Here is a 142,150-nt window from a genome sequence, read left to right as displayed (position 1 = left end):
TGCTACATATTTTCAAATACAAACTACAGTGCATGGGTTTGCTGACAAATCAAATCTTTGAGGAAAGCAAGATTTATCCAGACTGAGTACATGTGTAATTGAAGATAAGATATTGATACTGGACAGATGGCGAGTATGACTGCATGGGCTATTATGAGGTAGACACAGGAATATCTCTTACTATGAAATTGAATGGTCTACGGTCTTAACTCCCTTAGAGATGTTCTAGATATAAAAAACCCTCAACATTTCAATTTTAAGACAAGTCCAAAGCATTTTATCCATAGTAACTTTCCTTTCCAGCACAGAACACTTCACACTTTTCTCAGCCAGCTTGTTTCTCCCACACATCAACTGAACCTGCGTTGTATTAGATGCAAAGACTTTCAGGAACTAATAATCTGAATCGACATCTGCCAAAATTTATTAGTGTCCGAACAAAGTGTGACAAGCCATAAAGGTTTCTATATAAACTACTTACAACCTTTTTTTGACTGGTTTCAATGTTCCAGAAATTTCTTCCTAATGTATACAAAGGCTGAACATGTATCAACCACTAAGTGAGAATGAGGAGCTATGGTAAGGTAAATTTAGAATTCAACCACAGTGCACCTCACTGAACACATTATGTGAAAATTAATAACATGCCTATCTCAAGATCACTACTAAAATAGCCAATAGCAATCTTCAAAAAAGGGTGTTACAGAATAGGTACGAGAATTACATTGCAATCTGAGGTATGATAACATAAAAGGAAAAGTAAACTAAATGCAACACAGTTCTCACCCTCACTATTTTTCAATGAAGTTGCTACTTTTTATCACCAATACCAAATACTAACCAACAAATAAGTTTACTAGGAGAGACTGGGCCCTGTGAGCCATCTATTTTTATGAGCTTTGGCATACTAAGCAGACACCACTCAAAACTAGCTCCTGCTAAATGGTATAGTTCACTATGGAACATTACTGGAAAAAAGAGACAGGAATCTTTAGGACAGTTGAAAAAGAGGAAACTGTATTGTACATGATGCCCATAAGTTACATGCTTAAGAGACACCAAAGAATTAGTGATTTCAATCCATTATATATAATAATGAGTGCCTGTGCTAAGTGGCCCAATGGCTAAGGGATTTCAAATATACATTCTGGTCATAGTCAACACATTGCACACAATAAACTGCATCATATTCTTTGGTCTAAGGCAAGAGAGTGCAAGCTGCCACGACATCAATATACTGTTACTTTGAATTAAAGAACGGAGAGAGAGTGTGTGTGTGTGTGTGTGTGTGTGTGTGTGTGTGTGTGTGTGTGTGTGTGTATGTGTGTCTGTGCGCGCGCGCGCGCTGATCAGTATCATTTTCACAAAGTGCAATCAAAATCACGTACAGATCGTTATCTCAATGTAGGCTTTTGTAACATTGGACCACTGGTCGCAGTGTCACCAGAAATCTCCCTCATGAATATCTGCAATGGAGTGAAGCCAATAATTCCTCAGCTTGTCAGAAACTACTAGATTGTAGGCTTTGTTGAACCCTGGAATAGTATCGCACGCTAACACTAAAAATTGAAAATTGATTTTAAGTTCTTCACTGCTGACACCGGAAGTAAAACGACCGGTGTCAATGAGTGGCTTGCTGCCAACTAGAAGGCAATGCTGAGCAGGCAGAGGCAAACACTGAAGCAATTGCGACATGTGGGACCAGCCGAATGCCTCAGTCCACAAGTGAAGCACAGTGACATCATGGCAGTACAGATATCAGCACACTGGTGAAAGAGCAGAATGTGACAAGAAAGCCAAGTTATTACCCAACAATAATTATTCAACCACTGATTCAGCAGAAAAGTGTATCTGAAATATGAAGCTACTAAAGTCTGAAGCCGCTAGAAGAGCTGACCACATTAGAAAATTAGTACGCACGATGTCACTGCCAAACCCTCCAACCTCCCACCATCACAGCAGAGTGCACAGGAAAACACCAGCATAAATACTACACCATTCATAATCTCACTCTCAGTTGCAGAGCAGCCCCGTGGTACAGTGAGGGCTATGTCAGTCGACCTACTGCACGCCTAATAATCTACAGAGTCTCAAGTCTCGCTGGAGAGACTGCCACTGCAAGATTCAGCGCTTCAGTCAGTCATTCACTGATAGATTGTATTTCCGCCTCCAGTCTGCTGGCTTACTGGAAGCTTGACCAGCAGGTTCAGGATGCTGTACGCCATCCATCACAATGAGGGGGAGTCACTGCTGCTGTTCCGCCCATTCCTGTAGACGACACTGATGTCACTAGCCTCCATTTCCTAACTGGAGGCCACAGGTCGGACTTTATACGACAACATGTACCCAAGGACGGGCTGCAGAGCGAGTCTCCTGGGCACAAGTGTTCAACAAGAACACTTCAGAGTGTGCTGCTGTCCAGCGAGGGCCACAGCTGCCGGTACCTAGTGGCCATCAATTGAACCGAGATGTGATGGTTGCCACACGAGCCTTCCACGACGTAGCAGAACTGTTGTTTGCTTCTGCTGACTTGAGTCCACACACTGTTGATCCGATGGAGCAGCCAGTGCCTGGGGAAGACAACCTTGTATGTCTGATTAATAAACGTTTTGTTGTGAATAATGTTTTTTGACACTTGTGGGCATGAACAGATTCTTCTCATCACATCCCCACTCTGTTACAACCTGAGAAGTGTAGGTACCTGTGTCTGAACCCCTATAGCTTGATATGCAAAATACAATTAATTTATTGTAGGGCCCAGAACGGATCTGCATTATCACCTTTAATCTCTCTCTCTCTCTCTCTCTCTCTCTCTCTCTCTCTCTCTCTCTCCCCCCCCCCCCCACCCCCTTTTTTATAAATGGAAGCATAGTGAACTAAACCCTCTCACAGGAGTTACTCATTAATATTCCACTGACTAACATACCAAAGTCGAGTCAAACTGGGTCATTGGATCTGCTCTCTCCTTGTTAGCAATAATATGTAATTATCAATTCAGTTTTTTTTTTTTTTTTGCTTGGTCCACAGAGCTGAGAGAATATTTATTTACAATGTCCTGACCCAACAACTGAGTCACCTAGAGTGCTGGTGTTAAAGTTAAACATGTACTACAGATACACTACAGGTTACATTGCTTGATTTTTTAACAATACAGCTTCCATGTATCTACCAACAGTATTCATGGAAGATGTTTCGTAGAAGCTGAATGTGTACACTAATTTTTTTATATCCAATTGTTGTTCTCCTCTCAAAATATCTCGTCCCTGAAGGTTCTCCATGCTTGCTAACTGACTGTTATTGACAACTGTTCTGAGAGCAGCTCTATCCTGCATCATACCACTTGTCATGTCTATTTGCTACAGATATCTTTCAGTTTCCAGCAGTCAAGTATTCTTAATTTTAGTTGAAATTACAAGAATGAAAATTCTATTAGTTAACCTGTCCTCATTCATTCTGAGAATTTATCATATGATTACAGGAGAACCACTGAACAATTACTTACAATAAATATGTACATCTCTACTCAGATATACATAATACCAAGTTCATAACTGGTTCATAGCTCTGAGTCCAGGTTTTAAATCAAACAAGAAGCTTCTGCAGACAAATTGTGAAGGTCTGCCACTGTCCCTTTGAATGCTGTCAGGTAACATTAAAATGTTATGGGATGTACTGTTTGCTGCTCTTCACTGCAAATCACATTCAGGGGAGGACTTCCGTCCTCATTGGTAAAGCCAATGCTTCAGATACACCCCCCAGTTGTAATCTGATTCAATATACACCAGTGCTGTCAAGGTAGACGAAAAACATGCTGGTCATTCTCGGGAAGTTTTGATTAATTGTTCATGCTTCATGGAAGATTGCTCTTGCCTCTGACTGTTTCAGGTTCCTTGCATCTTGAAGTTACTGCCCTGCAGTTATGCAACCATTCACTGCTTCCCTAGAAATCACTATAATTGCTGTGCACCATGATGGTTTTCTAGACCTAAGTTGCTAGGGTACTGTGATATAATTTCTGAATAAACTGGTAATTCTGGGTTGTTTTCTATTATTGTCAGACTAGGATGAATTGTACAGCGAACCCGATGCTAATTTAAGATATAGCCTATTGCACGAGACCTTTGTGAGTATATTTGAAAACAGTTTCCCTAAGAAAACATTGAAATAATATTCTAAGAAACCATCTAGAAAGCCATGGCTTGTAAAAGGGATAAAAATAACTTGTAAACAGAAAAGGGAAATTTATCGTATAGATAGGAGTAATGATTCAGAAACAGTGAAACATCATAAAAACTACTGCACTGTATTAAGAAAAGTTATTAAAAAGTCAAGAAGTATGAGCATTATGTCCGAGATTAGCACATCTGATAATAAAATTAATACAATTTAGAATATTGTTTAAAGTGAAACAGGGCAACCAAGAGCACAAGAAGACTGTATTTCTATGAAACTCAATGAAAAGTTTGTTAACAAGAAGTTAGAATTCGAAAACATTTTAATAATCTTTTTTGAAGTGTTGTAGGGTAAATAGGATCCAGCTATTCATTAGAAAGTGCAAGGCAGTATATGGAAGAGGCAATACCTATGCAATTTGGTAACACTGAAATTCAATCCACCTCTCCTACTGAAATAAGGCAAACAATGATGTCACTCAAAAGTAAAAGCGCACATGGAATTGATGACTTTTTAACAGAGTATTAAATGCTTGTTCCCAACAGGTAAGTAGGATTCTCAACCACATATGTAGTAACTCACTGTAACAGGGCATTTTTCCAGATAGACTGAAATATGCTATTGTTAAAACACTGCATGAAAAAGGGGATAGGTTTGATGCTAGAAACTACCACCCTAACCACTGCATAAAAAAGGGGATAGGTTTGATGCTAGAAACTACCACCCTATCTCACTTCTGACAGCTTTATTCAAATTCTTGAAAAAGTAATGTATTCAAGAGTAGCATCACATATTTGTAAAAATGAAGTACCAACAAAATGAAAATTTGGTTTTCAGAAAGGCTTTTCAACAGAAAATGCTATGTATGCTTTTACTGATCAAATATTAAATGCATTGAATAACCGAATATAACCTATTGAGAATTTTTGTGATCTATCAAAGGCTTTTGACTGTGTGAATCATGAAATTATTCTAGGTAAGCGTTAAGTATTGTGGTATGAGTCAGACAGTGCACAATAGGTTTAATTCATATTTACCTGGAAATATGCAGACGGTTGAAATTAACAGTATAGATAGTCTGCAAAAAATCAGCAGAATCCTCTAACTGAGGAGGTATGAAGAATGATGTCCCACAGGGTTCAGTCTTGGGTCCCTTACTGTTCATAATATACATATTAATGACTTGCCACTCTACAGTAATGAAGATGCAAAGCTAGTTCTTTTTGCTGAAGACATAAATATAGTAATCACAGCCCAACAAACAAGAATCAGTTGAGGAAATTGTAAATAATGTCTTTCAGAAAATTATTAAGTTGTTCTTTGCAAATGGACTCTCACTAAATTTTGAGAAAACACAGTATATACAATTCTGTACAGTAAATGGCATAACACCATTGAAAAATATAGACTTTGAACGGAAGTCTGTTGCTAAGGCTGAATATTCAAAATTTCTGGGTGTGTGCAATGATGAGAAATTGAACTGGAAGAAACACATTGGTAATCTGCTGAAACGGTTATGTTCAGCTACTTACGTTATAAGGGTTGTGGCAAATTTTGGTCCTAAACATATCAGTAAATTAGCCTACTATTTCTATTTTAATTCACTGCTTTCATATGGCATATTTTGCGGTAATTCGTCACTGAGAGAAAAAGTATTCATTGCACAAAAGCGTGTAATCAGAATAAATGGCTGGAGCCCACCCAAGATCACCTTGCAGACATTTATTTAAGGAACTCGGGATATTACATGGTACCTTCACAATACATATATTCACTTATGAAATTTGTTATTAATAACCCATTCCAATTCAGAAATAACAGCGAAGCGCATGGCTACAACACCAGAAGAAAGAATAATATGCACTATTCTGGGTTAAATCTGACTTTGGCACAGAAAGGGGGGAATTATGCTGCCACAAAAATATTTGGTTATCTGCCAAACAGTATTAAAAGTCTGACAGATAACCAATCAACATAAAAAAAAAACAATTTAAAAGAATTTCTGAATGACAATTACTCCTACTCCAATCAATACATGAATTTTTAGATATGAAGCAGTAAGCACAAAATAATAATAATGTAAAGAAAACTTATGTTAAAGTGACATGTTCCACATCGTTACAAAATGTCATATTCATGATCTATGGATGAAGTATTAATGTATGTATGTATGTACATTCAGTCATTGTTGACATTCTTTTGGATGGTGGTGCAATGTTACTAATGCCCAGTAACCAGTGTGTGTGTGTGTGTGTGTGTGTGTGTGTGTGTGAGAGAGAGAGAGAGAGAGAGAGAGAGAGAGAGAGAGAGAGAGCTGTAGCTGATGATCTGAGAACCATCGTAGCTGCACCCCAGGCAGTTCCTGTCAATTTAGTTTAGACTCTAAATGGTGTTAGTTTCATAGTTTGCTTGTTTACTCCTAAGGTGGAAAGTTGATGCAAAGGTCTTTGGAGGATTCAGAGGAGAGAATTATGTTTAAGAATTTATCCATTGTCTTCTAGTCTGATGCTGGTATTGCTTCAGCTTTGCTAAAACTTTGATCCACAGCGATCATAGCAATATCATCAGCGTAAATGAAAATCCTGGACTGTTTCTGGAAGGTTGTACGTATACAAATTAAAAAGAAAAGGGGAAAAAATGGAACCTTGTGGGATACCATCATTTATTTTGTGAATTCTGCTTTTAGAGTTCTCTGAGAATTCCTGCAAATTATTTTTCGGCATGTTGTTGAGGGGTTAGTTTCGAACACAGAATGACACTGATGAATTTCAGCAAAACTGTCAAGTCTGGTGGTATTGTAGGCTGCAGTAAGATCTAAGAAGACCCCAGTGTTTATCTTCCGCTACTCAAAGCTCTTTATGGTCGAAACCCAGCATGCTCTTTGGGGACATGTTTGTTGGTAGCTGAGCATTCTGTTACAAATGAGCCTCTCCAGGAGCTTGAACATGACACTAAGGAGAGCAAAGGGGTGGTTGTTTTCAATCTTTAGGGATCTTTGTTTGGCTTTAGTATGGCTATTATCTCAGTTTTGTTGTAGAGAGGTAGCAGATGACCTAACTAAGATATTTGAAAAGAAGGCGTAGCAGTGCCACAATGCAACAGAAACTCAGGGTAAATAGCATAAATGCAGTAAATACCATAAATGCCTGCTGCTTTTCTAAGTTTCATTTTCTTTACAGCTTCTATCATCTCTTCCAATTGAAATGGAATGCAAAACTGATTGTAGAGGCCGACAGTTTTTTTGAGATGTCTCATTTCTCTTCTGATGATGCTGAGAATGAGAAATTTTAATAATCTCTTCCTGGTAGTGTCATTTCTCAGAATTATGATATTATAATTCCCAGGATTTCTGTTATAATTTCACCTAAGCAGACTGGATCAAAATTTTCTTTAGAATTTTGCCTTTTCTTCTTTTCTAGGTCCTGAATTAGTAATTCAATTATCATGGTTTCCAATGCGTAAAACTTTATTTCTAATTATTTTATTTTTTATTTAAGAGATTCACTGTCTTTGCTTCACTATTTAATCCTGAAGGTCAAATGATTCTCTCTAGGTATCCGAAATTAGTAGGAACCAGAAAAATTCACATTTTGCAATAAATGCAAAATATTTAGATGCAAATTCTGCCTCAAAATTTGAAATTGCTTAATAGATGCTGTTTCATAGCAAACTGTATCCGTAAGGATTATTTATCAGAGATAGTTTGAAACAGCTTTATTTTTCACGTACAATATTGAAAATGTAAGCAGTTACAGGGCGAAACCCAATTTGGAAAGATAATGTGCACAAGAACCTACTTGCAAAAGAAAATAAATGAACGCAACATCCTCAATGTGCCATGCCAATTGTGGACAGTTGAATGGTCTGTTTAAGATGCAAGTCTCATAATGGAATGTAGTACTCGGCCATGGGACCTAGCATTTTATGAGAAAAATGTGTTATTTACGTTTGTTAGCTAAAGCTCAAAAGACAGTATAATGTAGGCAGTTATAACATGACAAATTAGGTGGCTGATGTTTTGAAGTGTAGTTTCATCGAATACTGATGGAGGTTGGGCTTGAAATACATTGTTAACAATACTCGGCTAACTTCAACAAGCAACTGCACGTTAGCTGTCCACAAATGCTTTGTGTTGTTCTTTTTTTTCCTTATTCCTCTTCTTCCTCCTCCTCCTTTTGAAATAAGTGAAGCAATTAATCCTGCTCAATCACGGATTTCAATTATTACCCTTACAATACCAGAAGTGATCGGTGATCCCTGTAACAATGTGTCAATTCTGCTGTAGGCTGCCGCCCAGCAAAATGAATGCAGGGTTTCTTCCCCTGTTGCTCCCCTGAGGCGGTCAAAATTCTAGTCTATTTATGCTCATGGACACAACACCCGCCCTCTGTGCTATAGTGACTGGAAAACAAAATCTGTAATGTTTTTCAACACTGCCAAAATTCTTCCCCTAATGTTAAAACTGAATTGCTGTACATTCGGTTCTACACTCCTGGAAATTGAAATAAGAACACCGTGAATTCATTGTCCCAGGAAGGGGAAACTTTATTGACACATTCCTGGGGTCAGATACATCACATGATCACACTGACAGAACCACAGGCACATAGACACAGGCAACAGAGCATGCACAATGTCGGCACTAGTACAGTGTATATCCACCTTTCGCAGCAATGCAGGCTGCTATTCTCCCATGGAGACGATCGTAGAGATGCTGGATGTAGTCCTGTGGAACGGCTTGCCATGCCATTTCCACCTGGTGCCTCAGTTGGACCAGTGTTCGTGCTGGACGTGCAGACCACGTGAGATGACGCTTCATCCAGTCCCAAACATGCTCAATGGGGGACAGATCCGGAGATCTTGCTGGCCAGGGTAGTTGACTTACACCTTCTAGAGCACGTTGGGTGGCACGGGATACATGCGGACGTGCATTGTCCTGTTGGAACAGCAAGTTCCCTTGCCGGTCTAGGAATAGTAGAACGATGGGTTCGATGACGGTTTGGATGTACCGTGCACTATTCAGTGTCCCCTCGACGATCACCAGTGGTGTACGGCCAGTGTAGGAGATCGCTCCCCACACCATGATGCCGGGTGTTGGCCCTGTGTGCCTCGGTCGTATGCAGTCCTGATTGTGGCGCTCACCTGCACGGCGCCAAACACGCATACGACCATCATTGGCACCAAGGCAGAAGCGACTCTCATCGCTGAAGAAGACACGCCTCCATTCGTCCCTCCATTCACGCCTGTCGCGACACCACTGGAGGCGGGCTGCACGATGTTGGGGCGTGAGCGGAAGACGGCCTAACAGTGTGCGGGACCGTAGCCCAGCTTCATGGAGACGGTTGCGAATGATCCTCGCCAATACCCCAGGAGCAACAGTGTCCCTAATTTGCTGGGAAGTGGCGGTGCGGTCCCCTACGGCACTGCGTAGGATCCTACGGTCTTGGCGTGCATCCGTGCGTCGCTGCGGTCCGGTCCCAGGTCGACGGGCACGTGCACCTTCCGCTGACCACTGGCGACAACATCGATGTACTGTGGAGACCTCACGCCCCACGTGTTGAGCAATTCGGCGGTACGTCCACCCAGCCTCTCGCATGCCCACTATACGCCCTCACTCAAAGTCCGTCAACTGCACATACGGTTCACGTCCACGCTGTCGCGGCATGCTACCAGTGTTAAAGACTGCGATGGAGCTCCGTATGCCACGGCAAACTGGCTGACACTGACGGCGGCGGTGCACAAATGCTGTGCAGCTAGCGCCATTCGACGGCCAACACCGCGGTTCCTGGTGTGTCCGCTGTGCCGTGCATGTGATCGTTGCTTGTACAGCCCTCTCGCAGTGTCCGGAGCAAGTATGGTGGGTCTGACACACCGGTGTCAATGTGTTCTTTTTTCCATTTCCAGGAGTGTATTTCTACACAGTGTGCCTTGTCAGCTCTACCTGTAGTGACAATCATGGGTTGTAGGGCTATGAATGCTCACAAAAGGTTGAAATTAGTAGTCTGCAGATTTTTTTAATTTGGGTGGGAAAAGACAAACAATGCCCAGAAACACCTTATATCAGAGACTGATCCACTTACCTGACAGGAAACTACTGCTGCTTTTCAACAGAACGATCATTTTTGAACGTTTAAATACAGAAAAATTATGGAAACAAAGGTAATTTCCAGAGGGAAAGGTGTTGAAGTTATTGCAAAAGCAAACATTCCATCAAAATGTTCCCAGTCAGCACTTTTTTTAACAGTCAGTTTTAAAGAACTGATAATTTGTGTCTTCATTCATGTAGTGTGACAACATTTTAAATTTGTGTGTCTAATCATTTACAAACAAAGAAAATAGATGTAAATTTTGACAAAAATAGACACAAATTTTGCCAAAAGTAGATGCCACGTTTTCCGATCCCTAGAAATTAGGTACCTGATGATGATATTTGTTTGTGAGGCACTCAACCATGTGGTTATCAGTGCCCGTGCAACGTCCCAATTTTTTCACTGTCCAATTTTGCCACTTTCCCAAATGATGATGAAATGGTTAGGACAACACAAACACCCAGTCGAACTCAGTACTCGGAGGCGGTAGCGCTAGCCACGAGACAACGAGCTGTTGACTAGAGATTGTCCATCAACATACTGAGGAGTTCCTTCTACAGTTTTTACATTTGAAATTAGGAGTCTAGTTCGGACTGCAATTTCATGTAGCTTTTATAGGGAGCAAATCACCTCTTTACTATTAATTAAGTAATCTCAGAAGAGCGAACACTGTACATGAATTTGTCATTTTCACACAGTCTCCCAACTAGTTCTTTTCCTAAAGATCTTTATTACTTTTTCTGCCTTTTTAAATACTGTCTGATATTCACAATAATTAGACAGTTGATTATGCTTCAAGTAAGACTTAACAATTTTTTAAGTAACTGGTAGCAGATATTCCTATGTAATCTATGTCTTACACCATTTCTTATGTGAACAGCAGATTAGGGCACACTGCCAATAACAAGCAATTTTTTCCACATGAAAATATCTATAGGAATCTGAGAAATAATTGAGCCACTTATTTTTCACATTTTGGTGGTGGTATCACCTCCCCACAGGTCTTGCTATTTTTGCTTCAGCTACTATTTCCTCAACTTCTTCTAGTGTGGGGGATTCTGAATCACAGTTCGATTCAGATTATGCAAATATATGAGTAGGTTTTTTTGGGCCTCATAGTTTAATTGGTCTTAGAAGTTATTTACAGTGCCCTTCACTTTGAATGTAGAATGTTCTATTGGACATTAAAACAGATTGGAACCCTTGTAATCTGACAGCCTCATTACATGTTCTGCAAAAGTTCCATGCATTTTTTTTCCCTTGAAATCTTGTTAAATTTTTGCATACTTGCTTTCATCAAATAGCACTTTTGAGATATGATGTTTTTAGTTTTTCTGGATTTCAGTTAACTACTGTCATTATGCTGAATGGAAAGTGAACACATTAGTAGAAACACCACCACAAATCATGAAGAGGCACACCGATAACTGCTGACGCTTGGACAAGCACCTACATAAAGCAGGACAGGAGTCATCCTGAAACAAAGATATTTTAATGGGAATAATCTTACCTAAGAAGTTGCATATCTCTGCCTGGTTTCCTCGATCATCTTTTTTATTTAGTAGTTCATCTACTGTGCCTTTAACTGCTTTTGGTATCTGATCAACATACTGAGGTTTAATAAGTGCCTTCAAATGATCTTCTAGAATTTTTGTGAAGTAATTCTGTAATTCTGAACCTCTAAAATGATTCAGTATCTCAGTCCAGTCAGGTGGATCCTGAAAAATATTCATCGTGTACAACAAACACTTTTCATTCGACCATCTAAATTTCAGAGCAAAAAAGAAATTACCATTCAATCAACCAAAGAACAAAGTAGCGGGGATAGGAGAGGTGACAAGTGAAATAGTAACTCTGTTACAACAACTTGCAGTCAGTAGGGCTGAGGCTCAAAAGTCCTTAAATAGATAAAAATGTCTATTATCTTTCATTTACAATCTGGTAAAGGTTTACTGTATTGGCAAGTGAGGTATTCTGCAAACAACTAAAAGAAACTGACGGGGAAACAAAAAAAAAAAAAAAAAAAATTTCTAGGTTGCACTAATTTTCAACTACAACACATTTCACAATTAATGACGCTAATCACCTCAGCTGAGGACACTAGCACACGCTAGTGAAATTGTGGTTGACATTGAGGGGGTGGCTGGTCTGAATGTCACAGGTGGTAGATATTTTCATCACTAGTATTTTGTTGGTGTGGTAAGAAAAGGTGGTGATTTTACATCATTAAGCACTGGACTTTGTACCTATGACTTTGATTAAAATCCAAATCTCTCCACAGTGAATGTGGTGTTGATGGTCAGTAAATGTGCTATTCATGAGTGGAGGCTGTGGAGTAGCATAATCAGGTTCCATCTTCTACTGTCCATTTCTTAATGCTCTCACTTTACACTGTACACATGCTCATCCATCACCTACACTACAACAGTTACACTTGAGGGCACATGTAGGGAAAAACTGGAAAAATATTCATTTTTTTATTGCATAATTTATTAGATTGATTCTTTAAGAACAACATTGCAAAGTTTCATAATCGAATTCTGGCTAGAAATATATTTTAAAAAAGTTAGTTTGGGCATTTGCACCTGCCACACCCCCTCTTTATGCCGTGGTCCACATCTTTTCTACATTAGAAATTTTTTGTGCATTAATTTTCGTTCACACACTGAACATTAAGTGCTGCAAACTCATTTCAGTTTTTAGTTTCACATACATATCAACCCACTTTGTTCGAAATGGTTTGGAACAGTGGATGCATAAACAAAAAAGGGTGGAAATGTCAAATTTCATGTGTAAAAGGTACAGGAAAATTAAATAACTGTGTTGCAGATGTTGCTCCTAAGTGTGAAGAACAATTTTTGACAAAGTCACAAAGTTCATCAAAGAAGAAAATTAGTGAAGGAATTGATGATTATGTGTACAGTGTCAAAGATGAGTTTTCCAGTGGATTTAGGTTAACTGACCTAGAAATACTTGCCCATATGATTAATTTTTCCATGTGCATGTGGTAATTGTGGGTCAAAGGGTCTTAGACTGTATGATGATGTCCTCAATTGTTGTGAAGATAGCTGCACGTGATGCCTGTCTAGTGTTCAATAGTGGAAATGTAGGTATGACTAAGTGCCTGCAGTGACTAAGCTTCCATCCAGGTGTGTTCACACTGAAGATACTCAGAAGCATCAATGAAGGGCGACTGGACAAAGCTCAGGCGGCAGAAGAAAAAATGCAAAATTTGACTGTGCAAAGGAGGCAGGGGAAGAGATTACTCCAGGAAGGTGAGAAAGAGAATAAAGATCATGGATATGAACAACGTTAGTCATGAGAGGTATAGCAATATTGTCAAAAATTTAAATAAAAACATCAAATGCAAATTGCTGCAAAAGGGACTTATTGTTGTACATAACAGCCTCAAGTTTTACTATTTTAACTGTAATATTTCTGGATATATATGCCTTTTGCCCTGCATCTGGCCTTAAGATACCGACACAGAAGTTACTGAAACAGCACACAAAAGTAAGTCTCATACCAAACCATGAGGAGACAAATAAACAAACTAACAAATAATGCACAGTATTCATATGCAAATATACAGGATGAATCACCTAAAACTTGCACTGCATATATTCCAGAAATGGAAAGTGCTATTGACTTGGGATTTTCACAGACTGGATCGGTAGCAGGGGCTCGTATTGTTAGCCAGTCAACACATTGTAATAATGCTTGGAGAAAGCACATTTTTTTGTGCAAACGCACTTTTTAAATGGAACAATGCCTATTGAAATAAACAAACTAAAAGTGGGGTTGACTGGAATGTCACTTGTGTTTGTTGCAGGATTCCAATGTGAGTCGTTTACAAGATATTGTATTTTGACAAGTCCCCACACCAATACTTTTACAATACCTATGGTAGCACACACTAAATAGCAACACAATTGCATACACTAGTTATGCGATTCTAACCAGTAACGAGACAATTGACCATCACAGGTTTTGTTCAAAATGACAACCAGTGGAGGCAATACATGTTTCCAGTCTGGTATGGAACGACTGCTGCACATGTGCTAGCATTTCAGCAGAGATGTCCAAGCAATCTGCGGTAATACATCGCACATTATCAGGTGTAGTTGGTATGTTCTTGTAGACAGCATCTTTCAGCTTTCCCCACAGAAAAAAAGCCTACAGGCATCAAATCCAGGGAATGGGCCAGCCAAGGTGCAAGTCCAGCATCCAGTCCAGTGTCCAATCCCATGATTGGAAAACAATTCGTGAAGACATGCTGTAGTACTTGTGCACTATGATGTGGACAGCCTCTTAGTCTGCAGAGGAACATCGTTTAGCATCCGTGGAAGATGGTCTGTTAGCAGGCTGCGATACTTGGGCACATTCGGACATGAAAAACGAGCCTATGAGCTGGTGGTTCACTATCCCACACCACATGTTTACACTCCATGGACACTGACGTTCCAACTCTATATCTACATCAATACACCACAAACCACAGTAAGGCACATGGCAGAGGGTACACTGTACCACCACTACTCATTTCCTTTTATGTTCCTCTTGGTAATAGAGCGAGGAAGAAACTACTATCTATGTGCCTCCATATGAGCCCTAATATCTCATCTTCGTGGTCCTCACACGCAATGTACGATGGCAGCAGTAGAATCGTTCGGCAGTCACCTTCAAATGCTAGTTCTCTAAATTTTTTCTATTGTGTTTCTCTAAAAGAACGTCGCCTTCCTCCAGGGATTCCCATTTGAGTTCCCAAAGCATCGCCGTAACACTTTAGTTTTGTTTGAATCTACCACTAACAAATCTAACAGCTCACCTCTGAATTGCTTTGATGTTGTCCTTCAATATGATCCGGTATGGATTCCAAACACTTGAGCAGTACTCAAGAATGGGTCGCACCAATGCCCTATATGTTGTCTCCTTTACAGGTGAATCACTCTTTCCTAAAATTCTCCCAATAAACCAAAGCTGACCATTCACCTTCTCTACACAGTTCTCAAATGCTCGTTCCAGAAATCTAGAAATACAGAATCTGCCTGTTGTTCTTCACCCATAGTTCGCAGTATGTATCACATGAGAAAATGGCAAGATGAGTTTCACACAAGTGACGCTCTCTAAAACCATGCTGATTTGTGGACATAAGCTTCTCAGTCTCAAGTAAGTTTATTATATTTGAACTGAGACTACGTTGAAGGGTACGGCAGCAAACAGAAGTTAGGGGTATAAGTATGCAATTTTGTGGGTACATTATTTTACCCTTCTTATAGACTGGAGACACCTGTGCTTTTTTCCAGTCGCTTGGGACTTGGCACTGGAAGAGAGATTCATGATAAATGCAGGTTGGGTAAGGAGCCAATGCCATAGAGTACTCTTTAAAAAATTGAACTGGGATTCCATCCAGATCTGGTGATTTTTTTACTTTCATATCTTCAGCCAGGGATGTTTATTACTATGTTGTCCATACGGGAGTCTGTCCGATGGTCAAATGACAGTATGTCTTGATGAAGCAAATGGGGATTGTCAACAGATCAATGGTGCACATTTCAGCAGTTTATCTAGCCACAGTCGGAAACTGTGGCTTCATCACTAAACAAGATGCACAATTCATCTGGAGTCTCCTGACTCAATGGCCATGTACAGGAGTTGACACAGTTCCCCTAATTGTTTCCTTGCAGCTATTAATAGAGAGAGATGTGATGGGATGGACCTATATCGATGGAGACTGTGTAGGACACATGCCTAACTCATGCCACTTCCTCGTGCAATTGCATGGGAGCTAACATGCGGCAACAGCAGCAAGACCATTAATTTTCCCCCGTTCTGTCGCCACTCGTTTTCTCCTGCTACATTGTCTAGGTGTTACACTACCACTTCCACATAGTTAGTTGAAGAGGTTGATTGATAATTGCCGAGATGGTTGACATCTATTGGAATATCTTGCCACATACACGATACGAGAACAAATAGCATTCTTCTTCCCTCTCCATACTCCATGATAATGTTGGCTTTATCTGCATTGGTAAATCCCATCGTCTGCTCACTAGCTACTGCTTTGACTGACACACACTGACAAACAAGTCACAACGTACTCAAGGAATATGCAAAGACTCTGTAAAGAAACTTAAAGCGTATCTAGCAACTATGCATGGTGAATGGTACAAGCAAATGTTGGTGTGGAAACATTTCAAAATTCAATATCTGTTGAACAAATTACAATAAAACCCTCCAACAAACGCCACTGGAATTCTAATTTGCCCTACTTTTCACACAAAAATACTCTTTCTAAGTATCATTACAATCTGTTTATTGTCTAACAATACTAGCCCAATTACCAACCTATTCTGTGAAAACCGCACACCAATAACACTTTCCATTTCCCCAATATTTATGATGGAAGTTTTAGGTGACTCACCCTGTATAAAACATACATTAACATATGAGAAGCTACACAAGGAAGACATTTACTTCTCTTCATCAAACAAAGCTTTATAATCAGAAGACTGTGAATGTGTGAACTCTGACATAAGAGGACAAGAAAAATTAATTTCTTTGCTCTTGCCAAGCAAGTGGGAAGCAAAATGATTTAAACCACCACATTACTAAGCAGATCTAAATAGTAGAGGCTCGAAAGTCATTGTTGTAACTAATGCAAAGTTGTGTCATAATCTCTTAGTTTTATCTACATGTGGACTTTTGAACTCAAAACTAGAAGCCAAATACTGCTGCACCATTTTTGGAAGGATTATATCCGTAATCAACAATGAATAATGTAGGGCCAAAATTTCATCACTGAACTTGTATAAAAGAATTACCACATAATCTGCACTGACGGAGTAAGTACTTTGTTCAGGTCAAGACATTAAACAGACAGCAAAGTAAATTATTTCCAGAAAATCAATATTAAAGAAGCAAGAAGCAACTAACCAATTTAAAAACAACCAACATCGCAGAACTAAATATATAAAATTCTATAAATAAGACAGTGTGGAATAATGAGTATTCATGTTGTTCCTTTCTTCAGTTCAGCATGACTAATTCTAGTTCATTATAAACACTCATATCACTAACTACAAAATTATACATACTGAGTACCGTCCCAAGTTTGGTTTCTGTTTTCCAGCCAATATTTTTAATGCTGTTGATTTCCCGATTCCATTTGTACCCACTAATCCAAGAACTTCTCCTGGACGAGGAATTGGAAGTCTGTGTAACTTGAAGGAATTCTGAGAGTAACGATGTGTTGTGTCCTTTTCTAAGTTACTTGGCAAATTAATGATGTTGATAGCCTCAAATGGGCATTTCTGAAAATAAATAATTGAATATTTAAGTTACACTCTTTGTAACAGTACTGATCACTGCAAATTACAACTTCAACCCTTGAAAATACAACACACAGTCATATCTGGTGCCAACTTAAAAATACAATTTACTTCCGTGACATAATCTGACTCTTTCCTGATTGACACAAAACACAATGTAATATGAATTTTGTTTGCTGGACTACTTTGTTTTCTGGGAATGCCAAATAAATTACAGAAGTTGTGAAATTATTTCAGTCAACTCCTTACTTACCTGGCCACCAAACAGTAAGAAACTTATTTTGTATCCAGTTTCCTAATCATATTCTTGCACATTATTTGCCAGCACACAGTTTCAAGACTTTAAAAAGAACAGATTTTGTGCCTACACTCTACATCAATGTTTCATATAATACAAAATTCCTGGGAATGTGAAAGTAGTATAACATTTTTACATAATAAGTTAATGTCATTTGAAATTCATTTATCCAAAAGAGGTGTGCATGATGTGGTTCTGAAGTTGAACATGCTCGGCACACAACATGCACACAACTTTGCAATAAAAACATCGCCTTTCTAACATATGTAACACTATCTGTCGGCAAAGACTCGTATTACCAGTACATTGGTAGCTGCAGAAATAACAACCATTGCAACCGTGTCTAATAAAAATCCACTTGCAGATACTAAATAAAAATTTTAAAAATTTGAAATTTATAATGTGTTAAGGGTTTCATCACATTTGCTTATGACTACTTTTATTGCTGACTAGTTTCAAATGCTTGTGTTCATTTCTAAACCATTACCTGCTTCTCTAATGTCTACTCGTACATACTGTAATTTCAATGGAACATTCGAAAGATTTGTTTATACATTAGATCATAACAACAAATGTTATTTGATTGTAATACAATTCCAATGGCACAATTAAAACTTTACCACCATCTACAGTTGTTCATACGTTCAAAATTACTGAATTATACAGTTGCTCATGCTTAAGCCAATGTAACATTGGAATTAATTTAAAAAAATTAATCTTTCATTATACAATGAATGAAATAATCACATCCAAGCTTGCTTGTTGCCACAGTTCATGAAAATCCTAAGGATCTTATTAATTTATGGCACCCCACACCAAACTTTAAATAATACACTGCACAAAATACATAAATATACACACTACTTTGTTTCTGTCAGTCTTGTCTATATTAGTCTACTTTTGACAAGTAATTAGCAGATTTTGTTATAACTGCAATGTACAATATTAAAATTTCAATTACATTAACTCCTTTCAATGTTTCTAAAAGATTATTTTCATAAAGAATGACTAATATACAGATAAGAATAACTGATTCATTACTGCTGATTTTATACAGCTCTCTGCTCAGATTAAATGGGCCCAACAACATTGAAGTACACTTGACCAAAAAACAAACAAAAGGAAACATTATACTTTTCTTAGCAAACTTTAGATGAAAACACTTACAACATTTCCCCCACTGAGTCTCAAATTACATGCTCTTCAGAAAATTGACAGTTTCACATCACCAAACATTATGGGTATATATGCGCATTTTAAATGTGGCAATGAGTGGAATACAGCAACACTTGCCACATGTTCAAATGAAGAAAAATACTTCTAGAAAACAGTAAACTCTTAACACACTGTCAGCTGTCCTATCATTCTACTCATTTATTTTTAACCAGAAAACTGGTCACTAACATTGTGAAACTGCAGTACTTTTACATGTCTGAGGGGGCAAACTGGTATTGCACCAAGAGAACTACTCTTCTTCAAGGTGTACAACTTTGTTTCTACCGTTTTCTCCCAACATTTGAGACTTTAATGAAACAAATTGGTTACACATGTATCATTTGAAGTATTTTCCGTCACTGGCCACTACTTTCTCCCATATTTTGGGCAGTACAAATCCTGTGTCGAAAAAAGATTGTTCATCTTTTGGAGCAATCCACAAATCGATCCAATTTGTGACTTCTTCATGAGATCGGAAGTGTTGGTTAGCCAGGCCATGCACCATTGATCTAAGCAGGTGATAGAGGGAGCAATGTCTGGAGAGTACGGTGGGTGGGGTAGGACTTCCCATTTTAACTTTTCCAAGTAGGTTTTAACCTCTTCTGCAACGCGCGGTTGAGCGTTGTCGTGCTGCAAAATCACTTTATTGTGCCTCTCGCTGTATTGCGGCCGTTTGTCTTTTAATGCTCTGCTCAAATGCATTAACTGCGTTCGATAATGAACACCTGTGATTGTTTCACTTGGTTTTAACACCTCATAGTACACGACGTCGAGCTGGTCCCACCAAATGCAGAGCATGATCTTGGAGCCGTGAATATTCGGTTTGGCCGTTGACGTGGAAGCACAGCCGGGACACCCCCACCATTTTGTGCATTTAGGGTTATCGTAATGAACCCATTTTTCATCCCCAATCACAATGTGTTGCAGAAATCCCTTCCGTTTTTGCCTCTGGAGCAACTGTTCACAAACACACAAACACCATTCAACATCTCTTGGTTTCAGCACACACATGACCCAAGTTCCTTCTTTCTGAATCATGCCCATAGCGTTGAGACATTGTCTTAGCGTTGAGACATTTTGAAATGTCTTAGCCTTGAGACATTTTGAAATGGCTTGCTGTGTCACTCCCACTAATCATACCAATTCTTCTTGAGATTGATGCGAGTCTTCACTCAGCAATGTTTCCTATTCAGCATCCTCAAAAACATTCTCTCTTCCACCACTATGCCGGTCTACGACGTTAAAATCACCATTCTTGAAGCGTTGAAAGCACTCACAACACATTCTTTCACTAACAGCGTCCTCACCATACATACTTGAGAGCATTTGATGAGACTCAGCTGCTTCATACTGAAACAAAACAGTAACACCTCCCACAAATGACAAGAATTAGGCTCGTAAACTGACATTTTCAATCAAGAACAACTTTTTGATACAGACACAAATCAACTAATGTTTAGATGAGGTTATGTTGACCGAGGTCCAAGCTAAATGCCTGACATATGCAATCTGTTTCTTTTGACCGTTACTTACCATTGTCGCTACCTATCGGCAAACGGCGGAAGCAAAGTTGTACCCCTTGTAGTATTACAGTAACTGCTTCCAAGTCAGTACCACTGCACTGTCTTCGCAATTTATGCTTTACTTATGTAATATTTTGTTAGTAATCTTCACAAGGAGAATTTTACTATGTTCTGCAAAATGGGGCATTCTGATATTCACAGAACACACATTGCTGCTACCCTTGTAAATGAAATATTATACTAAAGAGTTGATTGCTATCAAGAATACTCCTGGTAAAGCAACCCTTAAGGAAAGTATATAGTAACATACCATAAGAGGGCTTCAGAAAATGAAGGTCGCTGTTACAGGCTAGCAAACTACATGTTTAGAATAGTTAATCACAGCCTGTATGAGAAAGTCACTGCCAATGGAAGATTTTAGCACTCGCTTGTCAGTAAACAATATGCCATATGATCTGAGGAACACAATCTTGTTCCAGCAGTAGTTTTCTTTCAGAAACTACAGCTAGTGTAGTTACCAAGTTAAAGATTCCTAATTTGAGAAATGGACTGTTACGAACCAAAAGTTTTGAAATCTGGTCTGTAATGTCTGTTGTCTCTTGCAAGTCCCAATCTTCTTCTCATTGAAAAAAACTGCTGGGCATTATAATGTTTGTAAAGTATAGATATTTAATTAAAATATATGGGCAAGAGCAACACTACTTAAATTTACAATCTCCACCTTGATATTCGTAACAGTATTGAAGTCTATCTATAAAACTTAACTTTCTATCTGCAGAGCTTATTTCATATGTGGTGCAACTAATCACTGAAACACAGCACAGCTGCATTATGGAACCAGGTTCAGATAACAAAATCAAAATATCTTGGTAAATATCAAATATTTTTTCCAGACTTAGGTTAGCTTGGCTCAAGCTCCAAGTACTGTCCATAAACTACAAAAGTGTTAGCACAAACAACCCACAGGCACAAGTGAACAACAACAGAAGTGAATAGTTAAATTATCAGTAGATGAATGTGCCAGTTTTATCTTAAAGATAACAGAAAATAAAGTACAAGAGTTATTTGGAAAGCTCCAATGGAGACTTTTAAATTAATTTTCCCAAAACGTAAATTAGTCTTCTCAAACTGCTCGATGGAGAGTTTCACCTCTGAAGCAGCCTCTTCAAACACTTTGTGAAGGTTTGAAGATTTTCTTTCAAACTATGCTCACAAGTATAGCTTTGGGGTGAAGACCTGTCATGAATGGCAGGTATGGAAGTATCCATACTCAGGTCGACTCAAGAACCGCTCAAACTGAAGTTTTTTTTTCACAATACTGAAGTATGCTGAAAATGCATATCACTACATGTTTTCTCTGTAACAATCACCCACTCAGTCCCTATGGCACAATGAATATGCTGATATTACAGCTGGTACTCCATTTTCTTCAAAACAAGAAAATTTCGTGGCAATTGTTGAGGGGACAAATCTGATTTCATCTTCAGTATTATTTCTTTTGTATATGAATCTATTGAGTCACAGAGAGACTGTAACAAAGAAAGTAGAATCCACTATTTGCAGAATTCCTAAATAATTACACAGTGTTTTAAGTTGGATCATTATATTAGAGATGATGATGATATAGCACATCTGCTTTGGAATTGCAACTCCAGCCACTCTCCAAGTTTTCAGAGTTAAACAACTACTTTCTCAGTAAACAACCATACTCTGTTCAGTCCCTAACCAAACCAAGTTTCATTTGGAATTCTACACATTTACATTTGAAAATGTTTTTCAATATACAAAGAACTAATCCTGGCAAAAATAGAGCTGAACCAAACAACTGCTATTACTTATCACATTATTATTATTCCTTTCCTTTCTCAGACGTTATGTCTGGTTAAAAATGGAAAGTGACACGGACCTTGATCAAGCGTCACTTCCTTTTAACTGTACAGTATATGTTACATTGCATTTAGGAACTTTCGGGTAATTGAACATGTATCAATAATTACAGAATTCAGTAGTTGTATATATACGTTTGGATGTAGCTGTATTGCGTTGATGTACTGGTGGATATTGTGTGGTATGACTCATGTAGTTGATAGTACAATTCGTATAATGTCAACTTTATCCTGATGCCACATGTCCTTGAGTTCCTCAACCAGTTGGATGTATTTTTCAATTTTTTCTCCTGTTTTCTTCTGTATATTTGTTGTGTTGGGTATGGATATTTCGATTAGTTGTGTTAATTTCTTCTTTTTATTGGTGAGTATGATGTCAGGTTTGTTATGGTGGTGTTTTATCTGTCATAATGGTTCTGTTCCAGTATAATTTGTATTCATCATTCTCCAGTACATTTTCTGGTGCATACTTGTATGTGAGAACGTGTTGTTTTATTAGTTTATGTTGTATGGCATGTTGTTGATGTCTTATTTTTGCTACATTGTCATGTCTTCTGGTGTATTCTGTATTTGCTAGTATTGTACATATGCTTGTGATGTGGTCTACTGTTTCTATTTGTTGTTTGCAAAGTCTGCATTTATCTGTTGTGGTATTGGGATGTTTAATAATATGCTTGCTGTAATATCTGGTGTTTATTGTTTGATCCTGTATCGCAATCATGAATCCTTCCGTCTCACTGTATATATTGCCTTTTCTTAGCCATGTGTTGGATGCGTCTTGATCGATGTGTGGCTGTGTTAGATGATACGGGTGCTTGCCATGTAGTGTTTTCTTTTTCCAATTTACTTTCTTCGTATCGCTTATGTTATGTGATCTAAAGAGTTGTAGAAGTGGTTCTGAAATTGCAATGGTGTAGCCGATGTATTTATATGAGTGATTGCTTTGTGTACTTTGCTAGTTTCTGCTCGTTCTATAAAGAATTTTCTTAAATTGTCTACCTGTCCATAATGTAGGTTTTTTATATCGATAAATCCCCTTCTTTCTTCCTTATGTGAATCTTTCTGTTGCTGAGTGTATGTGATGTATTCTATATTTGTGGCATTGTGATCGTGTAAGTGTATCGAGTGCTTCTAGGTCTGTGTTACTCCATTTCACTACTCCAAATGAGTAGGTCAATATTGGTACAGCATAAGTATTTATAGCTTTTGTTTTGCTTCTTGTTGCAAATTATGTTTTCCGTATTTTTATTAGTCTTTGTCTATATTTTTCTTTTAGTTCTTCTTTAATATTTGTATTATCTATTCCTATTTATTGTCTGTATCCTAGATATTTATAGGCATCTGTTTTTTCCATCACTTTTATGCAGTTGCTGTGGTTATCCAATATGTGATCTTCTTGTTTAGTGTGTTTTCCCATGACTATGCTATTTTTCTTACATTTGTCTGTCCCAAAAGCCATATTTATATCATTGCTGAATACTTCTGTTACCTTTAGTAATTGGTTGAGTTGTTGATTTGTTGCTGCCAGTAGTTTTAGATCATCCATGTATAGCGGATGTGTGATTTTGCGTGGGTATGTTCCAGTAATATTGTATCCATAATTTGTATTATTTAGCATGTTGGATAGTGGGTTCAGAGCAAGGCAGAACCAGAAAGGAATTAATGAGTCTCCTTGGTATATTCCACGCTTAATCTGTATTGGCTGTGGTGTGGTATTATTTGAATTTGTTTGGATATTAAGTGTGGTTTTCCAATTTTTCATTACTACGTTTAGGAACTGTATCAATTTAGGATCTACTTTGTATATTTCCAATATTTGAAGTAACCATGAGTGGGGTACACTATCAAAAGCTTTTTGGTAATCAATGAATGCATAGTGTAGTGACCTTTGTTTAGTTATAGCTTGATATGTCACCTCTGCATCTATTATCAGTTGCTCTTTACATCCTCATGCTCCTTTGCAGCAGCCTATTTGTCATTCGTTTATAATTTTGTTCTGTTTTTTTGTGTGTCATTAACTTCTGTGTAATGACTGAAGTTAATATTTTGTATATTGTTGGTAGGCATGTTATGGTGCGATATTTAGCTGGGTTGTTATTATTATTATCATTAATATTATTACTTATTTAATTTACATGTAATCTGTTTCCAGGAGTATGTGATTTTGTGTTGCTCAGCCAATGTAACAGGAGTGGGGGGGGGGGGGGGGGGCGGCTAAGGCAGCAGGAATGGCCCCTGCACTAAATTTTTTTCCATGTAAATGTTACCATACGATTTTTCATATATATTGAAAAAAATACTGTAATTAGATTTGTTTTATGTTTATTTCCTCTCTTTTATAATATCTATATTTAACATGCTGCATTTCCTTGTGTTTTAAGCAAATATGATGCCTTAATGAATTTTCAATTAGTGTTTCAAACCATTTGTGCAGCAGGTGCAAAGAGTCTTCTGTAACAGTCTTCTTAGACTTATAAAATGACATCAGCTTCTCCTGGTAGCTCACCACACAAAGAAATCATTTTATAATATCTATATTTAACATGCTGCATTTCCTTGTGTTTTAAGCAAATATGATGCCTTAATGAATTTTCAATTAGTGTTTCAAACCATTTGTGCAGCAGGTGCAAAGAGTCTTCTGTAACAGTCTTCTTAGACTTATAAAATGACATCAGCTTCTCCTGGTAGCTCACCACACAAAGAAATCATTTTATAATATCTATATTTAACATGCTGCATTTCCTTGTGTTTTAAGCAAATATGATGCCTTAATGAATTTTCAATTAGTGTTTCAAACCATTTGTGCAGCAGGTGCAAAGAGTCTTCTGTAACAGTCTTCTTAGACTTATAAAATGACATCAGCTTCTCCTGGTAGCTCACCACACAAAGAAATCATTTTATAATATCTATATTTAACATGCTGCATTTCCTTGTGTTTTAAGCAAATATGATGCCTTAATGAATTTTCAATTAGTGTTTCAAACCATTTGTGCAGCAGGTGAAAAGAGTCTTCTGTAACAGTCTTCTTAGACTTATAAAATGACATCAGCTTCTCCTGGTAGCTCACCACACAAAGAAATCATTTTATAATATCTATATTTAACATGCTGCATTTCCTTGTGTTTTAAGCAAATATGATGCCTTAATGAATTTTCAATTAGTGTTTCAAACCATTTGTGCAGCAGGTGCAAAGAGTCTTCTGTAACAGTCTTCTTAGACTTATAAAATGACATCAGCTTCTCCTGGTAGCTCACCACACAAAGAAATCATTTTATAATATCTATATTTAACATGCTGCATTTCCTTGTGTTTTAAGCAAATATGATGCCTTAATGAATTTACAATTAGTGTTTCAAACCATTTGTGCAGCAGGTGCAAAGAGTCTTCTGTAACAGTCTTCTTAGACTTATAAAATGACATCAGCTTCTCCTGGTAGCTCACCACACAAAGAAATCATTTTATAATATCTATATTTAACATGCTGCATTTCCTTGTGTTTTAAGCAAATATGATGCCTTAATGAATTTTCAATTAGTGTTTCAAACCATTTGTGCAGCAGGTGAAAAGAGTCTTCTGTAACAGTCTTCTTAGACTTATAAAATGACATCAGCTGCTCCTGGTAGCTCACCACACAAAGAAATCATTTTATAACATCTATATTTAACATGCTGCATTTCCTTGTGTTTTAAGCAAATATGATGCCTTAATGAATTTTCAATTAGTGTTTCAAACCATTTGTGCAGCAGGTGCAAAGAGTCTTCTGTAACAGTCTTCTTAGACTTATAAAATGACATCAGCTTCTCCTGGTAGCTCACCACACAAAGAAATCATTTTATAATATCTATATTTAACATGCTGCATGTCCTTGTGTTTTAAGCAAATATGATGCCTGAATGAATTTTCAATTAGTGTTTCAAACCATTTGTGCTGCAGGTGCAAAGAGTCTTCTGTAACAGTCTTCTTAGACTTATAAAATGACATCAGCTTCTCCTGGTAGCTCACCACACAAAGAAATCATTTTATAATATCTATATTTAACATGCTGCATTTCCTTGTGTTTTAAGCAAATATGATGCCTTAATGAGTTTTCAATTAGTGTTTCAAACCATTTGTGCAGCAGGTGAAAAGAGTCTTCTGTAACAGTCTTCTTAGACTTATAAAATGACATCAGCTTCTCCTGGTAGCTCACCACACAAAGAAATCATTTTATAATATCTATATTTAACATGCTGCATTTCCTTGTGTTTTAAGCAAATATGATGCCTTAGTGAATTTTCAATTAGTGTTTCAAACCATTTGTGCAGCAGGTGCAAAGAGTCTTCTGTAACAGTCTTCTTAGACTTATAAAATGACATCAGCTTCTCCTGGTAGCTCACCACACAAAGAAATCATTTTATAATATCTATATTTAACATGCTGCATTTCCTTGTGTTTTAAGCAAATATGATGCCTTAATGAATTTTCAATTAGTGTTTCAAACCATTTGTGCAGCAGGTGCAAAGAGTCTTCTGTAACAGTCTTCTTAGACTTATAAAATGACATCAGCTGCTCCTGGTAGCTCACCACACAAAGAAATCATTTTATAACATCTATATTTAACATGCTGCATTTCCTTGTGTTTTAAGCAAATATGATGCCTTAATGAATTTTCAATTAGTGTTTCAAACCATTTGTGCAGCAGGTGCAAAGAGTCTTCTGTAACAGTCTTCTTAGACTTATAAAATGACATCAGCTTCTCCTGGTAGCTCACCACACAAAGAAATCATTTTATAATATCTATATTTAACATGCTGCATTTCCTTGTGTTTTAAGCAAATATGATGCCTTAGTGAATTTTCAATTAGTGTTTCAAACCATTTGTGCAGCAGGTGCAAAGAGTCTTCTGTAACAGTCTTCTTAGACTTATAAAATGACATCAGCTTCTCCTGGTAGCTCACCACACAAAGAAATCATTTTATAATATCTATATTTAACATGCTGCATTTCCTTGTGTTTTAAGCAAATATGATGCCTTAATGAATTTTCAATTAGTGTTTCAAACCATTTGTGCAGCAGGTGCAAAGAGTCTTCTGTAACAGTCTTCTTAGACTTATAAAATGACATCAGCTTCTCCTGGTAGCTCACCACACAAAGAAATCATTTTATAATATCTATATTTAACATGCTGCATTTCCTTGTGTTTTAAGCAAATATGATGCCTTAGTGAATTTTCAATTAGTGTTTCAAACCATTTGTGCAGCAGGTGCAAAGAGTCTTCTGTAACAGTCTTCTTAGACTTATAAAATGACATCAGCTTCTCCTGGTAGCTCACCACACAAAGAAATCATTTTATAATATCTATATTTAACATGCTGCATTTCCTTGTGTTTTAAGCAAATATGATGCCTTAATGAATTTTCAATTAGTGTTTCAAACCATTTGTGCAGCAGGTGCAAAGAGTCTTCTGTAACAGTCTTCTTAGACTTATAAAATGACATCAGCTTCTCCTGGTAGCTCACCACACAAAGAAATCATTTTATAATATCTATATTTAACATGCTGCATTTCCTTGTGTTTTAAGCAAATATGATGCCTTAGTGAATTTTCAATTAGTGTTTCAAACCATTTGTGCAGCAGGTGCAAAGAGTCTTCTGTAACAGTCTTCTTAGACTTATAAAATGACATCAGCTTCTCCTGGTAGCTCACCACACAAAGAAATCATTTTATAATATCTATATTTAACATGCTGCATTTCCTTGTGTTTTAAGCAAATATGATGCCTTAATGAATTTTCAATTAGTGTTTCAAACCATTTGTGCAGCAGGTGCAAAGAGTCTTCTGTAACAGTCTTCTTAGACTTATAAAATGACATCAGCTTCTCCTGGTAGCTCACCACACAAAGAAATCATTTTTACATTTCTCCTGTGGAGTAGGTTTACAAACAAAACTGGAACCAAATTACCCTCATACAGGTTGATTTTAAACATATTATTCTACAACCCAGGAGTCAAAGATTCCAACAATGGAAAACAACACAATGTGTATTCAAAGAGTTTTTTCTTGTAGAAAGCACTAATTCCTAAAACAGCTACTACTTGTAGCAGGGTTGATGAGTTATTCCAAATAGGATAAATGGAATGGTTTACAGAAACTCAGCAAGAACTTAAGACATGGAAAAAACAAAATACGATATTTTTAAGGGGAATATGGAAGACTACTTGACATAGGTCATTCAGATAATCTGAACACATGAAAAAAGGTAAGAGGATAAGCATTACTTGGTGCTACAACAGCAATAGGATGACTGACCCACAGCTGATGTGGGTAAAAAACTGAAAGATGAGGAAGAAAAATCACTAAAATACACTCCAACAGAAACTGCATGGTAGAAAATTACTTCTGAAGAAATGTTTGTTCATGTTTTCTGACAGTAGAAGTTGTAAATAAAATCACAGTTTCTATAAAAGTGGTGCAATTTACTTATTTGAGGTGGCATTTGTGTGTCTCCACGATACGTCTCTTCAAATAAAAACAGGAAGTGGCAGAGATGTGGAAGATGATACCACTTTTGAACCAAATTAAACCATACACATTTTCCACTATCAGGCAATTAGGGGTCACCCAGCAGATGACCAACTGATCACAGATTTTCACGTACTTTTTGTTGTAGATTTAAACAGGATTAGTGAGCAGGAACAGCAAAATTTTATCTTTCAGAAAGTTACCTATGGCTTATGACAACCCTACGGTAAAGCACAACTACAGATATAAAATCACTAACAAATTATTCTTAATCCTTACTTACGTCATACCTTTACACAGATTCCACACCCAATACATAATTCTTCAGAAATTGATGCAATTTTGTCATTGGATGTCACCTCAATACATAATTTCCCCATTCGCACAACAGGACATGACTTCTTGCATTCTTGACGACAGCGTTTAGGCTTGCACTTATCAGCTGTTACAATAGCAATTCTTGTAAGTTTATCGGTTTCTTCTGTAGCTTTGCTTCTTGGCATATTTGTTCTGTAAAATAAAAATATTTAAAATTTCACTGAAATTCATTATAATCATCCTGCACTTTTCTATTGGCATCAATATATAAGGGGCGTTCAAAAAGAAACGAGCCAGAGACATAATTACGGAAACCAGTACCTGTATGTTAGAAGTATTGACCCTGGCTATTGAGACACTTGTCCCACTGTGACACAAGGCAGTTAATGGTTTCTCATAAAATTCCTAGGGCTGAGATGTTAACCAGTTCCGCACACAAAGCTGGATGTCGTCGTCCGAGGTGAATCGTTTGACCACTCAGAGTCTTTTTAAGGGGACCAAAAATTCATTCCTTCTGATTCACTTCCTGCAGCATGGGATAACAGTGAACGCCCAGTGTTACTCGCAAACCTTGACCACCCTTCGCGAAGTGACCAAATGAAAACAACCAGGCAATCTCACCCATGGGGTCATTCTGCTCCACAACAATGCAAAACCTCATACGGCCAACACAGTCGCGGCACTCCTGCAGAAATTCAAACCTGAGGTTCTAGGCCATCCTCCATACTGTCTGAACCTCTCTCCCTGTCATTACGCTATTTTTGGACCCCTTCAAAAGGCTCTGAGGGGCAAACAATTCATCTCGGACGACGAGGTCCAGCTGTACATGCGGAACTGGTTAACACTGTAGCCCCAGCTATGAGACAGCCATTCCCCACCATGTGTAAAAGTGGGACAAGTGTCTCAACAGCCAGGATCAATACTTCTAACATACAGGTACTGGTTTCCGTAATTATGCCTCTGGCTCGTTTCTTTTTGAATGCCCCTTACATAACACCATTTATCAATTTAAAGATAACACAAGAAACTATATTATTAAATATATGGAAACTGATTATTAAGGCTGTACATTAAATATTTTCATGATTCTGTGGACTGCAATGGCAATACTAATTTAATTGTTCGTGATCCCATACTGTCATTCATCTATGGTCAATCTACAATCCAAAACTCAAGCGAGAGTTTATTTCTAATATCTCAGGCACTTGCCACTACGTTAAAACTCAGTTCTGTTTTACTACTACAATTTTGTTACCTAACTTTCCTGCCACAAGGCAGAATATCAGGACAAGTCACAAGGCGGTGTCTTGTATAACACTGAACTAAAAGAACTGTTATTCCCTTCATAAATAAGGTGCACCTGGTTTACGTGCATAACACACTAAGCACACACTAGCGCTGTCTCCTGTGCAAACAACAACAAACAAGACATCTTGGATCCAACACCACCTTGTGGTGGGAAGTTTAATATTGATTGAGGTATGTGTGTTTTATTAAGTAAGGAAGTAAATTTAAAGCAGACTAGAAGCATTATTAAAATTTGAAAAACTAATAAAATGTAGCCAGCTAAAAATACAGAGGAGACCTGGGAATATTTAAACTAAACTTTATGTTATTACATAAATATAACTTGGCCAGTTGTCCATACAATCATAACCAGGAATTATAGTGAGAAATGGATTGCAACCACAACTTTCTAGTTCAGGGAAGAATTCTTACACATGAAAATTACCAAATAAGTAACTCGCATGCTAGTCATAATGGTTACAAAGTAAAGAAAAAAATGTATAGTACATTGGTAAGAGAAACTAAAGCTATCCTGGGTGACTTTTGGTATACAGGCATCAGATGTGGTGTAAGGCATTATCTGTGCCAAATGTTCTGTCTCCTAATGCTGGAGATATCAGGCACTAGATTTTACCAAACTAAATCACTACTTCAAATAACACCTCTAAGACAATGTGACCCAAATAAAAGAAGGTACAATAGTCAAAGTAGAGCAGGTAGTGTTAACATGATATTGCAAGAGGAAGTGAAGGGATACAGAGATCCAAATGAAGTCAACAATAATTTTAATCAGCATTATGTTACAGTAGTAAAAATTAAATTAAAAGGACAACAGTAAAAAGTTCAAACAACATCCCCAGAGTGATAAATGACTTCATGTTCCCAACAAATTAAACGCAGAGTGCAATAACAATTAATATTCTTAAAAATAAAAACACTGAATTACTGTGTATCTGCTAGAATAATTAAATACTGTAGTCACTGGTTGATGCAACCATTGACTTTTCATGTAGGCTAAATTAAATAATAGTGGAAGTAATACTTCCAGAATGCTTCAAAAAGGTAAGTTAAGGTAGGGCCCCCAGGTTTGAAGCTGGAGTTACAAAAGATCCTGGGAATTACCACTATATTACTATAACCTTTCACATATCTAAAATATGACAAACTCTGTGTGAAGAGGTAAAACAGTAAATCTTAGAGAGAAAAAGAGGACACTAGTCGTGACACAATTTATTTTAAGAAGTGCAGATCAAAGAAACAAAATAGCAAATTTTGAAGCTTATGCAGCAGAAGCAGTACATAAATTATTGGTTTACTGCTTGACTGCTCCATGGAATTTGATTCTATAAGTCACAGATTCAATACAAGAAAACTTAACTAGGGCACAGTAAAAAGCCACAAATGTTCTAGAAATCCTAACATATTTCAGAACAAAGAACGATGTGTGCAGATAAATTACAATACTGGCAGTACCAATAAAAGCTTCTACTCTGATCTCCCTGGGAAAGAGAGAGGTACTAAGCTATCAGGCATTGCAGCCAACCACCTGTCCTTATCCCGTAGGCTACATGTCCTATCATCTTAAAGAATGCTGCATGTTACATTTTGCCCTACAGTGAACACTGCATTACCTTGACAAATCATATCATTGTGAGATGATCCTTGGATGAATATAGAGATGGGTACATAGATAAATAAATAATCCAACTATGCCAAGTACTTTTTGTTTATTGATGACAGAAAAAATTGTAGTAAACAGCAGGTCAAATTTAGTACCAGAAAGATCAGTTATTGAAACTTTCCTAGACATTAATAACTGTATCCTAGGCTATCTTTTGTCATTAACCTGTGAAAAAGTACTACATGCCGTTCAGAACTTTTAAGAGGCTTCTCACCAGGCTATGCCTAAAATGTGACAGCAAACAGGTAGAAGAAGTTGGCAGCGTTACATTCTTGGGATTGAAGCATGATGATAAATGTAACTTGGATGAGCATACCACAGAGTTGCTCTCTATTTGCAATGTGAATGTTGTCAGACATAGGTGATATAAAAATATCAAAGCTGGCATACCATGCTTACTTTCATTAGGTGCCGTGTGCAATTATTTTTTGTGATAACTCCTCAAACCAAACTAACGTTTTATGAGTCCAAAAACATGTAATAAAAATTATTTGTGGTGACTACTCAAGAACACCCTACAGAGTAAGTTTAGAGAACTGGGGTTATTAAATGATGCTTTGTAATATATTTATTCCATAATAAAATTCGTCATTCAAACCAACAGCTTAGTTCATGTAAAAAATATTACAAGAAAAAAGTAATCCTGACAAAGATTTTAAGTCACTTACTTTGGTCCAGAAAGGTGTCAATTATCGAGAACATATCTTCAATAACTTGCCAGCCTCAATGAAAAAAAAGTTGAATTAGTGATGAAGTTCCGTTTAAGAAGTGCCTAAAGCATTTATTAGTCTCCAATTCCTACTCCACTGTTTAATTTCTTATTGAACCAACTGGTTTGTGTGTATTACTAATATGAAATATTGAATGTAGTAGTAAGCACTCACTTTTGTACAGAGTCAGTGCAGTAAGGTTATCATTTTAAATAAATGTTGTAAAATGGGTTTTATATTTAATGAAACATTGTTACAGTAACAAGATTTATCATATACTCCTCAGTGTGTTGAACATTTGCCTGTTTTGTGAAAAGTCCCCTCCCCCCCTTGTGTATTCTTGTTTTCATCTCCTGTTCTACATCTAAGAGGCTCTCCTCACTGCAGATCTACTGAAACAAATTTAATCTAATGTATAGCCAAAATTTCTGATATATGTACATTCTTGTATATATGACTCATATCTATGGAACATTATCACAAGGTGACCCTAGCTATCTGAAATCCTAAGAGTCAATTAGGCTTAAGAACAAAATTGCTTCCTCTTCCCTCCTACATCTAAGAAAACAGTTTCACATTCTGCTTTCGTAATAACGACACTGTGCATGTGATAAATATTGTCAGGATAAAACTATTTTATAGACCATCTTTTCACCAACAGCCATTGCAACACAAACAATTAAGTGGATCATTATTTTAAACATTATTAAAAAAAAAAAAAAGCACGATTATGCAACCTAACACGGCTGATGGGCTTCCTCAGTACAATAATCTCTGGCATTTTCACATCGTGCAATTGTTTTAAATCATCCTGGGTAAAAGTGGGAATGGAACTGACACATTCGAGTTGAGGTGCCGTTATTCCTGGCTTGTCGTCTGCAAGAGCAGAAAGTACTACCTTAAGGGTTGGTGTTACAATAAGGAACATACTACGGGAACCTCCATTGCACGAGTAATTACTTAAATAATTACAAGCATTAGGGAACAGAAAAGTACGTTCCCCGCACCAAGAATTTGAGAGACAGCGTGAGTGTCCTTTGCGTAACACAACACAGCAGCGCAAGGATGAAGTTACAAGCTTTAGTCATGTGTTATGTTCGAACAAAGCAAAATATCATATTTCTGGATAAATTAAAGCTAGGGACACACTTAAATACAACATAAACGCGATGTGCAGTACAATCACAGACAAAAATGTGTTTACAGTATGGTTATGCAATTCGTGTATAATACGTACCACAGAATGTCCCGTATCGATTTTCACTTCCTGCACACAGTTGCGCCTACAATTTAACACTGACCCACAAACCCTACACACACTTTACAATACACTCACTCGAAAAACGTGTTCACAAAACTTACACCATGCACTCTGACATCCATTCGTGGGTAAAAGGCTTGCCAACACACGCGTTTAGAAAGTCCGCCGCCTCCAAAGATTAAAGCTTTGTCCACGTGCTTAGGCGGCCGACATTTGCGTACTTTAACGCTGAATTATTAACTGTATACTGCACATGTTTTTGACTGAAAAAAATACAATTGTTGAAACCGAAAAATATAGGAAATTATGTTCTGTAGAGAAGCAATTCGTCGTAGCCACTTCGTTGACTCCGTACTGCATTAAAACACGAAACGTTCACTTTCCTGCACACAATTCAGTTCGTGATGGCATTCCTCTCTCTTTAAGTGGTTGCACGATTAATGAAATAATACACCAGATTTCTGGTATTCAGGGTGGGTGGTAAGCTCTCATGGAAACCACATTAAAAACCCTATAGCTACTGGATCCAGCTACCTTTACTTTTATTCGGGCCTCAGTCTAATAAGCTGAGGATTTTTGGGTCTAGTGTAGCAGGGGATACAACCCGTCGGCTTTGGACAATGACGTCACAAGTCGCCAGAGAGCAGTTTACCATTTTCGCTTTTGCTGTTATGTTTCAGTTTCGTTTTTTACAGATTGCTTAATAAAGTGGATCTGTTTATCCTATCTCGTGAGATTTTTTTAAAAAAAGCCAAAAAACACTTATCAGCTACTGAAGGGAGCTACAACACTAACAAGGAAACCTCCCCATCGGATTTAGTTATAAGTTGGCACAGTGGATAGGCCTTGAAACATTGAACACAGATCAATCGAGAAAACAGGAAGAAGTTGTGTGGAACTATGAAAAAAAATAAGCAAAATATACAAATTGAGTAGTCCATGCGCAACATATCTATCATCATGGATAAGGCGAGCTCAGGAGCGCCGTGGTCCCGTGGTTAGCGTGAGCAGCTGCGGGACGAGAGGTACTTGGTTCAAGTCTTCCCTCGGATGAAAAGTTTAATTTTTTATTTTCGCAAAGTTATGATCTGTTCGTTCGTTCATTGACGTCTCTGTTCACTGAAATAAGTTTAGTGTCTGTGTTTTGCGACCACACCGCAAAACCGTGCGATTAGTAGACGAAAGGACGTGCCTCTCCAATGGGAACCGAGAACATTTAATCGCAAGGTCTTACGATTCCTCCACAAGAAAACACGTCTGATATATTCTGTAACACACTGGCGACGGCATGTGCCTCACATGACGGGAATATGTTGTCGACCCACCTAACTTGTACACTTGGCGAATGGGTAAGAAGATTCTTCTACCTTGCCCGATTTAGGTTTTCTTGTGGATGTGATAATCACTCCCAAAAAAGTGATGAAAACATGAGAGTTTGTCACATAAACTGCAACAAATGAATGCAACAGTGTCACAGTCACACAGTTTTCACTGTGCTTTGTCAAAACATATGTTTTTAACGTGTTCAAATTTTTCCGTGTGTAGACAGCCAAATCCTGCATATGTCCAAGCAAATCTGAACATGTCCTGGAATTTTGGAGAGCGAAGTTGATTATGTGTAAGTGCCTGAACTTTCATAATTGTCTGAAAATAAAAAATTAAAATTTTCTCTCGAGGGAAGATTTGAACCAAGGCCCTCTAGTTCCGCAGCTGCTCACGCTAACCACGGGACCACGGCGCTCCTGAGCTCATGTAATCCTTAATGTTGCATATCCTCAGTTTGTATATTTTGCTTATTTTTTTCATAGTTCCACACAACTTCTTCCTGTTTTCCAGATTGATCTGTGTTCAGTGTTTCAAGGCCTGTCTACTGTGCCAACTTATAACTAAATCTGAGGGGGGGGGGGGGGTGCGATGGGGAGGTTCCCTTGTAAGAAGAATCGCTTCTCGTTTGGCGACTTGTGACCTCATTGTCCAAAGCCGACGGGTTGCCTAGTCCCGGATTTTTATACATCTACAAACATTTTCAGTAGGCCTTCACGACACATAAAGCCTGTTACAGCCAATTATTAAGTTTGCAACGCAAGCTGGATGTTTTCCTCCAGGCAAAGTCCTTTTGTATCCTTCAGGAATATACTAGGTTTACTTCACTGGGTTTATTTCAGTATCACTCACTGAAATGAATGGAACAGCTTCAGTATTATTCATATTTGAATGCTTTAGGATCGCGTGATAGTGATGTTACCGTATGACTTGAAGTTACTAAAATCTGTTGAGTTTCCTGATTTGCATTTTCCCAAAGCACTCCAGTAATTTTCAATGTTACTTTGATTGTGACACTTCAGGTTTACGTTATTTTTTATTATTATCCATTGTTCGATAAGTTTTGTATGTGATAGGGCATTTTCTATGACACTATCATGGGCAAGATACTATGCCAGAGACCGAGCGAGGTGGCGCAGTGGTTAGCACACTGGACTCGAATTCGGGAGGACGACGGTTCAATCCCGTCTCCAGCCATCCTGATTTAGGTTTTCCGTGATTTCCCTAAATCGTTTCAGGCAAATGCCGGGATGGTTCCTTTGAAAGGGCACGGCCGATTTCCTTTCCCATCCTTCCCTAACCCGAGCTTGTGCTCCGTCTCTAATGACCTCGTTGTCGACGGGACGTTAAAAAACACTAACCTAACCATACTATGCCAGTACGGAATATAAATTCTATAAATGGATTAGAAAAAATACACAACTCACAGGTTAGAACTATATTGTCTGCCACACACAAGTTATATTTCCGTACTCCAAATTACACCCATGAGCAACTTAATTACTCACCCAAACTTAGTAACGCATACTGTATGTCGAATTGATCGCTGAGCTCCCGTGTTCCGAATCTGTAGTCAGTAACAGTCGAAAGACTTCGGGGCCTTACATTTTTTTGTGGTCACAACCACGGTCCAATTCTAAGAATAGTATTACTGTGTATAGTATTGTAGGCACTAAATGTCATATTGACCTGCCGGGTATATTTCAGATGAAATGCGCGATGACGCTACTTATGACTTCTCAGAGAAGGTTTGTTAGAACTTAATCAATAATTTCGCCGAATGTTGCTTTTGCGAACTGGCACAGAAGTCGCAAAATTATTTGCTAATGAATATGCCAATGCACGTTTACTAGGTATTCTGGCAATCGTGACTCACTCTCACTCACTCACACACTCACTCTCTCTCTCTCTCTCTCTCTCTCTCTCTCTCACACACACACACACACACACACACACACACACACACACACACACACACACACTCTCTCTCACTCACACAATATATATATATAAGTTTGACAAATGGTAGCACCCCCTTGCATGCTGGTGAAGGTGATGCACTGTGGTATGGCTACAATGAAAGACGCCGCTAAAAGCGTTGCGGAACTCTTCTGATCCATCACCATTCAACCGCCGCCCAGTCATGGTGAGTGGTCAGGGATGGTTTTGCGGCTAACGTCACACACGGCAATTTTTTTCCCGTTCGATGATATTCGCGGTTGAAACAGTCGCCGAAGGGTGCCACATTTGAAACTATTGTAATCGAGCCAAATGAAGCGGCCCGAAAATAAAAATCGGGTATCACACTTGCGACAAAAATCTGTGGTTTGTGTAGCGTAGTACAGACAGCCGAGTGGGCAACCCTTGCAAGATGAGCTGTCATTCTAAACTAAAACATGTAGTGTAGTGGGACGAAATTGAAGCGTCACCCATCCACCAGTGTCAGCCCAGTTTGCAGGTGAATATAAGTTTAATTTAGTTTTGTTTATGTATTTTTGTAATATTTGTAATGGTTGTGAAGTGTCTAAAGTTTTTGTATTTTTTTTTATGTTTCATGTACGGAGAGGGCGGCGCAACGAACGGAGACAGCATCTTCGTTGCCGGGAGCGGAGAGAAAATTGCTGGCCACTATACAACGCGGGTCGACAGCCTAAGAGCAACAGAAGATCCTGAAACCGTGTTGTTGCGTCGTGCTTCTAAAAATTAAATAACAGAGAATTTGTAATGTTTTGTACAACAATGATATCATAGGAAGTTTAATCTTATTGAAAATGTTAGTTTTGTCTCGTCAAGGCTCAGGTTCACGTCTGTATGTAGGAAGATAATAAACTAGTGGATGCTATTAAAGTTGAAATACGTGTTCCGAGGATTTATTTATGAAGAATTATGTGAATGAATTAATAATATATTTGACAAGATGATTGAATTTTGACAGCGTTCATCGTGACTTCGAATCTCAAAAAGTTTATTCAATGTGGTCCTAATATCGATTAAATCAGATAAAGTGTATCAATATAATTTCTGAGGAGAAACAAACGACATCTAAAAATTGAAAAAGTTTACGCAAATCAATTGGACTGAGACGTAATTCTGCGCATACGACTCAAATGATGTTTTAGTGTTTTGTTCAAGAACCATTCTGAGACAATTTCAAAAGAATATAAATAATTTTGAAGTGGGTTGTAACTGACGTAGGTGACGAAGTCTACACATGGTCATATGTCAAAAGAAAATCGTTTATAAGAAACTTACGTCGTTACACTACAGTAGGTGCAGGAACGTACATGTTTTTCATCGGTGTAGAAGACGTGACTGCCTACTAAAATGATTAGATTCATCCAGTACTTGTGAATCGCCCAAGTGAAGGAAAGTATATGTTATTACACAAGAAACTTGAGGTTTTTGTGGTAATATTCTTTGATTACTAGCGTATGTTTGTAGCAGTTTTCGATTTACTGTTGTCTAATACTAAAACTAACTCACATAAAAAGAAACTTAAGCAATGTGATTGTGTTGGTGCAGCAGTAAAACAATGAGATAAGTAAAACACTGAGGTAAGTTTTTGTTATTAAATAGTGTGAGTAATTCATTAACATAAACAAGAACTAGGTTGTAATTAACGAGTCTATGTTAAAAGATCACTTCTAATATTCTTCAGACAACTATATACACTTTTCAGATACAACGATACACAGAGGAAACGAAGCAGTATGGTACACTTCGACACTGTATCGCAACTGGCGAAGCAAGCAGACCATCGTGGCAGCGACGCAAACGACAAGCGCCCATTTAAAAAAATAATGGGAGAGAGAGAGAGAGAGAGAGAGAGAGAGAGAGAGAGAGGCAGGCCCTGACCCATTTCACAGCGACAATCCCGGGCGGCAACTTCATTGTTCACTGAGTGAGAAATTCCAGCACAGTGTGGCACTTTCCGTTTGAATCAGTTGGTTCTGATCCTTAGCCGACAAGAATCGTTTAACTTCATTGAGAAAATCGCCTAGTGTGGCATTAGCTTAAGCGTGCACACTTCATTGTTAGGAGGGTCTAACGTGGAGCAGGGACGTTACACAAGCACAAATAGGTTTGTCGTTGGGTGACTTGGAGCACCACTTCAGCTTCTGTAAACCAATAATGTTCCTCAAACTAATATGACAATTCAGGAGTAATAGGATGGTGCACCACCTTCCCGAAGGTACCATCATCTGCAGACTTATATATGAATGTACATGGTCAGACAGTCTGCTTCTGTATCATTTGACATAATGGTAGATGTACATGGTCAGACAGTATGCTTCTGTATCATTTGATTGACATAACGGTAGATGTACCAGGGGCCTCATTTAAACTGCCACTGCCGGCCGAAGTGGCCGTGCGGTTCTAGGCGCTGCAGTCTGGAACCGCGAGACCGCTACGGTCGCAGGTTCGAATCCTGCCTCGGGCATAGATGTGTGTGATGTCCTTAGGTTAGTTAGGTTTAACTAGTTCTAAGTTCTAAGGGACTAATGACCTCAGAAGTTGAGTCCCATAGTGCTCAGTGCCATTTGAACCATTTAAACTGTCACTTGATAATATCTCAACCAGCTGCCTGAACAATGTGCTGTTGGCAACTAGGATGCATTGATTCGTCCAATTTTTGAAGTATCCATAACCTAGCCATCAGTGTATGCTAACTTATCAGTGCAGGTGCTCTTTTATCGTGCTTTAAAGTGTGCCATGGAGGTAGTCCTGTCCTGCACCCTGTCGCAATCTAAGATAGCAGATGCCGACCACTTTCATCAACACGTTGCTGCCCACTGCAGTTGACTCTAGTGGTGAGCTTTTCTTTAAATCAAAATTCACATGTTTCACTCCAGGGCGATAGCACATGAAAATCCCTGCCCTTGCACAACCACAAAGATGGAGTATCCCATACATCAGGATATCAGGATCTGACTGCAACCAAAATATGTATTGATGCCGTGCATCTTGCCCATCTTGCAAACGCCTCTTGTGCTGATGGCTAGTACAAGATCTGACTATATCACAGCGAACTATTTGATCTACAATGCCAAGATCTCTCTCTCTCTCTCTCTCTCTCTCTCTCTCTCTCTAAACACACATCCATCTTCGATTCAGTTACTCATGAGAGTATTGAGTGTACACAGGGTGTCCCAAAGAACACAGATGAACTTCAGGGAGAGGTTCCTTATACAGAAACAAGTAAAAGATATCCAATAAACATGGACTCTCAAATGCATAACTTAAGAGGTATAAGCACTTGTCAGATTAGGTTAGAGATTAGATACACTTTGCGTTCCAACAGATCCATAGTGAGGAGATCCTTCGTGATGCAGAACATGTCAGAAGAACAAGAATACACAATAAATATTTACAATGAAAAACAAATATACTATTGTACCTTCCACTGATCCCAAGTGGAATGATCGCCATGTATGTGGAATAATTCAAAAAATGTTTGAGCATATTTTCATTTATAAGGCAATAAACACTGAATAGAAGAATAATTTTACAACACTTATTTACAATGATTGTATTACTCTGAATTTGCACATAAGTCAGAATGCATTAAGTAGGAATGGCCGCCAATAAATCTTTAAGGAGCCTTTTAAACTGAAATTTATTGGTAGCTGAAAATGTGTGTTGTGGGGTAATGGACACCTTTATGGGCCAAAATAGGTGACTTTAAATAGCTGTGAATATTATTCATATTTCTAGTATTGACACCAAGAACTGAGCTGTTGGTTTGAAAAAGAGATATATTTTTCATGACAAATGTCATTAGGCAATAAATACACTGACGGAAAAAAGACGCAACACCAGGGAGGAGTTGTGCAGCATATGCGAAAGTTGGTAGCTGTGTTTCAGCATCTGAAAAATAATATCTATTCAAATTCCGCACCAGTGGCATAACAGTCGCGATAATAGCGCCACTATCAGGGCGAAATCATGTTTCTTTAGATAACGCTATAACCTCGTGAGCGTTACTTCCCTTTGAGACTGGACGTGGTGAGTTGATGTTAGTCAAGAAAGCCTTCAAGGTGACAAAGGCGCCATTATCAACAGCTCATTGAGTTTTAATGAGGTCATAATGACACAATTACGAGAACCTGGATGTTCCTTCTGCAATATTTCAGAACGACTTAGTAGGAATGTATCATCTGTATGTAACATTACCGAGAGGGAAGCCCATCGTGTTCGGCGTATTGCTCTGGCGCATCTTACTGCATCTGCAGCAGCAATCTGAGCAGCAGTTGGGTCCACAGTGGCACAACGAACTGTTACTGATCGGTTACTTTAAGGACAGCTTCGAGCCAGATGCCCTGTAGCGTGCCTTCCACTTACCCCAAACCACCGCCATTTGCGACTTCGGTGGTGTCATGCGAAAGTTCACTGGATGGCAGGATGGAGGACTGTTTTTTTATTCTGATGGAAGCTGATTCTGGCTCGATGCCAGTGCTGGCCGTGCGTTGGTTCTCAGGCACTGCAGTCATGGACTGTGCGGCTGGTCCCGGCGGAGGTTCGAGTCTTTCCTTGGGCATGGGTGTGTGTGTTTGTCCTTAGGATAATTTAGGTTAAGTAGTGTGTAAGCTTAGGGACTGATGACCTTAGCAGGTATGTCCCATAAGATTTCACACCTCATTTTTGTATGACAGCAGGAGCACTCTCGTGGTCATCCCATACACTCTGACTGCAAATTTACAGACAATCCGTTGATTTGACTTTTTGAGCTTCCATTCATGAATTACATTACAGGGGGCGTTTTCCAACAGGACAACGCTCGCCCACACACCGCTGTAGTAACCCAACATGCTCTACAGAGTGTCGTTAAGTTACATTGGCCTGCTCACTCACCAGACCGGTCTCCAATGGCGCACATATGGGACGTCGTCGAACAACAACTCTAGCGTTATTCACAACCAGCAGTAACGGCCCCTGTATTGACCGACATAGTGCAACAGGCGTGCAACTCCACCCCGCAAACTAACATCTAGCACTTATAAAACACAATTCATGCACATTTGCATGTTTCCATTCAAAATTCTTCTGGTTGCACAGGTTTTTCATGTTGCAACTTTTCACATTTGCAATGGATTATCTCGCGCTTACATTAACCTACGATCATACATTGTTAATCACTTAAATATGATACCTAGACAAATGCATTCCCGAAATTTTATTACTCTATATAAAATGTGTTTTGGTCTTGCGATTTTTTTTCCGTCAGTGTATTTTGGGAAGCAGCAGTTTATATCCCCAGTTTCCTAAACAGGCCTCTGCAGGATGTTCTCGGTTTCACACAACAAATAATTCTTATTACCCGTTTCGTTTTAGTACCTGGAGAACTTTAGCTTGACTTGGTGAGTACCCCCAAGAAAGAATCCCATACATTATGGATGAGAGAAGCATAGCAGGTCAGCTTTTTACCTTTTATATCCTCTATGTCTGACAACATTCGCATTGCAAACAGAGATTTGTTTAGACACTTTAGCAGTTCTGTGGAGTGCTGCTCCCAGATGGATTTATTATTAAGCTGTAATCCGAAGAATTTAACACCGTCCACTATTTCTATATGTCATCACATTTTGGGCATGTCCAGGTGGAAAACCTCTTACAAGTTCGGAATTGCATGTAGTGTGTATTTTCAAAGTTTGGTGACAAAGAATTGGTTGGTTTGGTTTGTGGGATTAAACGGACCAGACTGCTATGGTCATCGGTCCCTTTTTCTACATACTAAAACACCCACAGAGAATAAAAAACGGTCAACAGAATAGATGACAGACGATACAGAACAAGAGAAACTTAGACCAACACCACACAAGACGAACTAAAATCACACAGAGTGTGATGGTGGTTGGTCGACCATAGAAACAAAAAAGGAAAAGCCAACCACCTAGAAACACATTTAAAAAAACACTAAAATCGTAGGCCATAGGCCAGAATCAACACAAAAAGACAAACACATTAAGCGATAAAAGCCCCCTGCCCGAATAAAACGCAAAACTAAGTCCGCTATGGCAGAGTCGTCAGTTAAAAGGGCAGGGAGCGTATCAGGCTGCGCAAGCGTATGCCTGAGCACAGTTAAAAGGGCGCACTCCAACAGAATATGGACCACCGTCAAGGCTGCCCCACAACGACAAAGAGGTGGGTCCTCACGACACAGTAAATAACTGTGTGTCAGTCGGGTGTGGCCAATGCGAAGCCGACAAAGGACGACTGAGTCCCTGCGGTTGGCTCGCATGGAAGACCGCCACACAGTCGTCGTCTCCTTTATAGCACGGAGTTTATTGGGCGTGGTCCGATCGCGCCATGCAGCGTCCCAATGCGCAAAAACTTTTTGGCGGAGGACTCCTCGCAAATCAGTCTCTGGGAGGCCAATCTCCAGATATGGTTTACTGGTGGCCTCTTTCGCCAGGCGGTCAACACTTTCATTGCCGGGTATCCCAACATGGCCTGGGGTCCAAACAAAGACCACAGAGCGGCCGCAACGGGCAAGAGTATGCAGGGACTCCTGGATAGCCATCACCGGACGAGTACGAGGGAAACACTGGTCGAGAGCTCGTAAACCGCTCAGGGAATCGCTACAGATAACGAAGGACTCACTTGAGCAGGAGTGGATATATTCTAGGGAACGAAAGATGGCGACCAGCTCAGCAGTGAAAACGCTGCAGCCAGCCGGCAATGAACGTTGTTCGGAATGGTCCCCTAGAGTTAGAGCAAAACCAACACGACCAGCAACCATCGAACCGTCAGTGTAAACAATGCCAGAGCCCTGATACGTGGCGAGGATGGAGTAAAAGAGGCGTCGGAAGGCCTCCGGAGGGACTGAGTCCTTCGGGCCCTGTGCCAAGTCGAGCCGAAGGCAAGGGCGGGGCACACACCACGGGGGTGTACGCAGAGGGGCCCGGAAAGGAGGTGGAACTGGGAAAACCCCAAGCCCGGAGAGAAGCTCTCGGACGCGGACCGCAATCGTGCAACCCGATCGGGGGCCGACGTTCTGGGAGATGGACGACTGACTGCGGGAACAGGAGACGATAATTTGGGTGCCCGGGGAAGCTACAAACATGGACAGCATAAGCGGCCAGCAAACGTTGGCGCCGTAGCCGCAGTGGAGGGACACCTGCCTCCACTAGTATGCCGTCCACACGGCTGGTACGGAAAGCACCAGTGGCAAGGCGTATCCCACTGTGGAGGATTGGATCCAGCACCCGCAACGCAGATGGGGATGCTGAGCCATAAGCGAGGCTCCCATAATCCAGACGGGACTGGATTAATGCCTGGTAGAGCCGTAACGGGGTAGATCGGTCGGCATCCCAGCTGGTGTGGCTCAAGCATCGCAGAGCATTTAGATGCCGCCAACACTTCTGTTTAAGCTGCCGAATATGAGGCAGCCAAGTCAACCGGGCATTAAAAACTACACCCAAAAACCTGTGTGTCTCCACCACAGCAAGAAGTTCGCCGTCAAGATAAAGCCGCGGCTCCGGGTGAACAGTGCGTCGCCGGCAGAAATGCATAACGCAGGTCTTGGCTGCCGAAAACTGGAATCCATGAGCTACAGCCCAAGACTGCGCCTTACGGATAGCGCCCTGTAGCTGACGTTCAGCAGCTGCAATGCCAATAGAGCTGTAGTAAAGGCAGAAGTCATCAGCATACAGGGATGCGGAGACAGAACTTCCCACCGCTGCAGCGAGCCCGTTTATTGCAATTAAAAAGGAACTATGGGAGGCCGCGACTTGCACGCGGAAGGTACGATACGACAGAAAATTTCGGATAAAGATCGGCAGAGGGCCCCGAAGACCCCATCCATGAAGCGTAGAAAGGATGTGATGACGCCATGTCATATCGTACGCCTTCCGCATGTAGAAAAAGACAGCGACCAGGTGCTGAGGGCGGGCAAAGGCAGTACGGATGGCAGACTCCAGGCTCACCAGATTGTCGGCGGCGAAGCGGCCAGTACGGAATCCACCCTGAGACGGAGCCAGAAGGCCCCAAGACTCCAGTACCCAGTTCAAACGCCAGCTCACCATCCGTTCAAGCAACTTGCAAAGAACGTTGGTGAGGCTAATGGGACGGTAGCTGTCCACCTCCAAAGGGTTCTTGCCTGGTTTCAGAATGGGGATAACAATACAATCCCGCCATTACGACGGGAACTCACCCTCGACCCAAATGCGGTTGTAAAGGTCGAGGAGCCGTCGCTGGCAGTCTGCTGAAAGGTGTTTCAGCATCTGACAGTGTATGCTATCTGGCCCAGGAGCGGTATCAGGACAAGCGGCGAGGGCACTGTGAAATTCCCACTCACTGAATGGAACATTGTAGGATTCAGGATGGTGGGTGCGAAAAGAAAGGCTCCGACGTTCCATCCGCTCTGTAATGGAGCGGAAGGCCAGTGGGTAATTGGAAGAAGCGAAACTCAGAGCAAAATGCTCTGCCAAGCTGTTGGCAATTTCGTCGGAGTCTGTACAAACTGTTCCATTCAGTGAGAGCGCAGGGACGCAGACAGGGGTCCGATAGCCATAGAGGCGTCGGATCTTGGCCCAGACTTGCGATGGAGAGACATGGAGGCCAATGGTGGACACATACCGCTCCCAGCACTCCTGCTTGCTTTGGCGGATAAGGCGGCGGGCCCGCGCACGCAGCCGTTTGAAGGTGATGAGGTGTTCAATGCAGGGATGTCGCTTGTGACGCTGTAGCGCCCGCCGGCGATCTTTAATCGCTTCAGCGATCTCAGGCGACCACCAAGGCAAAGTCTTTCGCCGAGGGGACGCAGAAGAACGGGGAATGGCCGATTCTGCGGCAGTAACGATGCTGGTGGTGACTGACTGAACCACCGCATCAATGTCGTCATTAGATAGAGGCTCAATAGCGGCAATGGAGGAGAACAAGTCCCAGTCAGCCTTATTCATAGCCCATCTGCTGGGGCATCCAGAAGAGGGACGCCGTGGCAGTGACAGAAAGATCGGAAAGTGGTCACTAGCACACAGGTCGTCATGCACACTCCATTGGACAGACAGTAAGAGGCTAGGGCTGCAGATCGAAAGGTCAATGGCGGAGTATGTGCCATGCGCCACACTGAAGTGCGTGAAGGCACAATCATTTAAAATCGAAAGATCGAGCTGCGCCAATAAATGCTCGACGGTGGCGCCTCGACCTGTTGCCACTGACCGACCCCACAGAGGGTTATGGGCATTGAAATCGCACAAGAAAGGTGGTGGCAATTGGGCTATCAGCGCAGCCAGGACATGCTGCGCGACATCACCATGTGGTGGAAGGTAAAGACTGCAGACGGTAACAGCCTATGGCATCCACACCCGAACAGCGACAGCCTCTAAAGCTGTCTGTAGAGGGACAGACTCGCTGTGAAGAGAGTTAAGGACATAGATGCAGACGCCACCAGACACCCTTTCATAAGCTGCCCGGTTCTTATAATAACCCCAATAGCCACGGAGGGCGGAGGTTCGCATTGCGGGAAACCAAGATTCCTGAAGAGCAATGCAGAAGAAAGGGTGAAGGCTGATAAGTTGTCGGAGCTCAGCTAGATGGTGGAAGAAACCGCTGCAGTTCCACTGGAGGATGGTATTGTCCATGTCTGAGAAAGGCGCGACGGGACTGGGAAGGCAGATTACGCCACTGGGTCACCTGCTGCCTCCGATTGAACACCTGTGCTAGTGCTATCCATTGTGTCTGAGGGACCGGCGAGATCGAGGTCCTCAGCGGACGCCAGAATCTCCACCTCGTCCTCAGACGCAGAGTGGGAGAGTTGCGGTGGGGTGGGTGCCACCGCGAGTTCCTTGGGCTTAGAGCTCTTCTTCTTAGATTTCTCACGCTGCTCCTTGGGTTTCACTGGCTGGGAGGGCTTCACCGATTCAGTCTCCGGGACTGAGGAGGATTGAGAAGCACTACGACCAGCCGATTGTGGGCACTTACGCCACTGTCGGTCGTCAGCCTTCCCGCTGGTGGAACCCTGGGAAGGGAGGGACCCAAGGGACCCCTTGCGAACATGAGAAGCCGAAGAAGTTGGACACTTCTCCGGGTTAGAAGCAGGGACGGACGTCCCCGATGGGTGGTATGGTATTGCTCCTGAGGTAGGTGGCGCAGGAGCAAGGAGGAGTTGTACTACTCGTCGATCCGGCCGGAATTCGCAAAGCTGATGGGGCTAGCACAGTAGTTGTAGCAGCGGCGTAGGAAGAGGTCAGCCTCACAGGATGTAATCGGTCGTACTTCCTTTTGGCCTCAGTATAGGTCAGTCGGTCCAGGGTCTTGTATTCCATGATTTTGCGTTCTTTCTGGAAGATTCTGCAGTCTGGCGAGCAAGGTGAATGAGGCTCTCCACAGTTAACATAGATGGGAGGCGGGGCACATGGCATATCGGGATGAGATGGGCGTCCGCAATCTCGACATGTGAGGCTGGAAGTACAGCGGGAAGACATATGGCTGAACTTCCAGCACTTAAAGCACCGCATCGGGGGAGGGATATAGGGCTTGACGTCACAATGGTAGACCATCACCTTGACCTTCTTCGGTAATGTATCACCCTCGAAGGCCAAGATGAAGGCACCGGTAGCAACTTGATTGTCCCTTGGACCCCGATGAACCCGCCGGACGAAATGAACACCTCTACGCTCTAAGTTGGCGCGCAGCTCGTCATCAGACTGCAGAAGAAGGTCCCTATGGAAAATAATACCCTGGACCATATTTAAACTCTTATGTGGCGTGATGGTAACGTTAACATCCCCCAACTTGTCACAAGCAAGTAATCTGCGTGACTGGGCAGAGGATGCCGTTTGTATCAGGACTGACCCAGAGCTCATTTTGGACAGGCCCTCCACCTCCCCAAACTTGTCCTCTAAATGCTCTACGAAGAACTGAGGCTTTGTGGAGAGAAAAGACTCCCCATCAAATCTCGTACATACTAGGAACCGGGGCGAATAACTGTCACTGCCATTCTGGGACTTACGCTCCTCCCACGGTGTGGCCAGAGAGGGGAACGTTTTCGGATCGTACTTCTGAGCATTAAATTGAGCCCGAGAACACTTAGAGACTGCTGGCGGCTGACCGCCAGCGAGAGATGATGTACCACGCTTCATTGCGGGTCATCCGCCCTGATGCCACCTACTCCGACCAAGGGCCCTCCCCACGGGCGCCACGCAGCCTCAGCAAGAGCCACCTGGCAGGGTGGCCGTTGCCGGGAGTCCCGATACCCCAGTAGGATATGCATCTACTCCTCGGCATACGTGCGGAGTTGACGGCGCAGGCGTCAGTAGAGCGATCCCTGTGTTGTCAGGGGGCTACAACCAACAGGGTACATGGTGGCCCCACCACAACGGACTGGCTACCGTGCTGGATGTTAGGTGACATGTGGTCCATTGTCGTCGTCAGTGCAGAAAGTGGCACTGCACAGCACAAGGTGGAAAGTGCACGCGGGAACATACCCATGCCCAAAAGATGGAGAGCGGGCAGCACTGCAACGCAACGACAAATAAGCTGGCGAAAGGTCTGATCGCAAGATCGACACAATGCACCAAGTAAGGCGCCCTTCCCCAATCGGCTCGCTCTTCGGAAGAATTTTGAGATAGGAAGGTCAAACCCAACAGGGGACCATCACATAAGGCCGAAACGTTTGGGACTCCTTTTAGTCGCTTCGTACGACAGGCAGGAATACCGCGGGCCTATTCTTACCCCCGAACCCGCAGGGGGGACAAAGAATTGGCTAGGAACATTTTATTAATGCCCATGAAAATTCTAAGACTACACTTGATTTGCTATTTATTGCAATGTGTGTAACAACTGCAAACAAAATAAACTTGGCATCTGGCAATGTTACTGACGAAAGGGCCCTCAGTCATTTGTTCTCAGATGGACAAGACGTTAACTGTATATTACCCTTCCTAAACTTTTGAGAATGCTTTCAAAAGTGAAACTTGACAATACTTCTTTCTCTCTTTTCTGAAACAAAGGCTTAGCTCCAGTCTATTTCGACCACTCACTATATGTTCCACTGATAAATGACTGGTTACACAATTAGTTTAATATGTTACTAAACTCAGAAGCAGAATAACTTTACTGAAATTTTACCATATCCAATAGATTCTTTTTTTTATTATTTTAAAGATTTTATGATGGACATTACTTCTGCTTGGGTAGCGAGGATGATACTCACGTTTGTGAAGTTGTGAGTGCTGTCTTTGTTTGGGATACTCCTTGGCAACATCTACTGAACCTTTCAATCCCATCTTTTTAGTAACAGTTGTGAAATGTCTGTTAAAAAGTTTTTCAACACTGCAACCATCTGTTACCAATATATCGTTCACTCTTAATGCTATTTACCCCTCTTCATGTGGTTCTAGGCGCTTCAGTCCGGAACCGCGCGATTGCTACGGTCGCAGGTTCGAATCCTGCCTCGGGCATGGATGTGTGTGATGTCCTTAGGTTAGTTACGTTTAAGTAGTTCTCAGTTCTAGGGGACTGGTGACCTCAGATGTTATGTCCCATAGTGCTCAGAGCCATCTGAACCAGCCCTCTTCATGTCTGGCTCTACCAGTCTCCTCCTTCACTATACTCCAAATGTCTTTATTTCGATATCTGATGTGATCATCTTGTCCTTGTAGTGTATTTCCTTTGATGTCCGTATTACTAGCTTTAATATTTTGCAGAATGTCTTGTAACGTGCAACAGCATTAGCACATCAACATGAGAACAGTTTCTGACTAACAAATGAAGTTTCCTTTTTGTTTTATGTGATACATTTATTTCTTTCGTAATTCGTCTTAGATACTGTGTAACATCTCTTCTACTGCAAAGTCTTTGCTTTCCATATTTTGAGAGGAGGTCTAGTAAAGATCCATACTTTAAGAGCTATGAGCACGTTCTCATCTTCACTAGAGTGAAACATCCCTTCTACTGAACAATGCTCATGGCTCTATAAGGTATGCATTTTAGAGCCCTTGTTTATTGTTTATTAGTCTTTTTTTCCTAAGGAACCTGTTCCCAAATATCGTCAGTGTGTTTTTTGGGACACCCTCTATATCACAGACAATTTTTAAATTACGTCTACTGATGTGAAAGATGTAGCAGTGCTTATGTGTCATGACTACTCACTACCATAAAACAGATAAACGTTTAACATACTTACTTACAAGCTGGCAAAAGGAAATATGACACCAGTTTACACACAAGTGTATAAAAAGCCTGTACATATTGTGGATGCTTCATCTGAATTACAGGGTCTCTGTATATAACAAATATCCTATGCTGTATCTGTCTTTGAATATTCAACAGTACGCCTGAAACCTATAGGCTCAAACTTATAAAGAGGGTATAGGATCCTAACTTGAGTAGTTTGAGGTAAGAAACAAACGGTCGGGAATGAGTGCTTTTTGTTGACATAGGCATCATACATTTCATAACAATATCTTGAGCTCACAACAACTCTTCGAAGTGATAAACGACGGTCTAAATGTATGATTACAACATAGTCCACAACACAACTGAACTCTTGGTTGAAAACTATTTGGCCCAAGTGCTTTCATACTTTTAGTATTTGGTTACAACTGCTGCTACAACAGCGCTCTCTAGGAGGTATGCTTCAAAAATGGATATTTCGCAGGCCAGTAGACGGGTGTTTACTGATGAATAAAAAAAAAAAATGGTTCAAATGGCTCGGAGCACTATGGGACTTATAACATCTATGGTCATCAGTCCCCTAGAACTTAGAACTACGTAAACCTAACTAACCTAAGGACGTCACACAACACCCAGTCATCACGAGGCAGAGAAAATCCCTGACCCCGCCGGGAATCGAACCCGGGAACCCGGGCGTGGGAAGCGAGAACGCTACCGCACGACCACGAGCTGTGGACTTACTGATGAATCGCCTCCCACACAATCCAATACCATAATTCAAATTCTATTATGTAAAATATTCTTATTCGGGAAACGTGGCCGAATCTCTGTAGCTTCAACGACCAACCTCGTAAATTTTTTTCACACTGTAAAATTCTTGCAGTTTTGATGATAATTATTGTGGTTGTTTGTAAATGTTTGGTTTTCTGGGCTCTAAACCTAGCTGCACCATACATTAAATGCAAGTTCCATCTTTGATAATTAGTCATGAACTGTTAATAGAGGCAAACTCCATCATGGACCCATGACATGATTATGTACTATTTTTTTAATGTAGCACCTCCAACGTCAATGCGGCAGGCACGAATTTGTAATGAAACAAAGAAGTGCCTCAAACACACCTCGTAACCACTGAATTTGCTTTTGCTGACCAAAGGTTCCATATATCGAAAGTTTTAGTTACCGACGATCAACTAGCTGTATAGTTTTGACACTAAACGCATATTTATGGACGCAATGATTTATTCGTAACACGGCAAATCAAAAATGTGCCCAGTGAACAAAGACCAAAACAGGTTTAGGGAATAAAATCGTGTAGTCGCAAATTTTTGCGCAATGTTAGCAGGAAATGTCCTGAACATATTAAAAATCCTGACCAGTGAGGTGTGACTGTTGGAGTGGAAGGTGTTCAACACTTTATGTTTTTCTCGAATAACTCGAAAACCACGGCTTTTGGCGAAAATATTTCACAGAACAAAATTAAACTACACTAAATTTATACATTTTTATTTTTCTCTAGGACTAGTTTAGCCGTTCCAGGGGATGGAAAAATCGTAGATTAGTAAAAATTTTGTTTTAACAGTATAAAATTAATGGTTAAAAACAAATACTAAATGTGTATATAGCTTTTAAGAGTAGCCGAGCCGTATTAATGGATAAGTTATGTTCTGGGGGAGTAACAGGGTTGAGGGGATATATGGGGTAGAAGCACAACGTTCGCCCAATTGTGTTCATGCACTTCCCTCCTCAAACAGTCTGCAAACTGAAGATCGAACAGCTGATTTTCCACTCTATCTATACCACTACACCACAAGAAGCAACTGCAGGGTATATTGCAAAGTTATGCCGACCCTCCACGTCACGCCTTACGAATCACTGGTGTAACAGTACACAGACATGCCTACAGCATGTTTATTTTCTATAAAATGCGTTAACTCTACATGAAATGCCGTTATGATTTACTAGTAACACTAACACAAGAAACTCATATGGGCAGAATCTGTGTGTTTAAAAAATTTCCACAGGGAAAATTTATTCTTACTCATCCTGTGAGGTAGCTGTATTATTCTTCTGGGAAAGGTAGCTTCTTCCCTCACTACTGCTGAATTTTCGGTTTACAGAAAATATATCATCCAGGTGGGTGTGAATGTGTCTTTTGTGAGTAAACAAAATACACTCCTGGAAATTGAAATAAGAACACCGTGAATTCATTGTCCCAGGAAGGGGAAACTTATTGACACATTCCTGGGGGTCAGATACATCACATGATCCCACTGACAGAACCACAGGCACATAGACACAGGCAACAGAGCATGGACAATGTCGGCACTAGTACAGTGTATATCCACCTTTCGCAGCAATGCAGGCTGCTATTCTCCCATGGAGACGATCGTAGAGATGCTGGATGTAGTTCTGTGGAACGGCTTGCCATGCCATTTCCACCTGGCGCCTCAGTTGGACCAGCGTTCGTGCTGGACGTGCAGACCGCGTGAGACGACGCTTCATCCAGTCCCAAACATGCTCAATGGGGGACAGATCCGGAGATCTTGCTGGCCAGGGTAGTTGACTTACACCTTCTAGAGCACGTTGGGTGGCACGGTATACATGCGGACGTGCATTGTCCTGTTGGAACAGCAAGTTCCCTTGCCGGTCTAGGAATGGTAGAACGATGGGTTCGATGACGGTTTGGATGTACCGTGAACTATTCAGTGTCCCCTCGACGATCACCAGTGGTGTACGGCCAGTGTAGGAGATCGCTCCCCACACCATGATGCCGGGTGTTGGCCCTGTGTGCCTCGGTCGTATGCAGTCCTGATTGTGGCGCTCACCTGCACGGCGCCAAACACGCATACGACCATCATTGGCACCAAGGCAGAGGCGACACTCATCGCTGAAGACGACACGTCTCCATTCGTCCCTCCATTCACGCCTGTCGCGACACCACTGGAGGCGGGCTGCACGATGTTGGGGCGTGAGCGGAAGACGGCCTAACGGTGTGCGGGACCGTAGCCCAGCTTCATGGAGACGGTTGCGAATGGTCCTCGCCGATACCCCAGGAGCAACAGTGTCCCTAATTTGCTGGGAAGTGGCGGTGCGGTCCCCTACGGCACTGCGTAGGATCCTACGGTCTTGGCGTGCATCCGTGCGTCGCTGCGGTCCGGTCCCATGTCGACGGGCACGTGCACCTTCCGCCGACCACTGGCGACAACATCGATGTACTGTGGAAACCTCACGCCCCACGTGTTGAGCAATTCGGCGGTACGTCCACCCGGCCTCCCGCATGCCCGCTATACGCCCTCGCTCAAAGTCCGTCAACTGCACATACGGTTCACGTCCACGCTGTCGCGGCATGCTACCAGTGTTAAAGACTGCGATGGAGCTCCGTATGCCACGGCAAACTGGCTGACACTGACGGCGGCGGTGCACAAATGCTGCGCAGCTAGCGCCATTCGACGGCCAACACCGCGGTTCCTGGTGTGTCCGCTGTGCCGTGCGTGTGATCATTGCTTGTACAGCCCTCTCGCAGTGTCCGGAGTAAGTATGGTGGGTCTGACACACCGGTGTCAATGTGTTCTTTTTTCCATTTCCAGGAGTGTAACTTCAGTGAGCTCATGTTTATATAGTGGAGTTATTTTCAGCTTATTGAGTGAGTGCTTATTTGTAGTTGTTAAGTGAACTATCATATAAAATAGTTCAACAACTGGAACTGAAGTGTCCGTGCCACGTTAACTTAGTGTCAATGTGTGCTCAGCAATGTCTATGTCACTGTCTCCAATATCACAGTTTGGAAACTTTTCACAGCATGATAGATATATAGTGCATCATCCCAGTCTCAGCTTTATCAACATCTGAAGAGAGACAGAGGCTTAAATTGGATGCCTCTACAAAGCAAGTAGGTTACCTAGGTGTTATACAACTTCAGAGACTTCAATACAAGCCAATCCCATTCCATCAGACACATTCACACCCACTTGGATGATATACTGTGGATGTGTGGCAAGGGTCTCCACTCAGTGCAGCCCACTCTACAAGTACCAGCAGTTCCTGAATGGAGAGTATGTATGCAGCCTACTCGTAACAATGGTGAAAGAAGTGCGTTAACTTTCCGATCATTCATTAATTCACCACCAAGTTACAACAAAATTATCTGCCTTTACAACATGCTGTCAAATACAGAGAGCAGCAATGCGTCATTTACCAGCCCAGTCCCTTTCCCAACAACACAATGAAGGTCACTGACATCATCACACAAACAAAACACTTCTCAGATATTGTTTAAAGGAACTTATTTTACATCAAACCTCACTTAATAGCTGCAAAAAGTACACAGGGGATAAACTGAAAATGACTCCACTTCATGAAAACCAGCCCAGTAAAGCTATTTTGTCTTCTCATCTAAAAGGACTGGACGGGAAATGCTGGGGCTCTGTACTGAAAATCGAGCAGCACACATGGTGGCGGAAGTTGCCTTTCCCAGAAGAACACTACAGCTGTCATACAGGACGGCTAAAAATCAATTTTCCCTCTAGCAAAGCAGAACAGTGAGCAGAGATTTAAGCCAAGTTCACACATGCAAAAAGCTTCCCCAAGTGAAATTCCCTAATATTTCCCCGATTTCCATACATGTTTTAGCATTTTTCCCCGACAAATTCTGAGATCTCAGAAATATGTAAGGACTCCTGTATTTCTCCCCATGTGAGCAACGATCTTAAGTACTAACATCAACAACTTTTGTAAAGAACTGTTTTTAGATGCAGAAAGCAAGCCAAATGGTTTGTGCATTTCGTTAAGACCACTGTTGTTTTGTTTCAATAAAACGAAACACATCCGGTTACGAAAAACACACATTTCCTTGGAGTCGCAAGACAGATTTAAAATACCTTCACTGTTTTCATAAATAACACGAAAAAGTCTCTTCAAAGAAGTGTATAAGGCACGGAAGAATTGTGTAAACCGACACTATAGGTGACTGCCAACAAAATGTTTGTTCTACCATGTTTACTTTTGTTGGATATTACCCACTGTGTTATGTGCAATACTTTGCAGGTATTGTGCGATTTTACTTTGGAGAAATATATGAGTACATAGAATACAAAACCGCCCGCGATTGCCACAATTCTTTTCTTATCGTCCATACATGTATGTACACTACTTTCGAAGCGCCAAAATGTACTACAATAAATAAAATGTGTATAAAATGCCGCACTGTACAATGTACTTGTGGTGTGAGAGTCTTAATTCCTGAAACCCACCGCCCGTGGCCTCTGGCGTGCCGAGGAGCCACGGAGTTCTGGGTCCACGGATAAACTAAGAAAATCCGCCGTATTACGCCACACATGGACTGACCGGGCCTGGAGACAGATCGGCGAGACTAGATCCGACGCGCAGGTCCTGCACATTAGGCTAGTTTCACACTAGGCGATTTTCTCCACTGAAGGTCAATGATTTTTGTCGCGCCAGAATTGGAACTCCACGTTGCAAACGGAAGGTGCCACACTGGGCTGTAATTGTCGCTCCATTAAGTTTCCGCGCGCGACTGTCGCTGTCGAGTGGGTCTGGGTTTATTTTTGGGGCGGCAATAACCGTCGGCATCCCTGCCACACGAGACTGTTGTTATCACCAGTCGCGCAGCAGCCACAAGGATACTGCACTCGTTTCTGTTTCGTCTGTGTGTGGCAATGTCCAAAAACTCTGTAGACGTCGTTCCAAAGGATCATTTGGACAGTGAACTGACAATAATTGAGGTGGAGAAATATTCCTGTCTCTAAAACATAAAATCGCAAGATTATAATGATCGTCTGCTGACGACAGAAGCATGGAAGAAGGTTTGTGCAGATGATGTTGGGGCTGAGAAGTGAAACTCGTTATCACTGGATGCACAAAATGTAATAGGTAAGAAGATACAAGTGCATACTTGTATATAGGAGCATGCAAAGTTTCATAACAATCGGCACAACTTTTGCCTAGACAACTACTAAAAAAGTAATTTTTATTTTTCCTTCTCCCTCTAATAGTTTGACATACATACAAACCTGTTGCGCCAAAAGAATTTAATTGTGTTGAAACTTTGCATGATTAAATATGTTTTTAATAGGCGTTTTCAGACTATTTCCAGTATTTAAAATGTCAAAAATAAATACTCCGAATTTGTACAAATTTTTCTTACTAATATCTTAATGTAATATTACCTAAGATTAAAAAAATAAGTTATGAGGATACAGTTGGAAAAAAATCGAAAACTTATGGTCTTATGGAGTAACTTATTTCAAAAGTTAAAAGGAAAACTACAAAGAGTTGTTTGAAAGAACGGTATTCTTGTGACCATATTCGTAACATTATGTATTTAAGTCACAAACCAAATAGTGTAACATGACAATGTGGACATGAAATGTATCAGCTATTAAGTACAGCTTATGACAAAAATGACATCCCCACCAGACGTCTAGTTATCTTTGCCGACAATGCATGCGATCACTTCCACAGAGCAGTAGTAGTTGCAAAACGTATCTCCAATGTCACAACCACGGTTGCTACCTCGTTGTCCAACGTTTCCTATAGATTCGATAGAACAAGTTAAATCTTCAAACCAATAGCTATCATGTTTCCGCACAAAGTTAAGCACCACGCAACAAGTTTTTATAATACTTTCAGCCATCTATGGCCCAGTGGAAAATTCTCAGCCTATAGTTAAACACACTCATCGAGAATGTGAGTGATTTTCTAGCAAAAGACCGCAAGTAAGTGTTTATTATGAGCAAAACCTTTGTCACCAATAAATACGAGAGGCACATTTTCATTGTTCGGTTCATTTGTCAAATGTTTGGCGTCTGGAAAAGGTAACCTTCCATTATAAAGTGCTCTTCCGAAGTTAGTTCCTTTTATAATATTTGAATCACCATCGTGTTCATATCATCCTATATTAATATATCGGAAGCAATAGTCACAATTCGCAACTGCAATACGCACTACGGAATGAATCTGTTTATGATACAAAATTCACTTCCTCTATTCCAGGGCTTCACCAACCGCACGTGCTTACCGTCAATAGCACATATGCAATGAGGAAAATTTGTAAGTTTTCTCAAAATTCAGAGCTATTTCTTGTAAGTCCTTTTTCGTTAGCATTGGCAGTTCCACATTTCTCTGCATATATCTTCAATTATAGATGCAATAGTTGAGCGTCCTAGTAAAAACTCATAGCGCAGAGACTTCATGGAGCATCACGTTCCAAGATACATGTTATAAATGAGTATAAAACACAATATTAGGTAAATGGAAATTAATTAATTTCAGCGAGCAGGTGAAAGAATAATTATTTTTAACGTTCCTACAGGAAAAGTACAAAAACGGTGGAAAAACATGCGAGAAATACAGTGGAAGCCTGAAAGAATTAACAAACAAATAAAAAGAGTGGCAGAGCAACGGCTACTAAAAAAACATATGACGACTACAGACGGATGTCTTTCCTGCAAAAAGCCACGGAATTGAAGCAGTAAGTAAAAACTTTCTTCTGCAGTTTTGTAACAAATGTATTTACAATGGATATGGTAGTTAATTACCTACTCAACACAGACTTACTATACATTTATCACATCACACACATTTGCACAGTGCAAAGTGACGTGGGTTTTTCCAAAAATGTTTCTTTTAATTTTAGGACCTCAGAAAATATGAATGATGCCTCTATTCCTGAGGATGATGAAGCGGAAAAGCATCATGAAGACAGTGCACCGCCACCTAGCACTGCTGCTAAGCCTTCCTCTGCTAGAGCAAATAAAAGGAAACTTCAGAACCCATTTGAAAGAAAGTTGATAGAGTATTGGCGCACAGTTCAACTTGTGCTGTACCACAAAATGATCCTGTTGACTTGTTTTTGACCTTTCTTTTGCCTTACTTAAGAGTAATGACTACCGACGAGAATCTAGACTTTCAAACCAAAACACTACAATTAACAAAATCTTACAGCCGAAAGACTGTAGAGAGCAGCACTGCTACTGACTACTCCATAAATACTGCGTCGTCAAGTATGTCGACATCGACAAGCACACAAAGCCCTAAACTTGAGAGTCCAATAACTTAGTATTCACCAGATACAGGAATGACGGATGAAGACTCGATCTTGTCATTTGAAGAATGTAAAAAGTGATTTGGCAGCACACATGAGCTTGTATGTAAACTCTTTCATTCTAACCTAGTTTATGTTAACGTTAAGTATATGTTCATGTCCATAAATTACTTTATTTAATTAAAAAACTTACCTCAATGTTACTGCAAGTTTTTCTTCTGCACCAACCCAGTCATGTAACTTGGTATCCGTCTTTTGTAAGTTAGTTTCTATATTCGAGAGCAGTAAGTCGAAAGTTGCTACGAACATGCGGTAATAACCAATGAATTTCTCCCGATAACTCCTAAGTTTCTTGTGCAACAACACAAACTTTCCTTCACTTGGACGATTCATAATAATTGGATGAATCCATCATTTTCGTTACGGTTACGCCTTTAGCAGTGTCGAACCACATATAATGCTACTGCAGCTAAATACTTCAGTTTTGAATGACAGGTCATCATGCATGGTGTTTCTCGTGGCTGGTTGCAACCCAACTGCAGGGACCACCGATTTTTATCGCTTGTGCGGTACACAGTTACGTCGGCGCGATTATAATCGCGTGAAGTGTGGCACCCTAGGCGACTATTTCAGCCGCGATTATTATCGAGGGGAGAAAATCGCCTAGTGTGGTATTAGCCTTAATGGGAAACGACGGGCTTCAGACGGACAGGCCCGATCCGTTAAGACATAACCGCAGAAATGGCCTGCTGTTTTCGTCCGTTGCAGAAATCCACTCGTGTGGTGTTTCACAGACATCATGTTGATGAAATGAGACCGCTGTTATCAATCCGTACAACAGATAACTTGCACAAATACTCTGAGAATGAATACTAGTGAGGATAAGTAGCAAATCACCGTGAAGATGATTGCTTAGCCTCAGACATGCACGTAGAAAAGACAACTACACTCTCACAACTAAATTTTCAGCTGTAGCTTTTGAGTGATTGTATATGTACTTTCGATTTGTGACAGACAACTCGTGCTCACATGACCGCCGTCTCCGGTCGCTGCGTCAACAATATCTGAGAATGAGATCCAAACAAATCACTCCTCACGCCTCCCTGCGCAGCACTGACTGCGAGCTGACGGGGAGTGATACAGCTTGTGGCTTTCTGCAGAAGCACCGTGAGCTATCGTTCACACAGGACGACACAGATTCTATGTACTTGTACGACTTTCAACACAGCGTCAATTGAAATTATATGGGCTGGTATTGATGTTATAGTGCACGTTATGGCATTGGAGCTGCGACAAGAGTTAAATACAAGAAAGACGAAATCCAAATGTCAGATGCGAAAATAGATTTCACGCAGGGATAAATCAGGCTCCAAAAGCACATTTACAGAAGAAATAACAACTCGAAAATGCTGAATGCTATGGCAAATTAACATCTGTCGTGTATAAACAACATCTGCACACACGTCACTCTTCCAGAACTTTAGAATCTTATTGTTTTCGTTGATCTAGGTATTTCCAGTAAAATTTTTATTTCAGCAGCTTCCACATCAAACTCCAGGGCTGTTTCCCGCATAAAATCCACAATTTCTACTGTACTTGGTCCCGCAAATCATGAAGTTTATAACAAGTTTCAGGAGCTGCTGAAGTATACCTGCCGACCACTGTTTTGACTTTTCATCAAAAAACGAAAACCCACTGAAATCGAATGGAGTACAGCAGCAATTACACCATAACTGCGACAGAGTGCTCATGTTTCGAAATACAGCCACCTGCGAGCAGTGGTGGAAGAAAAGTGGCGTAACGAAGTATAGCCAAGTTGAACTTGTGGCACGACAAAATCTCTCTCTCTCTTAAGTTCTGCCAATGAAAACTGGGAGTTCACACATGCAATTTCATTGCCGTTTCACCATAGCACACTTTTTTTGCATGTGTGAACTCGGCCTTACATAGATTCTGTCCATACGTGTTGCTTGTATTAGTGTTTCTAGTAACTCATATCTGCATTCCGCCGGCCGAAGTGGCCGAGCGGTTCTAGGCGCTTCAGTCTGGAACCGCGGGTCGCAGGTTCGAATCCCGCCTCGGGCATGGATGTGTGTGATGTCCTTAGGTTAACAAACTGCCTATTGACTTCTGTCTCGAAGAACCCGAGACAGAAGCCAATAGGCAGTTTGTCAACAAGTGGCCACGAAAGCCTTAACGATTTTGTGTCCTTAGGTTAGTTAGGTTTAAGTTGTTCTAAGTTCTAGGGGACTGATGACCTCAGATATTAAGTCCCATAGTGCTGAGAGCCATTTGAACCATTTGAGCCATCTGCATTCCATGTAGTGTTAACGCATTTTGTGGAAAATAAACATACCCTAGGCATGACTGCACATTATGTCACCAGTGGTTTATAAGGCATGCTGTGGAGGTCGGTACGACTATGTGAGACACACTGTAGTTGCTTCTTGTAACATTAGTGGGGTACATAATGTCGGGAATCATGTGCTCGATATTCAGTTCACAGACCTATGAAGGAGAAAAGTGCACGAACACAACCCGGCGACCCTTGGGCTTCAGATGTGGCGCCCATTTAATATTTGTTTTTAGCACAATTCATTTAAAGAAACAATTTTATATCGCTAATACTAAATTTTTTATAATCTGCAATGTGCAAACTATTTGTCTTAGCGGATAAAATGGATACGGCCTGTCTTGTAGGAAATTTAATGTAGTTCGAGTTTATACTGCGAAAAATTTTCGGTAGGAGCCGCTGTTTTCCGAGTAGAATATAAAAAATGATCTTTAAACGCCCCTCCATCCCAACATTCAAACCCCATTGGTCAGAATTTTTAGTATGTTGTTCACGATACTACCTCCTAGCACTATGAAAAAAAAGAGAGAGTATACACATTTTTCCAATAATTTTCCTTTGTTGACTGGACTAACAACACATGTAGATACATCCATCCATCACATAGAGACAGAAGCTGCTCCCATCACAGCAGAGCACCAATCCACTCTCTTTCATGACACTAGAGTGCATTAGAAAATTGCAGCGAAATGCAGGAAGATCAGCAGCGGATAGGCACTTGGTGCAGGGAGTGGCAACTGACCCTTAACATAGACAAATGTAATGTATTGCGAATACATAGAAAGAAGGATCCTTTATTGTATGATTATATGACAGCGGAACAAACACTGGTAGCAGTTACTTCTGTAAAATATCTGGGAGTATGCGTACGGAACGATTTGAAGTGGAATGCTCATATAAAATTAATTGTTGGTAAGGCGGGTGCCAGGTTGAGATTCATTGGGACAGTCCTTAGAAAATGTAGTCCATCAACAAAGGAGGTGGCTTACATAACACTCGTTCGACCTATACTTGAGTATTGCTCATCAGTGTGGGATCCGTACCAGGTCGGGTTGACGGAGGAGATCCGAAGAAGAGCGGCGCGTTTCGTCACAGGGTTATTTGGTAAGCGTGATAGCGTTACGGAAATGTTTAGCAAACTCAAGTGGCAGACTCTCCAAGAGAGGCGCTCTGCATCGCGGTGTAGTTTGCTGGCCAGGTTTCGAAAGGGTGCGTTTCTGGATGAGGTATCGAATATATTGCTTCCCCCAACTTATACCTCCCGAGAAGATCATGAATGTAAAATTAGAGAGATTAGAGCGCGCACGGAGACTTTCCGGCACTCGTTCTTCCAGCAAACCATATACAACTGGAACAGGAAAGGGAGGTAACGACAGTGGCACGTAAAGTACGCTCCGCCAAACACCGTTGGGTGGCTCGCGGAGTATAAATGTAGATGTAGAGTGGCGTTGTTGTTATGTCAGTGGTAGCCTGGCCACAGGCACACGTGATCTGAATCTTGCTGCAAGCATCCTGTTCCCAATGGTCGCTGATGACACAGCAGGTGCACCATATGAACATATTTTGTCCCTGGATGATCATCGGTCGGTCATAGCTGCTAGCACAATGCTTTGATCTTGGCGTGCGTCTGTACTATGTGGACGTCCAGACCATGGTCTACACGAGCGCAACATGTGCAGCAATCCGTCAACACATCCATCCAGCTTTCCGTAGGCCGACAATGCGCCCCACTGAAATGACTGAAGTTGTTTAACATCAGTATGTACGTGTTGGTGTGGCATAGTTGTACCCCAGAATGTATGCTGCAACCACTGTTCACCTCAACTCAGCACAGTTACTGCTTACAGCGCCAAAACAGGCAAGGCTCGTGAGAACCATCTGATTGCCGATGAGAGAGAAATCACTAGCACTACTGACCCACCCAGTACGCACGTATTATGCCTTGGTGTCACGTAAGTCTGAGGTGGTTGCATTTTTTTCCTGCAATGTATGTTTTTCCAATAGCGCTTCAGCAAGCACTGTATGTAACCTATACAAAGAATCGATGTGTTCTATGAGCATCAAAGTTCTGCATTCATGTGGACTGCGCTGTGGACAACGGAAAGAAAGTGTTCGCAAGAACCAACTCAAACTTACTTAAAAAAACTGTACTCTTTTTCCTAGTATGGCTTCATCAATGTCAAAAGTGAGATGTGCTGCTGACTTACATGAGGGGAAAAAAAAGCTGAAGCCAGCTAGCGTTGAATGGAATAACGTACACATTCAACCGTGTTCATTAAAGTCAGTCAACAACGTAAGTCTATTTTTCAGACAAACTAGTTTCACAAATTGGTCGCTTCATTAAAAATGGTAGGTAGCCATTCCAGCAGACGAATTAAAGCAGCAGCTCTTTCATATTACGTCCTATGAATAAATGTTTCAAAACTCCAAGTAATTTCGAGGACCTCTCGAAAACGCGCCAGTATTAGTAAAATTTGTTCTTGTAAAATGACGAAAAACTTTAGTTTTGGTGGGTAAAGATATACTTAATTAAAGACCACCTCCTCTGCAGCGGAAGTGCACTAAAAGAGCCAGCTCTTAAATTTTCTTTTGTACTTTATCGTTGGCGGAGACAGTTACCTTTTACTTCTTTTGTAAATCTGTTAGTTTTTTCCTATGCTTTTTATTCTGAATGACAGTTCGTTTTACCAGATGACCATAGCAAATATTACATAACATATTTATATAAAATCAACAATGAAGTCCAAAAACCTTTTTAGAAACGCGAAGGCGAAAGGACAAAAAAAAAAAAATCAGATATGGCAGGACGCGAACCAACTGCTTTCCACTTCGTAACTCCATGCTTATAACCTCACACCACGATTTTTTTTTCACTCAGTTTTTTATGACAGAGGGTAGCTAAACCCTCTGACCGAACACGCTGAGCTACCGTGCCGGCATCACGATGAATATACGCAATTACGGCCTTTGTACTGCTAAGTTAGATTTTAAGGTTACATCTACACGTGACACCTGGGTGGTGCTAAGCAAGAAACAACGTTGGCCACTAGACAATCCTCGTGATCTAGCACATCACATAACTACGGCTACTAATATATCAACAACGGTGCTTTTAAGAACCAAAGGCCTACATATTTTGGAGCAAATACACTCCTGGAAATTGAAATAAGAACACCGTGAATTCATTGTCCCAGGAAGGGGAAACTTTATTGACACATTCCTGGGGTCAGATACATCACATGATCACACTGACAGAACCATAGGCACATAGACACAGGCAACAGAGCATGCACAATGTCGGCACTAGTACAGTGTATATCCACCTTTCGCAGCTATGCAGGCTGCTATTCTCCCATGGAGACGATCGTAGAGATGCTGGATGTAGTCCTGTGGAACGGCTTGCCATGCCATTTCCACCTGGCGCCTCAGTTGGACCAGCGTTCGTGCTGGACGTGCAGACCGCGTGAGACGACGCTTCATCCAGTCCCAAACATGCTCAATGGGGGACAGATCCGGAGATCTTGCTGGCCAGGGTAGTTGACTTACACCTTCTAGAGCACGTTGGGTGGCACGGGATACATGCGGACGTGCATTGTCCTGTTGGAACAGCAAGTTCCCTTGCCGGTCTAGGAATGGTAGAACGATGGGTTCGATGACGGTTTGGATGTACCGTGCACTATTCAGTGTCCCCTCGACGATCACCAGTGGTGTACGGCCAGTGTAGGAGATCGCTCCCCACACCATGATGCCGGGTGTTGGCCCTGTGTGCCTCGGTCGTATGCAGTCCTGATTGTGGCGCTCACCTGCACGGCGCCAAACACGCATACGACCATCATTGGCACCAAGGCAGAAGCGACTCTCATCGCTGAAGACGACACGTCTCCATTCGTCCCTCCATTCACGCCTGTCCCGACACCACTGGAGGCGGGCTGCATGATGTTGGGGCGTGAGCGGAAGACGGCCTAACGGTGTGCGGGACCGTAGCCCAGCTTCATGGAGACGGTTGCGAATGGTCCTCGCCGATACCCCAGGAGCAACAGTGTCCCTAATTTGCTGGGAAGTGGCGGTGCGGTCCCCTACGGCACTGCGTAGGATCCTACGGTCTTGGCGTGCATCCGTGCGTCGCTGCGGTCCGGTCCCATGTCGACGGGCACGTGCACCTTTCGCCGACCACTGGTGACATCATCAATGTACTGTGGAGACCTCACGCCCCACGTGTTGACCAATTCGGCGGTACGTCCACCCGGCCTCCCGCATGCCCACTATACGCCCTCGCTCAAAGTCCGTCAACTGCACATACGGTTCACGTCCACGCTGTCGCGGCATGCTACCAGTGTTAAAGACTGCGATGGAGCTCCGTATGCCACGGCAAACTGGCTGACACTGACGGCGGCGGTGCACAAATGCTGCGCAGCTAGCGCCATTCGACGGCCAACACCGCGGTTCCTGGTGTGCCCGCTGTGCCGTGCGTGTGATCATTGCTTGTACAGCCCTCTCGCAGTGTCCGGAGCAAGTATGGTGCGTCTGACACACCGGTGTCAATGTGTTCCTTTTCCATTTCCAGGAGTGTAGTACAATTTTATATGTCAACAGAATGCCAATATTTATGAGAACTCTGCTCGGAAAGTAATGGTGACATGATTGCTATCCAGGGTACATATTATGCTAATAACGCAGATGGGGCTGGCGAAGCGTGGCTCCCGAGATATTCCCCTGTACTCTGTCATTGTCGTCACGGTCTGGCCGCAGCCTTCTGTTCGTTTACTAGCAATCGAGTGGGGCAGCGTCTACGACTTCGAAGAGGTATCATTGTTTCGTTAATGGGATTACTCTAGGCGTCACGATTACTCCCCTTAATATTGTGCTATCATTCATGTTGTCATTGTGTTTATTACTGTGGTTATCTAGTTTCGAATCTGGTTACTTCTATGGCTATTTTTCTATTAAAAATGTCATGAGCAGTGGGAGATAAGTACTATGCTGTGCACAGTTCCGAGGAAAACAATGTTTAATTTCTAAAAAATTAGTAAGTCAAAACTAAGGTGTTAACCTAGCTTGACATTTCTCTTTGCTCTATGAAACAATTCACAGGCGGTACTATAATGACAAACGATGCCCTTTTGTCGATAACTTTGAAAAGAGGTACAAGAATTGCCTGAACAAAAAGAGTTAAACTGCATTTTACATCGTATACTTAAAATTAGCAAAAGCTAGGAAATGCTTCAGTGACTGCTTACTGTGAAATAATCTGCAACAGAAATGGCAAAAGCATTTTGTATCAATTATGCTGCCGTACGATTTAAAAAACCTACTTTGCCACTTAACACTGAATTCATTATATAGGACAGAAAATAAAAACAAACAATAATTTGGGTATTAATAAAACGCTTCTGCTGTATTTAGTCCTTTATTATTGGATCACTACCGGTTTTGCGGCACTGAAAGCCACATCTTCAGGTGAATATTTGTGTAACAATAAATCCAGAAGGAATAACAACCCTGAGATAGATACTGGCATCGTGAATTATTTTAAAAAATATTACAACCTTTTACATGAGAATATCAAAAATATTAGTATTCATGTAACAAAGATTAGAGCGGAAAAGCTCGGAACTTCGTACCCACCATTCGTTGTCGTCAGAACAAAACGCCGCTAAAATGCGGTATGTCATAGAACACAACAGCCACATTCCAATATAGCGAACGCGTCCTAAACAAATCATACCATAGTGATCCATTGACAAGGTGAAAATAAAAATTTAAGCTCTAATTTAGGGCCAGAATGAAAAACTAAGAAGTGGCTGCCACAAAATGGAGGGATGTTCTACCTGGACCAGACCCGTCAAAAGCGCAAATGAACAGTTACAGCGCACATAGATAGTTGCGCTGTAACTGTCCATTTGCACTTCATTGTATGTATATATTTTTGACGCGGATTTTGCAGTTTCGGATATACCATTTTGACTATCTGTTACCATGATTCGAAAATGATTTCTGGTCCGAAACTAGTCATCGAGTAAATAAAAAAAGTGAATTTTGCAACTTAGGCTGGTTTTTCGTTGTACTGATTAACAGAAGTTGCTGACTTCCAATTATTCCAGCATGCTGAAAGTTTGTACTCATTGAAAAGAATATTTTCACTTTTGCACGCCACATCAGTTAAATAGGACGAAGTACCATATTTATTCCATATCAAATTTTTGAATTAAGCAGTCGTGCAAGTGCACCAAAGGACATTGTGATACAGTTGATTTCCTTTGGTAAAAACAACACTCAACCCAAAATAATACTGCCACAGGTAAATCTTGTTACGTCCATTCTCAAATCACAGCTCAAATTCACTGAGAAAGTGTTTAAATATAACTTTTGTACTATGGCTATGTGTGTTGTAATTTGAGTGCCACCATAGGAATTTGTTTCCATTCACAATTTCGAAGACAGAGATCTGGCTAAGTGGAATCATATTCGTTGCATGTGGAAATCCATTTTTGTAGTGTACAGTATAGTGTACAAGTAATAACTTTTAGAATACTTTCGTGTACATAAATAAGTTAAACATAATATTTTCAAATATAGTACAGTTCTGGATTGATTCGTTCAACATTTATTGGAGCACATCAATCATTGAGATCTAAAGCAGTACACAGGTTTTTTGGTACGCTGACATGATCGCTTTGCTATAATTTCCACACGTGATTTACAGTCATGGGCCACGTTTTGACACCATACACAACAACTGGTCTTATAATTTTTTTGTAAATGAGGATTTTGGTGATAGAAGCGAACTCCTAAGTATGGGTAATGCGGCAAAGTAGTATCTGTTACCTGCTGCTATTCTGGCTTTCACCTCGCTGCCAATGTCATTTGTCTCAGTGATAGTCGACCCAAGGTACTTGAAGTATCTCACCATTTCAAACTCCCTGTCGGTTATCCTGAGATTTGGTAGGTTTTGTTGGTTGGTCATTGCCATATACTTGGTCTTTTCGACATTGACTGTCAGGCCAAGTTCCTTTGAACCTTTCTCCAGTTGATAGGCCTCACCTAGCACAGCAGTGTTTCATGCGGGTAATGCGACACTGTCAGCGTAGGGTAGGTACTGTAGTGAACGATTTAAGACGGTTCCTCCTTTATTTAACTCTATCTGACTTAGGACTTTTTCTAGGCAAAGGTTGAATAGCAATGAGAAGATACTGTCATGCTGTCTAAGTCCCTTCTTCACTTCCACTTCTCTGGAGATTTCGCCCTGTATTTTTACTTAACAGTTTGTTTTGCTGAGGGTCATCATAGAAAGTTTAATGAGCATTTTAGGTATTCCAGCCTCTTCCATTCACAAATTTTCACAAGTCAAAGTTGACCACACTTCATGGCAATACAATCAAGGATTAATGATTATACAATGCAGATTTCTGAGTTAAGCTGGACCTGAGGTCACTTTCTGCATTATTCTACAGTCAAATGGTTTACACAACAGGCCCTAAGTGTGGGTATGTATGTAACATGACTAGGGTCATTTAATTTGTTAAAGCCGGAGAAACTATATAAGATTCCACTGTTGTGGGAATGCTCAGAAGTGTGAACAATAACAGATGTTCTGTAAGGAGTTTTATGGAAAGGCCAGAGTAGCAAAGGAATGTAACCATTAGTTTAAGCTGTTGAATGCCAGGTTGGATGGTTCCTTTTGGGAAATGAATCCAACAGTGAATTACTACAGAAAATTGTTCATTGTGTTGTGTGTATAAAAACAGAGGCTGGGCAAATGGTAATGGGTTCAGCTGAGGTAAGCATGATGGGTGCCTATGGACAAGGGAGAGATTAGCAAGAATGAGAGAGAGTGACTAAGTGGCAGGCACTTACAGGTAAAAACCAAGAGCGTCACTAACAGCTGCAGATATCAGAAGCAAAGTGTTATTTGGAAATGCCAAAACTTTGAACAGAACAAACATTCTAACAACTTAGAACGACACAAGAAACACTGATGCAGTAACCTTAAGGGTTATATGTGAGTCCAAGAAAGGTAATTTTATGTATACAAGCACCAACCATACTTACAAGCTTAACTAAACTACAGTGTAAACATTTACACGCTATAACAACAAACAAGGCTGCCTTACATGGTAGACATAAAATCGGATAATGGCATTACTTAATTGCTTTTATCCTGAGTAATAAAGCAAATTATGTATTATAAAACATGCTATGATAAGTGTCTACACTGTGTCATATCGGAAAGTGCTCCGGACACACACTTATGAATGAGGTGGTATGCAGTTATTAGTATGTCAAATTAATTTAACATATTAACCTTGCCGATGGCATTTGATTGAAAGTGCAATAAACACACACCTTTGTCTATGTAAATCACACTAATATCTATGTTTAAAGGCATAATAATTAGTGTCAGTAGACACATTATTAAATAATATTTCATGTAACATATTTAAATTAACTGTAGAATTATTAGTGTAGGAATAGTGGCCCAATTCCATTTACATTTAGATTTAATGTTTATTTTGATTACATTTCAACTGCACACAATCTGTCAAAGTGTTGTATGCAGTGTGTTATGTGGTGGGGAGATGCTCAAAACTCCATTGGCTAACGTTTGGTGACATAGGTGGACATGCTTGTGGGAGATGTAATCTTTTGGAGCTGCTGGAAATTACAAGGAAGGCCGTTATGGCCAGTGGACAGAGGGATCATTCCATTTTCAGCAGTAAACCAAGTGAAAGAGTTCAAATGGCTCTGAGCACTATGGGACTTAACTGCTGAGGTCATCAGTCGCCTAGAACTTAGAACTACGTAAACCAAACTAACCTAAGGACATCACACACATCCATGCCCGAGGCAGGATTCAAACCTGTGACTGCAGCGGTCGCGCGGTTCCGGACTGTATCGCCTAGAACCGCTCGGCCACTCCGGCCGGCTAGTGAAAGATTCGTAACTTCGGAAACACTATATTTCCTCAGGGCCTAGTGAGCAGACTAATTGGCTAATGTTAACAACTGAATTTGGTATATCTGTCGCCTGTTATGAACTAGGAAAAGTCTCCCATGTGGCTGCCTGGCAAGTAGTTTCATAAGTTTTCATAGTTAAGAACAACAAATCTTTTACATTAATTATTGAGTAAACTGTTAGCCAACAAATGAAACAAAGAGGAATGTGTATCTGCAAATAATCTATTTTCTGCAAATGATGATGCTTTATGCATAAGAGTCACCCTGTGTACACAAAATTAAAATCAACTTATTGACACGGATAAGAAGCAAATTAAATCACACAGTTTTAGCAACATTTAGAGAAGCAAAATTCTTTACCATTATCTCTGAGAAAACCAACAATGTTTCTCATGTTAACAATGAGGAGCACGTAAAGACCACCAAAATAGACCACAGGGAAGAGTGTGTGGCATGAACAGTAATTTGCATATTTTAATTCAACTCTTTTGTGCCCTATTACTTTTATTAGCTGGACATATATTTTACAACAGGTCTGTAGAAGTTCATCTAAAAAACAAACAACTGGTATGAAATGTTGTCACAACTAACCACTGCCCCATTTCAGAATATAAGTTTGATGACTGGAAGCTGAATTTAAGTAAAAGTTCTAGCAGATTTCATGGTAACTTTCGAAATATTGCTTGCTCCTTCTTGGGAATACTGAACACATTCACACAGTTTGGACTGTGAGTTCCCTTTAACTCCTTAGAGCACACTGTCAAGACACTGAATAAACAGGCTGGTGTTTGTAGCTTACATATTTTATTTTCTCTACATATGGTCTGTATGCCTTGACCAGTAAACAAAGGCTGGAGTAGCTGGTGCAAGCTACTTTAGGATGTAATAAATATTTGTACATCTCCTGAAGAAAGTCTTTAGTGGTGAATCACTCCATCTGAAGTTCCTTGTGCATGATGAATGCATCCCTAACACAACGGAAAATACCTCACCCATTTACTTGTCTTTTCTATTGCTAGCACCGTTCAATCTTTCGACCAACATTGTTGTATGGGAGCAAAAGCTGGGTGGATTCAGGTTACCTTATCAATAAGGTTGAGGTTACGGATATGAAAGTAGCTAGGATGATAGCAGGTACTAGTAGATGGGAACAATGGCAGGAGGGTGTCCACAATGAGGAAATCAAAGAAAAACTGGGAATGAACTCTATAGATGTAGCAGTCAGGGCGAACAGGCTTAGATGGTGGGGTCATGTTACACACATGGGAGAAGCAAGATTACCCAAGAGACTCATGGGTTCAGCAGTAGAGGGTAGGAGGAGTCTGGGCAGACCAAGGAGAAGGTACCTGGATTCGGTTAAGAATGATTTTGAAGTAATAGGTTTAACATCAGAAGAGGCACCAATGTTAGCACTGAATAGGGGATCATGGAGGAATTTTATAAGGGGGCTATGCTCCAGACTGAACGCTGAAAGGCATAATCAGTCTTAAAAGATGATGATGATGATGATATGATGATGATGATGATGATGATGATTATGATGATGATTATGATGATGATTATGATGATGATTATGATGATGATTATGATGATGATTATGATGATGATTATGATGATGATTATGATGATGATTATGATGATGATGATGATTCTATTGCTAGCATTGTCCGACATTAGTGTATCAAAGTTATACATGAACTCCAAGATAGAATTGTAGGCCTTTAACACAAGATGACTGAGTGAAGATGGTTATGCTCCACCTTACTCTTTGCAGCTTAATATAGACTTTCTGCTGAAAGAAGTAATATCATGTTCAGTTATATTATACCTCCACTTTTAAACAGTTACTTAAATTGTTGCTTGCACTCACACAAATTCTCTCTTCCAAGCTCATTTTCCTCCTCAGGTTTGGGCTTTCTGCCCCCCCCCTCCCCCTCCTTTCCCTACACAAAATAAGATAAGGTTGATTTCATAACTTTGAGACCATCTTAAAACTGTAGAGGCACAAAGGTTGCAGCCACAATACACTCAATTAAAAAGAAGACACTGGACCAATTACTGAAGTAAAACCACCATACAGTCAGCTTTTACATTATGACTTAATTTGACTAAAACAAAAAGGTGTATTTAGTTTTTAGAATATCCTTACTGTCAAGTTATTGAAAATATATAACCTATTACATCTGACAATTCACTTCCAAACACATCAAATAATCCCTTGCTATAGTGGATCAAGTGTCCAATGGATTATTTTTCTTTCTTTCTTTTCGTTGCACCTTTTTCTTTGATGTACCCATCTTTTCTTCTAGTTCAGTTATTGTTGATACCTGTTAAAATAATTATAGAGAATTTAATACAGATTAATACTGTATCAGGTAACAAAAAGAGTACTGTGATTCATTTATTGCATTTTGGAACACTGAATATTTATCAGCAGAATCATGGGTACTAACAAATCACTTATATGTTGTCTGAAGAGGGTAGCACATTTCTGTTCCTCTTAAACCTACAGTAGGTTTACACAATGTAAGCTCCTTAATAACACCAGTTATCAATCATAATATAACACAGACACCAAAACACACTTCACTGGCGAAGAATTATTAGTTACTGTTGGTGTTTTACTGAATATAATGAAATTAAATTTCACAGGTATGGACACAATTTGTCTAAAAGCTAAAGAAAACAGCCACAGTTTTCTCTGTACAGTAGGCTACACAGGTGAAGACATTTATCTCCCTTGAGCACAAGTTCTGTTAATATAACAAACTTTAAAAAAAGAACAGTTAAGTCAAAAACTGTCCCAACAACTGCAGCAGTCACCAACCACACAAATTAATTCTATGAAGATGCTCTGTAGGCCATCAGATGTCACAGCAGACATTCTAATATTTGATCTTCCTTGTTGACCACCACAACCATTTTATTAAAACCTTTCTCAAATTATTAGCACACTTCATTATGAGTGTGTAGAATACTGAATCAGACCCATACATTCTTAAAATTTTACTCCAAATTGCTATGCACTTTAACTGTTTTGTTCAAAAGTTTATTTCCTTATAATTCAGTCTTTAAACTCTTGATACAATGCACCTACTACCAACATCATAAGTGTGTGTCTAAGAAATCACACTCACTGGGCAATTCAGAACAAAAGGTGACAAGTCCCAACAGCAACTGTTTCATGTAACTTTGAGGAGTACTTCATGGCATGAAGAGCACAGCGTGCAGCCAACTGCAGGTGGTAGCTCATGTCTGTACCAATGATGTATGTCACTCTGGATCAGAAGAGATACCCTCTGGTTACAAGCGGTTATCAGCAGTGGTAGAGACTACCAACCAGTCTTGCTTGTAAGATGAAAGTAGAGTTCACCATTTAGATTTTAGAGCATAGACAACAAGACCGACTGCAACCCTCTGGTACAGAACCGAGTGAAGGGTCTAAGTAAGAGGTTCAGATGGTTCTGCAAGGGTGTAAGCTGCAATTCCTCAACTTGCACCACAGGGTGACGGGGTTTCGGGTTCCGCCAAATACGTCAGGAGTCCATAACACACAGGAGGTGCCTACATGGGTAGCGGGCACTATGTGGCATGGACTGGATGGCTTTTTTTTAGGTTAGAGGGTCTCGAGAAAGCACAGAAAGAGCTTCAGTCTCAAAGAATGCATGTCAAACACACACAGAGAAAATGCAGATCTGGGAACCATTGGTATAACAGTTGTAAATTGTCAGAGCTGTGTTGGGAAGTACAAGAGCTTCAAGTGCCAACAGAAAAACACTGAAAGCTGACCAAGGCTGGAGATAAGTTCAGCCGAAATTTTAGCAATCTAGCAGCGTTCAGAAAGGAGAGGCTAAATACCGTTGGCAGTGATATGTTTGTTGCTGTTAGAAGTAGTTTACCTTGCAACTAAATTGAGGTAGATAGTTCTTGTGAATCAGTATGGATAGTGGTCATTCTTCACAACTGGAATAAAATAACCCATCTCCAAGGTCAGATGATACAACTGCTGAAAGGTTCAAAGAAAACTTTAGTCTAACTTCAAATACGTATCCAACTCATACAATTATAGTTGACGAAGACTTATACTTACTCTCAATATTTTGGCAAAACTACACATTTAAATCCAGAGGCATGCATCAAATGTCATCAGAAATTGTGTTAAACGCATTCTCCAAAAATTATTTTGAGCAATTAGCTCATGAGCCCACTCCAATAGTAAACAGTTGTGAAAAAAATACTATCTCCTAGCAACATATAATCCTGAGCTAATAACAAGCAACAAAATGGATACAGAGATTAGTAAACACAGGATTGTTGTAGCAGGACTGAATTCCAAACTCCCAAATCCTCCAAAAATTAATGAAAAATATATCTATTCAAAAAAGAAGGTAAAAGTGCACTTCAAGCCTTCCTGTTAGACAATCTCCACTCATTCGAAATGAACAATGTACGTGCAGCCAGATACGGCAGAGCTGATCCCCCTTGGTACACGACAGAGGCCTGAAATTTAGTACACATTTCAATATGATGGTTGGTTTGTGGGGTCGAAGAGACCAGACTGCAAAAGTCATCAGTCCCTTTTTCCACAAATATGAAACACCCACAAGGAAGAAAAACAAGCAACAGAGATGACAAGGAACGATACAGTACAAGAAAGACACATACAAAGACAAGAAAAGAGGAATTAAAAGCACACAGAGTTTTACAGTGTTTGGCTGACCAAGGAAACAAAAAAAGGAAAAGCCAACCACCAAGAAATACACTAAAATCCCCAATCAGAAACCGTAGGCCAAAGGCCACACTCAACACACAAAAGAAACAAACTCTCAGATTGAGTGATAAAAGCCCCCTGCTCGAAGAAAACTCAAAACTAAGCCTGCCATTGCAGTGTCATCTGTTAAAAGTGCATGGAGCATATGAGGCAGTGCAACTGTCTGCCTGAGCGCAGCTAAAAGAGGACAGTCCAACAACATGTGGACCACTGTCAATGCCGATCCACAGCAACATAAAGGTGGGTTCTCGCGGCGCAATAAATGACCGTGCATCAACCAGGTGTGGCCAATGCGTAGTCGGCAAAGAACAACATGAGTCCTTGCGAGAGGCTTGCATGGAGGAGTGCCGCACACACCTGTACTCTCCTTGATGACCCGAAGTTTATTGGTGAAGGCAGGGTGCGCCATTCATCACCCCAGGTACCAAGAACTTTCTGCCACAAGACTGACAGGAGATCACATTCCAAAAGGCCAGTCTCAGGGCCGGTTAACTGATTGCCTGTTTGGCCAGCCTGTCAATACGTTCATTACCCGGGATGCCGACATAACCCGGGGAACACACAAAAACCATGAAGTGGTCGAAATAGGCAAGTGTATGGATAGCCATCACCAGATGAGAGCGAGGAAAACACTGGTCAATAGCTCGTAAACCACTCAGGGAGTCACTACAGATGACGAAGGACTCACATAAGCAGGAGCAGATATACTCTAGGACGCAAGAGACGGCTACCAGCTCTGCAGTGAAAACACTGCAGCCATCCAGCAACGAGCATTGTTTAAATCGATCCCCGAGAGTAAAAACATAATGAATTCAACCAGCAACGATCAAACTGTCAGTATAGACTATAGCAGAGCCGTGAAACGCAACAAGTATTGAAAGAAAGTGTTGGTGGAGATCCTCAGGAGGGACTGACTCTTTCAGGCCTTGTGCCAAATCCGGCTGAAGGCCTGGGCGGGGAACACACCACGGGGGAATACATATATGGGCCCAGAAAAGAGGTGGGAGAGACAAAAACTCAAACCCAGAGAGCAGAGACCGGACACAGACCGCAATTTTACACCCTGACCAGGGCTGCCGTTCTGGAAGATGGACGACCAAGTTGGAGGACAGGAGACAGTAATCTGGATGCCTGGACAAGCCACAAACATGTGGCCAGTTGGCGCAGGATCTGCAATGGATGGACACCAGCCTCCACAAGTAGGCTGTTTACAGGGTTTGTGCGGAAAGCTCCAGTTGTGAGTCAGATCCCGCAGTGAAGTATGGGGTCAAGTAACCGCAAGGCGGAAGGCGTTGCCGAACCGTAAGCCAGGCTCCTATAATCGAGATGGGACTGATAGGTGAGCTTGTCCAGAGTGTTTATTTCCATTATTCCCCGCTCCTTATGGAGAACAGGGCAGTCAGACGAGCAGGGGGAGTGGTGCTTCCCACAACTGAAACAAGTGGGAGGAGGCACACATGGAGCACCTGTGTGCAGAGGACGACTGCAATCCCTGCTTGTGGTGCTGGAGGTACAGCGAGATGGCATGTGGCCAAACCGCCAGCACTTTAAGCACGGCATAGGAGGGGGGACGTATGGTTTCACGTCACAACAGTAAACCGTCACCTTGACCTTTTCATGTAACGAGTCACTCTCAGAAGCCAAGATGAAGGCACCGGTAACAACCCTGTTGTCTTGGGGACCCCTATGCACGCGTCGGACGAAGTGGACACCCCAACACTCTAAGTTTGTGTGTAGCTCCTCACATTCGACTGCAAAAGGAGGTTGTGATGGAAAATAATACCCTGAACCACGTTAAGGCTTTTATGGGGCATAATCGAGACAAGGATGTCACCCAGCTGTCATAGGCTGCAGGTTGTCAACAGGCGATCAACGCCCGCAACTGGGCTGGGGAAGCCGTTTGGATCAAAATCGACCCGCTGCGCCTTTTGGACAACGCTGCCACTTCCCCAAACCTATCTTCAAGATGGTCGACAAAAAACTGGGCTTCATCAGTCCTGCTGCAAACTAGGTACTGACTGGTCGCCCTACGGTCACCCTAAGGTGTGGCCAGAGAGTGGAACGATCGGCAATCATAGGCTGCAGCATCAAAACCATTCCTTACATGCTCTGAGACAGCTGGGGCCAAGCGACCACCAGCTTGATTCAATTACCTGTTTCATTGCGGGTCATCCAGCCTGATACCACCCACTCTCACCAGGGGCTCTCCCCACGGGCACCACCCAGCCTCAGCAAGGAACCCCTGGCTGGATGGCCATTGCAGGGAGTCCTGGTGCCCCAGAAAGGTTGGGCACCTACTCTTTGGCATATGCGGGGGTCTCAGCTCTGGCATCGGGAGTGTAATCCTGTATTGTCAGGACTGGCTACCACGCTGGATTTCAGGTGCCAAAATGGTCCAGAACTATCATGGGCATGAAGGATGGGACGGCACAGGAGACGAGAAGTATGCAATCCATAAGACATTGGGTGCAAAGCCCGCTACACGACAGTAAGTAGCATGCAAAATTTTGGTGCACAATAGACGCAGATCACCGAGTCAACCGCGGCATCCTGATGACGATGCACTCCGCTGGCATACAAGGCCGGCTAGACACAGCGCATTGCACTAGGTCGCTGGGGAAGTGGCCTCACCATTGCCGGACCCTGTGACACGGACCGAGGTGAATGAAGCACTGTAGTGGAAATGAATAAATCATTTGGAGTGCTCACGCCGAGCTTTAATACAGCACCTCCTGGCACCCATCCACTACATTTGGTGTCTATACGCCACATTTGGCATCTGATACAACAGTAGAGTCTGTACTGGCCAAAAATTGTTGCCAGAGCTTTGATAAATTGCAAGTAACTGTGTGTCACTGCTAGGAGAAGCAAAGAAAATAATTTCAAGAGGCTGTGTTTTATTCCCAAAGCCACTGTCTACAATACAGAAACTACTTACTAAGGAATATCACAGCCACAGAAAAATAGGAGCACTTATATATTCAACATGTTTCTGGGTGGTGGCAGGACTGTTTTACGAAGGATACTTCCCCGTATATCTTGTACCTAATGGAGCACATAGTGAATTATCACTCAAACTGAAATTTAAGTATACCTAGTAACATCAAGTACTTATTTAGAAGAGTGCTGAAATTTCTTTTGCTACGAGCATGATTAAGTTTGTGCACATAGTTCATACACAACTTGACAAAACAGAGGAATTACTGTGTGGTGATCACTTTCACATGCTAAAAGCAGACAGACAGGTGGGGGTAATCAGCCAAACCAATGGGAACTTATTGGCCAAAGTAGTGCTCATGAACGCCACAGGATGTGAAACTTCTATATTTACACCCTCAGCAACATCCAGTCTGCACACAATAGAAGTAAGAGAAACATTCTGTGGGCTTAATTGTCACCAACCAGACAAACGTATGACAAAAATAAGCAAAAGAAAACTGAAAAAGCTTACAGAGACATAGAACCAGCAGAAAGATTTCTAACAACAATAATCCACAATCATCTGAAACAACTACGGAAGAAGAACAGATAAGTTGAGGTCACCATGATTATTCCACCCTATTGTCTTTCTGTAATAACCAGAGCATCTGCAGCTTAAAAGGTATCATATGCCTTTTGTGTGTCAATGCAATTTACAGAGATTATAAAACTGATTCACATTTTGTGAATCTAGATTGACATCAGCTGTTTGTGACAGATGAAAATTTCTGTCAGACTGGGACTCTAACGCAGATTTCTCACTTATTGGGAGCTGTTGCCTTAACCACTTCAGCTAGCCAAGCATGCCTCCAAGACCAATCCAAACTTCCATACATCGTGGAGTTCACAATCCTTCCACTCTGACATTTCATGATTTCCGCACAGGGAGAGAGAAATAATTTATTGTAATTTTAGCCATAGCATTATTCATGGTTACAATTGTAGTATAACATATCGATACCATCTCACCGTTGGCCAATAGCAGTGATGGATCCAGTGGACCCAACGGTGCACTCCCATTGAGCCACAACTCTAGCAGCTCTGGACTATGAGTGCCCTCTGCTGCCACAATACACGACAGATGATAGCAGCGACACGGCCACTCATGCTTCGAGCCACTTCACTATAGGACACTATGCTAATGTCACACAGTCTAGGCTCCCACTGGCACTTTGAGCCTCTTTGCTATGACACCAGTGTTTGTGCCTCGTGCAGTGAGCCTCTTTGTTGTTGCTGTTTTAGTAGCTAGACTTATTTCTTGATGCATTACTTCTAAAGAGTCTTCATACATTTGGAAAAGTACAAGTTAAGCAATCTTCTGTTTGTTGTGCTAACTTGTTTGTTAATCAATTCTACTCTTGTCTAGCTTTTATGACAGCTGCCACACCTCTCTGTAGCTCGTTTCTCCTTACCACTGAGTACGAAGTCTTACACAATAAACCTGGCAACAAGTCATCATCCCTAATGTGGGGCTATCATCCTGCTGCTTCTTTCTGTTCTGTCATTTTTGATTGATTTTTTGCTGTTTTTTCGTCTTCTGGGTACCCAGGATTTGCCTTGCTTGTGCTCTTTATGTTCTACTTCCTGCAGTTGCTATTTTTGAATCCTTTTCTGCTGTCTGCTATTTCTACCTTCCACTGTTTGCACTAGTGTGTTGCTTACTTATTATGGCTGCCAAGCCACTCTCACCTACTGTGTCACCTGCATATGATCTAAGTCAGTTTATTCAGTTTCCGAGTCAACAAATGGTGCAACTGCTTGAAATGATGAATTGCTGCATAATGGTGGAGATGACTTCATGCAAGACGCTGGGTCTCTTCAAATTTTTGAGATTGCCATTTGCCAGTGCTTCTGCAGCCACCACATTTCAGCAGTTTCTGAAGCAGCTCACTGCAAAAGTTCCTTTGTGATCAAATTATTTAGATGACACTGTCGTCTTAGGTCACACATTAGCAAATCTTCATACTCTGTTTCAAGTGTTGTCTGAAGCTGGTCTCAAATGTAACGAAGACAAGTGTGTGTGTTTTCAGACAGAACCTGAGCACTTAGGACATGTCGGTAATAGACAGGATGTTCACCCACTAAAATCACATTTGCTTGCTATCAGTGACCTTCCACCCCCATGCAATACGCAGGAGCTGCAGTCTGTGTTAGGGAAGCCCACATACCGCACCTGATTTAATCCTACAGCCACTCACATCATGGCACCCTTGCATCACTTGTGCAGGAAGAATGTTCCTCTTCTTTGGTCTTAAGTGCAAGTCTCCTTGCCAGAAGCTGAAAGATGCTCTGCTTAGTGATCAATGTCTTGTTCATTTTGAGCCAGCTAAACCTGTCATCTTGCCTGTGGGTGCTTTCTCTTATAGCATCTGTGCAGTTTTGTTGCATAAATTTGGTTCTGTTGACAGGCCGATGGCCTTTGCTTCGAAGTTTTTGAACAAACTCAATGTAAGTATTTACAAATTGGAAATGAGACTCATTCCATTGTCTACGGTGTCACTAAATTTCACAGCATTTATTTTATTTTACTTTTTTTGGCAAAAGTTTTACTTGGCGACTGACCGTAAACTTCTACAATCACTGTTCGGCCCTGCTCAGTCAGCCCAAACTCTCTCAGCATAGAAGCTACAACAATGGGCTCTTCTTTTGTCATATTATCAATATGAGACTGTATCATCCCATTGTGTGTGTGTGTGTGTGTGTGTGTGTGTGTGTGTGTGTGTGTGTGTGGTTGGGGGGGGGGGGGTGCTGATTGTGAACTGGGCAGAATTCAAAAAGGTGTCTTAGTAAGGAAAAATATGTGTAATTTGAAAAAAGTGATGATTATGATTAGAAATTATATCTAATGAACTGGTACCAAGGGTGTTCACTGGGTAAAACAACATACAATTTGCCTATTTAAATAAAATGTTTATAGATTGTGAAGTCTGTAGCTGCAGTTTGATTCTGCGACTGATTCATAAGGAATTTGCATTTATATGGAGTTTGCCTGTGCACTCTGTTCTGGCTACAAGATCTCTCACTTGTGAACTGATGCAGTGGATGCATGGTAACCAGGGAGGCTTTCAGTAGCTTGATCACTGGGAAGCTGTGTGGTTACAGTTCCAGGCACTTGTTGATTTGGGTCATTTGTTTGACATTTGTCAGGATGTGGCTTGGCTGACGCGTAGTGCAATACACTGTTAGCTGTAGCTCAATGCAAGAGAGGCTGTCAACTGATGCACAGACGGAGCTGGAACTCAAGAAGGATGGTTGGTTGGTTGGTTGGTTGGTTGGTTGGTAGTGAAGGGACCAAACAGCAGGGTCATCAGTCCCATGATCTAGGATGGCAGAAATCAAGGGAGGAACAACACTAACAGTACAGTCCAGTCAAGGGGAAGGGTTAACACACAAACAAAGAGGAGAAAGGGATGTCAGGGAAGCAGGAAGAGGAAAGAACAAAAAGGGGTGGGTGGAAACATGGAGAGTACAGGTGCCCCATAAACGCTACACATTTTGGAGCACCAGCACTGCCACCAAACCATCCTGACACCCATACATTACCATGCCATTATCACAATACAATGGGGATGCCACCAAGGGAAGAAGACCCAAGAAAAGGGGAAACAAAACAGAACAGACCACACAAAATGTAGGAAAAAGGCAGGGAGAACATGGCCAGTGTAGAGGTAAGGTCAAGGCCTCCATAACCAATGCCTGTGCTCAGTGAGGCAATCAAATTCCAGAGAAAACTTCAAGAACTTACACCTGGGAGGACAAACCACTTACACATATGAGTACAGACATAACCATGCCAGGGTAGTCGGCAAACACCTGAGAGAAAAAAGGTGGAAGAGCATATTTAGCATGAAGGGCCAAAAGGTGGGGGCAGTCCAGTGAAAGATGGATCACTCTGAGCAGAACCCTGCAATTACAGAAAAATGGCGGAGGGGGTCATTGTGGAGTAAAAACCCATGGGTCAACCTAGTATGGCCAATACAAAGATGACATAGGATAGTAGATTCCTGTTGGGAGAGGAAGACTGAAGAACACCACATGATGGGAGTCGCCTCGATGGCTATAAGTTTTCTAGAACGGGGAGGGAGGGGGGGTGGGGTGGGTGGTAGCCTTCCAAGAGTCAGCCCACAGCGAAAAAGGCTTTTATGTAAAGCCGCAAATCTGCCCTCAGAGGGGTCATGGAGAATGGGGGTTAAGGGGCTCTGCTGCCGCCGCCGTCCGCCCCCCCCCCCCCCCCCCCAAACCAGACGATCAGCAAAGTCATTACCCAGGATACCTAAATGGCCAGCAACCCGAAGGAAGTCGACTGAACATGCACCATTACCAAGACCAGCGACAAGGTCATGAATGGCACAGACCAAGGGCTGGTGGGAAAAACCCCGAGTGATAGCCTGAAGGCTGCTCATTGAGTCCTTACATAACACAACTTGGGCGAGGGAGGACCTTTTAATAAAGCAAAGGGCCCAATAGAGGACCATCAATTGCGCAGTAAACACTCTACGTGTCACATGCAAGAGATGGTGTGCTGTGCCTACAAAAGATGTGAAGGTATATCCCACATTATCAACTGGTTTAGAGCCACTGGTCTAAAAAACAATGGCATCCTGAAACTCCTAAGAACAGGCAGAGCAAACAATGGAATATCACTCGACTGATGGAGGCTTTCAGATCCCAGAAGAGATCCATCCAAACCCATGACCGAGGAACTAACTGTGGGAGAGAATGTGGGGAAGAGGACAAGAAGAGGAGATGGAAGTCATGGCAGAGAGAAGCGAGGCCCAGCCGAGATGGTAAACCCACCAGAGGGTGGGCAGCAAGTGGGTGACGGCCCAAAGCCACGAAAAGAATAAAATAGGAGGGATGAGCAGGGGAAAAGCGGATAGTGATGGAATAGGAAACCAAGAGCGGGGATCACCGATTTGGATGGGGAGGGATTTCATCGTCAACTGAAGACTATTAATGGGGCTATGCAAAAAGCACCGGTGGCTAAACAGATCCACAATGGTGAACCGGTCCAAGAGGAGCAGTGTGGACGGGGCAGCTGATCCATAAACTTTATGACTATAGCCCAGATGAGACAGAACTAATACCAGATAAAGGCAGAGGAGGTTCGAATGATCCACACTCCAAGACTTGTGGGCATGGAAGCGAAGTACATTGAGTTTATGTAAACAGCCAACCTTAAGACGGCAGATAAGAGCAAGCTAGTTGTCAAAAAGAAGACCCAAGAAATGGAACTGAGGGACCACAGTCAGGCATCTGGCATCAAGGTAGAGCTCCAAATCAGGATGGACAACAGTATGGTGACAGAAGTGCACCACCATCGGCTTAAGGGGAGAGAATGGGAAACTGTGTGAGGGTCCGCGTGGGAGTACACCAGATAGCACCCTGGGACTGTTGTTCTGTGGAGGCTACAGAGTGGCAACCAGCCCAAATACAGAAATCATCCACACACACAGCAGCGATGATCAATGGTCCAGCAGAGGCCCCAAGTCCATTAACAGCAATTCGAAAAAGGACACTTAATACAGAGCCATGTGAAATGCCATTCTCCTGTGCCCACAGAGAGCTGAGAACAGTGTCAACATGGACTGACTGACCAGCAGGATAGGAACTGGCAAATAAAAATCAGAAAGGAGCCCTAAAGACCCCACACATCGCGAATAAGGAGGATGTGCTGGCACCAAGCTGTGTTGTAGGCCTTATGAAGCTCACAGAAAACTGACAAGATATCGCTGAGAAAAGACCTACAGAAATGTGGTTTCCAATCAAAGCGGACGATTGATCGGAGTAGTCCCCTGCAGCATTCAATCATCCGTTAGCACTCTAAGAGACAGCCCTAAGAGAATTTTTGGAGCTTGATACACTTCATACTCAAAGCACCCACCCTGATACCATCCACTCTGATCAGGGGCTGTCCCCACACATGCCACCAAGCCGCACCAAGGGTCATCGGGCACAGCAGCCATTGCCAGGAGTTCTGATGCTGTGAAATAACAAGCAGCAACTCCAAGGCATACATGGGAAGGCAACAACTCGGGTATCAGAAGTGTGATCCCTGTGATGTCAGGAGGCTCAGCCAGATGCGTACATAACAGCCCCACCACACGGACTGACTACACGTGCTGGTGACCTAGAGGGGAGGGATATGACAGAAGGAAGGGGGAGAGGAATCCATGCCATAGACACTAGGGAGCGAGTTCTTCCACAAATAGCTCACACTACAGAGAGAAAATTTAGAAGTGAACGTCAAATGCCAAAGGGGGGACCGAAACTGCCAAAAACGACACAGAGAAAGCATGGGGAACAAAATTCCAAGTAACTTAGGAAACCTGGTGGGTAGCCTGGTAAGAACACCTAGAGAGGGGGGGGGGGGGGGGGAGGTAGACGGGGAGGAGTGATTGAGAGGCACAGGGAAGGAAATGCAGTCTGGGGAAGGAAGAATGAATACAGTTTGCCATCGTAGGATGATGGTTAAAAACACAGAGAGCACGTCTCCATGCACAAACTGCATCGCGGCATGCCTCAGTCCACCAAGGGACTGGGACACAATGTGATAAAGAGGACGTGGGAGGAATGGAATGTTCTGGAGCAGTAAGGATAACGTTGGTGTAAGAGTCCACCTGGTCATCATAACTGGCGAAATCTCGTTCTTCGAAGGTTGCCAGGGAGGAGTAAAGCTGCCAGTCAGCCTTAGTAAGCTGTCATTTGGGTGGGCATGTGGATGTGGTAGGAGTCAGCTAATGGATAGCACACGGAAAATGGTTGTTCGAATAGGTGTCGGAAAGAGCGGACCACTCAAGACGATGGACAAGCTGGGCAGTGCAAACAGATAGGTCCAAATGGGAAAAGGTGTGTGAGGAGTCTGAAAGGAAAGTGAGGTGCTCCAGTGTTAAGGCAGAAGAGGCTAAGTTGGTTAAGGTGGTCAGCCAAGAGGGCACCTCTCTGACAGGGCCTGGGAGAAACCCAAAGAGGATGGTGCGCTTTGAAGTCACTGAGTGGCAAAAATGGGTGAGGTAGCTGCCCAATAAGCTGAAGGAAGTCTGCCCTGGTGACATTGAATGAAGGAGGTACATAAATGGTACAGAGGGAAAAAGTCAGGCGGGGAATGGAAAGGAGAACTGCAACAGCTTGAAGACAGGCAGTCAGGGAGATGGGTTGACTATGAATATCATCCAGTATGACTAACATGACGCCCCCATGAGATGGAATGCCAACCTCACGTGGACGGTCAAAACGAATCGGTAAGTAATGTGAAAGCTCAAAGCGGTCATGAGGGTGCAATTTCGTTTCAAGACGGCAGAGTAAAAGGGGATGCTGCAATGCTAAAAGCAGCCTCCATTGGAGGACAATCATGAGGACGAAGAGATGCAGGGGTGTCAACTCAGCAGCCGCTGAGTGACAGCCTGTGTAGAGTCGCTACTACAGGGCACAGAAGCAGGAGGATCCCGCTGCCTGGGGTCCACAGAAGCATCAGTTTGCTTCTTCAGTTGGTCTGTGGAGTCCAATGCTGAAAAACGGTTGGTGAGACAAAGGCTAGCCAGGCTAAGGTACCACATGCTGACACTGTCTAACAGGATCTTCAAGTTGGCGAAGGGGAAGACCATTTGCCTTTGGTAGACTTCTTTGAGTCTTTATGGTTATAGGAAGATTCAGATGATGTTTGACTGGAGGGATGGAGGAAGTCTTCACGGGAGTACTCCTCCTGTCCTTTCCTGCCTACTGGTTGTGTAGCTGGTGGCTTTGCCTGCTGAGGCGAGAGTTTGACAGTTTGTTGGACAGCAGGGCAGGGGATGGTGATGCTACCTTGACACTGGGTGATTTCACATTTCCGAGCTGAATTTGAGGTCGCATGTCTGCGTGGCCATGTCCTTCATGCAGCAAGGCGTAACAAGAACAGAGCTATAGGTGCCAGACGGGAGAACACAGGGTTTGCAATTAGCCAGTAACTCACGAGCTACTGGGTAAGGCACTTTTTCCTTTACCCAAATCTCTTTGACAGCCCGTTCATCAAGATACATGGGACAATCCCAAGAGGAGGCAACATGGCTGCCATTGCAGTTGATACAGCAGGGAGGAGGCGGCAGACAATCGCCCTCATGTGCATCCCTACCACGGGTTACACACTTGGCTGGGTGTCAACAAGACGTTCTAGTGTGGTTGAAACAATGACACTGGTAGAAGCGCATCGGGTTCAGAAAGTATGGCCAGACTGTGATAATTTCATAGCCTGCTTTTATCTTGGATGGAAGCACCAGCCTATCAAAGGTGAGAAAGAGTGCGGGTGGGCACTAAGGAGGAATCTACCTTTTTCATTACATGATGGATGGCAACAACACCCTGATCAGAGAGGTAAGATTGGATTTCAGCGTTTCCGATCGAAGAAGGCAGGGTGATAGCGGGAAGAGCTCAAAACCTCCACAAAATGGTGGCCAAAGATGTTGGAGATACCAGTAGGGTCCACAATAACACCCGTCTGCTACTGTGAGGCTGGAAATGAGGGAATGGATCTGCGTCCCAGGGAGCCATCGGCAGTTGGCTCACATGACAGAGGAAGGGGTGGAACTGTTAAAAGAACTAGTAAATGAACTCCAGCTACCTTTGGTGCTATCCCGAAGAACACGATGACACTGTGCACGTAACTGTTTATAACAAATGCATTTTGCCATTGTAGGGTAATGGTTGAAAACATGGAGAGCAAGTCGCCGCACACAAATGGCATTGCAGCACGACTCAGCCCACCAGGGAACTGGGACACAGTTCGGTAAAAAGGAAGTGCTAGGAATGGAACACTATGCAGTGGTAAGGACAACATTTGTAAAATATTCTACCTGGTCATCAGAACTGGAGAAATGTGGTTCATTGAAGATCACCAGGGAGCAGTACAGCCTCCAGGCGGCCTTAGAAAGCTACCATTTGTGTGTACAAATAGGAGGGGTAGAAGTCAGCAAAAGGATAGCACATGGGAAATGGTCGGTCGAGTGTCAGAGAGAACGAACCAGTCGAGATGGACAACCTGGGCAGTGCAGAAGGAGAGGTCCAAATGGGAATAGGTGCATGTGGAGTCTGAATGGAACATGGGTTCTCCAGTTTCAAGGTAGATGAGGTTAAATTGTGTAGGTCAGCCAAGAGGGCACCTCTGATAGGTTCTGGGGCCCCCCCATACGGGATGGTGCGCATTAAAGTCACCAAGCAGCAGAAACGGGTGAGGGAGTTGACCAATAAGCTGGATGAAGTTTGCCCTGGTGACACTGAATGGCAGAGGGATATAAATGATACAAAGGGTAATGATCAAGTAAGGAGGGACAAGGTCAAGTGAGGAAGGAAAAGGTGAACTGCAACAGCTTGAAGCTGGACAACCAGGGGGATGGGTTGACTATGAATGTAATCCCGAATTAGCAGGATGACTCCCTCATGATTTTTTTTTTTTTTTTTTTTTTGGTAGGGTTTAAGGGCGCTCAACTGCTGAGGTCATTAGCGCCCAGTCACTGGTGTTAGAGCACATGGAATCTGCTAAAACTCAAGGGGATGGGGGGACATCAGAAGGACCTGACAAAGATGCGGATAAAATAAGTAAAAAGGTTAAATGTCTTTGGACAAGCCAGTTAAAGGTATAAAACGCAGAATACGAGCAGCTGCTCGAGCGTCATCAGCTAAAACATCCGGTAAAGTAGATGGCAGGGACAGGATAACACGAAATTGACTAAAACGGGGACACGACAATAAAACATGGCGCACTGTTAATGCCTGACCACAAGGGCACTGCGGGGCTGGGTCACCGGAGAGCAGGTAGCGGTGGCTAAACCGGCAATGCCCAATCCGCAACCTGGTCAGAAGGACCTCCTCGCGCCGAGATGATCGGGAGGATGTTGTCCAAGCAGTTGGGAGCGGTTTAACTGCCCGGAGCTTGTTTCCTTGGAGGGATGACCAAGCATCCCACCACAACGACACAAGCCTCTTACATACATCTCCACGAACGTCAGATGACGGGACACAATGGGAGGCTGGCCGAGGCAGGAGGACTGCAGCCTTGGCTGCAGCATCCGCAGCCTCATTCCCAGGCACTCCTACATGTCCGGGAACCCACAGAAAGCTGACAGAACCACCATTATCAGCGAAAGAATGGAGGGACTGCTGTATCCGTTGAATCAAGGGATGGACCGGATAGGGAGCTACAAGGCTCTGAAGAGCACTGAGTGAGTCAGAGCAGAGTACATACGATGAATGGCGGTGGCGGCGGGCATAATGAACGGCCTGATGGAGAGCAAAAAGCTCGGCCGTAAAGCTGGAACAGTGGTCGAGGAGCCGGTATTTAAAGGTGGCGGCCCCGACGACAAAGGCACAGCCGACACCGTCGTCATTTTTGGAGCCATCGGTGTAAATAAAGGTGTGACCGGCAAGTCGAGCACGAAGTTCGACAAACCGTGAGCAATACACTGCAGCCGGAGTACCCTCCTTCGGGAGTGAGCTGAGGTCAAGATAAATAGGGACCGGAGCCTGGAGCCAAGGTGGTGTCGGGCTCTCACCCTCTCTGAAGGTGGTAGGGAGGGAAAAATCCAATTGTCGAAGCAGGCGACGGAAGCGGACTCCGGGGGGCAGCAGGGCAGACACATACAACCCGTACTGACGGTCGAGAGAATCGGCGAAGAAGGATTTGTAAGAGGGGTGGTCGGGCATAGACAACAGCCGGCAGGCATACCGACACAGCAGTACGTCGCGCCGGTAGGTCAATGGTAACTCGGCAGCTTCAGCATAAAGACTCTCGACAGGACTAGTGTAGAAGGCTCCGGTCGCAAGACGTATCCCCCGATGGTGGATGGAGTTGAGCCGGCGTAAGAGGGATGGCCGAGCGGACGAGTAGACGAAGCTCCCATAATCCAGCTTCGATCGGACTATGGACCGATACAAGCGAAGCAGGACAGTGCGATCCTGCTCCCCAAGATGAACCGCTAAGAACTCTGAGGACATTAAGGGAACGTGTACAACGGGCCGCCAAATAAGAGACATGTGGAGACCAACACAGTTTCCTGTCCAACGTGAGCCCTAGAAACTTAGTTGTGTCCACGAATGGGAGAACAACGGGACCGAGATGTAAGGATGGCGGAAGGAACGCTTTATATCGCCAAAAGTTGATACAAACCGTCTTCTCTTCAGAGAACCGGAAGCCATTTGCCACGCTCCATGAGTAGAGGCTGTCAAGACAACGCTGAAAGCAGCGCTCCAGGAGGCATGTTCTCTGGGCACTGCAGTAGATCGCGAAGTCATCGACGAAGAGAGAGCCCGAGACATTAGGTGGAATGCAATCCATAATTGGATTGATCGCGATGGCAAAAAGGGCTACACTCAAGACGGAGCCCTGAGGCACTCCGTCCTCCTGGAGGAAGACCTCGGACAATACGGAACCCACACGTACCCTAAACTTTCGATCCGTTAAAAAGGAATCAATAAAAAGGGGCAGGCGACCGCGTAGGCCCCACCTGTGCATAGTGCGGAGGATACCTCCTCTCCAACAGGTATCATAAGCCTTCTCCAAGTCGAAGAACACGGCTACCGTTTGGCGCCTTCGCAAAAAGTTGTTCATGATGAATGTCGACAAGGTCACAAGGTGGTCAACAGCGGAGCGGCAGCGACGAGAGCCGCATTGGACATTAGTAAGTAGTCGTCGAGATTCAAGAATCCAGACTAACCGAGCATTAACCATGCGCTCCATCACCTTACAGACACAGCTTGTAAGAGAAATGGGGCGGTAACTAGAAGGAAGGTGTCTATCCTTCCCGGGTTTGGGTATAGGAACAACAACGGCATCACGCCAATGCATGGGGACGTGACCTTCGGTCCAGACGCGATTGTAGGTACGAAGAAGGAAGCTTTTGCCCGCCGGAGAAAGGTGTGCCAGCATCTGAACGTGAATGGCATCTGGCCCCGGAGCAGAGGACCGGGACAGTGCAAACGCACGTTCGAGTTCCCGCATAGTAAAGGGGGCATTATAAGTTTCCAGATTCAGCGAGTGGAAGGAAGGTCGCCGAGCCTCTTCTGCCTCTTTCCTGGGAAGGAAGGCAGGATGGTAATGGGCAGAGCTTGAAACCTCCGCGAAAAAGCGGCCAAAGGCGTTGGAGACAGCCACAGGATCAACAAGGACCCCATTACCTGAGGTCAGGCCAGGTACTGAGGAGTGGGCCTTAATGCCCGACAGCCGGCGCAGGCTACCCCAAACGACGGAAGAGGGAGTAAAACTGTTAAAGGAGCTGGTGAAAGAGGCCCAACAAGCTTTTTTGCTGTCTTTTATTACTCTACGGCATTGCGCTCGGAGTCGTTTGTATTCAATACAATTCGCCAACGTAGGATGGCGGCGAAAGGTGCGTAAAGCACGTCGTCGAGCACGGATAGCGTCCCTACAAGCCTCGTTCCACCAGGGGACGGAAACTCGACGTGAAGAAGAAGTAGTACGAGGAATGGAACGTTCGGCAGCATTGATTATAACAGCCGTGAGGTATTCGACCTGACTGTCACAACTGGGAAAATCGTGGTCCGGAAAGGTCGCCAGGGAGGAGTAAAGTCCCCAGTCAGCTTTCAGTATGTTCCAGCTCGAAGGACGTGGGGATGGGGTGTGGTGCAGGAGACGAACGACACAGGGGAAGTGGTCGCTCGAATAAGTGTCCGAAAGGACATACCACTCGAACCGACGGGCAAGAGTGGTAGAACAGATCGAGAGGTCCAAGTGGGAGTAGGTATGAGTAGAGTCCGAGAGGAAAGTCGGGGCACCGGTATTGAGGCAGACAAGATTGAGATGGTTGAAGACATCCGCCAAGAGTGAGCCTCTTGGACAGGATGCAGGAGAGCCCCAAAGGGGATGATGGGCATTGAAGTCTCCAAACAATAAGAACGGTGGGGGAAGCTGAACGATCAGGTTCATCATGTCAGCCCGACTAACAGCAGATGACGGTGGAGTGTAGATGGTACAAACTGAAAAAGTAAAAGCAGAAAGAGTAATGCAGACAGCTATTGCTTGGAGTGGGGTGGTCAATGGGATGGGATGGTAATAAACATCGTCCCGAACGAGCAACATGACCCCACCATGAGCTGGGATACCGTCCACAGGGGTGAGGTCATACCGCTCCGAGGTATAGTGGGTAAAGGCAATACGGTCAGTCGGGCGCAACTTGGTTTCCTGGAGACCAAGGACGAGCGGACAGTGCAGGCGGAGGAGCAGTTGTAATTCCTCCCGATTAGATCGAATAACTCTTATGTTCCAATGAAACAACGCCATCGCTAGTCAAAAGGTTGGGGGAACGAGACGGGGGAAGAGCTGGTCACCTCGACGGCCGCGGAGGGCCGGGTTGCGAGGGAACAACGCTACAACCGACGGGAGACGGATCCGGTTCCATCGACTCGTCGCCAGCTGCGGCCGCTGTCCCTGGTTGTGTAGGAGGGGCCGCATCATTTGCCGACAAAAGGCCGGCGAAGTGCCTGGCAGCAGAGCGTCCCGGCGAAACTGAGGACGGCTGGGAGCAGCGACTCACGGATGGAGCGTCAGACGAAACGCGCCGGGGTGGAGAGGGGGATAGAGACTTCTTCTTGGAGGCCTTCTTTGAAGGCCGAGGAGGCACAGGGATGGTGGGCTGGACCCGAAGAAGGTCCTCACGCGCGGGGTCCGTTTTGGAAAGCCGGACCTCGGAAGCTGGGGTCCGGAACGTTGCCCCGATGGACGCCTGAGAAGAGGATCGCTTCTCAGGTGGCGTGGGGGGAGGAGGGGGGGGGGGAGGAGGAGGAGGAGGAGGAGGAGGAGGAGGAGGAGGAAGGGTGGCCCCTGGGGCAGAGGGGATGGGGGCCACGGGGGAGGAGGATTTGGAAGGGAGGGATTTGGGAGGCGGAGGCAGAGCCCCCTGATGGGCGGAGGAGGCAGAGGGGGGACAGGATAGGGGTGAGGATACCGCGGAAGGAGTGGACACAACTGAGGCGAACGAAGTGGTCAATGACATGGGATGGAGGCGGTCGTACTTCTTCCGGGCCTCAGAATAAGAGAGCCGATCCAAAGTTTTGATTTCTTGTATCTTCGTCTCCTTCTGATATGCGGGGCAGTCTGAGGATCTAGGCGAGTGGACGCCAGGACAATTAGGGCACCGAGGTGGTGGGGTGCATGTATGTTCCTCACGAAGAGGACGTCCACAATCGCCACAAAGGGGCTCAGCCTCACACCGTGATGACATGTGCCCAAAGCGCAAACATTTAAACAGCGCATAGGAGGCGGGACGTAAGGTCGCACGTCACACCGGTAGCACATCACCTTTACCTTCTCCGGGAGAATGTCCCCCTCGAAGGCAAGGATAAAGGCCCCGGTGTCGATGCGACGGTCTTTGGGGCCGCGCTGGACTCGCCGGACGAAATGCACGCCTCGGCGCTCCAGGTTGGCCCTGAGCTCCTCATCAGATTGTAGCAGGAGGTCACGATGAAATATAACCCCCTGCGTCCTATTTAGTGCCAGATGTGGGACAATGGATACTGGGATGTCCCCTAGGCGGTCGCACGCCTGGAGCGCCGCCGACTGTGTGGCGGAGGTGCTCTTGAGAAGAACGGACCCTGAACGCATCTTGCTGAGAGCCTCGATTTCCCCAAAGACGTCCTCAATGTGCTGAACAAAGAACATGGGCTTGGAGGTGGCGAACGTCCCCCCGTCGGTTCGAGAACAGACCAAATAGCGGGGGAAGTACTTCGCCCCAAGCCGGCGGGCCTGTCCCTCCTCCCATGGAGTGGCCAAGGGGGAAAGGGCAGGAGAACCAGAACTAGAAACGGTACCTTTTCTTTTGAAAGACTCGGCCGCAGAGCGACCTAATACACGTTGACGTTTCATCTGCGAAACGTCCGCCCCGATACCACCCACTCCGACCAGGGGCTCTCCCCACGGGCGCCACCCAGCCGCAGCAAGGGCCACCTGGCAGGATGACCATTGCCGGGAGTCCTGATGCCCCAAGGAGATGGGCATCTACTCCTTGGCCGACGTGGGGAGGGTGCAGCTCAGGTATCGGCAGTACGATCCCTGTGTTGTCAGGGGGCTACAACCTAGAGGGTACATGACGACCCCACCACAACGGGCTGGCTACCGTGCTGGATTTCTGGTGCCATGGAAAGTCCATCATGATCGCTGGTGCAGATGGAGACGCACTATGGGCGTAACTTGTACAACCCATCACGCTTTGAGGCCCAATTTGAGAAATAGTGGGTATGGTTACAACGCCAGTGCAATGCTGAGTGCCAAGGTCTTAGTGCACTTAGGACCAGTGGTACACCATGTAAGGTGTCCTTCCCCAAAAGGCTCGTACTTCTGTGGAATTTGGAAAAATGGAGGTCAAACCCTAATGGGGACCATCACATTAAGGCCAAAACGTTTGAGACTCCTTTTAGTCGCCTCTTACGACAGGCAGGAATACCTCGGGCCTATTCTTACCCCGACCCGCAGGGGGCGACTCCCTCATGAGATGGAATGCAGACCTCAGGGGGAAGGTCATAACTGACGGGGAAGAAATGCGAAGGCTCAAAGCAGTCATGGGGACACAATTTTGTTTCCTGAAGGCAGAGAACAAGTGAATGCTGTGACTAAGAGCAGGCATTAGTCCTCTTTGTTGCAACGAAGGCCGCAAACATTCCATTAGAAGGGAGTCGTGACGAGGAAAGAAGAGGATGGAAAAAATGAAGGGTTGCACCTCGGTGGCTGCTGAGTGCCACCCTTCAAAAAGTCACTGCTACAGGGCACAGAGGCTGGAGGATCCTGCTCCACAAGATCTACAGAGGTGTCTGCATTCTCCTCATGTCAGTCTGTGGAGACCAGGGCAGTAAAATGGTTGGTAGTGTGCACCAGCGACATGGACATCAGCCAAGCAAAGGTATTGTACGGTGACACCATCGAACAGGATCTTCGAGTCAGTGAAGGAGAAGACTGTTTGCCTTTGTTTGACGTCTTGGAGCCTTTCCCGTTGGCAGAGGGAGATTCAGATGTTGGCTGGCTGGAGGGACGTAGGAAGTATTCACAAGAATAGTCCAGTCCTTTCCTGTCTGCTGGTTGTGAAGCTAGTGACTTCATCTCAAGAGGCGAAAGTTTGGTGGCTTGTTGCACAGCTGGAGGAAGGGACAGGCAGCTACCACGACACTGTGCTGTTTTACAACTGCCGAATTTGAGGTCACATGTCTGCGTGGCCACGTTATTCACAGAGCGAGAAAAAGCAAGAACAGTACGGTAAGTGCCAGATGGTAGAGCGTGGAGTTTCTGACTAGCCAACAATTTGCGAGCAACTGGGTAAGTCACTTTTTCTTTCATCTGAATCTCCTGAACAGCCCGCTCATTGAGATACATGGGGCAATCTCAGAAGGTTGCAGCATGGTCACCATTGCAGTTGATACAGTGGAGAGGAGGAGGTAAACAATCGCTCTCGTAAGCATCCCTACCACAGGTGACATTTTGCCGGGTGTCGACAGGACACTTGAGTGTGGTTGTAACAATACCACTGGTAGCAGCGCATCAGATGAGGAATGTACTGCCTGAGTGATAACTTCATAGCTTGCTTTGATCTTTGACGGAAGCACCACTATCACTATCAACAGTGAGAAGTAGTGTGTGTGTGTGGGGGGGGGGGGGGGGGGGGCGGCACTGAGGCAGCATCTACCTTCCTCAACACCCGATGGACTGCAATGACATCAGAGAGGTATTCTGCCTCGATCCGACCATTGAGCAGCCTAGTGTAAATAATGCCACGGAAAGAATTCAGCGTTTGATGGGCCTCAACATGAACAGGATAGCCATGGAGGAGTGAAGCTGCAAGCAGTTGTGCTTGAGAATCAGGAGCCATCTCCAAAAGCACAAGTGCCATTGTGTTAGTGACAGCAGGATTTCACAGGGTCAGCAATCGCATCAACACCTTTCTGAGTAATAAATGGGTTTACCATAATGAAGGACAGGCCGTCTTCAGTACGTGACACCACGAGGAACTGTGGTGCAGCTGGGAGAGTCTTTGAATCATTAGCCTCATTCCATTTATGTTTCATGGACGTTGACTGTAAAGATGATGACTGGCTCACTGCAGGAAAATACCTCATGATTGTGTTTTGAAAGGAGGATATAAGATGAACATCAACAAAAGCAAAACAAGGGTAATGGAATGTAGTAGAGTTAACTCGGGTGATGCTGAGGGAATTAGTTTAGGGAAAGAGACGAGCTTTGCTATTTTGGGAGCAAAATAACTGATGATGGTCGAAGTAGAGAGGATATAAAATGTAGACTGGCAAATGCAAGGAAGGCATTTCTGAAGAAGAGAAATTTGTTAACATCGAGTATAGATTTAAGTGTCAGGAAGTCGTTTCTGAAAGTATGTGTTTGGAGCATAGCCATGTATGGAAGTGAAACATGGACGATAAATAGTTCGGACAAGAAGAGAATAGAAGCTTTGGAAATGTGATGCTACAGAAGAATGCTGAAGATTAGATGGGTAGATCACATAACTAATGAGGAGGTATTGAATAGAATTGGGGAGAAGAGGAGTTTGTGGCACAACTTAACTAGAAGAAGGGATCGGTTGGTAGAACATGTTCTGAGGCATCAAGGGATCACCAATTTAGTATTGGAAGGCAGTGTGGAGGGTAAAAATCGTAGAGCGAGACCAAGAGATGAATACACTAAGCAGATTCAGAAGGATGTAGGCTGCAGTACGTACTCCGGACCACCTGACAGAGGGACCAATCGGTAGCACGTCAGGCAGTCACCCCTTCCTGGACCTGGCCTGAACCTGGGGATACGTGTGAACCCTGCCTGTCAACTCGGGGCTGGGAATTATGCATTACACAGTCACCTTTTACACTCAGACGTGTGGGCTGGCCTTCAAGCGTCCACAGGGAGGAAGAAGAAAAAGAGGAACCTCAAACGCTCAAGAGGAGGAAGGATAGGAGAAGGGGAACAAAGAAAGAAAAAAAGGAATGAGAAACAGTGTAGAGACTGTTCTGATATTGACTACTGAAAACGCAGAACAGATTTCCAAAAACATCCCAGACATATTCCCCAAGGGAGGGGGAAAAGAACAGAAAGAACACAGACACAGAGCACGGAAGCGAAAGGACGCTGCAAAGGCTATGGCCCCGTGGTAGGCAAGCACAAACCCCACCAAAAAGCAGCGAGCCCCCTGCAGCGGCAAGGACCAGTGGATCAGTACACAGAGCACCCTGTAAGGTAAGACTCTGGACAGCTGACTGTTGCTGGTGGCCCACAAGGCTATGGAGCTTTGACCAAACCTGTGATGAAGAGGTATACATTCCCAAGAAGAAAACACAGCATTCCCAGAACTCCTTTTTACTCTGCTTAACAAGGTAGCAAGCCTTAGCATGGAGACATTAAAAAGCGATAAGGTTGGTCTGTGAAGGGTGTTGCTGAAATCGCTACAGCACCCACCGGCAGTCCCCGATAGCGAATGCCATGTCCTTGGTCCACCTTGGTACTGGTCAATGGTGACAGGGACCTGTGGATAGGGGGATAGTAGTGCCAGTGGAATGGAGAAGAGTGGCAGAGATGTCTTGCACGACCGCACCAATGCAATCCGAGAGAGAGGTGTCGAAGGTACCAGCAGACATATGTAAAGGTCAAGTGGCTCTGTGGAATACCCAACGTGGGGGGCTGTCTGTCTGACAGCGTCAGGGGTACAATAGAATCACCGGAAAGTGATCACCACCACAAAAATTGTCATGGGGTGACCAATGTGGGGAAGCCACGATACGAGAGGAGCAGATCGTGAGATCGGAATCAGAAAATGTGCCATGAGGAGCACTAAAGTGTGTAGGGGAACTGTCACTGAGGAGAGAGAAATCAAAGTTATCAATTAGAAGACCTCTACCCATTGAAGTGGCACTCCCCCCATAAGGGGTGGTGTGCAGTGAAGTTCCCGAGGAGGAGATATGGGGGTGAGGTGGTTGTATTTAGGTAGGCAGGTCAACATCAGGAAGTGCCCTACCTGGAGAGAGGTAGACATTGCAAATGATGATTGCTGGGGTCATTCGCACTCTTACTGCCATTGCATCCAGGCTGGTACAAAGGGTGATCCAGTCACTAATGAAACCTGTGTGAACCAAAGTGGAGACCCCTCCAGACACTATCCTGGGTCCAGCACGGTTCCGACAAAATGCCCAATAACCACAAAATGTTTGACAGTGGTCATCACAGAAGCATGTTTTCTGAAGAGCAAGACAGAATGCAGAATACGAGGAAACAAACTGTCTTATTTCCAATAGGTGATGTATTATCCATTACTATTCCACTAGATTATCATGTGGCGAAAGTGTCCTGGGTCTACTACTCCTTTCTCCTTTCTCCTTTCTCCTTCCTCCCCCTCCTCCTCCTCCAGAGGTTGAGGGGGCGCAGAGCAAAGAGGGGGGAGAGCCGGCTTCCGCGAGATACAGAACCGAACCTGAACGAGTGTGTGAGCTTGTGGGGCGCAGATGGTGCACCTTGTGGCCAAGTTGTTGTAGCAGGCATCTGACCTAAGAGATGTTGGGGAGAGGAGTCGGAGGGCGGTTGGGGGTGAGGGGGGGGGGGGGGGCACCACTGGCAGTCAGCAAAGATGGGAGGCACATATTTGACCACGCAGGGGGAGCAGCACTCAGAGGGAGGGCATGGGAACCGCAGGAGAGGGTGAGATGAGAGGGGGACAGGACTGGGGTAAGGAAGAGGTAGGATGGGGAAGTATGTAACAGAGGCAAAAGTAGAAGTTGTTTACACTGGGTGGAGTCAATCTAATTGTTGGTGAGCCTCAGCATAAAATAGACGATCCAGGGACTATTACTCTTGGATCTTCTTTTCTTTCTTGTAAACTGGGCAATCTTGTGAACATGGAGAGTAGCAGTCACAACAGGTGTAACACAGAGGCAGCAGAACACAGGGGCTTCCCTTATGGAGTGGATTGTCACAGTCACCACACATAGGGTCCACTGTACAGTGGGAAGACGTATGCTCAAAACACAAGCACCGAAAGCACCTCATGGGTTGCGAGACAGACGGCTTCACATCACATCAGGGACACACAACCTTGGCTTCCTATGGGAGGGTGTCCCCCTCAAAAGCCATAATAAAGGCGCCGGTATCACTGCAGTTGTTTTTATGACCCTTCTGCACACATCAAACAAAACAAATGCCACATCTCTCCAGATTAGCCTGGAATTCATCAGGTTGCAGGATGAGGTCCCTATGAAAAATCACTCCCTGGACAATATTCAGAGACTGGTCAGGGGTAATAGACATCAGGATGTTGTCACGGCAATCACAAGCACAAAGGGCTGCAGAAGCAGCTTTCATCAACAGGGAGCCTGGTCCCATCTCACTGAGAGACTCCACTTCACCACACTTGTCCTCAATACTACCCACAAAAAACAACGGCTTTGTGTCCCTTTCTGGCATAGTACACACCAGGTAATGGGGAAAGTGTTTCATCCCAAGGCAGCGAACTGGCGGTCCTCCCAGGGTGTAGTCAGGGAAGGGAAGGTTGCACTGTCATATGAAGCAGCATTCAGTGATCCACAACAACTCTAAGAGATGACTATTTGAGAATGGCTGGATTTTTGCAGACTGATATGCTCACGCACAAAGCATATGCCCTGATACCACGGAATCCAATCAAGGGTTCTCCCCATCGGTGCCACCCAGCCATAGCAAGGACCATCTGGCAAAGTGGCCGTTGCCAGGAGTTACAAGACTCCAGAACGACAAGCAACCACTCCTAGGCATACATGGGGAGGCAACAGCTCAGGTATCAGAAGTCTGATCCCTGTGTAGTCAGGTGGCTCAGCCTGATGGGTACATAACGGCTCCACCATAATAAATGGCTACACATGCTGGTGACCAAGTGCAGTGGAGGGGGGGGGGGGGGGGCTCTACAGTACCTCACACTGTAGAGGCTAGGTAGGGAGTTCTTCCCCAAATGGCTCAGACTAAACACAGAAAATTTAGAAGTAGAGGTCAAACCCTAAGGGGGCCCAAAAACACAAAAATGGATGAAAGAACAGGTTCGAGGAACAAAACTGCATGGAATACAAAAAACCAGGTGGATAGCCAGGTGGACACAAGCAGAAACTCCGAGAGATGGTAAGGAGGGGGCGGCAGTGAAGGAGCCAGGATGAGGAGGGAGAGGCATGGTGAAAGAAATGCAGGCCAGGAAGGAATAATGGGCTGCAATAGCTCAGGGGCCCCGCATGAGCCACGTGGGGGGTGGGGGGTGGGGGGTGGGGTGGGGGGTGGGGGAGTTGCCCATGGAGAGACCAATCATTATTCAAATTTATAAACATGTTTAGATATTAGGCAGCACTTGTAGTTTAGATGTGTGATTACTTACTTATATCTTATTTCGATTCCAAACTGTTCACCACAAGACGTTCCTATTCACATTTTGACACAGTGTTGTTTGAATTTCTGTTTATTATTTATATGTACAGCTGCATGGGAGCGGCAGGCTTGGTGTTACTTCATTCAGCAATTGATGGAGTAACATCTCAATAAAGTGGGGGTCTTAAGATAATATGCATTAGTGTCGCATTATAATACAAATCACAGCTGTGGCACCATCTGCTGAACATATGTATTGCAGAGAATTTCACCAAGAATTTTCTGATGAGAGAGAAAACTTATTTGGGAAAATAAGTGCCAAGACAAAGTCATCGACAAAAACAGTTCTACTTTAATCCATATACGAGTTGAATGTGTGTTTTGAATGGTAAGTTGGAAACTGGTATAAAAAATCTGGATAACACAATATCAACATGGAAATTTCAAACTGTGGTTGATTACCGTGCACTGAATAAGAAGGTGATCTTAGAATCTGTGCCCTTACCTGATCTCCATAATTGCTTTACATGGTTTCTCAGGGCTATGGTGTTTACTGCCCTGGGTTTAAACTAGGCCTATTACCAGATTCCTCTCGCTGAGGCGTCTAAGCCGGTCAGTGCCTTTTGTACGGACTGGAACCTGGCTGAAAATAACCATATTCCATTTGGTCCCACCACAGGGGCAGCAGTCTTGTCCCGTCTTTTAGACAATGTGTTAGGTGACTTGGAATTTGCCTGTGTTTACAATTGCTTCGACAACCTGCTTTTTTCAGTCGCTCCTTCTCCAAAAATCTGGAACACTTGGACCAAGTTTTTGCTTGGTTGCACTCCGAGGGTCTTATGGTCAAACCATCAAAGATCACCTTGTGCAGACTGTATATTTCATTCCTGGGCCACTTTATTTTGGTCAATAGGATCCACATTGACAAGGACAGGACCAAGGTTCTAAGAGAATTTCCTCCTCCACGTAATAAGTGGGGTATTGCCCCTTTTGTGGGAAATGGCAATTTTTTTAAGTTCATTCAAAATTTTGCCCACATAGTGGCTCCTCTTAATGAGTTGCGTAACAAGCATGAGCAGTTTGTCTGGGGAAAGGAGCAGCAGGAGGCCTTTCAGGCTCTCAAAACTGCCATTGCTAATCCCCCCGGTCCTGGCCATTCCCGAATTCAGCTGTACCTTTATTGTCTAAAAAAAGACACCTCTCATGCTGGCATTATTGCCATTCTCCTGCAAGAACACCAAGGAGAAAGATACCCAGTGGCCTACGCTTCCCGGCATCTTACCGATCCCACCCGTAATTACTCCATCTATGAATGTGAAGCTCTGGCAATCCTATTTGCCCTCAAAAGGTTCAGTTTTTATCTTGAACACCAAGAATTCATAATTGAGAAAGGTAACCAGGCACTGAGCTGGGTCTTGGCCAAGCCCTGCAAGAGTAGTCATATTGCTCACTGGGCAGTATGTATTTCAGCCTTTCATTTTCGAGTGAGTCATATAAGGGGAGCTGATAATTATGTCAGGGGTGCACTCAGTCGCATGTTTGAAGCAGAGTCAGAGGAAGGAGAGAGTAATACAAAGTCGGACCTACAGTTGAACACTATTCGCTCCAAAACACCCAGGCTCTTCTTCAATCTTAGTATCAAACAGTCCCAGGATCCGATCTGGGGTCTGCTCTGTAATCAGTTGGAAGGAGGAGAGATGGTTCCTGGATTTTGCCTACAGAAGGGTGTTCTTTGTAAGCAAGTCTGGTTCGGTAAAGGGAACTGGTCAAGATGGTACACTGCTATTTCCATGACTCACCAGTGGGTGGACACCTGGGCCTGTGTATGACTTTGAACCAGATCCGTAAGACACTATTCAGGTCTATATTATATTATGACATTCGGTGCTATGTCATAAACTGTGATCAGTGCAAGTGCACCAAACCCAACTCGGGACCACATAGAGTATTCCTGAAATCCTAACAGGAGCAATACCCTCCGGATTGTATGTTTATCAGTTATATTGGTCTGCTACCTCGTACCAAAAGGGGCAATAAGTATATCGTTGTAGCTGTGGTCACCTTCTCCCGTTTCGCATGGCTGCTACCTATGCGGTGAACCACTGCCAAGACCACGGTCCAGCAACAATCAAAGATCATTTCTTGTTTTGGTCCTCCAAAGAGCCTGGTGAGTGTTGACATGCCGGCTTTACTCTCCAAGACCTTTCAAGGGTTTTGCTTTAACAATGGCATTAAACATATTACAACCACCCTGTACTACCCCAAGGCGTCTTAAGCCAAGCGAGTTAACAGGAACCACAAGGGCACCCTGCGCATTTATCATGCTAGAACTCTCACCCCCTGGGATACTACCTTGGTTTGGATTGATTGGTTGGTTTAAAAGAAGGGGGCGCGGGACCAAACTGCGATGTCAATGGTAGGTAACTTGTTCCCGGTAAAACAAATAAACAAGGAAAGAAGAAAACAAAGAAGGTGTACAGCACAATAACAAGAAAAAGGAAGAACCAGAAGGACAACCAACACTACTATGGACAAAACAGGAAAAGAAAACCACAGGGAGAAGCAAGAAACAGGTAGAAGGAGTAAAAACAAGAGCATAGATGACCGGGGCTGGCCGACCATGAGAATAAAGAGGAAAAGCCAGCCACTCTGCAACACATTAAAACATCCACCCTAAAAGCATTAGAGTGCAGAACACAAAGGAACGAAGGACATGGTCTAAAACACATATAGAACGATAAAAACCCACCATGACATATAAAACGTAAAACTAAATTAGCCAACAAGGCGTGTCAGCTAAAATTAATGGCAACGAGTCCAGTAACTGAAAGCTCCGTCGCAGGGCAGCCAAAGAAGGACAGAGCATCAAGATATGGGCCACTGTCAGATGAGCACCGCCCCGACAGTGAGGGGGTCAGGGCACAGGAGGCAACTGTCACCCAAGCATGACCAGTGCGGAGCCGGCAGAAAACAACAGAGTCCTTGCGAGAGGCCTGCATGGAGGACTTCCACCCATTCGTAGCCTCCTTAATGGCACGCAGTTTGTTGTGCATGCTGAGGTTATGCCATTTCGTCTCCCAAAGCCGCAAAACCTTGCGGCGTAGTACTGAACGGATGGTAACTTGCAGAGAAGCTGATCTCCAAAAGCAGTTTCCGCATAGCCTGTTTGTGCAGCCTGTCGGCAAGTTCGTTGCCTGGTATTCCGACGTGACCTGGGGCCCACACAAACACCACTGAACGACTGGGCCATCCCAGGGCATATATGGACTCCTGGATGGTCGCTGCCAAAGGATGACGAGAGCAGCACTGGTCAATAGCTTGTAGGCTGCTCAAGGAGTCAGTACACAGAAGAAATGACTCCACAGGGCATGAACGGATGTGCTCAAAGCTCAGATATAGCCACCAGCTCAGCAGTGAAAACACTGCAGCCATCGGGCAAGGAATGCTGTTCAATGTCTCCTCCATGGACATATGCAAAGCCAATGTTATCATTATCCATCGAGCCAGCAGTGTAATCCACTTCGGGGCCTCAGTACACGTAAAGAATCGACAGGAAGTGGGAGCGGAGATCTGTGAGGTTAACTGAGTTCTTAGGGCCATGTAAAAGGTCGAGGCGAAGCCACAGCCTAGGAGTACACATGGAGGTGTACATGAATGGACCTCAAGTATAGGTGTTAAAGGCAAGGACTGCAGTTTGGAAAGAAGGGATCGGATACGAACCGCAATTGGAAGCCTTGAGCTGGGCCGCTGATGCGGGAGATGAACCACCGTGGGTGGGAAAAGGAGACAGTGATTCTAATACGCACGAGAACTATGAATGGTTGCAACGTAACAGGCCAGCAGTTGTGCATGCCTAACCGGTAATGGAGGGGCTCTGGCCTCCACAAGGACACTGGTCATTGGACCTGTCCTACAAGCTACTGTCGCTAGACGACAGTAGCTTTTATGCAGCAGCATAGAGCGATCTGCACCCCATTTGGTGTTGCTCAGGCAGCTAAGTGCATTGAGTTGCTGCCAGGACTTCCGCTTAAGCTGACGAAGGTGAGGAAGTCAAGTCAATCGGGCGTCTAAAACCAGTCCTGAGAATCGATATGTCTCCACTACAGTGAGTGGATCATTATTACGGTGAAGTTCTGGTTCTGGATGAATGGTACAACGCCAACAGAAGTGCATAACACATGACTTTGTGGCCAAAAATTGGAAACCATGGGCTAGAGTCCATGTCTGCACCTTGTGGATGGCTCCCTGTGTGCGCTGCTCAGCAACACCAGTACTGGTGGAGCAATATGAAATGCAGAAGTCATCTGCATACAGAGAAGGTGTGACAGTCAGCCCTACAGCTGCTGCTAGACCGTTAATGGCCACTAAAAATATAGAGACACTCAATACAGAGCCTTACAGGACCCCATTCTCCAGGATACGGAGGGAAATATGAGAGGCACCAACTTGGACATGGAAAGTACGAAGTGACAGATAATTCTGGATAAAAATCGGGTGTGGGCCTCAGAGACCCCACTCGTATAATGTGGCAAGGATATGATGTCACCAGGTTGTCTCTCACACTTTTCGTAAATTTAAAAAGACGGTAACCAGGTGTTTGTGTCCGGAAAAGGCTGTTCGGATGACAGACTCTAGGCACACAAGATTATCAGTGGTAGAGCGACTGTGGCGGAAGCCGCCCTGCCATGGAGCCAGTAGGCCATGTGACACCAGAACCCAACACAATCGCCAACACACCATACGTTCCAGCATCTTACAAACAACATTCGTAAGGCTGATGGGCTGATAGCTATTCACTTCACGCAAGTTTTTACTGGGTTTAAGCAGCGGAATAATGGTGCTCTCCCTCCACTGCGATGGAAAGACACCATCCCACCGGATCCAGTTGAAGATGATGAGATGTCGCTTGTAGTCAGATGAGAGATGTGTAATCATCTGACTGTGGATCTGATCTGGCCCAGAAGCTGTGTCAGGGCAATGTGCAAGGGCACTGATGAGCTCCCACTCTGTAAATATGGCATCATAGGATTCACTGTGGCGTGTAATGAACCAGAGAATTTTCTCTTCCAGCCGCATTTTGAGAGTGCGAAAGGCGGGGCAAGGGGGGGGGGGGGGGGGGTAATTCTCCAACACAGAGGCTCGAGCATAGTGCTCAGCAATCACGATTGCGTCGTTAGATAACCCGCCATTTATGTTAACACTGGAAACACCTATCAGGGTCTGGTACCCGAAGACATGTTTGATCTTTGCCCAGACTTGGGAAGGTGACGTTCAGCACCCAATGGTCAAAATGTATCTCTCCCAACACTCCTGCTTCCATCGTCTGTCAAGTTGGCGAACACGGGCACGGAGCTGTTTAAAGGCTATGAGGTGCTCCAGGGAAGCGTGCCGCTTATATCGCTGTAGGGCTCGCCGACACTCCTCAATTGCTTCGGTGACTTCTGGCAACCACCAAGGGACTGCCTTACACCTCGGGCACCCTATAGAGCGAGGGATCATGTTTTCTGCCGCATAACCAATTGTGCTAGTCACCTGCTCAACCATCACAGCGATGTTACCGTGTAGGGGAGATTCAGCGGTGACAGCAGAGGTGAAAATTCCCCAGTCAACCTTGTTTAAAGCCCATCTGGGTTCGCGTCTGTGGGCATGATGCCGGGGGAGTGACAGAAAGATAGGGAAGTGGTCACTACCACACAGGTCGGCATGTACTCTCCAGTGGATAGATGGGAGAAGTCCTGGGCTGCAAATTGGTAAATCAATGGCCGAGTAGCTAACTCAAGCCACACTGAAATGTGTGGTGGCCCCAGTATTTAAGACGCAGAGGCCGAACTGAGGCACTAAAGTTTCGACATCTCTGCCTCTGCCACTAAACACGGTGCTAGGTCACAAAGAGGTTTATGGGCGTTAAGATCGCCCAGAAGTAGGAATGGTTTCAGATCTTGTAGGTAGTGGTGGTGTGACACCACAATACCCTTGGTCTTGGGGACCTCCTTTTTCAATTTCTTTCGCTGCTCGTTGGGTTTCCCAGGCTGGGAGGATTTCACTGATTCAGTCTCCAGGACTGAGGATGAGCATGAAGCCCTACGACCAGCTGCTTTTGGACTCTTCAGTCAATGGCGGGTGTCATCTTTCCCACTAGCAGAAACCTGGAAGGTTGATTCAAGGGACCCCTCCATAACGAGAGGAGCCGAAGAAGACTTACGCTTCTCCAGCTCAGAAGTGGTGACTGATGTCCCGATGTTTGGGAGGGGGGGGGGGGGGGTGTTGCTACTGAAGCAGGTGGTGGGGGAGCAACAGGGAGGGAAGTGTCCCCTCACCAGCAAGGGGGCAGGTGCAGTCTTCTGGTTCTGAGAGGCAGCAGGAAGGAACTGATGGGACGACAACCGTTCTAGTGGCGGCATAAGAGGTGGTCATAGCCACAGGATGTAGGTGCTCAAAATTTCCTCCTTCAATCTGGCAAGCAAGGTGAATGATGCTCTCCGCAGCTGACACAGATGGGAGGCAGGGTACATGAAGTATTGGGATGTAATGGATGTCCACAATCTCAATATGTGACGCTGGAAGTACAGCAGGAAGACATATGGCCAAACTTCCAGCACTTAAAGCACCGCATCGGAGGAGGGATACATGGCTTGACATCACAGCAGTAGACCATCACCTTGACCTTTTAGGGCACTGTGTCACCCTCGAAGGCCAAGATGAAGGCAACGGTAGCAATCTGATTATCCCTCAGACCCCAATGGACGCGCCAGACGAAATGAACACCTCACCGCTCTAAATTGGCACACAGCTCGTCGTCTGACTGCAAAAGAAAGTCCATGTGGAATATAATACCCTGTACCATATTTAAGCTCTTATGCGGCCTGATTGTAACAAATATCCCTCAATTTGTCGCAAGCGAGTAATGCTCGTGACTGGGCAGTGGACGCTGTTTTTATGAAGACTGACCAAGAGTGCATTTTGAACTAACTCTCCACCTCCCCAAACGTGCCCTCCAAATGCTCCACAAAAAACTGAGGCTTCACGGACATGAAACGTTCCCCATCAACTATCGTACATGCGAGGTACCAGGGCAAATGAGCTTCACTACCATCCTTAGCCTGGCACTCCTCCCATGGTGTGGCCACGGAGGGGAACAATTTGGGGTCATATTTCTTAGCATTGAAGTAAGACTTTGCCCACTTAGAGACTGCTGACGGCAGACCGGCAGCAAGAGATGACGTATTACACTTAATGGCGTGTCATCCGCCCTGATGTCACCCACTCCGACCAGGGGCCCTCCCAACGGGCACCACCCAGCCACAGCAAAGGCCACCTGGCAGGATGGCCATTGCCACGAGTCCCGATGCGCCAGGGTGACAGGCATATACTCCTCGACATACATGGGGTGTTAACTGCGCACGCATCAGCAGGGTACATGGCAACCCACCACAGCAGACTGGCTACCGTGCCGGAAATCATGTGCAACCAAGCAAACAAGTCCATCATAATCATCATCGGTGAAGAAAACAATACTGCACAGTTGATGGAAAAGTATGCACCCAGGAGGGTGACCTCATCAAACAGTTGGAGAATGAGCAGAAATGCAGATCCATGTCGGCGAACGACGCGATAGGTCTCAGCACATGGACACAATGTACCGTGTAAGGCACCCTTCCCCAATTGGCTTGCTCTTCATGAAAATTTTGAAAAATGGAGGTCAAACCCTACAGGGGACCATCATGAAGGCCGAAACGTAAGAGACTCCTTTTAGTCGCCTCTTACGACAGGCAAGAATACCTCGGGCCTATTCTAACCCCCTGACCTGCAGGGAGGAGGAGTAGTAGCTTCATGAGACAAGTTTCATAGGGATCCCATGACACACTAGGGAAACAATCGTCAACCCAGGCAGAGCCCTACATGCCTGAACAAGTCTTATACAACTGGGAGTGGAAGGTGCCCCAGAGGTTGCCTGCTATAGACTGTTTTACCTCAACAGGCATTCACCACCTCAGCACAGAGCACACCTTGAGGTTGCCGGTTTTTTTTTTTTTTTTTTTTTTTTGGAGAGGTACGAACCTTCCTCGCAGTCCAGGCAGTGAAGCCAAGGTCCCTGTTCTCTGAAACACGCAACATTCCACCGCTGCACCGCATGGTGGTTGCTGAAGCACAGAGCTTACGGTGGCGGGGGACCTGTGGCGCACTAGGGCGGAGGACACAGAGGGACAAAGGGGAAAAGGCTAAAGCTACAATCAAATGATAAAACCCACCCTCATGAATAAAACATAAAACTAAAGCTGCTGTTGAGGCATTGTCACCCAACACCGAAGGCCCACCTGGGAAAGTTAAAAGTCCTTCGCAAAGCAGTTTGTTGTGCATACTGTTATGCCATTCTGTTTCCCAAAGCCGAAAAGCCATGCAACATAAGATAGAACGCAGGTCAATTTCGGAGGTGCCCATCTCCAGAAGCAGTTTCCCCATAGGCTGTTTGGCCAGCCTGTTGGCAAGTTCGTTGCCTGGGATTCCGAAGTGTCCTGCAGTCCAAAAAACACCACTGAATGACAGGACCATTCCAGGGCATAAATGGACTCCTGAATGGATGCTACCAAAGGATGGCAAGGGTAGCACTGGTGGATAACTTATAGGCTGCGCAGGGAGTCAGCACACATGAGAAACGACTTGCCAGGGCATGAGCGGATGTGCTAAAGAGCACGAGATATGGCTGCCAGTTCCACAGGGAAAACACTGCAGCCACCTGGCAAGGAGTGCTGCTCAATATATCATACATGTATATACACAAAGCCTATGTGACCATCAGCCATCGAGTCGTTGGCATAGAACATTTCATGGCCCAGTACACGTCAAGAATCAAGAGAAAGTGGTAGCGGAGAGCAGCAGGGTTAACGGAGTCCTTAGGGCCATGCGAAAGGTCCAGAAGAATCTGCGGCCTAGCTGGACACCATGAAGGTGTACGCGAATGGACCTCGAGGAGAGATGGTAACGGGAAGGACTCCAGTTCAGAGAGAAGGGACCGGATGTGAACTGCAATGTTAAGCCCAGACCTGGGTCACCGATGTGCGTGATGAACCACTGTGGTTTGGAAAAGGAGACGGCAATTCAGATGTGCAGGAGAACTACGAACATGTGCAATGTAACTGGTGAGCAGTTGTGCATGCTTAACCTTCAATGGAGGAACTCTGGCCTCCACCAGGACACTCATCACCGGACTAGTTCTAAAAGCTCCCGCCACTAGTCAAACGCCACAGCGGTGCACTGGGTCAAGTAAACGCAACGCTAAGGGCACCACTGAACCATAAACCAAACTCCCACCATGAAGGCGGGATTGAACAAGAGCTCCGTAGAGCTCCAGCAGCATTGAGTAATCTACACCCCAGTTGGTGTTGCTCAGGCAACGGAGGGCATTGAGGTACTGCCAGCACTTTTGCTTAAGGTGACAAAGGTGAGGCAGCCAAGTCAACTGGGTGTCTAAAACCAGTCCTAAGAATTGATATGTCTCCACTACAGTGAGTGGATCGTCATTAAGGTAAATTTCTGGTTCTGGATGAATGGTGTGATACCCACAGAAATGCATGACACACAACTTCGTGCCTGAAAACTGGAAGCCTTGGCCAAAGCCCGTAACTGCATCTTCTGAATGGCTACCTGTAGACACTGCTCAGCAACACCAATACTGAAGGAGCAGTACGAAATGCAGGAGTCATCCGCATACAGAGAAGGTGAGACCGATGGACCTACAGCTGCTGCTGCTGCTGCTACACTGTAAATAGCCACTAAAAATAGACACGCACTCAATATGGAGCCTTGCAGAACACCATTCTCCTGAATCCGGGGGATCTATGGGAGGCACCAACCTGGACACGGAAAGTATGGGGAGAAAGGCAGTTTTGGATAAAAATCAGGAGCGGGCCCTGGGGACCCCACTCATACAATGTGGCAAGGATACGATGTCGCCAGGTCGTGTCATACACGTTTCATAAATTTATAAAGACGGTAATCAGGTGTTGGTGTCTGGAAAAGGCTGTTCAGAGGACAGACTCTAGGGACACAAGATTATCAGTGGTAGAGTGACCCTGTTGAAAGCCGTCCTGGCATGAAGCCAGTAGGCCACGTGATTCCAGGACCCAACCCAACCACCGATACACAAATCATTCCAGCAGCTTACAAACAATGTTGGTGAGGCTGATGGGCCGGTAGCTATCCACATCAAGTAGGTTTTCACCGGGTTTGAGCACAGGAATGAAAGTGCTCTCCCACCATTGCAATGGAAAGACACCAACACACCAGATCCGGTTGAAGATTAAGAGGAGATGTCACTAGTACTCAGATGAGAGATGTTTAATCATCTCACTGTGGATCCAATCGGGCGCAGGAGCTGTGGAGGGGCAATGTGCAAGGGTGCTGATGAGCTCCCACTCTGTAAATGGGGCGTTACAGGGTTCACTGTGGCGTGTAGTGAACGAGAGGACTTTCCATTCCATCCCCCATTTGAGAGTGTGAAAGGCTGGTGGGTAGTTCTCCGACGCAAAGTGCCCGGCAAAGTGCCCGGCAATCACTTTTGTGTCTCTACATAACATGCCATTGATGTTAATGCCAGGGACACGTGATGGAGTCTGGTACCCAAAAAGACATCTGATCTTCGCCCAGACTTGGGAAGGTAGCGTATGGCACCCACTGATTGACACGTACCTCTCCCAAAACTCCTGCTTCTGTCGATTTATAAGCTGGTAAACGCGGGCACGGAGCCGCTTGAAGGCTATTAGGTGCTCTTGGAAAGGGTGCTGCTTATGTCGCTGTAGAGCTCGCTGGCGCTCTTTGATTGCCTCAGCGACTTCCAGAGACCACCAAGGGACTGTCTTTCACTGGGGACACCCTAAAGAGCGAGAGATCATGATTTCTGCCACAGAAACGATTGTTGTAGTGACCTGCTCAGTGACAACATCAATGGCAACATATGGGGAAGATTCAGTGGTGACAGCAGAGGTGAAGACTTCCCAGTCTACCTTGTTTGAAGCCCATCCATGGGCATGATGCCAGGGAAGGATTGGTGGGGAGGGGGGGGGGGGGGTGACAGGAAGATGGGGAAGTGGTCAATCCACACAGGTCGTCATGTGCTCTCCAGTGGATAGATGAGAGGAGGACAGGACTGCAAGCTGAGAGATCAATGGCCTAATATGTGCCACGTGCCACACTGAAATGTGTGGGGGCACCCATACTTACGAGGCAGAGGTTAAGGTCGAGTTGTGACAGTAAATTTTCGGCCTCCCTATCTCGGCTAGTAAGCATGGCGCCACCCCACTATGGGTTGTGCATGTTAGAATCTCCCAGGGAGTTGATCAATCAGTGCAGTCAATACGTTCAGGGGTACTGCACCATCTGGAGGAAGATATACGTTGCAGACAGTTATTTCCTGTGTCGTCCTTATCCTGACAGCCACAGCTTCAAGAGGGGTTTGAAGGGGGCACAGGTTCACTGAATACTGAGTTCAGAATCTAGATGCAAACTCCACCTAACACACTATTACATTCGCTACAGTTCCCATAATATCCTTGTAGCCACGGAGGGCAGGAGTATACATTGCTGGGAACCAGGTTTCATGGAGGACAATGCAGATAGCAGGTGTAAAGCTGAACAGTTGCAATAGCTCAGCCAAGTGGTGGAAAAAAACGCCGCAATTCCACTGGAGGATTACGTGATCAAGAGACTGGGAAGGTATGAAACACTCAATGGGGGCAGTCTACACCTTAAGGTCACCTGCTGCCACCAGATGAGTACCTGTGCGATCGACATCCATTGTGTCCGAGGGCCCAGGGAGATCTAGGTCACCAGCGGATGCCAGAAGCTCCACCACATCTTCAGAGACAGAGCTTGTACATAGTGGTGGTGGTGGTGGTGGTGTGGGTGCTACCGCAGTGCCTTGGTTCTTGAGTCTTTTTCTTTTTAGGTTTCTCTCGCTGCTCCTTAGGTTTGTCTGGCTGGGAGGGCTTCACTGATTCAGTCTCAGGGACTGAGGAGGACCGTGAAGCCCTATGACTAGCTACCTGTGGTTGCTTCAGCCAATGGCGGGTGTCAGCTTTGCCACTGGTAGGAACCTGGAAAGGGAGTGACCCAAGGAATCCATTCCTCGTGAGAGAAGCCGAAGAAGGCTTACGCTTCTCCGGCTGAGAAGTACGAACTGACATCCCCGATGGTTGTGCGGGGGGTGTTGCTCCTGAAGTAGGTAGTGCAGGAACAACAGGGAGGGTGCCCCCCACGAGCAAGGGGGCAGGTGGAGTCTGACGGCTCTGAGAGCCAACTATATGTGGTGGAACGGAAGACGTTCTGGGAATACAACTTTTTTCCCCCCTTATGCCCACATGTTTAAACCTTGATCCAAAATGTGCCCTCCCCTAACCTATGTGTTACAGTTCACCAGTGTGTGGCAGTTCAGACCCGCCACCCAAGCCTATGTACGGATGCCAATCATCTGATTTCCGCTCTCACTCTTCTCTTTTGCTCCCACTGCTCTCTCTCTCTCTCTCTCTCTCTCTCTCTCGTTTTAAAGCATTATTTAGTTCCTGCGCTATAATGAGTATATTGTAGATTGCCAAGTCTGTTTAGATGAAAGACCTTGTTAAAAGGCAATTCTGAGTGAAAGTATGACGCTAATTCTTAGATGCTGACATTTATGTATAATATATCGCTGAATGTTCAACAGTGTCAGAGGAGCAGGACCTAATTCTGCCTTCAAGGATGTCCTATATTCTGCTATTGTATTTTAGTCAACTACTCCACCACAATTTGCACCACACGTGTCCAGTTGGGTATATGGTGTCATGGCACATGGCACATGTTTCCATCTAGGATGACCTCAAAAGAATGGTATTTTACTGTTCACAGTCTAAATGATTGTTTCCATTGTGTCTTGTACTTCTTTCATGAGCCTCTTCATAATTTTTATTGTAATCACTTTGTTGGTGAAAGTATTCCAATTGGCTCTTTACAATGACTAATGTGATCAACTATCATTAGGTTGTAGGACTGGCACTGATACAATAATCGGGTAATTTCCACCATTACAAGGGTGTCCCACTGGATCATATCTGTTTACATATACATGCCACAAGCCATCATACAGCACATGGTGGAGGGTATCTTGACCACTACTAGCCACTTTTCCTGTTCCACTAACAAATGGAGCATGGGAAAAACAACCGTCTATATGCTTCCACACAAGCAGTAATTTCTCTTATCTTCGTGGTCCTTGTGCATAATGTATGTTGGTGCTGCAAAGTTAGGCTACGGATTGTCAAATCTATTGCAGAATAGGAGCCATAGATGGTGCCGTGTGTTGGGACTCCCAAGTTTATTAGGCAGAGATCAACAGCTGAGAATAATCTCTCTAGTGGTGGTCAGCTATTAGTTGTTCCACTGCCCCGCAAGTGATTATGGCCATTAAAATCTCCCACTAAAATTGAAGTTGGGCCTAACTGTTTAAGTTTTTCATCTATCTGTACATAATATCTCTGTCAGTGGAAAGTAGATGGTACACATTGGCTTCATTATGTTCAACTGTATCTAAGGTCTATCACTTCAAGCTTACTGTGCATAGGTAATTTTTCCACTGAAGGTTTTTGACTAATGTACAAGACATCTCCAGATGCTCATTCCATGTTCAATATATTTTTGCCACATATGTTATACCCTTTTAGGAGAAGGAAGATGATCTTCAAAAAAAATCTTGAGTCTTGTATTGCTATACATATTGTGGGATAGTTTGTGATTGTCAAATTTCTCACACATGGAGATAGTAGCCATTGCATTTCCACTGTAAGATAACTGAGAAGGTAATCAGCAAAGATGTAGGTGATACATGTTGAGCTGAAGTGTTTTCCAATCCCACCTGTGTGGTTGTTCACATAATGTCCACAGCTTATTCTGCTGTCTAAGAGTGTTCCCATTCCACCGGAACCGACAAATTAATTCTATGCTTTGTTCTTTTCTTGTCATCTCTCTCTCTCTCTCTCTCTCTCTCTCTCTCTCTGCTGTTTTCCTTCAAGTAATTGGGTAAGAAGATGACATTTCTTTGGTCCAACATCTCGGTCTCTTAACCACTATTATTTGACTGAACATCAATTATATTTGAAGCTGTGGAGTACGTCTTCCTCTCTTTTACTGTTGTAGGTATATGAAGAGTCTCCTGATGTCTCTGCTGGGAGGCTCCTGCTGGCTCTGCAAAACAAATTGAAGACAGGTGGTGATAATGTTCATAATTTTTCTTGTTATTCAAGCGATTTAGGAGTTACTTCGTGTCAGGAAGTAGATGGACAGGAGCAACCTATTGAATACACTTCACAGTAGTTCAATAATGCTGAAGAAATTACTCCACTACGGAGATGGAAATACTCAGCGATTTTTCGAATTGGGTACTTTCGTTATTACCTCTATGGTAGATGGTTTAATGTGGCAGCTGATTACGCAGCACAAGTGGCTTTTAGGACATAAAGATCCAATGAGTAGATTGTTAACATGGGCCTTGCAGTTAAGCGAGTTCAATTATGATGTAGTACATCGTCTGGGAAGGTCGCACACTAGTGCGGAAGGACTCGGCTGCAAGTTACGCACTATGGAATTCATAGGCATTGACATAAGTTAACAGAGGACAGCACAAAGCGCTGACCTTGACTGTCAGCAATTTGCTAAACAGCAGCAGTTCTGCACAGAGGACTGAGTATTCAATGTGCTCAAAGGACAGATCTTAATCACCACAAAATTAAACTACAGAGGTTACTGGAAGCTGATAACCCCTTCCAAATTGGACATCCTAGGACCCCTAGCACAAACACCAACAGGGGATCCTTAAATATGAACCATTATTGAACATTTTTCTCGTTACATCTCCATAATAGCTTTGCCAGACCAGCAAGCCACAACAGTGGTTCAGGCACTAGCCAGCCATTGGATACTTCAGTTTGGAACACCTGAAACCATAATTATGTATCAGGGCACAAATTTCATGTCCGAGTTAATGTAGCAGCTATACAGGCTGTTGTGGATTAAGAAATTACAGACGAGTGGTCTGCATCCTGGAGCTAACAGTTGCATGGAACAAGTCCACATCACAATTTCAAAAATGTTGAGATTTACATAAATTCCCAGCATAACTGGGACATCCTATTGACCTGCGTCGTCACTGCATACAAATCAGCTTCACCAGAGCACAGGATTATCCCCATATGAAGTAATTTTTGGACAAGATGCCATCCTCCTCTGCGTTTTGCAAAGCCCCACCACAAGGAGGTACCTCCTCAGTGAAGGATTTCACTAGGTGAGTGACACTATCTGGAGCCAAGTACAAAAGCTGAATACAAAGCCTTTAGAGAAGCAGGAAAGGGCACATGAAGTGAAAGCAGTGTTATGTAAGTACCATATGGGTCAATGGGTTATGTTAACAAATTCATAGGGGAATGTGCTGAAGGGGAAAATGAAGTTTGTGTCACAGTATAATGGCCCTTACCAGATAATAGAGATGTCAATGGCTAAAGTTAAATTGCAGCTCCCCATCTGGGGATATAGACAATTTGCCTCATGTGATCCCAGGGGGGCAAACGAACTGCAGACAAGGAGGAGAAAAAGGAAGAAGCAACATGAAGGAAACAGGATAATAGGCCGAATCACCAGTATATGCTAAAACCCAGAGCAAGGATGTGCGCTGGCATTAGAATTTTCTTTCCACTTACCAGCTACAATAATGGGAACCATAGTCATCAGTATGGTCCATCCCTTAATTTATGTACCTGACCTACCTTCCTTGGTTTTGACCTCCCGTACACCTTCTGTTTCTTGATGACACCATTGACGAGGACCTGCTCACTTCTCTATATCAGACAATTGCTATCCAGCATGTTTGTGTTACCATGGACTCTCTCTTAGAGCACGTGAAAAGTTACAGAAGTAAGCAGCAACAGCAATTGGTACTCACTGCTTCATCAACATCAGCCTCTTGTATATTCCTTGTGGTAATCAGAGTTATGTATTTCTCGTTCACGAGAAGAGCTGCCCAAATTCCGCCCCTCTCAATCCTCAGCGTATGGGTTCAAACTGATAAGAATGGCACACCCCCTGACAAGGCAGTGTAATGACTGAACAGATATTAAGACAAAGACTAAGTGTGCTCCAGGACTGTAAGGAACAATTGTGTATAGGAGGGAGAACTGTAGTGTAATTAGTAGTGACAAGATGCAATATATGGTTTCACAGAAAGTGTACTGTGTAAATATGATACAAGTCCAGTATCGGTAGAGGGTTCAAAGCCACATAAATAGAGTCAGGTGTAAATAGATGTAGAGGCAGAATTTAGAAGAGGATTAAGTTAGTCAAAGGTAGTAGTTTTACAGTGTTGAAGTTAATTAAAATGTAAAGGAATACTGGGAGCCAGAAATCTTATGTGTGTTACATTCTGTTGTGCAATTCTATGCTACGATACCACGGCACAATTAGGTCAGCGGAGCACCAAGTTAAGCAACACGAAGGACAGTGCTGTGTCACTGCTCAGCGGAGGATGTGACAAGAAGCAGTTCACTGCATGCCAGATTGTCAACATCAAGGGCAGTAATCGGGTCAGTTATTCCAGCTGGGCAACACCAGAATATTCCACCGAGCTACTGCGGAAGAAGAACTGCAGACATCGGCAGCAGAAAGCCGTATTTAGGGACCGGCAGCCAGCTCGTCGGCACTGTCCCTCATGAGGCACTGGAGTGACACAGAGCCTGTGTCAGTGCTGCCATAAGTTTGGAGTCATGACTGCCATTGCAGTCATTGTAATAGTCACTGTCATAATGCAGGTCATCGCCTAGGAGGCACCAGAGTGACACTGCTGCCGTAACTATCGTCGGATGCCATCAACAGGCAGCTGCGTGTCATGGGAGTCATTGCTTGGGGTGCACTGTGGTAATGCACTATTGCTGTCGTCCTGGGATGCTGCTACCACAAATGCAGTAAGCAAGGCAGGAGCCGGGGACCCTGGCCCACCAATACAGACAGCCGCGACTTGGAATGGTCACCCAGCTGTCGTCATGTCCCCCAGTCCCGATCAAAGCAGGGGCCAGTGATGTGAGGTTTCAGCCGCCGCAGTACAACCCAGTGAGGCCAGAGCACCACTGTAGAGGCAGCAGATTTGAGTTACACCACAGCAGCTATAGAAACAGCAGCAGGCACTCGGGTGAGCATCTGCTGGCCCCCTTCGATGCCACCAAGAATGTTATGAGCAGATGCAAACCTCGCCCAGAGGGGCCACAAGTTATCAATAAATGTTGTTATTCTGTCACCAGGAACCAACCGAGGACACACCCCCACCATCCACTTCCTCACACTCAGCAGAGAACCCACGTTTGGATCTGGCGCCGGGTAGTGGAGTCCCATGCCAGTTAACGTGGCCTGTGGACACTGGTATCACAAGGGGGCATTTACACTGTCGGCGGGATATGAAGTGCCTCCTTGTGTATCAGCTGGGAGGCTCCTGCTGACACTCTTAGACCGGAATTCAAGACTTCCGCCATCCGTCCTGGTACAAACCAGGTACCAAGGGAAAGTTTTCAACCCAAGCCGGCAAGCTTGACCCTCCTCCCAGGGGGTGACCAGAGAGGGGAAGGCTGAAGAATCAGGAGGAGGAGTGTCACATCTGCTACAACTCCTAGAGCCGGCCACAGAATGGCCCAGATGGTGAAGCTTTTGTCGCTTCATGCGCAAGGCTTCCACCCTAGTCCCACCCACTACGATCAGGGGCTCGCCCCGTGGGCGCCACCCATTCACAGCAAGGGCCGTCTGCCACAGTGGCCATTGCCAGGAGTTCTGGTGCCCCAAAGTGACAAGCATCGACTCCTGGGCATACATGAGGCGTTAACAGCTCAGGTACTAGCAGTGTGATTCCTGTGGTTTCAGGGGACTCAGCCAAGTGGGTACTTAACAGCCCCACCACACGGACTGGCTACCATGCTGGTGACCTAGCAGGAGGTGTGAGGTGTGAGGTGAGGTGAGGGGAGCAGGAGGGGAGGGGGAGGGGAATGTGCACCATGGAAGCTAGGTAGGGAGTTCATCCCCAAAAGGCTCATGCTGAACGGAAAATTTTGGGAATGGAGGTCAAACACCAAGGGGACCAGAAACGTCGAAATGGAGATTGAAACAGCAAAATAAACACTAGCACAGACCAAAACAAAGCCAGGAGGATAGCCAGACCGAAATAAAAAAGTCCACTAAGAGGGAAAAAAGGGGGCAGGACAAAGGAGTAAGGATACAGAGGGAGAGGAAAAGGGATGGTATTGCAGCCTGGAAAGGAAAGGAGACTGCAATAGCTCAGGGCCCCGTGTGCACCACACACGTACCCACAAAAGGACTGTGGAGCCCCCTGGGGGGAAAGAGAGGGGGGTGCCAGCTGTGAAGCAGGTGATTTCACCATCGGGGATGAAGATTTCGTGGCTTGTTGCACAGCTGGAGGAGGAGGAGGAGGAGGTGGCAGTGAGGATGCTACTGTCATAGTATATGATTTTACAACTGCAGTGCTGAATTTCAGGTCGCAAGTCTGCTTGGTTATGTCCTTCATGGAGCAAAATGTAGCAAGAATGGTGCTGTATGTGCCAGATGGTAAAATGCAGGGCTTTCGACTATCCAACAACTTGCAAGCGACAGGATAAGGTACTTTTTAGTTCACCCAGATCTCCTGGATGGCCCACTCATCTACATACATTGAAGAATCACCGGATGAGGCTGCATAGTCGCCATTGCAATTGAGACTGTGGAGAGAAGGAGGCGGGCAATCACCCCATGAGCACCCCTACCACAAGCAACACATCTGGCCGTGTTTTGACTGGACATGCGAGTGTGGTTGTAACACTGACACTGGTAGCAATGCATCAGGTTTGGGACCTTCAGTCGGACCGTGATGACTTCATAGCCTATTCTGATCTTTGATGGAAGTACTACAAGATCAAACATGAGAAAAGCAGTGTGCGTAGGTGCTATAGTTGCATCAACCTTTCTCATTACCCGATGGACAGCAGTGATGCACTGATCAGAGAGTTAAATTTTGATTTCACCCTGTCAGACCATCAAGCAGCCAAGTGTAAATAACTACGCAAACAATTCAGTGTTCAATGGGCCTCAACACAAACAAAATAGCAGTGGAGGAGCGAAGCTGTAAGCAGTTGTTGAGCTTCTTGAATATCGCAACTGGTTTCCAGAAGCAAAGTTTGATTATGTAAATGACAGTGGGAGTTCACAGAGCCTGCAACTGCATCAACACCTTTCTGAATAATAAACAGATTAATCACAGCAAAGGACTGACCTCCACGAGGAACCGAGGTGCAGCTGGGTCATTCTTTGAATCTTCAGCCTCATTCCATTTACTTTTAGTAGACGTAGACCAAGATGGCGATGGGCTCACCGCAAAAAAGTTCCCACAATTTCCAATATCTCCAATGGCATGCTCCTTACAACCGCCCCCCTCCCTCCCTCTCTCTCTCTCTCAGAGGGGGCTATAACCTGCCTTAAGTGAGTCTTCACACCTCTGGCCACACCTCCCAAACATCTGATAGAGGGACCAATTGGCAAATTGGGAAGATAACAGGTCAGGCAACCGTCCCTCCCTGAGCCTGGCCTCTACCAGGGGCCACATGCAAAACCTACCTGTCGACCCACAGCTGGGAATTATGTGCTACCCAGTCACCTGCAACACGTCAAATGCATGGGCCGGCCTTCAGGAGCACACAGGGAGGAGGTAGAAAAACAGAAACCTCAAACACCGAAGCAGAGGGAGAGTAGGAGATGGAGAACAGAGAAAGAAAGAAAAAACAAATGAGGGACTGTTCTGATGTAAGGCTATTAAAACTTCAGAGCCCATTCCCAAAAATACCCAAGACATGTTCCCCAAGAGAGCAGAAAAAGAATAGCAGGAGGAGACATGCAGCACAGAAAGGGAAGAGGTGCTGCTAAGCCTGGGGCCCCGTGGTAGCCAAACACGGACTCACCAGAGAGTGGTGAGCCCCTGGGAGAATTGCATCTACCTGACTGCCTTGACTCAAAGCTTTTAGTATGTCATGTGACATAAGTGTAAGTAAGGTTTCGTATGATCGATGCTTTCATAATCCACACCAGTTAACATGGAGTAAGTCATTCAGTTCCAGGTACCTCATTAGGTTTGAGCTCAGAATATATTCCGTGGTGCTACAACAAACTGATATCAAGAATAATGGACAGTTTTTCCGATCACTTCTACCACCCTTCTTGTAAACACATGCGACCAGTGCTTCCTTTCAATCACTGGAAACATTTTTTTTTTTTTGTTCAATTGATCTATGATGGATTATAGTTAACAGAGGGGCTAACTCGGCCACAAATTGGACGTAGAATTCCTTAAGGATTCCATCAGGCCCTAGGACTTTGTTCAACTTTGCCAATTTCAACTGTTTATCAACACCTCTGACACCAGTATCTATTTCACTCATCTTTTCAGTGGTAAAATAATTAAATTGGGGCAATAATCTTGGGTTACCCTTTGTAAAGGAACATTTGAAAACACTGTTAAGTGATTTTGCTTCGCTACTCTCTGAGTTCCTACCATGCCCATTAGTCTGTTTCTTTGTATTTTTCTTTACAGTGACTGTCACGGAGGGGTCCCTCCTTTTTCACTGGGTACATGTGTATCCAGTGCTTGTCAACTACACTACTTGCCATTAAAATTGCTACACCACGAAGATGACGTGCTACAGATGCGAAATTTAACCGACAGGAAGAAGATGCTGTGATATGCAAATAATTAGCATTCACAGAAGGTTGGTGCCGGTGGCGACACCTACAACATGCTGACATGAGGAAAGTTTCCAACTGATTTCTCATACACAAACAACAGTTGAACGGCATTGCCTGGTGAAATGTCATCGTGATTCCTCGTGTGAGGAGGAGAAATGCATACCATCACGTTTACGACTTTGATAAAGGTCGGATTGTAGACTATCGCGATTGTGGTTTATCGTATCGCGACATTGCTGCTCACACTGGTCGAGATCCAATGACTGTTAGCAGAATATGGAATTGATGGGTTCAGGAGGGTAATATGGAACACTGTGCTGGATCCCAACAGCCTTGTATCACTAGCAGTCGAGATGACAGGCATCTTATCCGCATGGCTGTAATGGATTGTGCAGCCACGTCTCAATCCCTGAGTCAACAGATGGGGACATTTGCAAGACAACAACCATCTTCACAAACAGTTCGACGATGTTTGTAGCAGCCTGGACTATTAGCTCATAGACCATGGCTGCGCTTACCCTTGATGCCGCATCACAGACAGCAGCGCCTGTGATGGTGTACTCAACGACGAACCTGGGTGCACGAATGGCAAAACATCGTTTTTTTAGATGAATCCAGGTTCTGTTTACAGTATCATGAAGGTCGCATCCGCGTTTGGCGACATCGTGGTGAACGCACATTGGAAGCGCGTATTTGTCAACGCCGTACTGGCGCATCACCTGGCATGATGGTATGGGGTGCCACTGGTTACACAACTCTGTCACCTCTTGTTCGCATTGACGGCACTTTGAACAGTGGACATTACATTCCAGATGTGTTACGACCCATGCTACCCTTCATTCGATCCCTGCAAAACCCTACATTTCAGCACGACAATGCACGACCGCATGTTACAGGTCCTGTACGGGCCTTTCTGGATACAGAAAATGTTCGACTGCTGCCCTGGCCAGCACATTCTCCAGATCTCTCACCAATTGAAAACGTCTGGTCAATGGTGGCCGAGCAACTGGCTCGTCACAATACGCCAGTCACTACTCTTGATGAACTGTGGTATCATGCTGAAGCTGCATGTGCAGCTGTACCTGTACACTCCATCCAAGCTCTGTTTGACTCAATGACCAGATGTATCAAGGCTGTTATTACAGCCAGAGGTGGTTGTTCTGGGTACTGATTTCTCTGGATCTAAGCACCCAAATTGCGTGAAAGTATAATCACATGTCAGTTCTAGTATAATATATTTGTCCAATGAATACCCGTTTATCATCAGCATTTCTTCTTGGTGTAGCAATTTTAATGGCCAGTAGTGTATTATTTTAAACCTGAGCCATAGTTCCTCTGCATGCTCCTCTCCTGTGTTGAAGATTTCAAGTTCCTCAATGAGATATGACTAGACCTGCTTTTTTTTATCTAGTTTACTGAACATGTAGATATTTCTACTTGTCCTTTGTACTTTTGTAATCACTGTTGCCACAACTGAGTCATGGTCACTAATACCAGATTCAATGTAGACATCCTCAAAGAAGTCAGGTCAATTTGCTACCATTAGATCTAACACTGTTCCATCATGAGTGGTGTCTAGAGCTACCTATTCTACGTAGTTTCCAGAGAAGGCATTTAGTAAAGTTTCGCACAGTAACATGTCACACCCACCACTAACAAAACTGTAATTTTCAAAACTGACTGTTGCATAATTAGAAGTTCCAGCAATGATTACAGTATGACTTGGGAAGTTATGAACAAGCAAACTGAGGCCTGCTCTAAAGTTTTCACTTACATCAGGAGTTTAATCTGGTGGGTGACAGAATGACCCAATTACCATTTTATGCTCAACTGTCACAATGAGCCTTGCCCAAACAATCTCGCATGCAGCCTCAATTTTTATCTCTGTGGATCAGTTTCTTGTGTACTGCAACGAATACACTATCTTCATTTCCCCACTAGCCTAGCTTAGCCTAGCCTAGCCGTTCAATATACACTTAAATGTTCCCCAAATCTCACTGCCATTAATTTCAGGTTTCAAACCACTTTTGGCACCTAGTATTATGTGAGCTTCAGTTTTTTTTTCAGAAGCACTTCAAACTTTGGCACTTCATTGCAAATGGTTCCGCAGTTAATTAATACGATTTTAGCGACCATTTTCCACATAGGGTACCGTGTTCTGACTGTCTCGACTGTGCTCCAACTGTGTCATGAAGCACGGGATCATGACTGAACTCTGCCTATTCACTTTGTATAGGTGTCAAGCACCTCGTTTCAAAGATGACAGGTGTGCAGTGAGAATACAGTATGTCATGTGGGAATTATATCAAGGCACTGGTACGTCGACTGTTGGCAGCTGTTCGGTGTTCAGCTCTTTCCGGCTTTGCCCGAACTGCTATGACTCTCTCTCAAATACACAGGTAATTTCTGACCTCATACTGGGCTCTGCATGTTTTTTGTAAACATGGATGAGGAGAAACTTCCTGGCAGATTAAAACTGTGTGCCGGACCGAGACTCGAACTCGCAGGAGAGCTTCTGTGAAGTTTGGAAAGTAGAAGACGAGGTACTGGCAGAAGTAAAGCTGCGAGGACAGGGCGTGAGTCATGCTCGGGTAGCTCAGTTGGTAGAGCGCTTGCCCGCGAAAGGCATAGGTCCCGAGTTCGAGTCTCAGTCCAGCACACAGATTTAATCTGCCAGGAAGTTTCATATCAGTGCACACTCCACTGCACAGTGAAAATCTCATTATGGATGAGGAGCTTGTAATATTTGCTCAGCAGCACCCAGAATTCTACAATGAGGCACATATAGATTACAAAATACTCTTGTCAAAGACAATATATGGAGCAACATTGGTAAGAAGCTTAACAAATCCAGTTAGTATATGTTTTGTTTCCTATTCACGTTACCTTTTGTGTATTTGCTGAAGGTATCAGTAGTAATATTTTTCACATTCAGCTGTAATTTTGCTTACATGTAGGTGGCGAGTGCAGAAACAAACAGGCACTACGCATGTTGTATTTTACTGGACCTTGTGCTAGACGCAACCACATCTAGCCAGTCTGCAAAGAAGATAAAGAAACAGAGACGAAGATGAAAAGCAGTTTTTAATTCTGTTTCCTCAAAACTGTGAGACTTGCCAATGTTCAAAGTTCCTTATATGATGATGTAAATGGAGAAGAAAATGAGGATATTGGTGTAGGTCCAGCCACAGTTGATCGCAGCACTTCCTCTCCTGCAATCTCTATAACATTACGGCATGCCGGCCTGATGAACAGAAGCCAAGGGTCTTCAATCTCAGGAATAATGGATTGCATTATTTCTTGAAGTTAGTAAAATTCATTCTAATGTACTTAAAAGAATTTCACAGGATCATCTGCAAGCCTATTAAATATCATGTGAAATTCTCCCTCTTCTCTAGCTCTGAATAGAGGGTGAACCCATTAACGACATTTCTTTCTATCGCATTCTTGTTTTCTCCTCAACAAAACTAAATAAGTCCCAAGCACCAAAACAACATCCTTATCTACTTGCTCCATTTGTGCCCGAGCACAGTTCACAAATGGTGTGTTATGCAGGAACACAGGTGATGCAACACTGCAGACGCGAAGTCTGAACACAGTGCCCTATGTGGAAACTGCCCTTAATTCTCCCATCTGTGTTGAGCATTCTTTTGGATCTTACACTTATACTTCTGGGTCTCATAGTTGTCTTTATTTGGACTCAATAGAGCGTCACCTAATCTATTGCCTTGTATGCATCCCACACACAGCCAGCCACCTGGGCACAGCTGGTAATCCTTTGAAGGGATTAAATGGCAGTCCAATAATTCTAATCTTTTTCATTCACTCAAGTCACCAATTTATTTATTTCAAATTTTGAAAATTTCAGATCCCACTTGAATTTAACATGCACATATGACACTTGTCTAGAATGGAAAACTTATAACATTTGATGGTCAATGCTGGACATCAATTTTGTAATGTTGTACAATATGATTCTCAAAAAGAAGTCATAAATTGTCTTTGAAGATGGGAAGATTTCAGAGTGTGAACGGTTGAGTCAATAGTAGGCGAATGTCTAGCACTGATGTTTTGTAATCGTAAAGCCACTGGTTCAAATGTAACTAGAAACTCCTTTTTTTACTTTTATTCAGATTTCATACACGTTGATAAATGAAAATAATAACTAACAATACTGGATTATAAGTTTAATAGAAATACCTTTTCTCTCTTTAATTACCAGTCATATGAAATAATTAAAATTTGATACAAGCATACAGTATTAGATTATTAGATGAAAAAATTAACAGTAAACAAGCAAAAATGTTCCCAAAGATTAACAAGTTTGCCAATCTAATCAAAAATCCAAGCAATTGTGTAATTACTACCATGAAGGATGAGACGTAGAATGGTTGTTGATCCATGAACCCTGGCCTACAAGTACAAAGAAGTACACTTTCCCACAGAGGAAATATACTGCCCGCACCATTCCTTCTTCCTGCATTTAATCAGGTAGAGGGCTTTTGCACAGACACCCTTAAAATATGAGAGTAGTCTGAAGGATGTCACTTGACACACTGAGGGCCCTCTTATAGTCCTGAATAGCTTTTGTGTGGACTGGCCCACCATGATACTGACTGCCAGTGGTGGGACTTATAGAAAGTTCAAACGATGAGGGTGAAAAATGTTCAAATGTGTGAATTTCTAAGGGACCAAGCTGCTGAGGTCATCGGTCCCTAAACTTACACACTACTTAAACTAACTTATGCTAAGAACAACACACAACACCCATTCCCAAGGGAGGACTCGATCCACCGGCGGGAGGGGCGCGCAGTCAGTGACATGGCGCCTCTAGCCGCGCAGCGATGAGGGTGACTGCAGTGGTGGTGTTCTTTGGAAAGCCCAAATATCCCCAAAAAGTGATTGCTGTCACAAAGTTCATCATACAGTGACTGTTCTAGCAAAATCATGGGACTGTGGGAAAAGATCAAGACTGACAACCAAATAGGTGCCATGAGCTGCACTAAAGTGGGCAAGGGCACCAGGATTGAGAAAACAAATCAAAAGTGATTTAATTAGTTACATTTCTACATATCATTTGAACGATTCTCTTATCAAAATGATTTGCAACTTGTCAATTAACAGGATATGTAGATATGATTAGTTTTAACACCAATGATCACATTTTTAGCAGTCATGCAACTATACTTAAAAACTAGTTGTTTCTCTTATTTCATAACCTATCAATATTTGAACAGAAATTTGTCATTGAATAGGGATTGTCCACAAGAAATGATTTTGAGTCAAATTTAAAACTTGCTCTGCTACCTGCCGAACATATGTTATTTGGTAAATGATCAGAAACTTTTGTTGCTGCATACTGAACTTCATTAAATGTCTAAGACAAGATTCACAGCTATGTTGCTGAAAATATAACGTGATCATGTAAAGAAAAGCTTCAGGTGATCGGAAAGTCGAAAAGACATAAACGTTTTAAAAACATTCACTCTCTACCTGAAGTTTTCATGAGCTATGCAAGATCTTGGATGACATCTGACTTTTTGAAAAATGGTTGAACATGAAAATGAATGAGACTAGTTTGCTGTGTCATCACTTAACGAAGCTCTCACTGTGTAAAAACTGCACAAAAACTTATTTTCAAAGAAGAGTTTAATAGAAATAACAATAATGAGATGTTAAACCTAATGCATTAATTAATGCAAACACACATCTTAAATGCAAACAGATATAACTGATTACCTTAACTAGGACAGTATACTGTAGTATCCATTATTGCACTGAATTTAAAGGTAACACAACTGCAAAAAACTGAACACTAACTTTGCTGTTAGTGTAGAAAACTAAAAATTAAATTCCAATATGTGTAATTTTTTCAAAGTGCAGAAGTGGAATAATAGTGTACTTGTTACTGATTTTTTTGTGTGTGTGTGTGTGTGTGTGTGTGTGTGTGTGTGTGTGTGTGTGTCAGATTTTCAATGTTTTAGGTACAATACATCACATTTGCACCACATCTTAAAGAGAAACATTTTTAAAGAGAAAATTTAAGCCTTCGTCTAATTTATGTACATAATACTGTATTTTCATTTTGGTATTGTTGATTAATTTTTGTAATACAGTAATTGGGATAAAGTTGTGTTATTCATGACTACTATGCTATACAGCACTTTCAATACATTTTTAACATGTTTGACAGTTTATTCATTATCTATGGCCACATTCGACATTATTGAACATTTTACATCATTGCTATCCACATGACATTGGTACCCACATGGCGGCCACAAGTGAACATTACATATTATTCTTACCGCTTGCTTTCATGCAATCAACACTTTCTAAGTGATGAGTTACCCCAGAAAGTTATTTCTTAAGACATCACATTACATCCAATCTACACATTGAGCCATCATTAAGGGAAAACAAAAAAGAATTTGGAGTTGAAATTCAAGTTCAAGCAGAAGAAATAAAAACTTCGAGGTTTGCCAATGACATTTTGATTCTGTCAGAGACAGCAAAGAACTTGGAAGAGTAGTTGAATACAGCCGATGGCATCTTGAAAGGAGGATATAAGAGAATCGTCAATAAAAGCAAAACAAGGATAATAGGATGTAGTCTTATTAAATCAGATGACACTGAAGGAATTAGATTAGGAAATGAGACACTTAAAGTAGCAGATAAGTTCTGCTACTTGGGCAGCAAAATAATTGATGGTGGAAGTAGAGAGAAGATAAAATGTAGACTGGTAATGGCAAGAAAAGCGTTTCTGAAGAAGAGAAATTTGTTAAAATCAAATAAAGATTTAAGTGTTATGAAGGTTTTTTTTAAAGGTATTTGTCTGGTGTGTAGCCATGTTTGGAAATAAAACACGGATGATAAACAGTTAAGACGAGAAACGAATAGAGCCTTTTAAATGTTCTGTTACAGAAGAATGCTGAAAATTAGATGGGTCAATCGTGTAACTAATGAGGTACTGAATAAAATTGGGGGAGACAAGAAATGTGTGGCACAACTTAAAAGAAGGGACTGGTTTATAGAACACATTCCGAGACATCAAGGGATCACAAATTTAGAACTGTAGGGAATAGGAGAGGAGGGTAAAAATTGTAGACAGAAACATAGATGAACAAATTAAGCAGATTCTGTAGGATGTACGTTGATGTAGTTATTTGCAGATGAGGCTTTCACATGATAGAGTAGCATGGAGAGCTGCATCAAATCAGTCTTTGGACTGAAGAAGAAGAATATGCAAAATATGTTCTTAGGAGGCAGACTCATTTCCAAGACTTGCAATTATAAAAGGAGCAAAAGTAGCTGAATGTAATTGTTTGAGAAGATCAGTACTACATTTCATCCAGCTCCACTTTTCATCAATAAGTACACTCAAAAATTTTGAGCATTCTATCCTATTCTGTGACTCCTGTTCATGTGGTACACCAATTGTTGGTACAAATACTTGTTGTGCAAAACTGAATATAGTTTGTTTTCTCAAAATTAAGAGTGTCCATTTTTAGAGAACCACTTAATAATGCTTTGGAAAACATTAACAATATCTTCTGTTGCTTGCTCTCTGATGTGGTCTTTTACAACACAAGAAATATATGAAAAGGTACCAATTCTGCCTGTTGAATGTTAAGTGGAAGGTCCTACACCTACATCAGGAATACGAGTGGATCCAAAATTTAACCCTGTGAGACTCCCTTTCCGATTTCTCCCCAGTCACTAAAATTTCCTACCTTTCCAACATTATTTCATTCATGCAGCACGACTTCTTGCATTCTGTTGTCACATATGACAAACCAGCTACACGTAAAGAAAGCCATCAGTCCATAAAACTTTATATTTTCTAAGACAGGAACATTACCTATACAATCAAATGCCTTAGAAGGAGCACAAAGAAGGCAGCTGGTCAAACATATGGCTCCTACTGAACAACACCCCTTAGGGGGTGGTGTGCACTGAAATCCCCAATTATGAGAAAAGAAGGGGGTGGGGCTGTTGGCGGATTAAGGTGGTCATCTCAAAAGTAAATAAGGGCTGTGCACAGAATTATACACACATTTCAAGTGGCAACCACTGGGGTCATTAGCTGCCTCTGTGGTATGGAAGGGAAATTTACTGATGGCATCTGCACAGACCAACATGGAGACCTCTGCAGTTGCCTGTACAGTTTGACAGAAGGCACGCAAACCTCTAAGGATTTGTGAACGGCCACGTGAAATACATTTCTTGGAGCACCATACCAATGTAGCTGGGGCACATTATTCTGACAAGGGAGAAATCATGTATGGGATTCCCCAAGGCTCAATTGTAAGTCCACTACCATTCCTGATATATGTAAGAAATCAGCTGAAGTCTAGATCATGGCCGGCGACAGTCACAGCAGTGGTTATCTACTGCTCAAAGGTTGGCAACACACCAGTTTTGCATCACCATTGGAATGATTCTCTGACAATCAACAAGAGGCAATGTAGGCCTAGCACCAAAATTAAAAACATTGTCTTGTTTGTGTTTTTCAGAGTATTAGTGAGTTTCAAGAGAAATATTTTGCAATTACGGCAGTGAGTGTTATGAAGTGAACTTATTTACACGATTTAGTTCTGCACAATGACATCATCCATTGGTGCATGTCTTACTGACTGACTGAAACAGAAATGTTATCAAATGTGGTAGTGAAATTACTTTAAGGGTCAAAGGTTTGTGTGGATAGAATCTCCTGCAAAGTGCAGCAAAAGCTGCCACTTTGAGCAAGTGGATCAACCTTTTTTAATTCAGTCATGGAAGAAGGTAGGTGGATAAATGTTTATTAGTAATTAAGTTGAGCGTTTGATATATTAACATACATTGATCTACCAACCTTCTTCCAGGCTTTAATTAAAAAACATTGACCCACGTACTCATTACACTCTCAGATTGATTGCATAGCAATACAGAGCACAGAAATATTTCACTGATTTTTCAAACATATCATGGGTTGTGATGCTGCCCTTTGTGTGCAGCTACTAGCAGACTTTAAATAGTTGCAGCTCAAACAAAAAGCAATTAAATTTATAATTTTCACCTACAGTAATGTTTCACTTTTTCTTCTGAATATATAATTTTGAAACATGTCATCTGCCTATTGCTATCTTATTGGCTGCGTAAAAGAAACAGCAGACACACCTGTTGCTCCCATCATATCTCACAGTAAGTGCTGACAAATTCCTGCATGAAACACATACATACACTACTGGCCCTATTCTAGATTTTTACCTAAGCCATTTTCCGTTTAATATACAATAAGCAGAATTAGTTCTTTTTGTGGGTGACATTAGTAGCGTAGATCAATCCAAGCGTACATACAGCAACAGAAGAAATGGTAAACAACGTTCTTTCAAGTATCGCTAACTAGTTTTCTGCGAAGGGTCTCACCCTCAATTTAAAAAATACAACATATTCGGTTCTGAACACCTAGGGGTATTACACCAATAATAAGTGCAACACATGGTGAGGAAATAACAAATAGGGTGGGAACTTCAAATTCTTAGGTGTCCACACCGATGAGAATTTAAACAAGAAAAAAGCACATTTTTGAACTCCTAAAACAATATTGTTCAGTCATATGTGCACTCAGAAGCACTGAATATCTTAGGGAGGGAGAAATCAGAGAACAAATCAGTAATCAGACATTTTACACATTTTCATTCAATGTCATATGGAATAAAGTTCTTGGGTAACTCAATATTTAGGAAGAAAGGCTTTATTTCTCAAAAATGTGCAACAAGAACAGTACTTTGTGCTCACCCACAATCATCTTCTAGACATATTTTTAAGAATATACTCAATCACCTGCATCAGGGACTAAAACTGACTGTTGTGAACTGCCAAGGTTCTCTTATGTACACAGATTGGCATCCGATTTGATAGATTATGTCATGGAGGCGCATAGAGAGTTGGTGCCCTCTACAGCCATAGATTTTGTTTACAGCACCATCTATCACATCATGTGGAGAGTATTCCTTTGTGTTTTTTCCTTATCAAGTGCACAGTTCCATACATTGCTAAGTGCCATGTTGAAGCTGTTTTCACAAAGTCTAATTTCAACTGTTTCTCTGATCACAGAGACCCAAAAGTTCAATGTGTGAGCAATTATTCTCGTCTGTCCACACAAAATCTTGCACTTCTGTCTAATGTTGTGCTCTGCCACCGCTGATTTATCAAAATGCCTGTATTTAAGATTATGATGATTCTGCTCAATGCAACGATCAGCAACCATCCGTACAGACTGTCACACGTAACTCTCACCACACTCACAAGGAATGTTACAAATTCCCGGCACACTCAGGTTGATATTATCTTTAACTATTTGCAACATTTCTTTAATTTTTCTGGGTGGCCGGAAGACTGGTCAGATTTCTTGCCTGTTTAAGGTTCTACTTATGTTGCTAGTTGTTGCACCGCAGAATGGAAGCAGTGCTGTGTGTTGATCCTCAGCCTGGTTGAACAGCATTCCATCTGTTTTCTCAAGAGCGTTGATCTAATGCCATGGACAGAATACCCATTCCTTCTAACACTATCTTCAGATGCTTAATCTCAGAACCAAGGTGGTCCTTGTTGTTTTTAGCGTAGCTCTTTTCTGAGCTAATCACAAGAAAGTGGGTCTTCCTGAGGATTATGGGCGGGATTTAAAGAACGAACGCCTGGGGTGCCGCAAAAGAAGAAACTTAAAGCAGATGCAGTTCCATCTCAACATTTACCTAACTGGCATGGAGATTTACGTACAGCTGAAAACAGCACTGAACCTGACAACGAGGTAAGCAAGCTGCTGTGTTATACTGATCAGTTAGATTAAGGTACTAATTCGTTAACCTTTTTCTTCTGAAATGATTTATTGTTTGGTGAAAAAGTATCATTTTAGTACTAATTATTAATCGTAAATGAAACAATTAACAGGTTTTTTTGTTCCTGTAGGATGTTTGTGAGCGAGCTCTATGTTAGCAGATGAGAGATGTGCACAAGAGAGCAATTGATACTTTGCAGTCTGTGTCCCCAAGGAAAAGGAAACTGGACCAAGATACAAATACAGTGCCTATTTGTGAACACACTGATTTGAAAGTGAAGGATGAAGAAATAAAAAGACTAAAATCAGAAATAGAAGTTCTTTATAAGAAAAATGCCGAGCTTGAAAGTAGCCTTAAAAAGTGTGAAGAAGCCCTGAAGAAAGCCAATACTGTTAGACGTGTCTTATTAAAGAAAGAAAGTGCCGTAAAGAAAGAAGGACAGAATATCTTATCTAAGTGTTTCACTCCAGGACAAATTCACTATTTGTTACAAGGCAAGACGTGTTAAATGGAGTGCTAAGGATATTGCCAACGCCCTAACTATGAAATCTCTTTCTCAAAAAGCTTATACATATTTGAGGAACTGAAATATTCATTTGCCATATCAAGCAACACTTCAAAAATGGACTACGAATTTTAAGTGTAATCCAGGTATTTCAGAAGAAGTTTGGCAATTTTGAAAGCAAAGAGTCGTACATTTACTCCCCTACAGAAGACAACTGTGTTGTGTTTCGATGAAATTAACATTGATGGTAGAATCTGCTATGATGCTTCAAAAGACAGGATTTTAGGACATCACACAAATGTTGTAGTTGTAATGATTCGTGGTTTGTTTTCATCTTGGAAGCAGCGTATTTATTACAATTTTGACGTTACAATGAACTGTGGCCTGCTACTATATATAATATTAAAAATTGAAAATTCGAGACTATATGTTGTGGCTGTAACGTGTGATTTGGGTACAAAAAACTCTAAAGTGTGTAATGAACTTTGTGTCAATATCTCAAAAACCTTTTTCAAAAGTCCAGCACACAATGAAAGGAAAATCTGGGTTTTTTAAAATGTGCCACATTTATTGAAGCTCCTTAGGAACCACTTTTTAGATGAAGGGTTATCTCCTCCTGATGGAACTTTGATAACCAATAGTGTAATTAAGAATTTGTTAGACAGCCAGAAAGGGTATGTGAATGTAGTACATCACATTTAAGAAGTGCACATCAGTGTTACAGGACGTGCTTGACAAAATGTTAGGATGGTAGCCCGCTTATTTTCACTCCGGCTAAAACTCTCTTGTATGTTTTGGGAAAAGAGTGGGAAAGCATGTTCTTTGATTTAGTAAACAATGTTTTTGACATTTTAAATTCTAGAACTCCCATTGATGATGTCACACCTTTATGTTGCGGATTTGGTCTGAATTTTAAAAGTCAAGAACACTTTAAAAAGGTTTCGCGATGCTTGCCATGACATGTGCTGTGGAAGCAGGAAGAGTTCGTTGACATTTCAGAAGAGGTTTATAGTCTCAATCACATCCCTTCTAGGGTTACTCGAAGAGGTAAAGAAAGATAATGTGAAGTTTATCTTAACATCACGTCTAAATCAGGACTGATTGGAAAATTATTTTTTATTTTTCTAGAATTCGAGGACTTGGTGCGTTCTGCAATAATCCCACAGCTGTAGAAGTCAAACACAGAATTCGGCTTCTTTTAACTGGAAATGCAGACGACATACCTTTATCAGGCAGTGCAGCAGTTGCTGAAGAAAAAGTCACTACCATTTCTGCAGATACTGGTACCGAAACACACAATGACGACATCTTGAAGATCATCAAAAGTGAACTCTGTATCGAGATGACAGACGAACAACACGAGAAACGTGCAAATAGTTGTGACATCTTAGGTATTGTCAAAGAGGAAGAAGAATTCCTGAGAACTGTCCACGAAATAGATCAAAATAGTGCTCATATAGAAGATGCTACTCCTGACTCCGTTGAATACTTGGCTAGCTATCTCGCATTTAAAAGTCGTTCTATCGATTAAACCTTGGGATCACGCACTGAAATGTGCTCGATTCCTGGAACAAGTTCTCAATCATGGATAAATACTGTTTCTTGTGGGGGTCTTCTAACACCAACAACAGACTGGGTGAATACCGTGAAACAGTTCAAAGTTATATTTTCAGGTTTCCATGGACTAACAATTTCAAAATGTAACAACGTAATTAAAAGTTTAACTTCGATTATCAAAATAAAGTTTCCTCATGTATGTTAGAACATGAACTTCTATATGTATCAGGCATTTAAAGACTAGTAGAAGCAAGAAAGAAGAGTGACACAAGGAAGAATCTCATGTGGACGGCATCTAAACCATGTAAGAAATGAAGAGCCGCTTTTCGTCAGTAACTACAGCCAATCAATGCACTTGAAAATTACGGAATGGTGGTAAGTTTGTTTTACGCATTATTTTTTACCTCCTATGTTGAACTATGTTAGTTACATTTTTTTTTTTAGGTTTAGTTTTGTGTGTGTGTGTGTGTATATGTGTCTCTAACATGCCTGAAAAGTTGGTAATTCATTTATAAAACAACAACATTGCTTTTCTAATGCCCACTCTCTGACGCAGGTGCAGCTTTTCTGCCGGGTGACGTAATGTGAGCGCAGCCAATCGCAATATGATTGTCGGAATAGCCCTCGCTGCACCAAGGCCATCCAGGCTGTATGGTCTGCCTAAGATACACAAAGACAGAATATTAGAGCTACCGACTCTCTCAAATACAGGCTGGCAATGTATCTGACTAAGGCATTGGTAGCTACAGTCGGTCGCTGTAGACATCATTAAAAAGCCACAAAAGTTTGTTGTTATCATAAAACAGATGAGGATACGCCCAAATGAAGTTATGGTTAGCCTTGATGTGGTCTCCTTGTTTACGAAGGTGCCTGTGGAAGACACATTAAAACTGTTGGCCACTCATTTCTCCCCGGAAATTTTGAAATAATTTTGGCACACTGACGACCACTTACTTCTTGTATGGTGGACATCATTATGAAATGTCTGATGGAATGGCCATGGATTCACCACTGTCACCAGCCATAGCTAACTTTATCATGGAAGATTTCGAAGAAAGAGCATTGAACAGTGCTCTGTTCCTGCCATCTTTCATCTTCAGCCATAACGACATTTTTAATATGGCCGCATGACGGTGAGGCACTGCAGCAGTTTGTTCATCATCTGAATGGTATACATCCAACATAAGATTTACAGTGGAGGTGGAAAGGAAGTTGCCTTTCTTAGATGTGTTGGTCAAACGGAAATCGGACAGATGACGCGGCCATTGTGTGTACAGAAAACTGACTCACACAGACCTGTATCTCAATGGGCATAGCTTTTACCATCCAGCTCAGAAGAAAGCTAAGATGAACAGATTAGTACACAACGCCAGAACTATTTCAGACAAGGACCACCTCTATTTCAAGATTAAGCACCAAAATTTCTGATCATTTGCTCCGTGATATAAAATGTCTGACAGGCAGCAAAGAAAAATTTTGGAAACAAATTTAAAAAAATATTGTGCCCGTTGGACACTATGAACCGGCAGTATACCCGTGGACTGTTCAAGCAACAAATACGCCAGGAGAAACTGAAGAATCACATCAAATTAAAAAAAGTTTCTGCTTGAAGACTCTTCTATAGAATTTCTGTCACTTAATGCAGAGAAGGTGGTGGTCAGAAATTACATCTGGGTCTTTTTTTTTTTAAATAAGAATAAAAAAGAAAAAAGACTTGTAAACGATCAGCATGCAGCTGTATTTACAAAACACAGGGTGAACATAAAGTCCAGGAACAATTATTTATTGCACAAGAACTAAACATTGTACAGATGTCACGCTACATCACGTGGTAGAGTCGGTATATACACCAGATCTTTAATGTGTCCCCACAGAAAAGTCACATGGCGTGAGATCTGGTGATTGGGGAGACCATTTCATGAAACAGCTGTCCCTTTCTGTAGCACGGTCGATCCAGTGATGCAGCAGCTCCGTGTTCAGGTACTCACGAATTTGAATGGTTTCGTAGACAGCTTCTATTGCAGGACTTTCCACACCGTCATTTGAGGCATTTCAAGTTCACAGGATGCACGACACACCAATTTCTTTGGACTCCTTATGAATGTCTCTCGTACGCACTCCACATTCACTTCATTCACATTGGAACGTCCACTACTCTTTCCCAGGCACAAGCAATCAGTCTTAACGAATTTGTTGTGTCAGTGGCCTTCCTTGTTGGTAGCTTCTTACTGTACTTGGTTCTAAACATCAGTTGAACAGCTGTAGCACACTTGTTTTTGTCAAACTCCAACACACAGAAGCCTCACTCCGCACCTGAACTCATCATGTTTGCAACTAGCGCTGACTATTGGCAGATTACCACACTACGCTCTGGCGGTATATACGAAAAAAAACCTTCAGAGTTTCTCCTCAAAATGACATATGTATGATATCTGCACAATGTTTGGTTCTTGTGCAATAAATAATTGAAGGTGTTCCCGGATTTTATGCACACCCTGTAATGTTTGATGCAAATACAAAATGACTTGTTCCACATCATTACGACTTATCATACAAATGAGCCATGAATCATGATACAAACACAGATCAAAGAAGAGTACACCAGCAGTCATTTTGCCAAATAACAGTTCCATTGAATTACAATCCTAGTTAGGCCTCCATGGAAGGAAGTCAACATCGAGTAATAGAATAAGTACTCGAGGTACTACCAATGACCTGGCCATGTAAGTGACAAAATTCGATACCTTTGGAGTGAGATGTGTATGTACACGATTTTTTCTGGCCTTCAAAAATTAAGAGGCAGTCATAGGCTAAGATACTTAAGTATTCAAAAAGGCAGCATACTTCAAATAACAAGGTGGTGGTGGGGATGCATGGCAATCGTCTCTGCAACTGAAACAATTAGGGATGGTCACACGAGGTGGTTTCATGAAGCACCAAACCACAGTTTCCACAACTTATATTATTCGTACAAAGGTAAGACTAGGCCCAAAGTTGGCATTTAAAACTCTGCATTGGAGGTGGGAAATATAGTTTCACATGACAACAGTAGACTTCGATTTTAACTTCTTCAGGAATTGAATCCACCTCAAAACTGAGGGTATCAACCTTCTGCTCTATCAGGCTTGGATTTTTACGATGTATGAAGCAGATTTCTTGTCTTTTGAAGTTTTCGAATAGTTCCTCATCCTTCTGCAGCATTAACATCCAGTAAAAAATTAAACCCTGTACCATCCTCAGGCTCTTATGTTGCAATGACAGGTATAGCAAGTTTCTTTGAAGACAGTAACATTTGAAACTAGGTAGGAATTGTTTCAATTTGTCAAACCAGATTTGTAGTTTTGAGGAAAGAGATTTCCTCAAAAACATTTTCGGTACTGTCTATAAAGAACATAGGTTTGGTAGATAGAAAGGACCCTTCATCAGTCCAGGTGCAAATGGAAAACTGAGGAATAAATTTTTGTAGTTTGATCCTGCTGTCTTCTCATGGCATGGCTGAGGAGTGAACATTATTGAACCCTACAATCTGTGCTGAAACATTCACCTCTGTACTGAGTCACTGCCAGAGCCTCACAGCCACTAGCTGTTAATTTTTATCTTTTCACTCTGCAAGATATCCACCAAGACACTGCCTTCTCTGGTCGAGGATCCCCCTCCACATGCACCACTCAGCCTGAGCTATGGGTGCCTGGCTTAAAGCCCATTGTCCAAAGCTGCCAAAAAGACAGGCACATTCTCAGCATCCACAAGGAGGTATCAAATTCAGGCATGAACAGCAAATTGCCTGCTTTGTTAGGTGGCTGATTCAAAAAAATGTTCAAATGAGTGTGAAATCTTATGGGACTTAACTGCTAAGGTCATCAGTCCTTAAGCTTACACACTACTTAACCTAAATTATCCAAAGGACAAACACACACACCCACGCACGAGGGAGGACTCGACCATCCGCCGGGACCAGCCGCACAGCCCATGACTGCAGCGTCTTAGACCGCACGGCTAGGTGGCTGATTCCTGAAGACCCCAAAACATTGGTTATTTATCGTGCTACGTACAGATCAATCTTCCCCGTACAGCCCACACTACTGGAAAATTTAGAAAAAGTGGAGATCAAACATATGGATCTCTCAGTCTCTTCTGGTACTTCATTCATGAATAGAATACAGAGCTCAAAAGGTATTTTCTTTAACAGGCTAATCACATAAAAAGTGGACTAAGGAGAAAAAAAATGAAAAACGAACACACAGGATTACAAAAATAAATAAATAAGCAGCATGTCCTAATATTCTGGAGGAACTTGCACATTTCAAACAAGGCTTTATATATTTACTCACCAAGGAAGGGTTTCTCCGCACAACAAGCTTCACATCATCTGAAGATACCATACTCCGTTTGGCATGTCTGGAAAGAAGAGTTCAGGTGCTTTCATTGCAAACAATAAAGAACATAAACTGTGCATTTCTAAGCATCCAAACAGACACTCATTCTTTAATTTATGGGTAGACACGTACTTTGCAAACAATTCCAAATCTTCAGCAATTGAACGAGCTTTCTTCCAAGCCATTTCTGCAAATACATTCACAACCTCAGATGAACATGTTACACCAATCTCCTTCGACGTCTCTGTAACAACTCTGTCCACCTCTTGGAATAGGATAATCTTCAGTATCTGAATAGAAAAACACGAAGTTAGTAACATCTACCTAAAACATACTTATGCACCGCTTGCTACAAAAAAAAAAAAAAAAAATCTTTATGAAAAACTGTTGATTGGCAGTACAAAAATAGTAATGCTTAATAGCAAAATTTTAAAACATCTATCTACTTACACAAAACAGGTGGAAAATTAATTATTTTACTAACTACCATTTAATTTTGGATCAGTCCTAATAAATGAGGTAGCCTTCAAGCTGTGCCAGTCCATGCAGCCTGTATAAAATCAAAAATTTCAATCTCTGAAGAAATTAAACTACTATATGCCTCAAATACCTACACAAATTTAAAGCAGAAAGCTAAAGGCTAAAGCTCTGTTATTTCACCATCTTTGGAATTAATGGTACCAAAGAGAACTGACAAAAAAAAGTATGTTTCATTATACAGCAATGTACAGTGACCAATAAACTAATCATGGCTTTATAAACAATAATATGACCGCATTGCAAACTTCGTTTGGGGTACAAAGATGAATGATATATAGAAATCAATAGACTCGATAAATTATCTAATCATTTCCTCAATTCAACTTAGGACGCTCAGGTGTGGTAAGTTCGAAATACAAACTTTTACCGTCGGTCAACTACTTCACTTGCAGAAGGGTACATTCACGTTTCTCAAATATTTCTATCGGCATTCATTCACTTATATAGTCGTACTAAGAGTTCTTACTAATACTTATTTCTGTGCGCATGAACAACTTGCGCTCTGAATTTACGCAAATTGACTCATACGGCTCTGTGCATGACACTTCCTTGCTGTTAAGGCAAAATTCTATTGAACTGCAGACAAAACGCAGCACCACATCATTTGACACACATTGCTTCCACGAAATACAACCACAATTCCACATATTCCATTTGATGCGTTACAAAACATGACTACCTTACTTTCACGCAAGAAAAAAAAGGCTTACTTCTTCTTTCTTAAGAGCACACATCCCACCTGACATTATAGCAACTCAACAATACTCCAAAGTCCAAATCCAAATTACCGCTGTTTGCCACTTCCGCTAAACATCTGCAAAGATCATCACAGTAAGATACATACGGCTGGTCTAACCCCTCTGGCGACTGGCTACAGACCCATCACAGTCTAACCACAGTTCTAACATAACAGTCGCGACAGCAGCGCCCCAAGCGGCCGGTAGGTTGAACTGTGAGTTCGGCACGATCGTGAAATCGAATAGTGACTGTTTATTTTGATTTACACAATGGTTTTTACCATCGGGAGCGTTTGTAGCGCAATAAATTGCAGCAGCAATAGGAAGAAGACACCACAGCTGTCTTTTTCAGGTTTCCTAAGGATCCTGAGAGGTATATACCATCATGTTACTAAAGTGTATCGTCAGGATTCAATTGCAAACTGTATGTGTATAAATGATGAATGTTTCGTTTTAGGAGCAAAAAATGGCTAGTTAATAGCAGACGAGAAGACCTTATGAAGAAAGACCCGGTTTACCTGTATAATAATATTAGGTTTTGTTCGCTACATTTCGAACAAAACCAGTTCATGAACGCAGACAATAACAAACTCGTGTGGAATGCAGTACTCCCACTGTTTGACATTCCAAATAAGCCACCTCAACTGACGATGAAGAGAAAACTGCCACAAAGATTCGACAGTCAATCTAAAGCTGTAAAACAGACCTATGACATAGAAGCAGCCAGTTCAACTCTCCATGTATTAGTGCCATATTCGTGAGAATCATCAACACAGACCTACTTTGACGATGAAGTGGTTAGATTAAGTGCAGCTGTTCGTGTCTTACAAAAGCGTGTGTAGTGTCAGAATGTGCTGATCGCTAGACTTTGAGCGAAACTATTATGGGACAAGGAAAGTGCCTACAGACAGATTGTTTGAAAATTATTCAAATATTTGGTTTTGCGTGAAATGTAATATAATCAGCTCATTATAATGTTTCCAGCATATTTCTCCCACTATTTGTTAGTTGCTTGTCCCACACAGAATAATATAAAGATGAAGGTCGTACTTGTGGCAACAGGCGACAATGACAAACACAGTAGGCCTACAGAACGATAAACGAGCTGTCCATCGCTTTTGCATGTAGAGGTACATGTCTGTGCTTCTTACATGTGATTCTGTGTGTTTATATTCTTTTGATATCGACGTGGTAAGCTGCAATTCTGTCCAATGTCACAAGTGTTTCTTCACGAATGTGATAGCAGATAGAGATACCATCTGAGCTGTTCGTGGAAACGCGCGCTTGATGCAGAGAAGCAGCAGAGACGTTCCTTCCAAGGTTTACGTGCTGCTGCTCCTTTTATGACTTCCTCACTGTGAGGAGGTTCGAGTGGAAGTTTGTGGCCTGTTGGCCTTTACTCCCCTGGGAATCTTGTAGAGTCTTCTGTCTGTACTGGTGGTTGGCTCTGTACTGGCGAGGAGTGCCGATGTCCTATTTCTTGATTTTGTCGATATGACGATGTTTCTTCTTCTTCTTGCTATTGCTGAGGGCTCTCCCTCGGTTGGGATACTGTGCGTAATGTATCCTGCTTTATCATATTCTCTGTTGACCAGAGCGATGATGATACAGCGCATTTGCCACTCTGTGAAGATAGGGTAGGAATCAATCAGATTGAATTCCTCCCTAGAAAGACCAAGAAGGCCTTCTGGATACCCAACTGGGCGATGTGGGAGTAGAGGTTTAGGATAGTTAGGTGGAACGAAAGGATAAGGGTTGTCGTGGTGGGGGTATGTACCATCGCGAAGCGATGCAGCGATCTTCTTCGTTACAGCGCTTGCGCTGTACATATCTGGAAGCGGTAGGAATGGGACTTCTTCCCACTCTTCCTCTTACGCTGCTGCTTCGGTGTCCGACTTGTGCTGTGTCGCCTCCCCTTCGGCAGGCTCGTCGGTCTGCGTGGCCACCGTCGCGAACTCCTTCTCACGTGGAGGAGTCGTCTGGGTGGCGGTGTCTTCTGTTGTGGCGGAAGCTGCTTTGGCTGAGCAAAGCTCCTGCTTCAGCACAGCAATCTGACGCCGAGCCTCACCCAGTTCCGCCAACATGGCCGCCCTCTCTTCCGCCATGGCGGATTTGAAGGCGGACATGGCTTCTTGTACGGCGTCGTTAAGGCGCCTGGTGACGACGTCTTCTGTACAAGTGACCACCTCTTCGCGTGTGGTGGTCACTTGCTTTTGCGTCTTCTTCTCCGGTCCGCGCCAATTTCTTCTGTAGGCGCAGGAACGGGCGTTGGCCGCGTGTGCGCCGCCGCAGTTGGCGCAGGTACAGCGTCCTTCTGCTTTTTGCAGTCGCGTGTGTCGTGTGCTTGCGCACACTTCTAGCATGCAACTGCTACGTTGCAGTGCTTGGCGACGTGGCCAAGCTTTTGACAGTGAAAGCACTGCGCTGCAGTCTTCCTCTCCTTCTTCCCGGATGTTCCTGCTAGCGTGAGCAGCAACTCCGCCAAGGCAGCAGCTTTGCGTCCCCTTCCGCGTCCCGACATCTCGAGTAGCAACAGCGACAATCAGCGATGCTTAACTCTCCGCAGCGTCAGCGGGAATCAAGCTTTACGTTCAAACGGCGCACACAGTGACACGGTCTGAAACAGCAGTACGTAATCGCCGACCAATCATAAGCCGACCAATCAGAAGCCGTCTTCGGGCTATATAGAGGCTACCACAGCAGCAGTTAAGACAGTTAGCTCCTGACGATGATGATGGAGGTAATCGTTGAAAGCTCGAGATTTTATCTAGAACTGACGCGGCAAGAATACCGAGAATGTTTTATATATAAGTGCCGTCGCGAAAAACTTCGTTCACATATTTCAAAATTTAATGTTAGGTGTTGCATGTCATGGTCAGATAGCCCATTTACTACTGGTTTTGTAATGTGTCCTAGTTGCCTAAAATCGTCTATAAAGATATTATCAATGGCAGTCTTAGAATATTTGTATACCTAAGTTGGGAAATTTATAGTAGAACTTAAATAGAATGACAAAGCAACTGATTTCAGTAACTGTTCACTGACAGTGTTTTTCAGGACATCCATATAAAAATCACCAGCAACCACTAGTTCTTTGTTTCTTAATTTTAGATGAGGTAATAAATCTCCAACACCATTTATAAACAGGTTGAAACTTCCTGAAGGTGCTCTGTATATGGCTATTATTATAAGGGGCCTTTTATGAAATTCTATGTTTGTTCCACATGCTTCTATGTGCTACTCTAAGAAAAATTTATTAATGCCAATATTCTTAAATTTAAAACTGTTTTCAACAAATGTGATAATTCCTCATTTCTCCATATTTTGTCTACAGAAGTAAGACCCTAACTGAAATTCTGTAAGATTTAACATATCTATACCAGTAGTCACATGATGTTCAGAGGCGAAAGCGAAAGTGAATAGTAGTTGCCGGCCGGTGTGACCGTGCGGTTCTAGGTACTTCAGTCTGGAACTGCGCGACTGCTACGGTCGCAGGTTCGAATCCTGTGTCGGGCATGGATGTGTGTGCTGTCCTTAGGTTAGTTAGGTTTAAGTAGTTCTAAGTTCTAGGGGACTGATGACCACAGATGTTAAGGCCCATAGTGCTCAGAGCCAATAGTAGTTGTTTATATTAGACTAGCATAGAAGCCTTATTGTTACATGAC

At 43.2% G+C, this 142,150-nt stretch overlaps 2 protein-coding genes and 1 long non-coding RNA gene across 4 annotated transcripts in view; 1 reads left to right on the top strand and 2 right to left on the bottom strand.

Moving 5' to 3' along the window:
• LOC124555087 (protein Pixie) overlaps positions 1-34,423 on the bottom strand; it is a 62,825-nt gene extending 28,402 nt beyond the window's left edge. The window contains exons 1-4 of the mRNA XM_047128881.1: positions 34,250-34,423; positions 29,307-29,526; positions 17,360-17,575; positions 11,773-11,980 (exon numbers count right to left, since the gene is read on the bottom strand). Coding sequence (XP_046984837.1) covers positions 11,773-11,980; positions 17,360-17,575; positions 29,307-29,519 — 637 coding nt within the window. The 5' untranslated portion in view covers positions 29,520-29,526; positions 34,250-34,423. The remainder of the gene's footprint in view (positions 1-11,772; positions 11,981-17,359; positions 17,576-29,306; positions 29,527-34,249) is intronic.
• A 21,913-nt stretch (positions 34,424-56,336) lies between these two features.
• Positions 56,337-58,934, top strand: LOC124556697. The gene is made up of 3 exons (XR_006968664.1): positions 56,337-56,605; positions 58,047-58,205; positions 58,371-58,934. It is a non-coding gene; the product is annotated as an uncharacterized LOC124556697 (long non-coding RNA).
• A 13,100-nt stretch (positions 58,935-72,034) lies between these two features.
• On the bottom strand, positions 72,035-138,603 carry LOC124555538 (centromere protein S-like). 2 transcript variants are annotated; one of them, XM_047129493.1, is made up of 4 exons: positions 138,459-138,603; positions 137,341-137,498; positions 137,164-137,230; positions 72,035-72,412 (listed from the first exon to the last, which is right to left on the bottom strand). In XM_047129493.1, the coding sequence occupies exons 1-4, from the start codon at positions 138,492-138,494 to the stop codon at positions 72,317-72,319; spliced, it is 357 nt and encodes a 118-aa protein (XP_046985449.1). In that variant the 5' UTR covers positions 138,495-138,603; the 3' UTR covers positions 72,035-72,316. The 2 variants fall into 2 exon arrangements, with proteins under 2 accessions (XP_046985449.1, XP_046985450.1); XM_047129494.1 differs by lacking the exon at positions 72,035-72,412 and adding an exon at positions 112,943-113,383.
• Between the last annotated feature and the right edge of the window lie 3,547 nt (positions 138,604-142,150).

Source organism: Schistocerca americana, chromosome X (genome assembly GCF_021461395.2).
Source record: "Schistocerca americana isolate TAMUIC-IGC-003095 chromosome X, iqSchAmer2.1, whole genome shotgun sequence".
Taxonomy (NCBI): Eukaryota; Metazoa; Arthropoda; class Insecta; order Orthoptera; family Acrididae; genus Schistocerca; species Schistocerca americana.
Note: the sequence above shows the minus strand (reverse complement) of the source record. Positions and strands in the feature narration are given on the sequence as shown.

What these genes read in the sequence shown, in the direction of transcription:
- LOC124555538 (XM_047129493.1), bottom strand. Translation starts at nt 138,494, where the DNA reads ATGTCAGGTGGGATGTGTGCTCTTAAGAAAGAAGAA. An exon ending in GTGCTCTTAAGAAAGAAGAA is followed by an intron (nt 137,499 to 138,458) that starts GTAAGCCTTTTT and finishes TTTTCTATTCAG; the next exon opens with ATACTGAAGATTATCCTATT. An exon ending in TGCGGAGAAACCCTTCCTTG is followed by an intron (nt 72,413 to 137,163) that starts GTGAGTAAATAT and finishes TTATTTTAACAG; the next exon opens with GTATCAACAATAACTGAACT.